Source organism: Macaca fascicularis, chromosome 15, assembly GCF_037993035.2.
Source record: "Macaca fascicularis isolate 582-1 chromosome 15, T2T-MFA8v1.1".
In the NCBI taxonomy this organism is placed as follows: Eukaryota; Metazoa; Chordata; class Mammalia; order Primates; family Cercopithecidae; genus Macaca; species Macaca fascicularis.
In genome coordinates this window covers 35,651,341-35,753,299 of record NC_088389.1, presented here as the reverse complement: position 1 = coordinate 35,753,299, position 101,959 = coordinate 35,651,341, and the positions used below count along the sequence as shown (strand labels likewise).

The 101,959-nt window shown below is 41.1% G+C and overlaps 2 protein-coding genes across 18 annotated transcripts; one reads left to right on the top strand and one right to left on the bottom strand.

Annotated features, from left to right (window-relative positions):
* Positions 1-2,926: 2,926 nt before the first annotated feature.
* On the bottom strand, positions 2,927-28,599 carry RBM18 (RNA binding motif protein 18). Of its 4 annotated transcripts, XR_001485524.4 has the most exons (7): positions 28,474-28,599; positions 25,178-25,306; positions 15,396-15,522; positions 10,417-10,503; positions 8,145-8,230; positions 6,660-7,040; positions 2,927-4,958 (listed from the first exon to the last, which is right to left on the bottom strand). XR_001485524.4 is itself a non-coding variant. In XM_005580879.5 (6 exons), the coding sequence occupies exons 2-6, from the start codon at positions 25,288-25,290 to the stop codon at positions 4,799-4,801; spliced, it is 573 nt and encodes a 190-aa protein (XP_005580936.1). In that variant the 5' UTR covers positions 25,291-25,306; positions 28,474-28,599; the 3' UTR covers positions 2,927-4,798. The 4 variants fall into 4 exon arrangements, 2 of the variants coding, with proteins under 2 accessions (XP_005580936.1, XP_015292244.1); XR_012424414.1 differs by lacking the exon at positions 10,417-10,503; XM_005580879.5 differs by lacking the exon at positions 6,660-7,040.
* A 41-nt stretch (positions 28,600-28,640) lies between these two features.
* MRRF (mitochondrial ribosome recycling factor) lies at positions 28,641-93,291 on the top strand. Of its 14 annotated transcripts, XR_012424410.1 has the most exons (9): positions 28,641-28,697; positions 34,559-34,770; positions 49,437-49,592; positions 54,210-54,328; positions 55,082-55,209; positions 61,109-61,200; positions 80,923-80,996; positions 83,031-83,190; positions 92,348-93,291. XR_012424410.1 is itself a non-coding variant. In XM_005580880.4 (7 exons), exons 2-7 carry the CDS (start codon positions 34,587-34,589, stop codon positions 92,423-92,425), a joined length of 789 nt encoding a protein of 262 aa, XP_005580937.3. In that variant the 5' UTR covers positions 28,641-28,697; positions 34,559-34,586; the 3' UTR covers positions 92,426-93,291. The 14 variants fall into 14 exon arrangements, 8 of the variants coding, with proteins under 8 accessions (XP_005580937.3, XP_005580941.3, XP_045229724.2 ...); XR_012424408.1 differs by lacking the exon at positions 55,082-55,209; XR_012424409.1 differs by lacking the exon at positions 80,923-80,996.
* The last annotated feature ends 8,668 nt before the right edge of the window (positions 93,292-101,959 follow it).

Here is a 101,959-nt window from a genome sequence, read left to right as displayed (position 1 = left end):
GTCATTCAGCATAATCAGTAATCCTAGCCAAGTAAGACTGCATGCAGAGGAAAGAAGATACAGACCTGCGTACTGGGATAAATTTCGACAGATCGGTTTTTTTGGGGTTTTTGTTTTTTTCTTTTTAACCGGTGATTCAAAAGACCTCTCCAGAGACCACAAAGAAGAGCCTGCTTGAGAATGAAACTAAGCCAGAGGAAAACACAATCAAGAGATAGACAGATTCCTAATCATATCATTGAACACCTGGACTTTTCAGTTACATGAACCAATACACGTTCTATTGTAAGGGAGTTGGAGTAGGGTTTTTGTTACTTGAGCTGGGAATCCTGACAAATCTGCTTACATAGCTGGGGCTACAAGTCTGATGCCCAAGTTCTTACGGCCTTAGTTTCCTCACGGAGACAATGAGAGGATTTAGCCCACATTGATAGCCTTAAGCAGTACGGCGATGCCACTAGGGCTGGCATAGCCAGTTCTCTATCCCAAAAGGGGTCAGAGACACTAAGAAACAATATTCAGTGCACATCATTCTGACATCTGTTGCTTTTATTCTCTGCATTAATACCAGAATTTTGACTCTACAGTGGTTTAGAAAACACATTTCCAGTCATGGAATATGGTTCAGAGTAGGGCTCGGCAAATTTTTCCTGTAAAGGGACTGATAGTATATATTTTAGGTTTTGTAGGCCACAGTCTTCATTGTAAGTATTCAACTCTTCTATTATATAGGGAAAACAGTCACATGTAAATGCTTGGGCATGGCTGTGTTCTAATAGTTACTTTACATACACTGAGATATGAATTTCATGTCATTTTCATGTCACAATATAGTGTGTATATAGACATGTAACTTTTTTTCTCAACCACTTGAAAATGAAAACAAAACAAAACAAAACAACATTCTTAAATTGTAGGCATACAAAATGAGGTGGCAGAGGCGTTTGCTGAACACTGGACTAGATGTTTGCAGGCCTGGGTTCTACCTAAAGCTCCCCCATTAACCATGTGACCCTGGCCAAATCGCTTTGTCTCTCTGGGTTCTCGTTTTTCTCATCTGGACAATGAGAGGGCTATATGAGATAGTCTCTTTAAGGCCCTTCGGCTCTCAAATACCAGAATTCTTGTAGTTCATTCAACAAATATTTATTGAGCATGTATGATGTACAGCCATTGTTTTAAATGCTGAGGGTATAGCAGTGATATAGAGTTCCTGCTTACATGAAACTTACATTCCAATAAAAAGAGACCAAAAAATTTAGATATAATGTTGGTTAGGGGTAAGTGCTTTTGAGAAAATGGTGAGGAAAGGATTGAAGAGCGACAGGGTTGTAATTTTAAAAGCGAGGCCAGGGACTGCCTCTTGATCATTAACATTTGAGCAGAGACGAGTCAGGTGAGGGAGTGGGCTCTGCGGCTATCTGGAGAAAGAGCATTCTAAGCTAAGGCAACAGCCAATGTAAATGCCTTCAAGTAGAAGCTCCCTTGTATTCAAAGAATAGCAAGAAGGCCAGTGTGGCTGGAGCACAGTGAGCAAGGGGAGAACAGCAGGCTATCCGGTCAGACACGTAGTGAGGGACATGTCATTAGGGCCTTACAGGTCTTTGAATTTTGGTGATGGAAAGCCACCAAGAAGAGAATCACATTCTTAAAATAACTGTTTAAAAATCGCTTTGGCTACTGTATGGAAAATGGACCCTAAAGAATCAATAGCAAAGGCAGGCAGATAATTAGGAAGGTACTATAGTAATGCAGGGAAGAGATGATGGTGGCTTTAACAAAAATGTGATAGTGGCTTTAACAAAAATGGTGGTGGTGTTGGAGGTGGTGAGATGGCTGGATTCAAGACGCATTTGGAAGGTAGAGTTGACAGGATTTGTTGACAGACTAGATAAGAGCTGGAGAGAAAAAGAGAAAACAAGGATAAACATGCTGGGACTAAATCATATTTTAGGAACAAATGATTACATACAGGAAATCTTTAACATTTAATTTATAAGGCAAGAATTACTCCTATTCTTTTATATAGTAGTATAAAAGAATCACAGATATATTTGTTGATTCAGGAAACTGTGCATATCTTAATAAATAAGAGACAGAGCTACAGAATACTTGGTTTCATACCACTTGTGCTAATGATTTTTGACATGCTTTGTTTTTGTTTGAGATGGTGTTTCACTCTGTCGCCCAGGTTGGAGTGCAATGGCACAATCTCGGCTCACTGGAACCTCTGCCTCCTGGGTTCAAGCGATTCTTGTGCCTCAGCTGACATGCTTTGAAAAATCTTTCCTCATGTGATACTCCTCCCCAGTACTGAGATATAAATTATAGAAAATCAACTGGTTAGGATTACATTTTGCATTTGATAAAATAGGAATTGAGAAGAAAATAGTTCATACCTCTCTCCTCAATATTTCCTTCAATTCTTCACTCTTGTATATAAACCCAAATTATAAGTGACATAATTTTAGCAAACCAAAATAACTAACCAGTAAACCAAAGAAAAATTTTACCTTAAGTACAGATAACCTCCTAACAGAGTTGACCAAGTTAACACCTGAAATTTAAAAACCTTTCATCAGACTGCTTTCAGCATATTTATGATACATACATTTATTCTTTTGAAATCTCTACTATGAGAGACTAAACATAGTATGATACTTGCAGAAATTTCCATTAACAACTTCTTTTCAAATATTGACATTTGCAATGGAAACAGCTGGTCTCTCTTCTCATCTCTAACAACAGAGGTAGGCAGGCATAAAGGGTAAAGAGAGTTGCCTCTGAGTTTGACTCTAGCCAGAACCCTCTGCAGAGAAGGCACTTACAAGCAGCACCCGACCTGGACATGCTGGCCAGAGTCCTGAGTGGAAACAAGCCTGTCAGAGAACTGCAGTATATGCCATTAAGTGAATGAGAGAAGATATAACCACACAGACACCATCTTACATTTATTCACAGAGGGATAAGAATCAGTACAAATAATAAACAATACTTTAAATACAAATAAATAGCTCTGGTTTCTAAAGGAAACAACTCTATATATTAAGTTTTTTCTAAGTTCCTATTAAAAATAGAAGACTATTTTGCATTATGTAAGTTCTACTCCACCATTACCCTTTGAAGACTTATGGATAAAATGGTGAATTCTATACTCCAAGAAGTCACCAGAAAAATGGGAGATAATGCTCCTACCTCTCTGAACTATCCCCCAAATAGGAGGAGAGTTACTTGCATCATAGACAGACACAGCTAACACATACAGAAAGTATTTGATGTCTAGAGATATTTAAAAAGATTAACCTTGGGAAAAGTAAAAATAATTTCATTGAACCAGTTTCATGAATTCTGAAACCTCCCTCTACTGAAGCTTTGATTCAAATGTCTTAAATTCATTTATACTCATGGGAAGATGTTAAGTTCCTATAACGAAAGCTTCCTCTTGCTAACAATGATAGTGATAAACAGTCTGTAATCACCAAGGATGGCATCTGGAGTAACAAAGTGATACATACCTGGTAAAGGAGCAAAGGTGCTGCCCAATTAAACAGTATGTCAAACTTGGCACCAAAATGACCAAAATGTGCTGAAGAAACACATCCCCAAATCTGTTGGTTGACTTATCTTTCTCTATTGTTATATTTAGGATGCTTAGAGTGAAATATCTAGAGGCAAGTATGTTCTCCAAGTGAAGAATCATTTCCAAGGCATGCAGTCCTTTAAAACTACCTACCACACAAAGTCATCACAGTCTTGGTGCCAGGGTGGCGTCTGTTCCATTGACTTTCTGTATCCACTGCATGTCCTCTCCTCATCCTGCCTAAGTTAATCCAATCTCTTCCACTTAGATCGCTACACAATTATTAGAAAATTGTATGTTTGATAGTGACCAATCCAGCAATGTTTAGGTTTTCAAAGAAATTTTGCTTTTTCTATTTAGACTGACCATGATATAATTCCAAACAGAACATTCTCATGCTATAAAAACAATCCCATGCAATAAATGTAATTTTAAAAGTCCCATGAAAATAGCAACATTTGTTATTATAGAAGGCATGGTTATCTAGATTTGAAAAAAATGATTGCTATAGAATAAAAGTTCAATTTCCAAATAGAACTTGTGTTGTGGTATAAAATATTAAATTTGATTCTAGTTTTAACACAAACAACTTTAAGATATACACCATGTTTTCCTAGCTGGGATTTTGAAACAATAAGCATAATTCTTAAACAGATTACCACAATATTTGCTCAAAGAATCAGCTCCTTTTTGCCAAGAACTTTCTCTTTTTCAGTCCGGTTGGAGGGATTGCCATAGTAAATTCTGGAACAACAGTTCTGAACATGATTTAAAATCTGTCTCTCACTTCCCTCCCTGTCTTTTAGTTTTTCTTTGTGTTGTAAAGACACATAAGCGTAGAAAAATGCTCAATTTTTTAATAGATGCTAATATATTTAGTTTCCTGATTTAAGTAATAACATTTTGTGTATTTGCCTTTTGCTCTGGCACACTATAGAATGTTTCTGGAGTTACAAATCCAAACAAACCAGCCAATTAGAGCATCCCAGGGTTCCAATCACAATTTGGGATACAATCCTATTTATTCTGGATGATGCTCAATTCCATACATAGTGCAGGGAAGAAACATCCATAAGAACATCCAAAAACATTGTTACCAAATGCTAACATGTGATTGTGCTCCGTTGAATAGTACCATTCACATCTACAAAGTACAAAGGCAGACGATTTTAGGTGTGGAGACCAATTTGCTTTTGCTGCTACAGTAATTCACAACCATCATCTTCGAGATTTCCACGCTGTTCTAGAATACGGAGTAGTCCTTTTTTTATCTGGTGGTTTAAAGTAGGAATAAACAGGCGCTGCTGGATACTCTGCATCAGGATTTTCCGCCATCATTTTCAGTTTTGCTTCAATGGCTTTTATCTTTGCAGTGACACTGGAAAAAGAATAGCAGAGGATCAGAGTGGGCCTAAATACCTGCAGAAAATACCTGTATAGTTCATCTCTTTGAGCCTCTTGGGAATATTAGAGAAGCAACAAGACACTAAATTACAAACATTTAAACATTTTACATATGTAACTAATTCTCTCATTCTAACAAAGACATCAAGTCTGAGCCATCTATTGGTTTTTTTTTTTTTTTGAGATGGAGTCTTGCTCTGTCACCCAGGTTGGAGTGCAGTCGTGCGATCTCGGATCACTGCAAGCTCCACCTTCCGGGTTCACGCCATTCTCCTGCCTCAGCTTCCTGAGTAGCTGGGACTACAGGCGCCTGCCACCTCGCCCGGCTAATTTTTTGTATTTTTAGTAGAGACGGGGTTTCACCGTGTTAGCCAGGATGGTCTCCATCTTCTGACCTTGTGATCCGCCAGCCTCGGCCTCCCGAAGTGCTGGGATTACAGGCGTGAGCCACCGCGCCCAGCCATCTATTAAATTTTTAACATAAACCCAGACACTGTTAGGAGTACTTCATATATTTTTACATTTAATCCTCAGACGCAGACACTGTTCAGCACCTTAATGCTTGGCAGAGAGTAGGCCCTAAAAATAATTCTTGTAGAATTGAAAACAACATTATAAGACAGGTTATATTCCTTATTTTGCAGATGTTGTAACTGAGGCACAGAAAGGTTCATTTGCCCAATGTTACACAGCGAGTAAATGACAGAGCAGAGATTTGAATACAAACTGACTCAACAGCCCAGGTTTCGCCCGAATCACTGAATAAAAATGGAAAGAAACCATTCTGGAAATCCTATACAGTCTCTTTTTATTGATGAATGTGTGTTAATAAAAACTATCATTTACAAAGTGCTTACAATGAGCCAGGCACAGTGCCCAGCATTTTACTTATACTGTTTTTTGTTTTTGTTTTTTTTAGACAGGGTCTTGTTCTGCCACCAAGGCTGGAGTGCAGTGGTGCCATCACAGCTTACTAAAACCTTGAACTCCTGAGCTCAAACAACCCTACTGCCTCAGCCTCCCGAGTAGCTAGGACTACAGGCACACACCACCACATCCAGCTGATTTTCTAAAACTTTTTTTGTAGAGATGGAGTCTCGCTATGTTGTCCAGGCTGGTCTTGAACTCCTGGCTTCAAGTAATCCTCCTGCCTCAGCCTCCCCAAATGCTGGGATTACAGGCATGAGCCACTGCACTTGACCTACTTATTATGTTTTTAATCCTTGCAATGGCTCTACATGGGTTATCATCCATGTTTTACAGATACAGAAACAAATGCAGAGGTAGTAATATGATCAAGGTTCACACAGTTAACAAATTGCAGTGAGAATTCAACTTATCACTAAAGCCCTCATTTTTTCTTCTCTATCAAGTTAAGAGCTGAATAGTCTTATATTACACAGGAAGGGAGAGGAGATCCTAGAGAAGTGGTGAGGAATTTGCTTTTGATTGAGATCATTGCCATCCCTGGACCTGAACGCAGAGCACTCAGGGAGTAGGTATTTTTTGGCCTATGGCTACCTTCATTTTCCATTCTTGATGCTGTTAACGGTCTATAGCCAGTGAGAAAAACTTGGAAGGAGTGTATACGTGGCCTTTTGGAGATCCTCAAAAGGTATACATGGGCAAGAAATTTAAAAACTAAGTTACAATAAAAAGAACACTGATGTATTACCGAGATGCATTCTGGCCCCTCTTCCATTAATGGCACAGCCGGTCACTGATTTTGTATGAGTCACAGGGAAGCAACCTTCTCTCATTAGGCATAGATGTTAATAGAGAGATGTAAGCTGCGGTCCTCTGGATAAAAAAATAGATGGAAAACCCTAGGCTATCTTGTAAACAAGTGGCATATACAAATCATAAGAAACTAAAGACATGTTCATTGTAACATGAAGACCATCCAGCACAAATGCAGTCATCTCTTTCCAATAGGAGTTAGATTTACGAAAACCTTCATGGAGATCAATCTGTGATCAAGGAGGTTCAAATCTCATGAGGAAAATAACACAGTGGATATATGTTCCCAGTGAATCTATAGAAGTCACTTAATTCCCTAGAGCAAAAATAAAAAAAATCATATTAAACTTAAATGAGTAACCATAAAATTAATTTAAATTTACCAATTTACCATTCCTGAAAACATTTCAGGAACACCTTCCCTTAGGTTTAATGAGATGCTTGTAAATCTGTTTTGCTTGGTGCAGGTAATATACAAGAAAGGCATTTATTCCCCCTGCTTGGTGCTCCACCCAAACAGGCATCACTTTCCTGACTTTAGGATTGTTGGTTACTGATCCTTATGTATCACTGATGCTCCTTCACATATTTTCTTCCCCAACCCCGGAAGAGGCTTTAGTCCTGCACTTATGGCCTGGGGCTTCTTTGAAATAGTAACTACAAGACTGAATTTTGAAGTCTAATAGACCTGGCTTTGAATCCTGACTGTTATTTGCCATCTGTGTGATCTCAGCCATAAGTAAATGACATACTACATGTAACATGTTTAGCACAGTGCCTGCTTCAGAGTAAGCTCAATAAATCTTGGATATTGTTATTGCTAAAATGTCTCCCTAGGCTACAATGCAAAACAAAACAAACAAACAAAAAACCCACCTTCTACTTCTGCTCAACCATCCACTTAATTTCCCCTTCCTCTACCCAACCCTTAGTTCTCCTGTTTTAAACTTCAAAGAAATAACTAATAATTCGTACAAACTAGAACCAAAACTGTCATGGCTGTTGCAATGGTACACAGAATCAAATATCTGCAAACCAAAATTTTGTATAAGGGAACTTAAGATTGGGTAAAAATTAGTATATAATGACAAACGCCCAAGAGACCCAAGGCCTTATTAAAATGCTTGTTTTTAGGGTAATGACTGATCTGTCTTTGTATTTCCAGTGCCAAGCACAAGGGTTCGTGTGTAGTAGCTACACCCAGTCTTTTTCGAAGGAATGATTCTGTAAATGGGGACTACATGACCTTAGGTGGATGGAAGGAGAGGAAATGTATACATTCTGGAGACTAACTGAACATATCTCTTGTCAAATTAATAAACTCTAAGAGTCTGAAGACTCACTATTTTATGAAGACATGGAATAATGATATGGCTGAAGCTCCTGAATTACTGTGTCTTTCTATAGTACATCATCTTACCTTAGGTTAGACTGAGTAGGCTCAGTGCTTGAGGATGGCTCAAGACTGATTGGAAGAATCTTATCATTCTTGTTATGATCGTATCTCTGAAAATGAGAAACAGAGAAATTACTTCACTTGGGCAAAAACCAGCCCTTTACTGTAGCGCGTGGGTTCAGAAACTAATACCGTCAGTGCATCATCTTACTTCTAGACAATTTTTGGACTACTTTACATTTAGAATTAATGAAAAACGTCACATAGTTTTGGCCTAAAAGCTGTAAGTTTAGAAAAAGATGTTTCCATCTTGTCATCAGTTCCTCCTTATTTGGTAGGAAAAAAATGTCAACTTTCAATTTCTCAGATGGTACAAACACACAGGAGGGTTGCCTTCTTATATTCTTATTTTAACTGTCACATATCGCCTCTTACAATATTTATTTTATTAAAAATACTTTAAACTGGCCAGGCACGGTGGCTCACGCCTCTAATCCCAGCACTTTGGGAGGCTCAGGTGGGCAGATTGCTTGAGCTCAGGAGTTTGAGACTAGGCTAGGCAACATGGCAAAAACCCTGTCTCTATTGTTAAAAAACCAAAAACCAAAAATTATCTGGGCATGCTGGCACATGCCTGTAGTCCCAACTACTCAGGAGTCTGAGGTGAGAGGATTGCTTGAGCCTGGGAGGCAGAGGTTGCAGTGAGCCAAGATCTTGCCACTGCACTCCAGCCTGGGTGACAGAGCCAGACCCTATCTCAAAAAACAAAAAAACCCTTTAAATTTTGCAAAGTACCAACCAAGCATAACATTCAACTCTTAACAGGCCTGAGTGAAGAATAAAAGTTGTAGCAGCTTTCAGTTGTTGATATAGAAAACATTCTACAGTAAAGTAGTAGTTTAATTTGATGTCAGATAATTACATACTTTTTTTTTTCTTTGAAAATTTTATTAGAAACAATAAAGACAGGGTCTCACTATATTGCACAGGCTGGCCTTGAACTCCTGGGCTGAAGCCATCCTCCTGCCTCAGCCTCCCAAAGTGCTGGGATTACAGGCATGAGCCACCATGCCCTAGTCAGATAACTACATACTTCTTGTAAAAAGTAAATATAATATTGAAGAGCAATCAGGAGCCTCTGGTCAAAAAAGATTTATAGGAGAAGAGAACCGTGAGGCAAAGAGATTTTCAAATGAAAGACAGGAATGGAGGATGATTTCTCTTGCATGCCTTTTCAATGAGATGCAGAACCAGAAAACCGGTTTGGTAAATGAGACTTGATTTTCCCTTGAGTAAAAAAGCATTTGGTAATTCTCCTTGTTGTTTCTATTTTTAAGGCAATGTGTCCTAGAAATTGAGAAGGCTCTGTGATTACCTGGAATACTCAGAAGGATCTAAAGTATCTGAACTTAGTTTTTCAGCTTGGATATTGAGTTTAAATGTCTGTTTAGTCTCTGTGACTCTTTACTGGGAAGTTTGTTGGGGCAGGGGGTAGAGAGTCTCTGATCAAAAACCATGCTTAGAGCTAAAGATTTCAGTTCCAACTCAAAACTGTCACAAATCTTTGTGCACGCAGGTTTTTCAAGTCCCCAGTGCAGAAGGAGGCAGATCAACTCTTGGGAACGTTCCAGTCAACACACTTTACCACCTCTGTGCCAGCTGGAACAGAATGCCATTTGTTTTGTTTTTTTTTTTAATGGCTGAAGCTCTTCTAGTGCATTCTCCCAAGAGACTAATTACAGAATGCACAGGGCAGCCTACTGCTTCTCGGGACTTAAACACAATACAGGCACTGCAAAGCCCCATGAACCCACACCCTGGTAACTCCCAAGATTTCTGGAGTAAGGAGATGCCAGTGCTTTAAGCACTCATACAAACTACCCATTTCTCAAGCATTTAGAATAAACAAATTCAAACTCTCCAGAGTCAGAGGCTGGGAAGAGTCTAATAATGCCTATGGCAACTGATTTTAAAAATAAATACATTTTTTTCCTCCAAAGAACCCTCCACCTGAAGAAATGACAGAGGTCTGAGCGTAGTAATTATTGGCCACATGAGAAAATCAAAACCAGGATCTGTGGGCATGTGGAGAGAAATAACCAAGGAACTTAATCCCTCCTGAGATGTTCTCAAAAGAAAATCATCTGGTAACACACATGGCAGATACAAGTAGGAGCCTGAAGTATGGCTGTTTCTGGCGTGAAGAGATTGGGACATAAACGGGTAAGTGGATAACTGTCTTTCAGAAGGCTTATTTAGGATGAGGCTTGATGCCTTTCTAGCCTCTCAGACATACCTTTACTTGAGCATGTGCCCATCGCACCACCAACTTCTTAGACAGGGCCAGCTTGCCATTGAGACACTGGATGGCTTGCTCTGCTTCCTGTCCAGGAAAGGGACAGATGTTAGTTAAAAACTGAAGTGCTTAACTAGCTATATGTATTCTCACAGGGCCTCACTAGCTTTGATGGCTCAGTTTCTAACAAATTGTTTTTGGTAAATAACTGGCAAGGGTTTACAATTTTACAAGGCAGAATTTTAAAAAGGGCATTTTTTTTCTTTTGAGACAGAGTCTTGCTCTGTCGCCAGGCTCTGGAGTGCAATGGTGCGATATCAGTTCACTGTAATCTCCGCCTCCAGGGTTCAAGCGATTCCCCTGCCTCAGCCTCCTGAGTAGCTGGGACTACAGGCGTGAACCACCATGCCTGGCTAATTTTTTTTGTATTTTTTAGTAAAGACGGGGTTTCACCATGTTGGCCAGGACTGTCGCAATCTCCCGACTTCACGATCTGCCCGCCTCAGCTTCCCAAAGTGCTGGGATTACAGGCGTGAGCTACTGTGCCTGGCTAAGGGCGTGAATTTTTAAGTCAGTCAGACAAAAATTCAAATCCTGGTCTGTCATTTGTTGGCAGTATGATATTTGGCAGCTCACTTAAGTGTCTCTAGCTTTGTCAACTGTAAAATATAGATATATAATACATAATTTTTAATAGATAATATGGATACTTATTCCTCAGTGGTTGCTGTGAGGACTCAAAGAATATAAAGCATGAAGTATATGATATGCACCTAACATATGCTAGTAATAGTGCTGTTCCCATTAGGTGATAGCCATATACACACTTCCGTTAGCTAGGGTAGCACCTCCTATGTCAAGAAACTATACTCCCTGCAAGGGCCCTGGAACCATATCCTGGACTAGGGCGTACTCTCTGGATTCATAGTGAGGAATAATTGCTTTAAAGGGCATGGGAGTCAAGGAAACTAGGCCGGAAAAAGCAGGAGTGAGTCAAACAGACCGTTAGCAAGGTATCTGTGTGAGTCAATCTATGCACCTGGTTTTCAGAACCGAAAGTTCCTTGACCCTTTCCCCATCAGACACAGGAGTAATATGGTTGAAAGGAATTCCTGAAGCTGGCTAACAGTCACTCTGGGTCATTCCCAGGAAACCTGGCTGTACTTTCCATCCTGCCAAACCTTCTTTGCCCCATTTGCATCCATGAGACATTCGGCCAAGTGTAACCCATGTTTAGTGAGGGTGAAGAAATGCTTAAGGAACAGAGGAGGAATAGGATGTCCCAGGGAGCAGGGAGAGGCTATAGAAGCCAGTAGGCATTCCAGTCTGGTTTTACTGGTGATTCTCTTGTTCCTACAGAACTTACCAGTATGACATTTAACAAACATTTACTGAGTTCTCACTGTGTAGTAGGCATTGGATATTCACTAATCATCCTTGCCCCACTACAGCACACAAAGCTAGAGTGTCAGGTAAGAAACATTTTATTCTTTTAAGCTTCATTTGGTGGATAAGAACTTATAGGGCACTCTATTAGTTCCAAAGTAGCAGCAGTTGCCAGCAGGGGCATTTTATTTTTAAATATTTTATTTTTAAATGTTTTTAAAAATAATTTTCTACCTGTATACATTATTTCAAATATTTTCATATATTCGAAAATATTAAATGCCCACTATGTTTTCTTATACTTTCATCTATTCTCCCATCTTCCCATAAGTTACGAAGGATATGTATTTTTAATTTCCTTTCTTAGATGGAAAATCAAGGCCAAAAGAAGTTAAGAGACTTGCTCAAAGTTAATAAATAAAAGAGCCAGAAATATAAACTAGGCTTTGTATTCTACTCCAGTGTTTTTAAGCTAACATCTATGCCCAAACATGACCACTGATTTTAGTTGTCTGCAACAATTCCCAGACCGGGCACAGTGGTTCACGCCTGTAATTTCAGCACTTTGGGAGGCCGAAGCAGGCAGGTTGCTTGAGCTCAGGAGTTTGATCAGCCTGACAACATGATGAACCCCTGACTCTACAAAAAATACAAAAATTAGCCGGTGTGGTTGTGTGTGCCTGTGGTCCCAGCTACCTGGGAGGCTGAGATGGGAGGACTGCTTGAATCCAGGAAGTTGAGGTTGCACTAAGCTGTGATCGTGCCACTATACTCCAGCCTGGATGACAGAGAGAGACCGTGTCTCGGGGCAAAAAAAAAAAAAAAAAAAAAAAAAAAAAAGGAATTCTCACCGCACTTCATTTTATCATTAAGAAAGAATAAAATATTTAAAAATGCTGGCCAGGTGTGGTGGCTCACACCTGGAATCCCAGTACTCTGGGAGGCAGAGAAGGGCAGTTTGCTTGAGCCCAGGAGTTTGAAGCCAGACGGGGCAACATGGTGAAACGCCATCTCTACAAAAAATGCAAAAATTAGCCAGGCATGCTGGCATGTGCCTGTAGTCCCAGCTATTGCAGCAGCTGAGGTGGGAGCATCACTTGAACCCAGAGGTCAAGGGTGTAGTGGGTAATGATTGTGTCACTGCACTCTAGCCTAGGTAACAGAGCAAGACCGTATTAAAAAAAAAAAAAAAAAAGAATGCTAATTATATAGTGCATTATTTCACTTCACTCAAAATACTTGAACAATTAGAGTAACAATGTATTACTTATTGGCTATCATATTTTAAAAAATTAGAGGAAATAAAAAATACCCAGCACTGGCAAGGAGAAATGACACTACCATACAATCTCAGAACATACTGATATATCATTTCTTGAAGACAATCTGGCAGTTGTATTAAGAAAAACTATAGGCTGGGCACAGTGGCTCACGCCTGTAATCCTAGCACTTTGGGAGGCTGTAGCGGGCAGATCACCTGAGGTCAGGAGTCTGAGACCAGCCTGATCAACACGGAGAAACCCTGACTCTACTAAAAATACAAAATTAGCGGGGTATGGTGGCACATGCCTGTAATCCCAGCTACTCGGGAGGCTGAGGCAGAAGAATCGCTTGAACTCGGGAGGCAGAGGGTGCGGTGGGCTGAGATCGTGCCATTGCACTCCAGCCTGGGCAACAAGAGTGAAACTCTGTCAAAACAAAAAACAAAAAACAAAAAAAACAAGAAAAGAAAAGAAAAACTATGCATGGACTTTGATGATGCCATTCCATCTCCACAAATGTGGCAAATATACATAATTAGAGCTGTAAAAATACTCACTTTTGTGATATTTATACTAGTGAATCAACCCAAATACCAGTGAAACAACCCAAATAGCTAACAACTGGGGACTAGTCAAATATTATATATTCACATTATGTAGTTATCAAAAATGATTAGTTTTTAAATGCAGTCTAAGTCACATACAATCACAAAATGCCCAAATCTCAGATACAGATCAATGATTTTACCTCCCCACACACACAGGTACATACAAACACCAGTGAAACCACAATATCAAGATACAAAATGGTATCTTGATGTGATTAAATGGTAGAAAAATTTTAGTATACTTTGAATGATAAACATGATAATATGATTCTGTTTGTGTGTTACAACACTGCATAATGTGTGTTTATGTGTGTGTGAATGTGAAGAAACAAAAAAAGACTGGAAAGATATATGACTAAATGTTAACAGTGATTATTTCTGCGTATTAGGCCAAGTGATTTACATTTTCTTTCTCAGTTATCTATATTTTCTTTTTTTTTTTTTTTTTGAGATGGAGTCTCACTCTGTTGCCCAGGCTGGAGTGCAGTGGTGCAATCTCGGCTCACTGCAAGCTCCGCCTCCCGGGTTCACACCGTTCTCCTGCCTCAGCCTCCCGAGTATCGGGGACTACAGGCACCCGCCGCCAGGCCCAGCTCATTTGTTTTTATATTTTCAGTAGAGACGAGGTTTCACCATATTAGCCAGGATGGTCTCGATCTCCTGATCCCGTGATCCGCCCGCCTCGGCCTCCCACAGTGCAGGGATTACAGGAGTGAGCCACTGCACCCGGCCAGTTATCTATATTTTCATCTATAATATTCACACATTAATTTCAGAATAAAGAAAAACACTCATACAAATTATTGTTATTATTATGAGATGGAGTCTTGCTCTGTTGCCCAGGCTGGATGGAGTATAGTGGTGTGATCATAGCTTGCTGCAGCCTTGAATTCCTGGGCTCAAGTGATCCTCTTGCCTCAGTCTCCCAAGTAGCTAGGACTATAGGTGCACCATCATACATAATTAAAAAAATTTTTTTTAGAGACAGGGTCTCACTATGTTGCCCAGGCTGGTCTCAAACAATCTCCCTATCTCAGCCTCCTGGGTAGTTGTGATCACAGGTGTGAGCCAGGCCCAAATTATTAACATAACATTAACTATGCGATGTTCTTACATATGATGAATAAATTTATAAGTACTATGCAGCATCTCTACATTTAGTAACAATCAAATTCAATTTCTTTATCAATGTACTTCCACTTCAAGAACTACATTTTAATACAAGGAGATCCATGTATATATCATGGTTGAAGGTGAATGCTCTCTTCTACATACATTAAAATTTATATGCATTTGTTCTGAGACCTTGAGAAGAAATAATAAGAGTCTTTATGGGTGTCTCATCACAGGTAGGTTTCTGTACCACAGGGCAAAACTACTGAAAGAAAAGAAGGCTTTGTCAGTTGGCCAGCCAGTAAAGCAACAAACAAAAGAGAATAGAGAGGGGGATGTACATGTGCTCAATGTGGGCATCCCAATGCATTTGGTCAAAAATGTAGGTCAGTCAGTTGCCTTAAACCTTGGCCAAGGGAGAGTGAATTGTGAAAGTCACTAATTCATTTGTTTACTGAGGATCTCTTTTAGGACTCAATGTAAGGCACACAGATGAAACAGACATGGCTCTTGCCTACAGGGAACTGCTATTCTAGTAGGCAAGAGAGATGCACAAATAATTATGACAGAGTTTGATAAATACTATAAAATGGGGAGAAAGCTTAATTACCTGCTTAGTTTCAAAGTTAACAAAACAGTAGCCTCGAGGCTGTCCCTCCAAAGCACCTGACTTGTGGAAGAGGAAGTCAAACTGCTTTACTTTGCCAAACTTCTGGAGGAGCTTGAGGAGGTGGTATCTGCAGAGAAAGAAGAGTCCATGAGTATGCTCTGGGAATTCTGTTGGCCACTCAGCCTGAAGTGTGAGACAAAAGCAGGAGATAATTTACCCCAGGGATGAAATCTCTCACCCCAGCCCCCTGCCTTCCTCTAAACTGCTATGTTAGTTTATTTGGCAAACAGTTGTTTGCCTCTATTTGGAATGGGAACTAGAATTGTCATGGCTATGCATCTGTCCAACACAAAAATACCAAACAAAAAAACCACACCTTACAAACAGCTGTCTGGCCTACAAGCCCTATTAGTTTTTCTTTTGTTGAAAAGCTCAAAAATAGTGTTGATTTATTTATTTGTAATTCCTTGGCAATGAAATAGCATTTGTGAATAACTATAACTCCATTAGAAACACATACCCACCCTCCAAAAGCCAAAGCCTACCCTATCTCAAAAATAAACAAAGTAACAAACACACATGCATTCATGCAAACAAACAAACAAAAAACAGTCCTGGAAGATCTTCCTATTTGATTTTGTAGTTAATTCTTAGACCCAAATTACACTTGTAAGCAACTCTACCATTAATCAAACCACAGCTAGTGATACTTCCATAGCACTTGAGAGTTTCAACGACTGATATGACTGAACATTAGGACAATGTGGAACAACTATGCGACTGAGGCCGGTTTCACAAAGGGCAGGGAAACCCGGCCAGTCCTACAAATCATCCAGCTATGGGTAACTAACCAACCTCAGTTGCTGTGAAACAGTTTATACTCTAGGGTATAGTCAAGTAAAGAATACAGATGGTCAAGGAAGAAATTTATTCCTGGCAGGATGTTCACTCCAAGCTATTGCTTACCACTCTGCCCCTCATCCTCTTCTTAAATTCCTTACTCCAAAACTTACTTGGTTTCTATAGAGCTTTTAAGTTATTCAAACAGATGTGGCCTTAACAGGTTGCTGTGGCCAATCTCAATTCCGACTTCCTGTCATCTGATGTGGGGGTGAGACAAACCAACAGCTCTCCCGTTTCCTTTCCCTTTGGCCTTCCTCCTGGCATCCTCTGTGCTATTCAAATGGAGTCAAGGTTTTCTCTAAACAATGCTGTCCCTGTGATACTAAAAAGGTATCAGCCCACATGCTAAATCTGTTATTACTGGGAATTCTACCCCACAGGGAGTCAGTAAAGTTGTCGTTATAGCCACATTTATATTCACATTGTTTTCTAAGAGAAACTCATCAAAATTTTATTCTTGAGCAAGAATCTCCTTTGGGAGGCAGAAAGATATGAAATGGACCATACACTACACTAAATTTGATACTAATGCACATCAACAAGCAAGTCCATTATCCTGGATCGAGTGTCTGACACAGTGAAATAAGAAAGACATAATACAGGTTTACTGCGACAAATGCAAGGATCCCAAGGCATATTGTGGATATTAATCTGGTCTATTTTGAAAGGTTAAACAACCATGATTTCCTACTTTCCAACTTCCCAACTCCCATCAGGACACCTCAACCACTAGAGAGAATGTAGGAAGTGACTTCAGGGGAAAGGAAGACACCTTAAGTGCAAATGTGTGGTTTTACTTGACTTTTAAATAGGCTTACAGCAAGGGTGAGTCTCTCACACACAAAGATGGGCGAGAAGAGTCTCCCCCAGGATATTTAATTCACAGCAGCATCTTCCAATTACTAAACCCATCCAAATCTTAACGCAGTGCCAGTTGCCACAGAATGGGGAGTCAAACCTATTCTAAAAAATAAAAAAATAAAAAAAATAAATACATCTAGGCCAGGCGCAGTGGCTCACGCCTGTAATCTCAGCACTTTGGGAGGCCAAGGTGGATTGCCTGAGGTCAGGACTTCGAGACCAGTCTGGCTAACATGGGGTGAAACCCTGTCTTTACTAAAAATACAAAAAAATTAGCCGGGCGAGGTGGCACATGCCTGTAGTCCCAGCTACCCAGGAGGCTGAGGCAGGAGAATCGATTGAATCTGGGAGGCGGAGGTTGCAGTGAGCCGAGATAGCACCACCGCACTCCAGCCTGGATGACAGAGCAAGACTCCATCTCAAAAACAAAACAAAACAAAAAAACAACCAAAAAAACAATCTAAGGCTACTGTGGGCTGGTCATCTTTTCATTAGCTCCATTCTACTTAATAGCAGGAAGGTAACACGATTGGCATTTCCTAAGGAATGAATTTTAATTTACTCAGAAAAAAAAAAAAAAAAAACCACACACTGACAAAAGATTACTCTTTGTAAAGCTAACAAATACATTCTGCCCAAGAAGTGCGACCTTAAGATTCCAGGAACATCTGCTTAGGTCTGTGTCTTTCAACTTCTCCAGGATTTCTTTTCTTGTTTGATAATTTCTTAAAACTATCGGAACACCCCGAAACAAAAGAAATGAAATGTTTACTATTTTGCTTCCTGGAGATGGGAACTGCAGGCTCTGATAGTGAAAAAAGCCTGAAGGATCTTGCTTTCACATCTGCAAGCACTTTTATCTGCTGCTGAAGTGCGGGAGAGCACACTACTCAGCATAGGCTTGCTTCACTTAATGAAATGTGCGCCCTGCAGCCTTCAGGAGCTAGAAAATTAGCACACCAGCCCCACACGTATATCTGCAACTTAATCAGTGTTTTCTGTAATTGGTCTTTAAGACAGCTTTTCTGCCTAACGGCACAGAAGTAATTAATCTATACAAATGTTAAAATAGATACCTACAATGTGTCTAGAGCCAAGCAGGCATATGGGCTATGCAGATGAATAAAACTAGGTTCCTGCCTTCAAGGACCTCACATTCTAGTTAATAGAGAGAGAGACGTAATCAAACAATTACAAAACAATGTGATGCTTGTACACAGAGGGGATGAATATTGAGTACACAGAATGAAGACCAACGGTGCAGGGAAGGTGGTGGTTAAGGAGAGCTTCGTGAAAGGAATGATATCTGTGACTGGCTTGTGTCAGTGTGAGTGAGTACTAAGCAATGTGCAAAGACAAAGGTGAAAAAGGGTCTGATCCATTGGAATAGAGTGGGGGTAGTCAGTAAGATGGGGCTGAAAGGTAGGCAGAGGACAGGTTGTGAAGGATGTCAGGGGCTGAGGAAATTTTAATTTCATGTTGTAGGCAATTGGAAGCCCATGAAATGACATTTAAGATTATTTTTGGTGCACAATTTGTTGTAGAGAAAATTTTCTTTATAAATGTATATAGAAATTACTATGAGATGGGTATTTATGTTTTATGCTAAGTACATTATTAAATGGTCTTGTTGTGTTTCCAATTTAAGTAACCAAACAGTGAAGGCCATTTCATGTAAACCAAGTCATAAAAAGAAGTATGGACAATGAGGAGACATAAGGAACAGGCTGAGAGAGAAACAGGTTTCTTCCGGGGTTCTCTTCTTCTCACTGTTCTCACATGCTCATGCGTTTATTTTCCCTTGCATTCCAGCTTACCTAGTTTATCCCTGAAAGTCTGTATCAGGAGGACATTTCCACCTGGATGGCTCGCCACTGCTTTTAAGTTTACTTAACATACCACAAACTGAATTCCTCCCTGCCACAAACTGATGATCCTTCCAGCTATCCCTCGGGTCAGGGGGGACATGATCTTTTTATATTCCTCAGGTAAGAAATCTCAGGATCACCTCAACCTTCCACTCCACTTCAATCACTTTCCTTATCTCAGACTCACTCATCAGTCTCCAAGTTCACTGTCTCTATCTAGGTGATAACTGATGGCAAGACTAGTTCATGGCAATCTCTCTCAGTGAATCTTCATCTTCAGTTTCTGCCCTTCCAATTCATCCTACATATTGATGTAAAATTTCTCTACTAACACATCATTGTCTAGCCTGGGCAATATAGTGAGACCTCATCTCTACAAAAAAAATTAGCTGAGTGTGGTGGCACACGCCTGTACAGCCAGCTACTTGGGAGGCTGAGGTGGGAGGATTGCCTGAGGCTGGGAGGTGGAGGTTGCAGTGTGCTAAGATTGAGCCACTGCACCCCAGCCTGGGCAACAGAGTGAGACTCTGTCTCTAAAACAAAACAACAACAACAACAACCAAACCCACATCACTTCATGATGTCAGTCTCCCACTAAATACCCACAATGAGTCTCTTTTTCATGAAATTCAGACTTGTCTGAATGAATTTTAAAGACCCTGTCTTAACCTGAGAGTATTCTATCAATGCAGCCACTATTTTCATTCCCATCCAGTATTCAAACTTTGCTTAAGTCAGAAAGATCTTCCTGATTATCTACTTACACATAACAATCTTTCTTACTCCTACTTATAGGCCTTTATTTACGATTTTCCCTCCACTCAGAATCCTCTTTCTATTAGCATTTCTATGGGCTTTGTTCTCTTTCATACTTCCATATGCATAATACAGTGGCTACAAATTTGGCATTTTACACAGCACATCTAATACTTGAAAAAGAAAGTCAGTATTATCCCTTTTAGAAAGAAAACCGGCCGGGCGCGGTGGCTCACGCCTGTAATCCCAGCACTTTGGGAGGCCGAGGTGGGCGGATCACAAGGTCAGGAGATCGAGACCACGGTGAAACCCCGTCTCTACTAAAAATACAAAAAATTAGCCGGGCGCGGTAGTGGGCCCCTGTAGTCCCAGCTACTCAGGAGGCTGAGGCAGGAGAATGGCATGAACCCAGGAGGCGAAGCTTGCAGTGAGCCGAGGTCGCGCCACTGCACTCCAGCCTGGGGGACACAGCGAGACTCCGTCTCCAAAAAAAAAAAAAAAGAAAGAAAACCACAGTGTAGAAAATAGATAATGCCTTAGATCATTAAGTTTTTCAGCTTCTTTGTGGATGGCACTAATAATGATATTCAGAGGTACTGCTTACACTTACAGTTAGATTGGGTCTCATAACAATGAAAAAGAAAACCTTACATTTTAAGATTTAAAATAGGATACTTTTGATTATGACTGTTCAAAAATTAGAATATTTGTGCAAACAACACTAAATTAGGCGGTGGGAAATTATCATTAACTACTTCAGTATACTGAGCCAACTCACTTCACTCTTCATTTCCTATATAATAGGGAAAACAATATCTGTTCCACTTACCTCACAAAGTTTTAAGGGGTTACATAAGAGAGATTCATATGGTATTAGAGCTAGAAGTAATGCTCAGATCATTTACTTGAACATTCTCATTCTGTAGGTAAGAAATTATTACATATAATATAGTTGACAGGAATCAGAATATAGTGGAAAGAACATAGGTTTGGAATGTACTACCTCCATAAACAAGAATGCATCATCACTCCCTCGAATCCTAATCTCCAAGATCTATTTAGTCATACAAATATTTCTGGCATCTAACATAGCCCTAAAATGGTCAGTAGTACAACCAGAGAGTGAACACAAACAAACAAGAAGAGTAATATTAGAGTGCTAGACAGTCAGAAACGCATATTCTGTTGGGAGGAGGCTGACAGACATCCTAGCGCAACTTGAGCAGGACTCAGATTAATAACCAACAGGCACACACACATAGAATGACTAGAAATAATCACAGAATAAACTAAAAAACTGGGTGGAAAAGTGGTTATTTTAAAAAATTGCCATTGTTTTACATATTCATTCATGACAGTAAGTTTATATTGTCTTCTAACAAGAGGTAAAAGAATATTTGAAAGGGAGAGGTATTCAAATCAGTTTATAAAAGAGATCAGGTAGAGAGTAGGGACACATACAGGAAAGAGACTGGGAAGAAGGGTCTGTTGAATGGGGAAATGGCAGGAACTGGCAGCAATATGTGGACAGAAGGTAGGTTTAAACAGGAAAGCTGGAGGATGCTCTGCAAATTTCTATTAAAGAGTCATTAGAAGTTTAGAGATTTGGATTCAAGCAATACTTTTTGAGACTGCACTCCAAGACAGGTACCATATATTCACATAACTTTCATTATGTAATCCTTCAATGTTTGGGAATGGCTGTATTTTATAGTTCATCCAGGCTCACCATTACATGCCCTGAGAGGAACAAGATCCAGAAGTTTCTGTATTTCAAAAACACGGAAGGAAATCATCTATTTCTACAAGATAAGATTTACTTTACTAAAATGTCAAGTTCCTTTGCTGTAATTAAGTAAATTAAATGAGGTAATATTAACATTTTATGTTAACCATAAGCTATGACTGGTAGTTCTTTCTTTCTTTCTTTCTTTTTTTTTTTTTTTGAGATAAAGAGTCGCCAAGGCTGGAGTGCCGTGGCATGATCTCGGCTCACTGCAACCTCCTCCTCCTGGGTTCAAGTGATTCTCCTGCCTCAGCCTCCTGTGTAGTTAGGACTACAAGCACCCACCACCATGCCTGGATAATTTTTGTATTTTTAGTAGAGACAGGGTTTCACCACATTGGCTAGGATGGTCTGGATTTCCTGACCTTGTGATCCACCCACCTCAGCCTCCCAAAGTGCTGGGATTACAGGTGTGAGCCACCACGCTTGGTGGTAGTTTTATCTTTAAGCATAAATTTATTACAATTTAATAAACCAGTCTGTTTGACAGATAAAATGTTTTAAGGTAAAGAATCCATAGGATGGCCAGGCATAGTGGCTCATGCCTGTAATCCCAACACTTTGGGAGGCTGAGGTAGGAGGATCGCTTGAGCCCAGGAGTTTGAGACCAGCCTAAGAGACATACTGAGACCCCTATCTCTATAAAACAAAAGCAAAAAACAAAAAACTAGCCAGGCATGGTGGAGAGCACCTGTAGTCCCAGCTACCCAGGAGTTCCAGGCTGCCATGAGCTATGATTGTGCCACAGTACTCAAGCCTGGGTGACAGAGCTGTGAAACAAACAAACAAACAAACAAAACAAAACAAAAAAGAATCCATAGGAAAAAAAATAATAAAAATTGTCTTTGGTGATACAGAAGTGGAGAAACCAGCCACAGGGAAAGCCCAGCACTTCCAGCCAGCACGCTCTGATCTACAGTTTATTACTTGATGTCTACCTCTGGCCTGATGTAAAAAGAGCGGAGATATCAGTGGGAAAGTTCTGATTCAGTGTTCCTGCCAGTGTTCTAATTGGAAAAAAACATCCACACACTCCAACTTATGACATAAACTGAGGTGGCAAATGCCCGTTTGAATCTTCCTGTCAAGCAGCAGAACACAATTAGAACAAAAGTCTCATTACAGAGAAGTGCGGCCAACACAACCAGCGTTGTTTCCACACTTTAGATTTCCATTTAGACAGGCAGAGGTGGGAATGGAAAGCACTATGAGCATTCCTTCATAGCTTGGGTTTTGGATGATGGAAAAAACTTCTTTGATGAAAAGACATTAGTTGAGAGGTTGTTCAGATTCATAAAGTCACCCTCAAAAGCCATGAACCATAAAAGAGAACAGAAATAAATGCAATCTACTCGAGGGTCCCTGTGACCAAGATAACATAATATATGGGCAACACATCTTAAATACCATCATAATTTCTAAGAGAATTAAATGTATTTACATTTGGCTGATATGAGCTTGAGTAGGTTTAAGGAACTTTTTGTTATAATCCTGATTTATAAGTTTATATCCTTTTTTTCCTCTTTCCTAATCCTAACTCTCATATATACCTTGTCTCATCTCACACTCAAAGAAGCAGGTTTCCTCATCTCCTCTCTTCACCTTTTTTTTTTTGACACAGGGTCTCCCTCTGTCACCCAGGCTGGAGTGCAGTGGCACAATCTCTGTGCACTGCAACCTCCGCCTCCCAGGTTCAAGCGATTCTTGTGCCTCAGCCTCCCAAGTAGCTGGGACTACAGGCATACACCACCATGCCTGGCTAATTTTTTTATTTTTAGTAGAGACGGGGTTTCACCATGCTGGCCAGACTGGTCTCAAATTCCTGACCTCAGGTGATTCACCTGCCTCGTTCTCCCAAAGTGCTGGGATTATAGGCGTGAGTCACTGTGCCCGGCCTCCCCTTGTCTTTAACACTGTTCCAAAGGGAGTAACTTCTAGGACTGATGATATGCTCAAAACTTGCTTTTGGCCTGGCACGGTGGCTCAAGTCTGTAATCCCAGCACTTTGGGAGGCCAAGGTGGGTGGATCATTTGACGTAAGAAGTTCGAGACCGGCCGGGCGCGGTGGCTCAAGCCTGTAATCCCAGCACTTTGGGAGGCTGAGGCGGGTGGATCACGAGGTCAGGAGATCGAGACTATCCTGGCTAACATGGTGAAACTCCGTCTCTACTAAAAATACAAAAAAAAAACTAGCCGGGCGTGGTGGCGGGCGCCTGTAGTCCCAGCTACTTGGGAGGCTGAGGCGGGAGAATGGCGTGAACCCGGGAGGCGGAGCTTGCAGTGAGCCGAGATCACGCCACTGCACTCCAGCCTGGGAGACACAGCGAGACTCCGTCTCAAAAAAAAAAAAAAAAAAAAAAAAAAAAGAAGTTCGAGACCAGCCTGGTCAACACGGTGAAACCACCTTTCTACTAAAAACACAGAAATTAGCTGGCATGCTGGCGCTTGCCTGTAGTCCCAGCTATCTGGGTGGCTGAGGCACAAGAATCGCTTAAGCCCAGGAGATGGAGGTTGCAGTGAGCCAAGATTGTGCAATTGCACTCCAGCCTGGGCAACAGAGCAAAACTGTCTCAAAAAAAAGAGAAACAAACAAACAAACAAACTGGCTTTCAGCATTGACCTCATACAGGCCAATCCATTCATTCTACTCGGCCACCAACCACCACCCTCCCCCTATCAAACAACTGGCAGAAGGGAAAAACCTTTCAATTTTCTCAGCTAAGAAATTCCTTTTCATCTTAATGGCTGTGATGTAAAAGAGCAGGGAGTCAGGGCAATTCAATCAGTTTCGTGATCTTGGGCAAGGTACTTCTGTCTTTTGGGACTTGGTTTCCTCCACTGTAAGATAAAAAAGCTGGGTCCCATCAGAGGTTGTCAAGTGTGCTCTGTGGAGCCCTAGAAGTTCTACAGAGCCTAAACAGGGATGGCCAAAGAAAGGGTAGTAGTTGACAAAAGATTTTGGCTCCATCTCTTCTCCCTTTTAGTCAGAGCAACTCTGAGCTGTTATTTTATATACAGCTCTGATTATTACTTTTACTTTAAAACAGGGTTCTTCAGATTTAAGAAGTCTGAAAGCTACTTAGCATGGCACTTGGCACTCAAATCATTTAATGAATGAATGAAAACCAAAGGGACATGGATGATTTCTAAGGTTCCTTACAACTCTGACCTTCTATAGTTCTATGGCTGCTTAACATGAACTACAGTCAAGGGGTCTCCTCTGCCTGTTTGCAAAGGTACTGAGACTTCTGCTTGTTCCTTCATTCTGGGTACAAATGTATTCCCAAGGCTGATTCTAGAGAATAATTCCCTAGAGCTACTAGGTACAAGGATTCAAATAGTTGGAAATGGGAGAACGTCTTTGGCAGATAGGAAAAAACAGGTATATGGATTAAAGGATACCCAAGTCTGTGTCCTTGCAGTAGCAGAGTCCAAATGTAAAAAAAGTGACAAGATAACAGGCTAACAACAACATCTTATCTCTTCAAAGATAAGATGTAAGTAAAGGGGTCAAACTATATCCCACACCACTTGAAAATTCTTCTTGACATCACCACCACAAAACATTCCGATATTGTAGGTAAAGAACTAAGGTAATTTAGACTCACTCGGTAATTTTGGGGTCCAGGTTGCCAATCCATAATCGGTGTCCTTCCTGCAGAGAGCCCTCTGAAAGGATGGATGCATTCTCCAGGGGAAGAGTTTTGGTTTCTGCTTCCATCAATGTCTATGAAATACTAAAGGAAATGTGAACATTCAGGCAGGAGGGGAGTAACAAAGTGTGAACACAAGACTTCAAATTCAACTCAACAAACATTTACTCAAGGAGGGCATGCCCTCTGGGCAGTCCTTCAAAGGCCTCAGTGATTCCACAACCAGGGCTCCAGAACCAGTTCCCTTGGGACAACTGCTCTGGCAGCCAGAGCACATAAGCTGCCATTTAAGGTGAAAGGGGCGTGGTTCTGTGTGGAGAAACTAAAGTTTTCCTCCTCTGTAGCCAGAGGCTGACTGGGCAGGAGGCCAAAGTCTCTATTACTACATGATACTTTAGTTCAACAACTGTCACCCAAAATAAGCCTTGGAAACCACTAGGAAGAGTCTTAATGGCATTAAAAGGGATGGGCAGGGAGGAGCAGCACTCCATCCCTTTTCCTCAAGGAAGAAATAATATAGCAAAGAGAAGAGGCCATATAAGAAATCTGTGCATAGACAGAACTGGGTTTGAAAGCAGGTTGTGTGACTTGATGAACTACCTGAACTTTCTAGGCCTCAGTTTCCTCATTATCTAAAGAGAGAACAGTGCTTATTTTATAGAGTTGTTGTGAAGATTAAAGACAGTAAAAAATCACTAAATACTGTATCTAACAACAGTAAGTAATCAATAAATACTAGCTATTATCATGTTTGTTCTTTTGGGACAGACCAGGAAGAAGAGACTAATTTCCTCCTTAGTTAGTCAAGTTCCACCATTTGCTAGCTATGTAGCTCTGTGCAAGTTACTTAACCACTGTTGGCCTCAGTTCCCTCATCTGTAAAACGGGAATAATGCCTCATGAAATTAGGGTGCAGATTCACTGGGTTAATATACCTAAAGCATTTAGAACCGTGCATGGCACCTAGGAAGCACTCAATTAATGTTAGCTTAAATTATTACTAGTCTTAGTTCCTGAAATGTCTCATCTCACAGTCAAGGAGAACACAGGATTATGATGGAGACAGCAGTAGAAAGAGCAGAAAGCTTGGCGTCAGAAGACATTGTTTCAAATTGTGGCATTTCTTTCTTTCTTTTGAGACAGACTCTCCTCTGTTGTCCAGGCTCGTGGGTGGTGGCACATTTCGGCTCACTGCAGCTTTCACTTCCCGGGTTAAAGTGATTCCCGTGCCTTAGCCTCCCGAGTAGCTGGGATTACAGGTGCATACCTGCCAGTAATCAAGCCTGGCTAATTTTTGTATTTTCTTGTAGAGACAGGGTTTCACCATGTTGGCCAGGCTGGTCTTGAAGTCCTGACCCCAAGTGATCCGCCCACGTCGGCCTCTCAAAGTGCCGGGATTACAGGTGTGAGCCACCATGCCCAGCACAAATTGTGGTATTTCCACTGGAAGTTACTTCTCTCTGAGCTTCAGTTTCCCCATCTTTAATAAATTTTGCCCTGTTTAAAACTTAAGGCTTCAAGGACCAAAAATGAGATGACAGATGTAAAATAAAGCTTTAGGGGCTGGTAAGAGAGCAGGCTGTGCCAAAATTTAGAAATCCCTGCTAGAGAACACGTGTCCTATACCCAGAAGTGCCTCGGAGGTCAGCACTACAGGAACCGTGAGGTCAGTCACAACAACTGGCATTACCTCTTATTCATCTCAGCACACCCTATAAAGTCTAGCACAGCAGTCCCTAGTTAATTGTTTATTGAATACCCTGCACATGAGGTATTGTTCTTCCTTTCCCATTCACATCTTTAATCTGTTCAGCAATGTAAGCCAAGCAACTAGGAACTGTTAAACTCTGGGCTATGTACTGAAATAGAGAAATGAAAAAGACACAGCTCTTGTTCTAACCTCCTGGGAGAAAGGCAAAATAGATATAAATTTAATCCCAGGGGAGACACATTTTGTCTTCTCTCTGCTTTCCTTTTTCCCTACTTTTTAAACAAATCATTCATTCAAAAAATAAATTCACTGTTTCTATTATCTAGGACTTATCTAGTTACTGGAGTCAGAGCAGTGAACAAGCAAGGTCCTTATCCTCCGGATGCCTATGTTTGGAAGGAGAGCAGGACAAAACAAAAGCAAAATAAATAAAGAAGATATAATTAGTGATACACGCCACAAACACAATTAAGCAGGGTGATGTGACAGGCACTAGACGACTTCAGATTGAGTGGAGGGAAGGCTTCTCTAAAGGAGATGACATTTGAGACTTGAATGACAGGACATTCTGATTTTCTCATGTCTAAAATCAGCAATAATACCAATAGCTATTAATACTTATTACGACAAAAAGGTACCATGTTTTACTGCTAAGAGTGCAGGATATGTGGGTCTGGATTCAAATCCTGACTTTTGCACCTAGTAACTGTGCCTTTAGCAAGTCACATGATCTTTAAGTATCCTCTCCATAGAAAAGCCTTCCTTAACAGAGTCCCTTGTTATTCTATATCATAGCCACCTTTCCACATTTTTCCTCCTATATAATGCTAACTCAATGTATTATTTAACGTTTCCCTTTCTGTTTCCTTCACTAGAACATAAGCTCCCACAGGACAGGACCTTGCCAATCTTGATCATGGTTCTATTTCCAGCACTTAAGTACACTGCCTGGCTCACGGCTGGTGCTCAATATTTACTAAATGAAGCAAGTCATTTCTCCACTCGGAGCCTTAGTTTCTTTTTCCTTCCTAGAATGGGTACAATTATTTCTGTCTCATGAGGTCGTTGTGAGTCTTAAATAAGACAATTTTGGTGACAGCTCAGTATATGGCTTTTTGAGGAAAGGTAAAGGGTAATAAAAGATCAAGACGGCATGGGACTACCAAAATGCTTTGCTTTTGCAATAGCAACAAGCCTTTAGACTACCAGAGTTCACAAAACGCGGTTACATTCATCCTTCCAGCTGAGCTGCAAACAACCCTGGAAGCCAGAAATAGTCATCTGGGGAAAGTGCAATCCAGAGAAGAGGAGACATTTGATTCTAAAAGCAAGCGGTTGGCCAAGCCTGGAACCCTGGCTTCCCGATTTCTGGCTGCGAATTCACACAGGCGAGGGGTCATTGCTCGGATTGTTATTTCCGGGCCAGCGACAGGACAATCCGGGGCGGGGCCTGAGATGCAGTCCCGGGAGGGCGGCCTCCTGTAAGACCTCTTCGCGGGCCCAGCGCTGAGGTGCAGGGACATGTCGCGGCCGAACTCACCTCGTGGCCTCGGCGTGGTGCTCTCAGCTCATGCCCGGAAACCAAGTCCCGACGCCGCGGTCAGACGGACCTCTAGCCGCGTCTGCCTCAATGCCGCCAGCTGCCAGGCCGCCCGTGACGCGTTACGCCTGCGCCGCCTCCTCGCCTCGTGACGTCACGACGCCCGCGCAGCTGCGGTCGCCGCCGTCGCACGAGTCTTTCCTTAGTAACCTGGGCGATAGCTGGTGAGTGTCCTTGACAGGGCCTCGAGGTGCGCGTGTGGTCTGAGTGCCAGAGACCCTTACTCAGGGACCTCTGGGGGACCTCAGGGGACCAGACTACCGTGCCCGACCCGTTCGAGTCCAGCTTGACCTTTAAGGTTGAGGGCGGGACCTGTAGCATTGGAGCGAGTCTCATGGGGTGGGGGCGGGGTTCCTTTTACCAGCTAGGAATTTAGGGGCTGCCGGAGGAACTTACTAAAGAGTAGCCTCACACTTGACGGGAACGTTTGAGGTTCAGAACAATCCCGTAGGAGTAGATATTACCTCCCATAATGAAGAAACGGAAGCTCAAATAGGTAATTTTACCAGGGTCACGCGGTCAGAAAGTGAGGGCGCTTAAATTCAGACCTAGGTCTATCCGACTCTTAAGCCTGAACTTTTAACTACTACTCTGTGCCACCCAGTGGCAAAGCAACTGTCATTTCAGTAGCCCTTCTCCATTTACATAACCCTGACTAATAGTATGGTTATTTACGTTTTACAGATGAGACGGAGGTCCTGAGAGTTTGACCGATTTAAGGTCACGTGTCTAGGAAGTGCTGGAACCAAGACTTTCAGAGTTTTCTCTAAGTTTAGTGCCTTTTTTTTGTTTCAAACCACACTATTGCATTTCCCCCAATTTTGGAAAGCTTTATAGTTGGAAAGAATGAAAACCTGATCTGACCCCTTCATTTTATGGTTGAAACAAAATCTAGGAGAAATCACTTGGTACAAGTCACAAGTCACTGGTAGAGCTGCCGCAAATGCTTTTTGAATACGTGTGATTATGAATCTAAATGACAGATGGCAGGGAGTGATAAGGTAGGCATATTGGAATCCAGATGTCTTAACTCTTAGGCAAAAGCCCTTTCTGCACCTGTCTCATTCTTTGGCCGTGCCAGGTGCATGATGATTCTGTGTATAGTCAGGTACTACAAGTACCTTTCTTTACCTGGCACTGCATTTAGAGAAGAACATGCTCTACTATCTCTAAGCAAAAGTGTGGCAAACCAAGAGACAGTGAAGGCAACGCTGGGAAGCCCAGAACCTACCATAGTAAGGGTAGATTCCAATCCTATTCTGGTTGACCCTAGACAAGGAATTAATCTTTCTGGACTTTCACTGATGTATTCATCACATTCACAGTGTCTTCTGTGTTCTGGCAATGTACTAGGTACTGGGGATACAGCAGTGAACAAGAAAATCATAGATTAGTCCTTGTAGTGCTTATAGTCATATGGAGGGAATTAATCAAGTAATTACATAAATACTGGCTTTTGGTTAAAAATTAAGTGCTATGATGAAGTTAAGGGTGTTGTGAAAGCAGACTACAGCCGTCCTCTGAGGAAGTGATGGTTAAGCTGAAATCTGAAATAAAAGCGGAGACAAACAGTTAAAGAAGTGAGGGAAGATCGTCAAGGAGATTCAATGGCATGTTTGAAGACTCTGGAGCAGGGGGAGCGCTGGAGAAGTGAAAGATCACTTTTCTTATTTTGTAAAATACCGGTGGTGATTAACACTGTTTAGTTATGAGAACCAAATAAGATGATACATGTGAAAGTATTTTATATACAAGGGCCTGTGTATATGCACACTCATAAAAGTGCTTATGTTATAAGCTAGTATACAGCTGGATTGAAAGGAGTTGCTGGGACTGGATATGCCAGGACTTTGGGTTGGTCATCTAGCCAAAATTAAAATGAACCTTCTGTGAAGAACAGGGAAATCTTTTGAGATCCTCAACTTTGGAAAAAGAATGTGTGCTTCAAGTAGTTAACAGAAATGTTTCAGTGTGTAATCTCAGCACATTGGGAGGCCCAGGCAGGTGGATCACGAGGTCAGGAGATCGAGACCATCCTGGCTAACATGGTGAAACCCCGTCTCCACTAAAAATACAAAAATTAGCTGGGTGTCGCGGCAGGCGGCTGTAATCCCAGCTGCTTGGGAGGCTGAGTCAGGAGAATCGCTTGAACCCTGGAGGCGGAGGTGGCAGTGAGCCGAGATCACACCACTGCACTCCAGCCTGGGCGACAGAGTGAGACTGTGTCTCAAAAAAAAAAAAAAAAAAATTCAGGCCAGGCGCGGTGACTCATGCCTATAATCCCAGCACTTTTAGAGGCCGAGGCGGGCAGATCACCTGAGGTTGGAAGTTCGAGAGCAGCCTGGCCAACAAGGTGAAACCGCATCTCTACTTAAAAAATACAAAAGTTAACTGGACGTGGTGGCGGGTGCCTGTAGTCCTACCTACTCAGGAGGTTGAGGCAGGAGAATTGCCTGAACCCGCAAGGCATAGGTTGCAGTGAGCAGAGATCGCACCACTGCTCTCCAGCCTGGGTGACAGAGCGCGGGACTCTGTCTCAAAAAAAAAAAAAAAAAAAAAATTAATAGTCGGAATGCTGTTATAATAGCTACAATTTATTGTGTACCTACCGGATGCCAGGCATTGTACTGTGTGTATGTGTTTTGTTGCTGGTGTTTTTTGTTTGTTTTTTGTTTTCTGAGACGGAGTCTCGCTCTGTCACCCAGGCTGGAGTGCAGTGGCACGGTCTCGGCTCACTGCAAGCTCCACCTCCCGGGTTCACGCCATTCTCCTGCCTCAGCCCCCCAAGTAGCTGGGACTACAGGCACCCGTCACCATGCCTGGCTAATTTTTTTGTGTGTGTGTGTGTGTTTAGTAGAGACGGGGTTTCACTGTGTCAGCCAGGATGGTCTTGATCCCCTGACCTCGTGATCTGCCCACCTCGGCCTCCCAAAGTGCTGGGATTACAGGTGTGAGCCACCGCGCCCGGCTTGTTTCTGTTTTTAAGGGATTAGGTCTCACTATGTTGCCAAGGCTGGCCTTGGACTCCTGGTCTCAAGTGATCCTCCTTCCTTAGCATCCCAAATAACTCGGACTATGGGCACCCACCACTGTTCCCAGCCATGCTGAGTGTTTTATATGCATAGTATAGCAGTTAATAACATAGACTCTGAAGCTGGATTGCCTGAATTCAAATCTTAGGCAGATTTTTGCTTCTGTTTTCTTATCTGTAAAGTGGGAATAATCATAGTACTTCAGGGTTATCATGAGGCTCAAATGAGTTAACGTGTGTAAGCCACTTAGAATAGTTTCTGTCACGTAGTCATTGTTATATAAATGTTAGGTATTGTTGTCATTATTGTTATCTTTTTAAAGCCTCATTAATATCACTATGATGATGATGTGGAAGCTGTAGCTCAGAGAGGCTAAATGACCTCCCCAAGGTCACACAGCTAGTAAGTGGAGGAATTGAGATTCCAGTTCCAGACTGCGTCCAAAGCTCAGACACTTCCCCACATTGCTTCTATGTATAGCTTAATTTTGTTGGCGAATACTTGGGATCTCAACAAATTTTTCTTCAACTTTAATTCTTTTATCTGTGCTGAACAGAATGTTAATTTGTACACCCTTAAGGTAAAGGACCTAAAGGACTGCCTTTATTGAACTTCCACTTTGAAATTTTCTGACTTCTGCGCAATTAAAATCTACGCCTTACGCGTTTCAGCAATGTGGTTTATTTATAGAGTTGTCTTCCGGTTCACGTGTACTGGGTCTGCTTTTGGGTGCTGCGTTTTCTGTCAAAGGTTGTTTATTTCTAACCCATTTTGATTTCCTGTTGCTTTGTGAGTTGGTATTATGACCTGCAACAGGAACACCAGGAAACCTATCTTAAATGGAGCAGCCAGATTGAGATCCTGTAGACTAAAATAAAAAACTACTCATTATTCTACAGCCATATTTGGTTGTAAGTATGAATTAGGCATTGGTTTTATTAGGGAAAAACCTAGATATAGAAACTTCACTCTGAGCCAAACCTCTGTGAACAGTTCTGCTAAAATAGAGCTTGGCTATTAGCTCCATGTCCTTGGACAGTGACTTAATCTCTCTGAACCTCAGTTTCAACGTCTGTAAAATGGGGATTATTATATGTTCTTTGCGGCATTATTGAGAGAATTAAATGAAATAATATGGGTAAAGCAAACAGTCCAAACTTGACCTCAATTAATAGTAGCTATTGATACTAATAAAGAAGAAAAATATTCCTTTTTTCATCAAATCTGTTTTTATAGACTTCATACACTGATCACTAACTTCTAGTATCCCTTACTATTAAAAATTCCATCAAGAGAAGTTATTTGTCTTTGTGCTACTCATTTGCTTTAAAAATAATAGCCATCATTTATTAAGCTGCTATATTCCTGGCACTATGTTAGTTGTTTACATGTATTCATTATTTCATTTTATTTTAAGTTCAAAGTTATTTTTATCATTGATGAGGAAAGTGATGCTCAGAAGAGTAAATTGCCTAAAGTTGAAATTTACATCCAGGTCTAATTGTAGGCTATTTTGTACATCATTATTAACATACAAGGTTTCTTTATTGTGTCTGACCCTGACATAATAGTTTTTGAGACCCGGCATAGTGGCTCACGCCTGTAATCCTAGCAATTTGGGAGGCCAAGGCGGGTGGATTTCCTGAGCTCAGGAGTTCACGACCAGCCTGGGTAACATGGTGAAACCCCGTCTCTACTAAAAATACAAAAAAATTAGCTGGGCATGGTGGTGTGTGCCTGTAATCCCAGCTACTTGGGAGGCTGAGGCATGAGAATTGCTTGAACCCGGGAGGTGGAGGTTGCTGGGAGCCAAGATTGCGCCACTGCACTCCATCCTGGGCAACAGAGTGAGACTCAGTCTCAAAAGATAATAAAGATAATATTTTTTAAAAAGTTTGAAAGAAAAGGTGATAGCTTTCAACAGGTATTATTTTGGGGGGCTTCTGCTGTTTGCTAGGTACTGTGTCAAGGGCTTTACTTGCGTAACCTCATTAATTATTCCCAACCCTAAGAAATGAGTACAATTATTCCCATTTTACAGTTGAAGAAATCAACGATTAGAAATATTCAGGAGTATTTAGTCAGTAATGGAGCTAGGATTGGCTTCCAGGTCTTCCTGACAGCAAAGCCCATGTTATTCATTCCATTATGTTGGATCAAAATTTTAGGATGGGATTTTTTAAAAAACATAAGATGTGGGACTGTTACTCAAAGGAAGCAGCTTCCAGGTATTTGATACTAATTGTTCTTAATTTTTAGCTGAGCCATAGCAACATTACTGGCAGAAGCTATTAATGATATATTTGTCAGTTAGCTAGGGCTGTGTTATATCCTGAGGTAGTTGTAGGCAATGGCATCTTTCCATGGTCAAAGACCTCAGATGTAGAATGCGTAACTTGTGTTAACACAGTAGAGAGTGGCATTTTCCAGAGCTCTAGTTTTATACCATGGAAGACCTCAAACCTCAATCATGCTTTAGACTCACATTAAAGGGCATCCTAATTGGTAATCAGTGCGTAAGGAACCAAAGAAAATTTTAATTAAATGCTGTCGTGTGAATTTTTCCAGTCATTTTATGCCTGTTGAGATGGTTTTCTTATTTAAAGTCCTCTTCTAGTGCTCTGCCTTCTCTCTTTAAACTTTATCAAGATTTTGTGCTTTTCTCATATAAGGGTTTAATTAGAATCATTAAAATTTTAGTCTGCTGCATATTTGCTTAATGGGCATTTTGGTGCAGTGGAAAGAACTTGGGGTTTGGAGTCCAAAGTGGGGAAGTTACTTAAATCTCTGTAAGCCTTAGTTTCTTCATTCTGTAAAATGAGGCAAATAATACTTTCTTCTAGGGCAGTTGGGAAAAGGATTAGAGATAATGTATTTAAATTGTCTAGTACTTAGCTCAGTTTATAGGAATTGCTTGATAATTAGTACGAATTATCTGAAGTTGCAATACGGTCTCTTTTACTTAGATCTGCTTTTTGTCTTATTCTTTTTAGTGGATGTTTCCAAGGATCGTCTTCAGTCATGGCCTTGGGATTAAAGTGCTTCCGCATGTTCCACCCTGCCTTTCGCAATTATCTTGCAGCCTCTATCAAACCCGTTTCAGAAGTTACACTGAAGACAGTGCATGAAAGACAGCATGGCCATAGGCAGTACGTGGCCTATTCAGCTGTACCAGTCCGCCATTTCGCTACCAAGAAAGCCAAAGGTAGAGACATGTGATGTTCTCTCCTACTTCGCCCCTTTCTTAAATTTGGCCCTTGAATTATAGCTGGCAGGTATCTCAGATGTACTGAATTTCTCCCCTTGCTAACATGAGGAAATGGGGCCTCAGCTATTTCATTTCATTAACTTAAAAGGTTACAGTGGCAGAGATGGTGTTACAACCCAGTGCCTGTTTTCTTATTACCATGCTGCCTCATTTGTTTTCTTAGTAGCTCAGAAAATGCCTAATTTCTTTCTTTTAGATTTAGAGTTAGAGGTATAAGTGCCAAGCGAGCCAGAATGCTTGTAGCAGGGATCAATATATTGTCTCCATATAGGAAGATACATGTTGGAAGTATAATTAAGACCAGAAGGTTGTTGGGTGAAGTGGGTATTAGAGTCATGGATTTAGATGGATGATCTTAATGGCTTGTGTCATCCAAGAATGAGACTTTGATGTACTGCAGGTCTCAGCTTAAATGCTACTTCCTCTGGGAAGCCTTCCCTGACCTCTAAGACTAGGTCAAGTCCCCTGTTAACTGCACTCGTGCATTCTGTTATTTTACCTTTGATGCACTTAAAACAGCAGTGATTAATTAATTAAATGTAAGATTGATTATCATTTTTCTGCCTTCTGTGCTGGACCTGATGAAGGTAGGTTCTATATTGTTCTTATTTAGCACCTAACAGGGCCTGGATATAGTATTTTTGACAAATTTTGTTGAATGAAAGAATGAGTGATAGAAAATTGTCAGTCACACCAGCAATTTGCAGTTGTGGATTAGGGAGTCCTCCCCCAAGAATGGCGCTAGATATATGCTGCTGAATATTTTCCCACTGACTCTTCTTTTCTGATTTCATGCAGATCTTCCCCTTTCTGTAATAGGAAAATTAACAAATTGCTGAAAGAACGGTAATGCTTAGAAGACTTATATTCTGTTAATAGTAATAACCTTTGATCTGTATGTTACATTATATTTTTTAAAGTTTCCATACATTTACTAATTTTATCCTTATAATTATCCATTGAAGAAGTAATTTTCCATTGAAGAAATCCTTATAATTATCTAGTTAATCCAGATCTCACCATTTTATAAACGAAGAAACTGAGATAATTAGTAAGAAATTTGCCCATGGTCCTATATAATTAATGGCAGAACCAGAAACTTTAGTTCTTGATGCCTACAGTATTGCAGTCTTCTAGTACACTAGACAGTGACTACAGTGCATAAGCAGCATTTTTTCATATTTTGTGGGCTATTCAGTTTTGTCTTCTTTGCTTGCCTCTATAAAAGTTGGTTAAACTAAGTGCTGTGGCTCACACCTGTAATCCCAGCTACTCAGGAGGCTGAGGCGCGGGAATTGCTTGAGGCCAGGAGTTTGAGATTAGTCTGGGCAACATAATGAGACCTTGCCTCTTAAAAAAAAAAAAAAAAAAAAAAAAAGCTGGGCCTGGTGGCCTGTACCTGTAGTCCCAGCTACTCAGGAGGCTGCGGTGGAAGGATCGCTTGAGGTGAGGCGTTAGAGGCTGCAGAAGTTGGTTGTTTGACTTTTTCTTTTAGATTTATTTGATTCTTTCTTTTATATTAGGGATGTTCATTCTTTGTCAATAATATGTGTTACAAGTATCTTCTTTGCTTTTTACTTTGTTTATGATGTTTTTGTTGAAATGGGTTTTAATGTTATATTTTTCAGTCCTTTATTAATTGTGTCTTCTTTAAGAAATACCCCTCTGTTGCAAGGTAATTTATTTCTGAATATAATGTGAGGTAATTTTTGAAGTTTCCTTTTCAGATGGATAACAAGTTGTATCAAAATCATTTATTGATTAGCCTACTCTTTACTCCCAGATTTGTAATGTCCCCCCGTTGTGTGAGTTTCTTTATATATATGGTATTGTTTCTGAGCTCTTGATTTCATTGAACTGCTTATCTCTCCCTGCAATAAATTTCATACGGCCTGACTTACTGTCATAAAGTTCAATTTAGTGATACAAATCTTTCCCCTCACCACACATATGCTTTTTCTTCTTGACTTTCTCCTCTTCTATATGAAATTTATGATCATAGTGTCAAGTTTTCTCCAGACAGATCTTGCACAAGGCTAGGAGTGGTGGCCCACACCTATAATCCCAGCACTTTGGGAGGCCAAGGGGGTTGGATTACTTGAGCTCAGGAGTTCCGACCAGCCTGGGCAGCATGGGGAAACCCTGTCTCTACAAAAATTAGCCAGATGTGGTGGTGCATCCCTGTGGTCCCAGCTACTCGGGAGGCTGAAATGGGAGCATTGCTTGAGCCCAGTAGGTCAAGGCTGCAGTGAGCCATGATCATGCTGCTGCCACTCCAGCTTGGGGGACAGAATGAGACCCTGTCTCAAAAAAAAACAAAAAACAAAAAAAAATCTTGTGTAGTTCTTTAATCAGGTTTATTGCTGGGGGAATCCTATCTTTTTTTTTTTTTTGGTCACTTTTATATATGTTAGTGTTTTGAGTTATATATAAAGAAAAATGTGTACATAAATCATAAGTTTGTGCTTCAGTGAATTTTCGCAAAGTGAAAACAATCATGTAGTCATCACCCAAATCAATAAATAGATTGTCACTTGTATTTTGGAAACTTACCACATGTCCCTTTGAGTTGTTACTCTCCCACTGTAAGGATACATAACCCACTATATTGACTTTACCACCACAGATTAGTTTTGTCCTTTGTTAAGTCAGTATGGATTTTGTGTCTGACTTCTATTGGTAGTAATCTATTTGTGACATATGTCTATGTTGTGCACATAATGGTTGTTTGTGCATTTTTATTTTTTTAATGATATTCTACTGAAAGTATATACCGCAATTTAATATCCATTCCACAGTTGACAGACTTTTGGGTTGCTTCCAGTTTTGAGCTAAAAAAAAAAAAATGCTAGTATAAGCATTCTTGTACATGTGTTGTGTTGCACATATGTCCCTTTCCATTCTTCTCCCCTCCTGTCCTGTTGTCCTCCCTTCTCTCCCCCCCACTTTCATTGGATTGGCTAGGAACTTTAGTATAATTTGAATAAATGTGACTGGTGATAATAGGCATCTTTGTTTTATTCCTGACTTTATAGGAAACACTTCTTATGTGTTAATGTTAAGAATTATGTTTGTGGAGAAATCATATCACCTGACTTCAAATTATACCACAGAGCTATAGTAACCAAAGCAGCATGGTATGGGCATAAAAACAGATACGTAGACCGTGTTAGTCCGTTCTCACGCTGCTATGAAGAAATACCCGAGACTGGGTAATTTATAAAGGAAAAAGGTTTAGGCCAGGCACGGTGGCTCATGTCTGTAATCCCAGCACTTTGGTAGGTCAAGGTGGGTGGATCACTTGAGGTCAGGAGTTTGAGACCAGCCTGGCTAATGTGGCAAAACCCTGTCTCTACTAAAAATACAAAAGTTAGCTGGGCATGGTGGCGCATGCCTGTCATCCCAGCTACTTGGGAGGCTGAGGCAGGAGAATTGCTTGAACCCAGGAGGCGGAGGTTGCATTGAGCTAAGATTGTGCCACTGCACTCCAGCCTGAGTGACAAAGCAAGACTCTCACAAAAAAAAAGAAAAAAAAATTAAAAAAATAAAAAGGAAAGAAGTTTAATTGACTTGCAGTTCTGCATGGCTGGGGAGGCCTCAGGAACTTACAATCATGGCAGAAGGCACCTCTTCAGGGGGGCAGGAGAGAGAATAAGTGCCCACTGAAGGGATTAGCCCCTTATAAAACCATCAGATCTCTTGAGAACTAACTCACTATCAAAAAAACAGGATGGGGAAAACCGCCCTCATGATTCAGTTATCTCCACCTCCCCCATGAGAGGTGGGGAACTATAATTCAGGATGAGATTTGGGTGGGGACACAGCCAAACCATATCATTCCACCCCTGGCCCCTCCCAAATCTCGTGTCCTCATAATTCAAAACATGATCATGCCCTTCCAGCAGTCTCCCAAAGTCTTAACTCATTCCAGCATTAACTCAAAAGTTAAAGTCCATAGTCTCATATGAGACAAGGCAAATCCCTTCTACCTAACCGGTAAAATCAAAAACAAGTTAGTTACATCCTAGCAACAATGGGGGTATAGACATTGGGTAAATACAACCATTCCAAATGGGAGACATTGGCCAAAACAAAGGGGCTACAGGCTCCATGCAAGTCTAAAATCCAGTAGGGCAGTCATTAAACCTTAAAGTTCCAAAATGATCTTCTTTGACTCCATGTCTCACATCCAGGTCATGCTGGTGCAAGAGGTGGGCTCCCATGGCCTTGGGCAGCTCTGCCCCTGCGACTTTGTAGGCTACAGTGCCCCTCCTGGCTGCTTTCACAGGCTAGCAATGAGTGTCTACGGCTTTTCCTGGCACACAGTGCAAGCTGTTGATAGACCTATCAAGTTCTGGGTTGGAGGATGGTTGCCCTCTTCTCACAGCTCCACTAGGCAGTGCCCCAGTGGGGACTCTGTGTGGGGGTTCCAACCTCACATTTCTCTTCTGCACTGCCTTAGCAGATGTTCTCCATGCAGCAGACTTCTGCCCAGACATGCAGGTGTTTCCATACATCCTCTGAAATCTAGGCGGAGGTTCCCAAACTTTGATTCTTGTCTTTTGCGCACCTGCAGGACCAACACCATGTGGAAGCTGCCAAGGCTAGGGGGCTTGTACCCTCTGAAGCAATGTCCTGAACTGTACCTTGGCCCCTTTTAGCCGTGGCTGGAGCAGCTGGCATGCAGTCCCAAGGCTGTACACAGCAGTGGGGGGCCCTGCACCTGGCCCAAGAAACCATTTTTCCCTCCTAGGCCTCCAGGCCTGTGATTGAAGGGACTGGTAGAAGGTGTCTGACATAACATTTGCCCCCATTGTCTTGGTGATTAACATTCAGCTCCTTGTTAAATTATGCAGATTTCTGCAGGCGGCTTGAATTTATCTCTAAAAAATGGGTTTTTCTTTTCTTTTGCATTGTCAGGCTGCAATTTTTCCAACTTTTATTTTTTTTTTTTGAGACGGAGTCTCATTCTGTTGCCAAGCTGGAGTGCAGTGGCATGATCTCAGCTCACTGCAACCTCCGACTTCCTGGTTCAAGTGATTCTCCTGCCCCAGCCTCCTGAATGGTTGGGATTACAGGCATGTGCCACCACACCCAGCTAATTTTTGTATTTTTAGTCGAGATGGGATTTCACCATGTTGGTCAGGATGGTCTTGATCTCCTGACCTCGTGATCCATCCACCTCAGCCTCCCAAAGTGCTGGAATTATAGGGGTAAGCCAGCGTGCCTGGCCAAATTTTTCAAACTTTTATGCTCTCCTTCCTCTTGAATGCTTTGTCACTTAGAAATTTATTCTGCCAGATACCCCAAATCATCTCTCTCAAGTTCAGAGTTCCACAGATCTCTAGGACATGGGCAAAAACCCACCAGTCTCTTTGCTAAAGCACAACAAGAGTCACCTTTGCTCCAGTTCCCAACAAATTCCTTATCTTCATCTGAGACTACCTCAGCCTGTACTTCATCGTTTATATCACTGTCAGCATTTTGATCAAAGCCATTCAACAAGTCTCTAGGAAGTTCCTAACTTTCCCACATCTTCCTGTCTTCTGAGCCCTCCAAGTCTCTAGGAAGTTCCAAGCTTTCCCACATTTTCCTGTCTTCTTCTGAGTCCTCTGAACTGTTCTAGCCTCTGCGTGTTACCCAGTTCCAAAGTTGCTTCCACATTTTCAGGTATCCTTACAGCAGCACACCACTCTTCCAGTAGTGTGTTAGTATTTACTGTATTAGTTTGTTCTCAAACACTGCTAATAAAAACGTACCTGAGACTGAGTAATTTAGAAAGGAAAGAAGTTTAATTGACTCACAGTTCTGCATGGCTGGTGAGGCCTCAGGAAACTTACAATCATGGTGGAAGGCACCTAGTCACATGAGGGCGAGAGAGAATGAGTGCCCAGCGAAGGGGGAAGCTGCTTATAAAACCATCAGATCTCTTGAGAACTCACTGTCACAAGAACAGGATGGGGGAAACCACCCCATGATTCAATTATCTCTACCTGGTCCCTCCTACGACACGTGGAATTATGGAAACTACAATTCAAGATGAGATTTGGGTGAGGACACAGCCGAACCACATCAAAAACCAGTGGAACTGAATAGAGAACCCATAAACAAATTCATACACCTACAGTGAACTCTTTTTTTGACAAAGGTGCCAAGAACATACATTGGGGAAAGGACAATCTCTTCAATAAATGTTGCTGAGAAAACTGGATATCCATATGCAGAAGAATGAAACTTGATTTCTGTCTCTCGTCATATACAAAAATCAAAATGGATTAAAGACTTAAATCTAAGACCCCAAACTATCAAACTATTACAGGAAACCATTGGGGAAACTCTCCAGTACATTGTAGTGGGCAAGGATTTCTTGAGTAGTACCGCACAAGCACACGCAACCAAAGCAAAAATGGAGATTTTTTGTTTGAGATCTCATCAAGTGAGAGATCTTTTTAACAAGTGAGATCACATCAAGTTAAAAAGCTTCTGCACAGCAAAGGAAAAAATCAACAAAGTGAAAAAACAACCCACAGAATGGGAGAGAATATTTACAAACTACTCATCTGATAAAGGATTAATAACCAGACTGTATATGTAAGGAGCTCAAACAACTCTAGGAAAAAAAATCTAATAATCTGATTTAAAAATGGGCAAAATATTTGAATAGACATTTCTCGAAATAAGACATACAAATGGCAAACACACACATAAAAAGGTGCCTGGCATCATTGATCATCAGAGAAATGCAAATCACAACTATAATGAGATATCATCTCACCCCAGTTAAAATGACTTTTATCCAAAAGTCAGTCAATAACAAATACTGGCGAGATGTGGAGAAAAGGAAACCCATGTACACTGTTGTTGGAAATGTAAATTAGTACAACCACTGTGGAGAACAGTTTGGAGGTTCCTCAAAAAACTAAGAATAGAGCTACTATATGATCCAGCAATCTTACTGCTGGGTATATACCCAAAAGAAAGGAAATCAGTATACTGAAGAAATATCTGTATTCTCGTGTTTGTTGCAGCACTGTTCACAATAGCCAAGATTTGGAAGTAACCTAAGTTTCCATCAACAGATGACTGGATAAAGAAAATGTGGTACATATACATAATGGCATACTCTGTAACCATAAAAAAAGAATGAGATCCTGTCATTTGCAACAACATGGATGGAACTGGAGGTCATTCCGTTAAGTGAAATGAGGCACAGAAAGACAAACTTTACTTGTTCTCTAAGTGAGAGCTAATAATCAAAACAATTCTGTGGATCTAAAAATCAAAACATTTGAACTCACGGAGATAGAGAGTAGAAGGACAGTTATCAGAGGCTGGGAATGGTAGTGGAGGGGTGGGAAGGAGTTGGGGGTTGTTAATGGATACAAAAATTATATACAGTTAGAAAGAATGAAGAAGACCTAGTAATTAATAGCACAACAGGGTGAATAAAGTCAGTGATAATTTAATTGTACATTTAAAATTAACTAAAAGCGTATAATTGAATTGTCTGTTACACAAAGGATAAATACTTGAGGGGATGGATATTCTATTTTCTATGATGTGATTATTATTGCATGCATATATCAAAGTATCTCATGTAACCCATAAATATGTATACTATGTACCCACAAAAATTAGAAAATTTTTAAACAGAAAAACATTATGTTTGCTTTGCTGTTGGTATTCTCTTTTAAGCAAATATCTTTTATCCCTATTTTGCTAGGAGTTTGTTTCATATGGATATTAAACTTTAATCAAATGTTCTTACTGCATTTACTGAGATAATCATATTTTTCTCTGTTAATCTATTAATGTGACTCAATATCAGTAGGTTTTTATGATGTTAAACCACTTTTGCATTCTTGGTATGAGCCCTACTTGTTCTTGATACATAATCTGTGTTATACATTGTTGGATTTGGCTTGCTAGTATTAATTTAGGATTTTTTTAGATTATATTGGTATGTGACATTAGCCGTAATGTAACTTTCTAGTTTTCATGAGCATAGTTTTCTAGTATTATCCTTCTCTGGCTTTTGTATTAAGAATATCTGAGCCTCATAGTATAAGTTGGGGAATGCATCTCTTTTTCCTAATGGGATGGTCTGTAAAAAACCAGGATTATCAGTTCCTTGTGTGTTTGATAGAACTTGCCTGTAAAGTAATATGGATCTGGTATTTGTGTGTGTGTGCGTGCGTTTGTGTGTGTGTGTGTGTGTGTAGGTAGACTTTAAATCCTAGAATTGGTTTCTTTAATGATTATGAGACTACTTAGATTTTTCTCATTAAGATTTATACTGTTTTTATAATCATGTCCATTTTTTCTTTCTTAATATTATTTATCTGCATCTACTTTCTTCTTAATTGTTCTTGACAGTAGTTATAAACATTTTAAGAGTCTTTAATTTTTTGATCTCTCTTTTTTGCGATTTTATGATTTCCGTTCTTTGTTATTTACTTTCTCCTATGTACTTGTTCTCTTTCCATCCTCTGAGTTGGACAATTAGTTCATTAATTTTTGGCCTTTCCTGTTTTCTTTTTTTCTTTGAAAAATTCTATTATAAACACAATGCTTTCATATACATACAGTGATATGGTTACTTACATGCAAGTTAACATACCCATTATCTTACATAGTTACCCCCTTTTTTCTTTGCAAAAGCACATAAAATCTGTCTTAGCAAAAACTCCAGAGTATAATACAATATTTCTAACTATAGTCCTCATACTGTACATTAGATCTCCAGACTTGTTCATCCTACATATCTACTACTTTGTATCCTTTGACTTATATCTCTCCATTTGCTCACCACCACCACCACCCCACCCTGCCAATCCCTGGTAAGTATTATTTTATTCTCTGTGTGTATTCAGCTTTTTTGTAGATTCCACCTGTGGTTAGGCATGGTCGCTCACGCTCATAATTCCAGCACTTTGGGAGGCTGAGGCGGGCGGGTCACTTAAGCCCAGGAGTTCGAGACCAGTCTGGGCAATGTGGTGAAACCTCTTCTCTACAAAAGAAAAAAAATACAAAAATTAGCCAGGCATGGTGGCATGCGCCTGTAGTCCCAGCTATTCAGGATGCTGAAGTGAGAGAATCACCTGAGCCCAGGGAGGTTGAGGCCTGTAGTGAGCTGAGATCCCACTACTGCACTCCATTCTGGGTGAGGCCCTGTCTGAAAAACAAACAAGCAAACCCCCACCCCGAGATTCCGCATACAAGTATAATCATGCAGTATTTTTCTGTGTGTGGCTTATTTTGCTTAGTGTAATGTCCTCCGGGTTCATCTATGGCAAATGGCAAGGTCTCCTTTTTTAAGGTTGAATAATATGCCACTTTATACACACACACCCCCACATACATGCACCCACATTATTTCTCTATCCACAGACACTTTGGTTGTTTTCATATCTTACCACTGTGAATAATACTTTCTTCTTTATTTTTATTTTTTATTGTTTTTTGAGTTGCAGTCTCCCTCTGTCACCCAGGCTGGAGTGCAATGGCATGATCTTGGCTCACTGCAGCCTCGTCCTCCTGGGTTCAAGCGATTCTCCTGCGTCAGCCTTCCGAGTAGCTGGGACTATAGGCACCCGCCACCACGCCCAGCTAATTTTTGAAATTTTCTTTTTTTTAGTAGAGATGGGGTTTCACCATGTTGGCCAGGCTGGTCTCAAACTTTTGACCTTGGGTGATCCGCTTGCTTTGGCTCCCAAAGTGCTTTAATTATAGGCATGAATCACCACGCCCAGCCTGTTTTGTTTTGTTTTGTTTTTAAAGTGTTAAGGTTAGAAGTTTCTGTCTAAATACAACTTTAAATGCTTCCTATGATGTTATTTACTTATTTATTTTAGAGACAAGATCTTGCTTTGTTGCCTAGGCTGGAGTGCAGTGGCACAGTCATAGCTCACTGTAACCTTGAACTCCTGGGCTCAAGTGATCCTCTCGCCTTGGCCTTCCGGAGTGCTGGGATCACAGGTGTCAGCCATCGTGCCTGACTTGAGTTTTTGATATTCATTATTTTTATTATGGTCATTTCTCAATATTTAAACATTTCCATTATGCATTTCTGTATAGTCCATGAGTGTTTATTAAGAAGTGTTTAAAATTGTTCAAACAAATGGTTGTTTTGGGGTTAGCTTAATTCTACTCTGTTGAGAGAACATATTCTATATGATATAGATTATTTTGTCTTTGTTGAGATTTGATTTGTGTGTAAAACATGGTTGTTTCATAGAAGGTCCAAGTGTGCTTGAGAATACTGTATATTCTCTTATTGTTGGGTGTATTGTATTAGATCAAATTGACTAATTTTGTTGATCAACTTTTCTGTTTTTTTATTTGCTCAATTATCAGTAATCAAGGAAGGTATATTGAACTCTCCTGGTATGCTTGTAGATTGATCATTTTCTCCTTTTTTGTTGTTTTTTATTTTGAGACAGGGTCTTGCCCAGGCTGGAGTGCAGTGGTATAATCACAGCCCACTGCAACCTCAATCTTCTGGGCTCAACTGATTCTCCCACCTCAGCCTCCCAAGTAGCTGGGACTACAGGCACACACTGCCATGCCTGGGCAATTTTGGTATTTTTTGTAGGGACTGGATTTTGCAATGTTTCCCAGCCTGGTCTTGAACTGCTGGGATCAAGCAATCTGCCCACCTCAGCCCCACAAAGTGCTGGGATTACAAGTGTAAGCTACTGCACCCAGCCAGTTTCTTCTTTTAATTCTATTAATTTTGAGGCTATCTAATTGATATATTTAATCTTAGATATGTTATATATCTTTGGGGTGAATTTTTTCTGTTATCATTTTGAAGTTGTCCTCATGATTTCCAGTAGTGAATTTTGTCTTAAAATCTTTTTTGTTTGATGATAATGTGGCTACACCAGCCTTCTTTTGCTTAATGTTTGCCAGGCTTAGAATTTTTCCATCCCTATCCATCAAACTTTCTGTGATCTTATATAATTTTTTAAAACTGTCGTGTTATATTCAACTAGATTTTTTAAAATCTTACTGATCTCTCACTTTTAACTGGTCATTTTGATCCATTTATATTTATTGTCGTCACTGCATATTTGTGTTATTTTATTTTGTACTTTCTTATTTTTTGAGACAGTCTCACTCTGTCGCCCAGGCTGGAATGCAGTGGTGCAGTCTCGGCCCACCGCAACCTCTGCCTCTCAGTTGCAGGTGATGCTTGTGCCTCAGCCTCCCAAGTAGCTGAGACTACAGGCATGTGCCACCATGCCCAGCTAATTTTTTGTATTTTTAGTAGAGATGGTGTTTCACCTTGTTGGCTAGGCTGATCTCGAACTCCTGGCCTCAGGTGATCCTCCCACCTTGGCCTCCCAAAGTGCTAGGATTACAGGCATGAGCCACCATGCCCGGCCTTATTTTGTACTTTCCTTATATGTTTTTTCCTTTTTTTTCTTTTTTTTTTAAATGCATATTTAAACAATTTTTTATTGATACGTATTTGTATATACTTATGGGGTATATGTGATATTTTGTTACATGCATAAATGATTAAGTTAGCGTATATGGGGTATCCAGCATCTCAGGCTTTTATCATTTTTATGTATTGGGAACATTTAAGTTCTTTTAGCTATTTTGAAATACACCTTTTTAAATCATTTTTTCTTCTTTTCCTATTAGATTAAATTTCTCTATTCCTCTCTCTCTCTTTTTAAAATTCTGCTGATTTGGAAGATATACTTTTAATTCTTGTTTTGATGGGTACCCTTAACTGATTTCTTTTTTTTTTTTTTTTTTTTTTGAGACAGAGTCTCGCTCTGTCACCCAGGCTGGAGTGCAGTGGCCGGATCTCAGCTCACTACAAGCTCTGCCTCCCAGGTTTACACCATTCTCCTGCCTCAGCCTCCTGAGTAGCTGGGACTACAGGCGCCCGCCACCTCGCCCGGCTAGTTTTTTGTATTTTTAGTAGGGACGGGGTTTCACCGTGTTAGCCAGGCTGGTCTCGATCTCCTGACCTCGTGATCCGCCCATCTCGGCCTCCCAAAATGCTGGGATTACAGGCTTGAGCCACCGTGCCCGGCCAACTGATTTCTTTAACCTTTTTATGGAAATAAAAAAGCACTCTAGGAAAGTGCAGCTATCATAAATTTCACAAGCTGAAATTACTTATGTATCAGCATCCCAGATCAAAAAACAGAACATTCCTAGCATGTCAGAAGTCCCCTTTGTGCTTCTTTCTAGTAAGTACTACCCTCGACCCTTTGCAGATAACTGTTATTCTGACTTCTAGTAGCATGAATTAGTTTTCTCTGTTTTTTTACTGTTCAGTTTATATTCTCATATCTGGCCTTTGTACTGTACAGTTTTGTATTCTTGTGTCTGGCCTCTGTGTTCAACATCAGATTTGTGAGACTCATTTAAATTTTTGTGTGTAGTTCATTCTTTCTCATGGTTGCATAGTATTTCATTCATAAATATTACTATTCATTCCAATATTGACAGACATATATTTAAATTTTTAATGTACATATTTGGTTCTAAAAGTTTAAAGTTGGCTGGGCGTGGTGGCTCACACCTACAATCACAGGACTTTGGGAGGCCTAGGCGGGCGGATCACGAGGTCAGGAGATGGAGACTATCCTGGCTAACACAGTGAAACTCCTTCTCTACTAAAAAATTAGCCGGGTGTGGTGGCCATCGCCTGTAGTCCCACCTACTCCGGAAGCTGGGGGGGGGAGAATGACGTGAACCCAGGAGGCGGAGCTTGCAGTGAGCCGAGATTGCGCCATTGCGCTCCAGCCTGGGGCACAGAGCCCGACTCCGTCTCAAAAAAAAAAAAAAAAAAAGACTTTAAAGTTGAAGATATTATTTCCATTGTTTCTGGCTTCTGTTGTTGCTCTTGGAAAGTATTCTAAATTTTAATCCTTCATGGATAATTTGTCTTTTCTCTTGGGCTTTTATAAAGATCTCTTTGTCCTTTGTTTTCTGCAGTCACAACATGTCTAGGTGTGAATTTACTTTTATTGTCCCATTTGAAACTTGTGTTTCTCAATCCGAAGATCCACATCTTTTTTTTTTTGTTTTTGTTTTTAATCTGCCGCCCAGGCCGAAGTACAGTGGTGCGATCTCGGCTCACTGCAACCTCTACCTCCCAAGTTCAAGCGATTCTCCTGCCTCAGCCTCCTGAGTAGCTGGGATTACAGGCACATGCCACCACGCCCGGCTAATTTTTGTATTTTTAGTAAAGATGGGGTTTCACTATATTGGTCAGGCTTGTCTTGAACTCCTGACCTCGTGATCCGCCCGCCTCGGCCCCGCAAAGTGCTGGATTATAGGCGTGAGCCACCGTGCCAAGCCCCACATCTTCTATCAGTTCTGAAAAAAAAAAAAACAAAAAACCTAAGCCATTGGTTTCAAATCATAATGGTAACATGGGCAAGTAAATGTTTTAAAAAATCACTCTGTTGCTTACCAGTTGTTTACTTTGGGCAAAACATTCAAATGACTTGTGCCTCAGATTTCTCATCTGTGCAATGAGGGCAATACTAATCTCTATTCTTCCTACCTCAGAGAGCAATCTTGGATAGCAAAGAGGAGAATGTACTTGAAATTGCATTGCAAGTTATAATATGCTACACAAATAGTGCAGGATTGAGCTCACTGTAGATGTTCAACAGAATTTATTGAATGAATCTCAATAAATGTTTGTTGAATGTTTAATGAATAAACTGTAAATATTATTTAAAATTTTATTTTTCTCCTTCCCCATCCCCTATAAAAGAAATGCGAGAATATTTGCATCATTCACAGAAATTACCTATGTATACACATAGAATGTATATGAAAAATCACCATGATGATTTAGACATAAAACGAAATTATATTCAGCTCCCAATGCTGTTGATTTTCTAAAATATAAGCCATTGTCTCTACCATTGGTAGTGTTTAATGTCTGTAAACTACTGTTGTTCCTTTTGTCTGTACTCTGTACCAGCCATCAGATATGTGCGTATTCTTGTCTTAGTGTTCATTTTTTAATGAATTAATGTATTTCCTGCCTCTCTAATTAGATTTTGTGGAGATGGGCTAGTAGAAAGTTCATGGGTTTAAAATTAGGCAGATCTGGAACCAGATCTTGACTTTTCCATTTCATGACCTGTGACATTAGGCAAGTAGCTTTGGTTTTCTCATCTTCTGTTTACTTTTCTGAAAAGTAAGAGATTAATTTAGTTATGGATTCCCTGCCATGTGAATAGTGTTCTTTTAGGAGTTTGAATGACTTAATTTGTATCCTTGTAGCAACCTTGCAATATAGATGTTATTATTCTTTTATAGGTAGGGAACTTGATACTCAGAAGGGTAACTTGCCCAAGGTCATAATGCATTATAACCAGACTTTTAACCTGGGGTGTCTGATTATAAAGTCTGTCTCCTCACTAATATCTGAGAAGGTGTTTAGCACAGTTGACACTCAGTTAATATAGGCTCTTTTTTAGTGGAGTGATAATGTTTTATAATTTTCTAACACTTGACATTTTTCCCTGTACATAGGAGGCACTTCTTCACCAATTGCTTATTGGCTCTGTTTATGCTGCTGTTGTTTTATTCACTGAATGTTCACTTTTTAGCCAAAGGGAAAGGACACTCCCAAACCAGAGTGAATATTAATGCTGCCTTGGTTGAGGATATAATCAACTTGGAAGAGGTGAATGAAGAAATGAAGTCTGTGATAGAAGCACTCAAGGATAATTTCAATAAGACTCTCAATATAAGGACCTCACCAGGTTAGTGATTGAACCAGTGTTCTGGGGAGGGATGTAATGGAAAGAGCATGAGTTTGGCAGAGTTGAGTTTTAGTCCCAGCTTTACCACTTACTAACTGGTGGCCATGGGCAGTTACTTTAGTTTCCTGGTCCTCTGTTTTCTTGTTTGATTCTTAACTTACAGCTTTGGGGTGAGAGTTAAAATAAATGAGGTAACATATATTATGGTTCTAGCACAGTGCCTGGTGCGTAGTTAACACTACGTTTATTTATCCATGCAGCAAATTTTTGTCTACTGTGGAACTAGGCATTGTGCTAGTGCATAGTAGTGAACAAAAATAGGTATTGTCTTTGCTATCATGGAATTATACTCTCAAAAAAATGAGATTTTTATTTGGAATGTACTATAAACACATCTAGGTAGTATCATAGTAACTGACGTTTTTGGTCCGATTTTTCCAATTTGTCCTGTTTGGCAGTTCTTATCCCTTACTGGGAACCAAATGGATACAGACCTGCCCACGTGAGGCATTTCTGTACCCCTGAGCTTGACCAGGAATATTCCGTTTGGGTTAATAACTTCCTGAAAGGGGCTTTTCTAAGTGGGAAATGTCAGAACTGTCTAGGCGAACTGTTTGCAGATGTGATGGAGAAGTGAGTTGTCAGCTGATGGTTCAAGCAGGCAGGAAAAATCCAATTGCTGTTAAATTAGCCTTTTGCAAATTGTCATCATCCTAAAGTCAAACCTGGGACCCCCCTCTGAAGGTACCTGTGGGAGCTTGGGCTGCTTGTACTCACGTCTTGATTAGGGTAGTTCATAAGAAAACTAGAAATAGTTCGCTCTTAAGAAAACCAAGTGAAAAATACAGCTCCACTTATAAACACTATCAGAAACATACCGAGTTCAGAGATGAGATCCAGTGTGAAACTAGAAGACCATTCCCGTCATTTGTCAACCTTTGGGCTGGGGCATTTCTGCCTTTGCTGACAGTAGAGCGTGCCATTCAATCTCTCTCAACTGTTTATTTTAAACTTGCTTATTATTTTAGGTATGAAACTGATAAAGTGCTCTGTCTCCCCTGTGCTTTCTGGCCTGTTAACATTCTGCAGCCGAAACCAGAGAGCGGTTTGAGAGGAGCTCAGGGAGAAATGTGATACTTAAAATTAGCCAGCAAGCTCCACTCTTGTTGAACTTAAAAAGATGATGGGCCTGGAAAGAGGTTGGGAGTGTAATTTGTTAAATGTTAACCTCTGAGAAAATGAGGGGCAGGAATGAGGCTGAGGGAGATTCTCGCTGGGGACAGATTGAGGGAAAAGGATTTGATGCATTATGTCGATATGGATTTAGGAATGGTAACCACCACAATTGCATTCTGAAAAGTCTGTGTGGGGACTTCTGTGGCAAAGGATCTTACGGCAAATCAGGAAGACTGAATTAAGATCCATTTCAAAAGGCCTCCTGTTGGTATTTCCTCTTTCCTTTCTCTTCAGGATTATGTTTGTATAATGTTCTATATAGAACTTTGGGCCATGAAGAGACTGGATGAAACAGACTAAATTTAGCTAGTCTCTTTTGCCAGATTCTTCCATTTTATCTTTCATTACTGTTTGAACCAACGGGTACCCCCCTACATTTTCCTCTTTCTCACAGCAATTTCTATCTCTCAGATAACTGACACCTTTTAACAGTTGTCTAGATACAGGTTTATTTGTTTATTCATTGTTGTCCTCTTCCCTTTCATCCATCCATGCATACATTCATTTATCATCAAAGCATTATTGAACACGTTTTCTGTGCTGATTAATATGTGCTGTTGATACAGAGAGAAAATATATTGTCCCCACCTTCCAGGAGCCTAGAACCTGATGTGAAGGGTCAAACAAGTAAACCAGTATGTATAAAACCATACAGCAAAGCTGAGTGGTGAAGACCAAATGACTTTGGAGTTGGTCAGACCCCGGTTTGAATTCAGGCTCCATTAAGAGCTGTTGTCATCTTGGGCAAGTTACTCTGTATGCCTCAAGTTTTCTTGTCTGTAAGATAGAAATAATAACTATCTCATAGAGTTAATATGATATTAACAGCAAATACATTATAGAAAGCATTTATCATGATGTCTTGCTCATAGGAAGTTTTCAGTAAATATAGAGAATTGTCATTATTATGGAAATGTGCTCAGATGCTGGGGGCTTATAAAAGGGGTTTGTAATCCAGCCTAGGAGGTGAGACAAGATTGCTGAGATTGGATGCCACTGTATCTGTCTGTTAAGGAACGAGCAGAATTTATCTGAACAGAGAAGAGTGTTTGCAGTAGAAGGAAAAATATATGCAAGGGTCCTGAAGCAATTCAGAACAGAGTTTAATTAGAGAATATTAGAGTATATTAGAGAAATTAAAACACAGAATGTCAAGAAGTAATAATAGCATTTACTGGGACACAGTTTAAGTGCTTTTCCTACGTTCTGTCATTTAATCTTCATAAAAACCCTATGAAATGTAAGTACAGTTTTTTTTTTTTTTTGAATCAGAGTCTTGTACTGTCTCCTGGGCTGGAGTGCAATGGCGTGATCTCTGCTCACTGCAACCTTCTTCTCCCGGGTTCAAGTGATTCTCCTGCCTCATCCTCCCAACTAGCTGGGATTTCAGGCGCCTGCCACCATGCCCAGCTAATTTTTTGTATTTTTAGTAGAGACGGGGTTTCACTGAGTTGGCCAGGCTGGTCTCAAACTCCTGACCTCGTGATCCGCCCACCTCAGCCTCCCAAAGTGCTGGGATTATAGGCGTTAGTCACTGTGCCCGGCGAGATATAAGTACAGTTTTTATGTCCCATTTAGAAATCAGGAAACAGAGGCCAAGAAGCCTGAAGGAATCTACCCATGGTCACACAGTCAGAAAGTGGCAGAGTTGGTATTTGAACTCAGGTCATTGGTCTTCAGAGTAACAAAGACTTTTACCATTATACCTCCTGGACTTTTCCAGGTTGAAGCCACTGGTGTCAGCAACCTTCTGTCTCATGATGACATTGAATCTGGTTGAGTATCTCAAATCAGATCTTTGGGCCACAGTATGGTACTGCATTATTCTAACAACATATTGCCAGGACAACTCCAATTTGTTTATAAGACTCCTTTTCCCCACTTTTCTCTTTGTGTCTCAGAATGAGCCATCCTTGAGTGGTTCCTACTGTGAATGGTAAGGTTTTTCTTCTAGTTCTCATTTGCATAGGAAATAAGGGAGTTTGAATAATGCCTCTTTTCCATCTGTAACTGTAGCTTTATTGCTTGCCTTCTTGCCATTTTTGAAAATTTTTCCAGGGTTTTCCAGAATTTAGATGCAGACAAAGATTATATCCAGAATAACAGGAAAATGTTAATAGTTTTGTTGTTGTTGTTGTTTTGTTTAATGAGCTAGTTTCTAAAGGGGATCTAAGTACCACAGTGAAGGGTCGTATAAGCAAATGGTTCCAAATCTGGCTGTGTCAGAATCATGTGGTGAACCTAAAAAAAAAATTACAGGCTTCCCCAAATCACAGGCTCTGAAGCCTCTACAGAATCAGGATCTCTTTGGGGTGGGGCCCAGGAATCTAATTTTCAAAGCTCCCTGGTGATTCTGATGTACAGCCGGGTTTGAGTTCCATTTGTAAGGGAAAGAGCCTTGATTGAAATCAGAATTAAGCATACCTGAGTTTGGGTCTTGGCGCTTGTTTTTCCTTTTGTCACGCCTGTGATCTTGGCCTGTTTATTCTTCCCAAGTCTTATTTTCTTATCTGTAAAGTGGGGGTAATAATGCAGTGTTACAGGGTCGTTGTAAGGACTAAAAGGGATAATAAGAGGTACCAACTTTAATGCATATTTTTTGGTGTTTATTGTATACTCCATTGTTTATATTTAGTTAGACTTCTTTAGCTGCAGTCCTCACTCGAATCCTCTAAGGTAGTTATTTTTTGACTGAGTTGGAAACCAAGGCACAGAGAAGATAAGTAACTCACCTGAGGTTTCATAGCAAGTAAATGGCAGAGTTGCTTGTGAGGGTGATCAGCTGTTTCCAGTTTTAGTTCAAAAAGCCCTGTCACAGAAAATTCTTCAGCTCCAGGCAAACAGGATGGTTGGCCACCCTAGTTGCTGGTGAGGAATTCCAACCTAGTTCTGTCAACATTTCAAGCTTTTTCTATCACAGAATACTGCTGTTCCTGTGAAAGCCCCTTGTACACTCTTGTCACAATGGTAAGAATCCCTAAATGTTTGTTGAATCTGAATTATTATTATTGTTTTGAGACAAGATCTCACTCTGTTGCTCACGGTAGAGTGCTGTAGCCAGTACAGCTCACTGTAACCTCTACCTCTTGGGTTCAAGTAGTCCTCCCACCTCAGCCTCATTGCTGAGTAGCTCGTCTTCCAGGCACACGCCACCATGCCTGCTAATTAAAAAAATATTTTTGTAGAGATGTGGTCTTGCTGTTTTGCCCAGGTTGGTCTCAAACTACTGCCCTCAAGCATTCCTCCCACTTCACCCACCCAAAGCTCTGGGATAATAGGCATGAGCCACTGCATCCAGCCTGAATCTGAATTAGATAGAGACTTAGATTTGGGGCTACTAAGGTTCTTTGGAATTCTAAAACTGTATAATTTTTCTTCTAGGATCCCTTGACAAGATTGCTGTGGTAACTGCTGATGGGAAACTTGCTTTAAACCAGATTGGCCAGATCTCCATGAAGTCGCCACAGCTGATTTTGGTGAATATGGCCAGCTTCCCAGAGGTAAGGTGGCCTTGCTAAAATCTCTCTCCATGGTCTCTTTTGGAATGGAGGAGACTGGGTCATATCAGGAGGAAGTAAGTGTTCCTTCAGCTTAGAATGAAACAAGAGAGAAGACATAATAAAGAGAACTTAAGGATAAGGCAAAGCTCTTTTCCCGTTGCCAGATTCCTTTTCTGTTAAACATAAATGCTACAGAGGCTAGGTAAGTTGTTTGAATACCCAAACGGGTCCCATCTAAGAAAAACAATACTGGAGATGCAGTGATTGGTGTTTGGCCAGCGTGGAAAGGTTCTGGTGACCTGGAGAGCCTGTGCCTTGTCTGAGTGGAATGCCTCTGCCCAGCTCCTGCTGATCATTGCCAGGCAGAATGTAGGCCTGGTAATCAGTGTTACCTGATACTACGATTTTTGTTTCTAGAAGAAGCTAGTAACACACATTTTAATGTCACATCTTTATTCTTTAAATATTGATGACTAATTCCATTTTTTTTTAAGACTATGAGGCAAATAAAACCATATTTTAATGGGCCAAATGTGGCCTGAGGGCCACCAATTTGTGACTTCTGCATTAGTATTTGGAGTAGACCCTCCAGGAAGTCCTTTTATACTAGACTGACCATTGCAGAATATTGCATGGAACACTCTGCTTCCATAACTGGAAGGTGGGTTGTATTAGGTCATTGCATTGTTGAGGCTTTATGATTTTAAGTATAGTTGAGGAAGGTAATTGGCCTTTTTGTTATTGGTCCACTAGGAATTGGCCTGGATTAGGAGTCCTAGAGTACCTGGAATCGGGTACCATCTCTACCACCAACTGGCTGTTTGACCTTGGGCAAGTTGCTTCACTCTCTGGGCCTCCATTTCCTCATCTGCTAATATGAGGTGAAGGAATCCTCCTGTTCTTATTGTCTGTTTCAGTAGTTGTATTCCAAAGTCATAGACCAACGTTGGACCTGTTGGATTTGACAAACTAGGCTAGAGGTAGGAGACAGGGAACGCCCTTACTGTGAACACACAGTTTCAAATCAAGGGGCTCTGATAGCTAATGGGCCAGGCACACCTGTGAGGATGCTGTTACCACTCCCCTACTCCATTCTCCAATACTACAACCAGAATGAGTTTTTGAAAAATATATATTGTGCCAGGCATGGTGGCTCACACCTGTAATCCCAGCACTTCGGAAGGCTAAGGTTAGAGGATCACTTGAAGCCAGGAGTTCAAGACCAGCCTGGGCAACATAGTGAAACCCTGGCTCTACAAAAATTTCAAAAATAAAAAAATTAGTGAGGTGGGTTGGCCTGTAGTCCTAGCTACTCAGGAGGCTGCAGTGGGGGGATCACTTGAGTCCAGGAGCTTGAGGCTGCAGTGAGCTATGATCATGCCACTGCACTGCAGCCTGGGTGACAGAGCAAGATCTTGTATATTAAATAAATAAGTAAAAATATGTACATATAAAAGATTTTGTCATTTGTCATTCCCATGCTTTGCATTTATTGGTGGCTCCCAGCAATCTTTAAGAAAAAGTCCAGAATCCTCACTGTGGTCTAGATGGCTTTGCTTGATCTGGCCTCTGTCTTTTCAGTTTTGCCAGTCTTGTGCCACTGTCATCCTTGTGCAGTGCTTTAGCCACACTGGTCTTTCAGTTCCTCAAACACACCAAACCCTTTACATCCTTAGAGCCTTTGCATATCCTGTTCCCATTGCATGGAACGCTGTTGCATGACTAATTGCTACTTATATTTTGGATCATGGCTTAAATGTCACTTCTTAGAGAAGCCTTTCCTGACCTCTCCAATTGGAATTATTCCTCCACACTAGGTTCTCCTATACAGCACAATTCTTTTTCTTTATTGTACTTATTACTAGTATACATTTGTGTACGCATTTATTTGTCATCTCACTTTTACTAGAGTGTAAACTTGGAATGTAGGAATGTCTAATTTGCTCATGTGTCCAACACCAAGCACAGTGCCTGGCACATGGAATCATTTGGTAAATTTTCCTTGAATGGATGAATACCTGTTATTAGGTTGATAAAAGGGAGGGACTCATTCCTGGTGTTACTGAGGAACAGAGAAATTGATGAAAAGGGAGCTGTCAACTCTTTCTCTTTCTGGCCCCCTCTGAACCACTGAGGCCTCTCCTCCTTGTTCATCTAATCCCATAGGCACTGCGGGCCAATTTAGGGAATAGCCTCCTAATTACACAGCTTGAAGACCTCATCAGGCAGATTGCTTTTTCAGAGCCAGCCACTTCTTTTATTAAATAGAAAATGGCATTCACAGAAGAAGCACCTGATTGGCCACCAGAGAGCATCTTACGAAGCAGGAGGAGATGTTAACAGCTTAATTTTTCCTTAGGAAGTTGGAGTATATCTTCATTTTTCAACTCAAGACATCTTTGCCATTTGTTCAAGTTAGAATTCCATGGGTTTTGGAAAAATCCTTACAAGTATATCAGTAGAGAGGTTCATTTACAGGGACAGAATGAGGAAGTGTGAGTTACATTGTCTTTTGAATTCCTTTATCTCATCTGTTGTACATACTAAACAAATAGCTCTAACTAAAAATTTCCTTCCTCCAGCTTAGAAGCTGACCATAGAGTACCCAGGTTCATGGCTTTAAAATGCTGAGCTAATCCTCTAAGTGTTTATGTAATTTCTTTCTGTTTCACATACAGTTGGCTTTCTTTCCAAACCCGAGCATTTCCGTGTCACGCTGTAGTGACACGATGCAGATTTACATGCATAATTGTTTTGAATGCATTAAAGACAGAAAACTGTGTTGCATTTGTTTAACATGTGTCCTGCTTGATAAATGATACACATAGTTGCTGCCTTCCATAAACTTGCCTGCAGCTAGAGTTAATGATGGGAAAGAAAAGAAGGGAATAAAAACCACAGCATGATTTGAATAAAACAAGGCAAATGAAAAAAATTAAAAATTAAAAAAAACCACACACAACTCTGCAGGCTCCATTATTGCTCTTGTGGAAGGAAGAAAATGAATGTGTATTGATTGTCTCCTTTGTCACTAGTCTCTTTCTCATATTTTGTTCCATATGATCAGTACAGGTACTCTGTAAAATTAGGCATTATTTATTCATTTTATCGATGAGGAAACTGAGACTCAAAGAAGTAAAATATCTCCACTAGATTCACACTGTTGTGACAGAGCCAGGATTTGAACATATCTCTGTTGGACATGAAAAAGCCTATGCTCCTTTCACCATTCATTCATTAATTCAGCACATATTTTTTGAGTCCTTACAAGTGATTGGTTTCTATTTGAGGTGCTGGGAATTCACTGATTATTAAGACAGACTATGTTTCTACTTTCTTAGACTTGACTTTACATTGGGATATGAAGAAAATGGAAGGTCAGTAATTGATACGGCACTAGCAGAGTTGACTTGAATCCAAATTCTTAAGGACTTGTTCACCTGTCTACAAAAGTCCTATTTTGTTGTTGTTGTTGTTGTTACTTAGCACAGATTAGCTTAGAATAACAAAGGCAGACACTACTGATTGATCACATCACTCTTCTCTGCCTGACCCCAGATGAGATTTGTGATCTTTCTCAATACACTACTGCAAGCAGCCACAACCAGTTAGTTATGCCATCATTTGAGAGCAACCTGTTTGCCCTGTGATACTGTGGAGCATCCTTTCCTTGAAGGGATGACACATAAGAGATGGAAAGTCTATAGGAACGTATGCCTCTTAGTCTGAACTAAAGAGTTTTTCAGATGTCATAGGAGAACATGACTAATTCCCTGAGGTTCTGTGTCGTACCATGTCAAAGGAAAAAATATGTAGAATTCAGTAGTTTTCTTTGTAAAATAAAACTTTGAATCACGATTTTTCTGAATATGAAAAGACACAGAAAAGTTGAAGTATAAAATAAGATTTTGAGCCGTTATATAGATGAGGTAAAGGAAATGAGTTTTTCTAATAGATCTGAACCAAATCACTAATATATTCAATCAACAAGCTTTTACTGAGCACTTACCATGTACCTGGCACTCTAACTTTTACTGGGAAGATGTAAATATTGAGGCATAATTCCTGCCCAGCTTGGTGTCAGTAGTCGGTGCCCTCGTGCCTATAGGGGAAGGTTGTATGGAAATACTTGGGTCAGCTTGTGCAAGGCAGGTAGTGGTGATGGGGTATTACAGTAATGATTATCAGTCATTCATGAGAAGCTATAGTAGAGGATTGAAAGACTTGAGATTGGATTACCCCTTCATAGTGGAGATTCTCTCTTTATTGTTAGCTTTAGACTGTGTGGTTTTTTTTGTTTTTTCTTTTTTAAGGAAGATGGCATTTATTTTGCAGAGAAAAATTAATTTTATTTCTTTATTCAGCTCTTTTATTACCTTGATTATAACCTTTATACCGTAAACGTAATTCCAAATTAAATTTGGCTGTTTAAGAAAAAATCAGGCCAGGCATGGTGGGTCATGCTTATAATGCCAGCACTCTGGGAGGCTGAGGTGGGCAGATCGCTTGAGCCCAGGAGTTTGAGACCAGCTTGGGCAACATGGTGAGACCCCATCTCTATAAAAAATACAAAAACTAGCCAGGTGTGGTGGTGTGGACCTGTAGTCCCAGCTCTTCTTTCTTTTTTCCCTCCCGCAGCTACTTGGGAGGCTGAGGTGGAGGGTCACCTGAGCCTGGGAGGTCAAGGCTGCAGTGAGCCGTGATTATGCCACTGCACTCCAGCCTGAGTTCCAGTGTGAGACCCTGTCTCAAAAAAAAAAAAAAGAAAAAAAAGAGAAGAAAAATCACATCCTTAATGTTATAATTATTGAATGCGTTGAACTTGGGATCTAGAAAAAAGTAAAGGCAGAGCAGCATCATTGGATTAAATCCCTATTCAATCTCCTCTTAAGTCTGCCAGTAACTGGAAGTTTGATGGATGGGGGTCCTCAAACCATCTCTCTTGGGCTGTCAGGGAAGACCATGTCTACTCTTGGGGGTATGACCCTATTCTACAAGTTCCTGTTCACATAATGAAGAGACTTGGTTACGTCAGAGATCCCTTCCAGCTCTGATAATCTGTGGCCAGAGGTACTATTTTAAGAATGTACTGCCGGGCGCGGTGGCTCACGCCTGTAATCCCGGCACTTTGGGAGGCCAAGGCGGGTGGATCACGAGGTCAGGAGATCGAGACCATCCTGGCTAACACGGTGAAACCCCGTCTCTACTAAAAATAGAAAAATTTAGCCGGGTGTGGTGGTGTGCGCCTGTAGTCCCAGCTACTCGGGGGCTGAGGCAGGAGAATGGCGTGAACCTGGGAGGTGGAGCTTGCAGTGAGCCGAGATCGCGCCACTGCACTCCAGCCTGGGCAACAAAGCGAGACTCCGTCTCAGAAAAAAAAAAAAAAAAGATTGTACTATTTTAGGTAGTGGCCACAATATGTTACATTCTGTGTACAGCCTCCCAAGAGGATTCTGCATGTGTATGTGGAAGTTCTGGTTTGTCTTTGTGACCTTATAGTAATACCTCAGGTAGCTGTAGCAATAAGGTTATATAAAAATGAAATGAATGAGTTTTATGGGCAGAGAACCTAGAAAAGTAAAATAGGTGTGTATCAACCCCCATTCATTTAAATTAGAAAGTCTAGGAGGAGCTCAAGTGCAGGAATTGGCCTTTGAATCCAAGTGATGTGGATTGGCTCTGGTCAAGCCTAAAATTCTTTTGAAAATATCAGAGGCTTTATTTTCATGAATTCCACATTGTCATGCCAATGAAAGGATCTCTCTTACACACTGCTTTCTTGTTATTCTTTAGGATTACATACCAGGTGTAGTTATAATGTTGCTTGAGTGTGAGGTGAGGCACTTTGGGAAATGAGTGTGCCAGTGTGCCAGTTGGCCCATTAGTGAGCAAACTTTCAGAGAAGCCCCTGAAGGATGTTGGGCAGGATAGCAGTATCTCAGCTACATGAGGACATCAACTCCACCTTGTTTGGGGGTTTTATGCATTCTTACCTTTGTATAATAAATGTATATAATATGTTTATATAACTGCTCTTGCCTGAGTATTACTATGTGCCAGGCACAGAGCAAGATGCATCGCTCATGTTATTTCACTACCTCTCTGAGGTTTAGGTGCTACATGGTCTCAGATGACAAAATATAGGTACAGAGAGGTTAACCATGTGCCCAGGGTCACATGGTTACCAGCATTGGGATTTGAACTGAGATCTTTCTGACTCCAAAGCCCATGCTTTAAGCTAGTATACCACACTACCTTTGCGGGACCATATACCAGCAGAGATTCATTTTGCATTCCAAAATATGAGTGAGTTTGGTGTGAGTGCAGATGTGAATGAGTTAAATTTATTTACTCATTCCAAATCGGCACTGGTATATTTTGAGTGTAAAATGTCAACTGGATTTTTTTACGTATGAAATCTTTCATCTGTCTTTACACCAATCTTTGCAGAGACCAGCCCCCCTCCCTTGAGGATTTATTGTGGTTTTGATCTGTGTTGCCTCAAACCATTGAAATCTTTTCAAAGAAGCAGAGCTGTTTTCTTTTTATTTTTTCTTCTTTCTTTTTGTTCCTCCTGCAGTACAGTGGTACCAGGAGTGGACATAGTTTGCTATTCAGCTTGATCAAAGCACTCTACACCAATGTAACTTCCTGATCTTGCTGGTAACAGAACTAAATGTTTCCATGTTCTGCCAAGATGGGTTGCCAGTTATCGACAGAGGGCTTGCATCTGGTAATAATTATTTACTAATTCTGTTTACCTTTTGATCTGGTTTTCAGTGTACAGCTGCAGCTATCAAGGCTATAAGAGAAAGTGGAATGAATCTGAACCCAGAAGTGGAAGGGATGCTAATTCGGGTGCCCATTCCCCAGTAAGTTTGGCTGAAATTCATATATTTTAATGAAATGGAGTGGTTGTCCTTGGAAGGAAACCAGCAAACACCCTACTATACCATTAGGCCAATAACATACCTTGCCTGCACCTTTCACCCTGGCAAACATCTTTTGAGATCACTTTACTAATTCAGAAATACTTATTGAGTGTCTCTTATGTACTAGATGTGAGGTTTGCAACAGTAAGCTTGAGAATTTGTTGTCCTTACATACTTTACATTCTGGTTGGGAAGGTAGGACAAATAAATAAAGTCATTCCAGATAATGACATGCCATGAGGCAAGAAAAGGCAGTGGGAGCCAATAGGGAGTGACTTGGTAAGGATGATGGTGGCAGGGGCACCTTTAGCCTGAGAAGACTGTTTATAGAGGTAACATTTTTGCTGAGAGCTAAATGATGAGAAAGAACCAGCCTAGGGGAGAGCATTTTGGGCAGAGTGAACAGCAAGCACAAAGGCTGCAAGTCTGCAAAGACCTTGACACTGGTAGTCTCTAACTTATATTCTTTGAAGAGCTATTTTTTTTACATTAGTCCTTGCTAGTTGAAGAATTTTAGGCATGAGAACAGAATATTGTTAGTTATATAAATATATAGAACTTAAAGTTTTTTTTTTTTTGAGACGGAGTCTCACTCTGTCACCCAGGCTGGAGTGCAGTGGCGTGATCTTGGCTTACTGCAAGCTCCACCTCCCAGATTCACACCATTCTCCTGCCTCAGCCTCCTGAGTAGCTGGTACTACAGGCGCCCGCCACCACACCCGGCTAATTTTTTTAGAATTTAAAAGTTTTAGGTGAATAAAAATAAAATGTTCATTTTTAAATTAAAAAAAGAAGAGAAAATACAAGACCTTGGCCTTTTTGAGAAAGAAAAAAGTCAGTGTGTGCGAAATGCAGGGAGAGGGTGGTAGGAGAGGAGGTTGGACTAGTCACTAGAGGCTGATGGTTTAGTCTTTGTAAGTCCTGGTGAGTGTTTGGGCTTTATTCTCATTGTGATGCGAAGTCAGTGGAGGGATTTAAGCAGGGGAGTGACCTGATCTGATGTTGACTATGTGAGGGTCTCTCTGGCTGCTGATTTAACAAATGGACTGTAGGGGGACAAAGTGGACACAAGGAAAACAGTCAGGAGGCTCCTGCAGCAGTCCAAGTGAGACACATCTTCTCAGATTCCATAGCAAAATATTTAAATCCCTATTCCTACACAGTGCCTCATATATAACAAGGCCCAAATAAGTGTTGAATTAACTTGTTCAGTCTTTCAGCAAGTATTTATTAAGCACTAATGGCATACCAGATACTTTCTTAGCTGTTGGAATATAGCAGTAAACAAAAGAAACAACAAAAAGTCCCTCTCTTCCTCGGGCTTCCCTAATAGTTGCATAGGCACAGTAAATAAGTACGTAATGGAATGTCAAGTGATAGTAAGGACAATGAAGTAAAAAAAGCAAAGTAAGGGGATAGAGAGATTTGGGGCTTTTATTATGGATAGGGAGGGTCATGAAGAAAGGGACATTTGAACAAAGACCTAATGAATGAAGCTTCCAGATAACTAAAAGGGAAATGGAGTTGAACACTAGTTGAGTGTCTTTTTGTGCCACGCATTATCCTGTATTCCTTTACGTATATTGCCTCATTTGTCTTTAATCCCTGTAAAGTAGGTTTTTTCCTAGGCATGGAAGTTTAGGCTCGGAGAGGTAAAGTCATACCTTTGAGGCCACACAGCTTGTGTGGAAGCCACACAACTTATGCCGCAGCTTGGACCCAAACCCAGTTTTAGATGATTCCAAAGCCTCATGATGTACCTATACCCATTCAAACAACAAGAATCAATCCCAACATGGGGAGTTCAGAAACTTCCCACACTGAACTTTTTCCTGCCTCATGGCCAGAAAATAGCTGTCTTGTTCTGGTGTGCTCTCAGTACTCTGTGAGGCTGAATTAACACTCTGCTTTGAAATCATGTGAATTGGGAACAATATAACTTAATGTTTAAGAAGCAGATGGACCTGGGTTCAAGTCTTCCTGCTTGAACCAGATAGTTCGAGTTTGTTTGGCAAGTTCATTGATTTGCTCAGTGAATGTTCCGAGAATGTATATGTGCCAGGCTCTGTGCTGGGGATGTATAGACGTGATGTATGCCTTCATGGAGCTCACAGGCTGTGTGCCAGGTCTCTTGTTTGTATTGCATCAAGCTTGTGGAAATTACTAGGACCCACATTTATAGATGAAAAACGTGAAGTTCAGAGAAATTAAGGGACTTGCCTGAGATCACCTGACAAGTAAATGGCAGTCAGGATTTGAAGCCTGAGTTTTTCTGTTAACTTTCTCCTGTATTTTCTGTGTAGATGCGTAATTCTGGAAAGTGCTAAAGGTACGCATGGACATTAGAAGCAAGATTTACAAGGGTAATAGGTAGTACTCAGTGGGTTTATTTTCTAGTTTTTGCTGTCCTGTTTGTGAAACCTCGGACAGCCACTTAACTGCCCTGAGCCTTGGTTTCCTCACATATCAGATGAAGGGATTATTCTTAGTGGCCTGCCAGGTCCTTTCTGAAGCTCCAAAATTCTATGGGGCTATGAATTTGTGCTACTAAATGCTCATTGCTGATTTAGATTCTTCTTAAGGTGACCCAGTTGTGTATCACATTTTTCTTTCAAAGATCTGGTTGACAACATGCATTTCTGCAGCCCCACAGGAGTAAGTGATCACTGTTGGTGCATTGTATGTAAGTTTGAAAGATCAGTGAGTTTAACTCGAATTTCCAAAGATATGAGGATCTGTTACATTTTTTTTTACATTATTTTATTTTGGTTAATGGGTGTAATCCAAGAGAAAGTTGATGGACCAAAACCGTCTGCTCCTGCAAACCTCATTTTTTATATACTTTCTTCCCTTTGACAAGGTAGTGGGGTCATGAGGCCCCTTACTGAATTATAACGTTTGGTAGTTTTCCAGATAAAAAAAATGAATGATCTGTTCTTTATTATGGAGGCTGTGTCATGTGAGAGGATAAAGGTTGATTTATAAGTAAGAGGATCAAGGTTTTTATTTGGTTTTAGCAGTGACTTCCATATGACTCTGGGCACATTGCCCTAGCTGTTTGCTGCCTTCTAGTTCCTTATTTGTAAAATAGGTTAGTGCATAATGATAAGCAGAGATGTGGTGAGGTTAATAGAGAAAATAAATTAAGTGGTATGATTTCCTTAAACTATATAAACATACTTCAGTAAACTTTTAATTTTCTACATGTTATATAATTTTAGGAGAAAAGGAAGGAGGGAGGAAGGGAACTAATAGGTTGAGCACCTACTATGTGCCAGGAATGGTTAGGTGCCTTACATATTCGGGAAAGCAGAAAAGTTTAATGGTTAAATTTTGCGTTTAAATTTTGCATTGGTGTCACATAAGCATGAAATTGAGTTCCAGCACTTCCTGCTCTTTGGCTGTGTGACAGTGGCACCTGTCTCTGCCTCTCTGAATCTCGGGCAGCTTGTCTGTGAAATGAGACATCTCAGTGAGATAATGTACATGAAGCTTTTGATGCTTAGTAAGCACTCAATTAATGCTAGCAAATATGCTATTTCCATCATCCCCTTTCACAAATAGGAGCATCTTTCCTTTTTAGGGATGAAGAAAATGAGATTCAGAGAGGTGAGGCATTGGTTCTGGGTCATACAGCTGGTAATTGACAAAGCTGTGAGGAGGAAAACAACACATCAAATCTTAAGTTGGAACTTTGATGGGTAGGGGAAATAGGAAGCATACATTCTTAGGATCAGTTTCTTTTTTCTTTTTTTTTTGAGATGGAGTCTCACTCTGTCGCCCAGGCTGGAGTGTAGTGGTGCGATCCTGGCTCACTGCAGCCTCTGCCTGCTGGGTTCAAGCATTTCTCCTGCCTCAGCCTCCCAAGTAGCTGCAATTACAGGCGCCCGCCACCATGCCTGGCTAATTTTTATATTTTTAGTAGAAACGGGGTTTCACCATGTTAGCCAGGCTGGTCTTGAACTTCTGACCTCAAGTGACCCACCCACTTTGGCCACCCAAAGTGCTGGGATTACAGGTGTGAGCCACCGTGCCCAGCCTCTAAGATCAGTTTCTGATGATGAAAGTTTGAGTTTAGTTCTAGGAAAATTTGCCTCCTCTGATTGATCCTGATTCTTCCACTGCCTAATGATAGTCTGTAGGTTTGCTTTTTTGACTTAACTCTGGATACCCAGAACTAAATTTTATTTTCAATGGAAACAGATCTCACCTATTACCTCACCCTCATTACATTCCTCTGATTCTCATATTCTTATTTAAATGAGTCTACTGAGTATGTGACTCTTAACTATAATCTGCCTCTGATCTTTTGGGGAAGTAGGTAGAAGATAAGTCCTAAATCAGTAACAGTCAGGCTTGGAGCCTGAGTGGTCCTTATCACCAAGTCCTCTTTTTACAGCCTCTGAGACTCAGCTCTACATGGCTGTATGTGAGGTTTTTTTTTTTTTTTTTTTTTTTTTTTTTTTTTTTTTTATCATAGCTATCTCCTCAGGTAAAGAACCATTGAGTCTTAGGGGCTCTGGATTATATCTTTTCCCACTGACAATGTGGATAGCTTTTGTTTGCTTCTCTGGCAGTGATTTTTATGTAGATAAGTTAGTCAACTGGATTGGTTTTTTTTGAAACATTCCTGTTAATGGAGATATACTGAAATAGTTTCTTCTATTTTTCCAATTCAGGCAATTACATTTTAGGTACAATTTATCAACCACCTAAACTAGAGGTATAATGCCTAGAAGTGCTGAGCTGAACACGTCACAATTTCTCCCCAAATTCTTATAACATTATGTGGTGAAGAGACTATTTTAGGCTCATTTGACTGATGAGAGTCCTGAAGCTCACAGAAGTTGATGCCCAATATCAGATAGCTAGTAGGTGGCAGAAGTAGGATTAGAATTGGGGTCTTTGTTACTGCCTTTCTTACTGTTCCTGTCTCCTGATAGAAGATTTATCTGGAATATCCATCTTTTCACTCTTTAATCAGGGGCCCTGAAAAGTTTTGATCAGGGGTTCATTTTGTTCAGGCCAAGTTTCTGCCTCCACCTTATTCACATCATCATTATGCCCCTAAACAAATAAACAAATAAGAATACACTCCCTTACTCATTGTTTTACCAAATATCTATGGGAAAACCACACTAAGTAGAATAGTGGTTCTTTGGTTTGAGATTGCTGAGTTCATGCCTGGCTTTAAATAAATGCTATAGGGAAACTATGAATTCACCCAGGAAACAAAACTACATATGATTGACTCATTCCTCACCAAGGTTACGTCTTTCCTTGATTGTCTTCCAGTTCCTTCATCAGTGTCTCTGTTGGTTTTATTTTAAATAAAATTACATAAAATATTTAAATGAGGCTAAGCACGGTGACTCACACCTGTAATCCAAGGACTTTGGGAGGCTGAGGCAGGCAGATCACAAGGTCAAAAGTTCGAGACCAGCCTGACCAACACGATGAATCTGCATGTCTACTAAAAATACAAAAATTAGCTGGGCGTGGTAGGGCGCGCCTGTAATCCCAGCTACTCAGGAGGCTGAGGCAAATCACTTGAACCTGGGAGGTGGAGGTTGCAGTGAGCTGAGATCGTGCCTTTGCACTCCAACCTGGGCGACTGAGCGAGGCTCCGTCTCAAAAAAAAAAAAAAGAGAAAATGTCTCCATCCTTTTCTCCTTCGGGAACCACTTTTAGTACCTTGATTTTCTAGATTTTTTTCCAATGCAAAGTCAAGCATATGTCTGGTATCTCCTTCATTTTTCTTCTAATGATATGGGATTGTACTATACATAGTGTTCTGTACCTAAAAAAAACCAAAAACTTAAGCCGGGCGCGGTGGCTCACGCCTGTAATCCCAGCACTTTGGGAGGCCGAGGCGGGCGGATCATGAGGTCAGGAGATCGAGACCACGGTGAAACCCCATCTCTACTAAAAATACAAAAAATTAGCCGGGCACGGTGGCGGGTGCCTGTAGTCCCAGCTACTCAGGAGGCTGAGGCAGGAGAATGGCGTGAACCTGGAAGGAGGAGCTTACAGTGAGCTGGAGATCGCGCCACTGCACTCCAGCCTGGGGGACAGAGTGAGACTCCATCTCAAAAAACAAAACAAAACAAAAAAAACAGTGTACCATTGCTCTCTGTTGTGAGACTTCTTCCTCACTCTTTTTCTAAAGGTGTACTGTTGGCATTTTACACTTAACCAGTTCCCAAATGTCAAGTATCTTAGTTTAAACTTTTTCTCTTTTACTATTTCTGAATGATTTTCTAAGGCCTACTTCCTGTTCTTCTGCTGGGAGTGGGAAGTGGTGGCGTGGAGACTGTGCTTGGGAAAGAAGTGAATGCAGAATGTGGGGGATGCTGTGGCTGTTGCCCTTGATTGAGTGCTTATTTGCAACATCACTGCATAGTACTGTGCTTCTTAGAGACATGGACATTTCAGGGCCAGAAAACCATCTGCAACACACCCAAGTGACCCCTCTGTTGGTACTTAGACCCAGACTTGATGTGGCTCTTTTAGGAAACCCGATTGGTATTTTAATGCCTTCCCTGGCTCACTGTAGGGCAATAATAATATTAAGGAAAGTGACTGTTTACTGAGTGCATACTGCATTCTAGGCTCTATACTCTATTATTGAACTCATTCTGTTCCCTATTTTTTATGCATGAGCGAAGTCAACCTGAGTTGTTAGATAACTTGCTTGGGTTCATTTAGCTAGTAAAGGTAGAGTTGAGCAGGATTCAAACTTGGATTTGTTTTACTTGTAAGTCTGTATTCTTGCATCCGTGGACTTCTGAGAGTACTTTCTGTTTTTATTTTGCGTTTGCTTCTTCGTTTTTGTAGCAAAGGATAGCAATTGATGTTTTTAAATTTAATTATATAATAACCCAAACTATGTGGAACATAATTTACAAAACTCACATCAGGATGCCTAATCTCACAGTGAACTTGTCTGCACTTTTTGGTTCAAGGGGCAGTCTGGGATATAGTGTATTTATTTAGTTTTATTCAACTTTATCAAAGTATAACTTACATACAATAAAATGAGTCCATTTCAAGTATATGTGATGATGGCTTTTGACAGATATATGTGTCCCTGTAACTACTACCCCAATCAACATACAGAGCAGTTCAGTCACCCCAAAAAGTTATCCTCTGCCCCTTTGCATGTCAGTCTTCAGTCCTCTTCCTCTGTCCCAGATAACCACTTGTCTGCTTTTATGAAGAGTTTTTATGCTGAAATGTAAAACTTGTAGGACATTCATAAATTTACTCAACAGACATTTATTGAGTACCTATTATATGCCAAGCATAGTGTTAGACACTGATGATAAAGTAGTTGAATAAGCCAGACAAAGCCTTTGTCCTTAATGGAGCATCTACTGGGAAGATGGTTAACAACACACACATATAGTTTGTGTGTGTCAGATGATCATATTTTTCTCTCTGTAGAGAAAAATAAGGCAGTAAAAGGAAATAAAGGATGCTGTGAAGGTGGGGATGGTGGTGGTTCAATATTAAGTAGATGTTCATGAAGTGTTCAGAGGAAGGTGATACTTGCAGAGAATTGAAGGATGTACAAGAACAAACCATGCCTGTATCCAGCACTGAGGCAGAGGAAGCAGAAAGTGCAAAGGCCCTGAGGTAGGAGTCTACCTGGGATGTTCAAGGAACAGCAAGAGGGCTCATGTGCCTGTAGCAGAGTGAGTGAGGAAAAAGAAATAGAAGATGAGGGCCAGGTGCGAGCTCACACCCATAATCCCAGCACTTTGAGAGGCCAAAGTGGGTGGATTACTGAAGGTCAAGAGTTTGAGACCAGCCTGGCCAACATGGTGAAACCCTGTCTCTACTAAAAATACAAAAGTTACCCAGGCGTGGTGGCACGCGCCTGTAATCCCAGCTACTCGGAAGGCTGGGATTTTTAGTAGAGATGAGGTTTCACCACGTTGGCCAGACTGGTCTCGAACTCCTGACCTCAAGTGATCCGCCCACTTCGGCCTCCCAAAGTGCTGGGATTACAGGCATGAACCACTGCACCTGGTGGAAGAGAAGATTTTGTCCATATTTATTTTCAGGTGCTACTGGACATCTAATTGGAGAGGTCAAGTAGGCTGTTGAATATATGGACCTGAAGTTCAGAGGACAGATGTGGGCTAGAGAGATAAATTTGGGAATCATGAACTTGTAAAGGAGGCCACGAAATTAGATGAGATTACTTTAGAGAGTAAATGTAGGTAATGAAAAGAAGAGGTTTGGGGACTAAGCCTTGGACACTTCACTTCAAGGTTTGGGGGTCAGAGAGATGAGGAGGAACCAGCAAAGAAGACTGAGAACAGGTGTCCAGTGAGGTAGGAGGAGAACTAGGAAAGTGTAGGGTCCTGGAAACCAAGTGAAGAAAGTATCTCAAAGAGGGGAGGGAGTGATGGGGTCACAGAAGGTAAGATCTGAGATTGTTGGACTTAGCAACATAATTTATTGATCAATTAATCTGTCTCTGTGGTTAGACAGAGATTGATGGGCTTTGGGGTTAGACAGACCTGGGTTCAAATCCCTATTCTGTCACTGTGGGTATGTCAGTTTGGGTCCTCTGAGAAGCAGATGCCAGGATGGAATTAGATGTGCAGGAAATGTCTGTGAAGGACAAAGGGGAGAGGGAGCAGGAGTAGACCTAGTGCAGGTGTGATACTGGTGGAGAAGGGGAAGGAAGAGGGTTGTGGGGAGGGAGACTCACACTGCAGTGCAGCCAGGCTGATGGGGCATTCCTGAGCAAAGATTGCCCCTACAGCAGCCCCATTTAGGCATAAGAACCTGGCTCTAGTACCTCTGCCATGCATGGTCATTGACTGGGAGAAGCACAGTGGATGTGGCCTTGATGTGATCTCAGCAGGAATGTCACAGTGGATCTGAAGGTGTGGGGCCTGGAAGTTGTCAGGCATCTGTGCCCCTCACAGCAGGTTCTACTGGAGGGTGATCTGAGCAGCATACCTTCATGCCCACTGCAGTGAACTTGGGCAAGTTGCTCAATTTTTTGAAGCTTCAGCCTCCTTATCTGTAAAATGGGAATGGTATCTATGGTTTTGAAGAGTAATAGGATATTTTATATGAAGCTCATAGTGTGAGGCTTGGCATATCATAGGTACTTAAATTTTAATTCCTTTATCTTAGAGTATTTGTTATTATATAATCCTCCTGGTGAAGGAGTTCTTGGAAATGTCCTTTTCCTGATTTTTTTGGGAGTAAAACCAATAAGTAATAATTTATTTCTGTTTGCTGATTTCTCTTTTAGTCCTTAATGCCCTCCTTTCTTCTCTTCCTCACTAACCACCTTCCTGAAGCCCCATGTTCTTTTTTTCCCCTGTCTTTTCCTCCATTTTTACAGACGGGAGGAGTTGAGTCATTATGTTGGAAGTATCTTGGAATTTAAGTTGCTCGGACATACTGTAGTTTGATTGTTAATAAGCACTTGGTTTGTTCTTTGAATATGAGTTATGTGTGAGCAAGACCTCCTGGAAGGTATATCCCAAATAAGAAAATCTAGTGACTAGTCCTGCTTATGGCATGAGAATTTCTTCACGTTCCTGATAAAGGCAAGAAGCCTTGACTCTCCTTGGCACTCTCAGCCCACTGAACTGCTTCCTAAAGCTTCAAGATCATTAGATAATTGCCGTTGTCATTTTCCTCTGGGCATTGTTGGGGATGATAAACTTTATGGCTAGACTAGGCTCTTTCCCCTAGACTTTGTTCCAAGTTGATAGGAAGGAGAATGCCACTGAGACCAGGGAGTGTCCTAGATAACAGTAAAAAAACCCTGAGTTATAGTTCCTCAGCCTAAATTCTTTCTCAGGTGTTTATTCCCCCCCACCCCCCCCGCCCCTCATACGCTGATGTGCAGTTTCTCACGAATGATGACCAGGTTTTTCCAGGGAGAGCAAGCTGGGTGAGGCAGGGCAGGATGGTCCCTAGGTGGAGGTAAATGCAGAGGGGAAGCTGTGTAGCTAGGAAGAGGTGCAGTTGACAGCTACAGGAGCCAAGGTGACAGTCACTAAAACTCTAAAAAGAAAACCAGGAGAAAGAGCTTTGTGCTTTTAGGATACTTATTTCAACTCTCTGATCCTTGGTTTCCTCACCTGAAAATGGGATCATAGAATATTTACTTTTGTGAAGATTTGTTGGGAGAAACTCCTGTGAAGGATAGAGGGGAGAAGAGAACAGGAGTAGACAGGGAGAACCTTTAGACAGCAGTATAGATTTGATGCCAGTGAAGAAAGGAAAGAAATTCAATAAATGAGAGTTAATATTATTTTTTAAATTGTCATGATCAGGCTAGCCATTGTTACTGAGTATTCTATGACTTTTCTGCATGGTGATTTTTTTTTTTTTTTTCTTTTTGAGATACAGTCTCTGTCTGTTGCCCAGGCTAGAGTGCAGTGGCATGATCTCGTCTCACTGCAGCCTCCACCTCCCAGGTTCAAGCGATCCTCTTGCCTCAGCCTCCTGAGTAGCTGGGACTACAGACATGCGCCACCTCGCCCGGCTAATTTTTTTTTTTTTTGTATTTTTAGTAGAGACGTGGTTTCGCCATGTTGCCCAGGCTGCTCTTGATCTCCTGGCCTCATGTGATCCACCCGCTTCGGCCTCCCAAAATGTTGGGATTACAGGCATAAGACTACGTCTGGCCTGCATGGTGATTATTAACTGTTGTGGGGGAGTATTGTCTGTCTCTACTGCCATGAGGCGTGCTGCCTGTCATCAGGCTTTCTACCTAGGATACAAGTATTGTTCAATGGTGAGAACTGGATAGGCATATGGCATTTTTGTCACCTTCACTGAAATATAATTCACCCATTGAAAGTGTACAACTCAATGGTTTTTAGTAGTATATATTCATAGAGGTGTGCAACCAGTTGTAACCACAATCGGTTTTAGGAAATTTTCATCATCACTCCAAAAAGACGCTCTACCCATCAGCAGGCACTCCTTACTTTCCCCCCAGAACCTTCTCCTAGGGATTGCTCTGGGCTATTAATAATCCACTTTTCTATCGCTGTGGGTTTCCTAGTTCTAAACATTTTATGTAAATGAAGTCACACAATATGTGGTCTTTTGTGACTGGCTTCTTTCTATTTGCATAGTGTTTTCAAGGTTCTTCCACGTGTCAGTACTTCATTCTTTTTTATTGCCAAATAGTATTCTATTGTATGGCTATACCACATTTTATATATTAGTTCCTCAGTTGATGGACATTTGAGTTTTCTCTACTTTGGGGCTGTTAAGTGAATACCACCGCTATAGACATTTGTGTGAACATGCTTTTAATTCTTTTGGATATAAACCTAGGAGTGGTTTATGACCAGTTAATTGCTGGGTCATATGGCAACTCCATGTTTAACTTTTTGAGGAACTTCCAAACTTTTCCACAAGGACTGCACATTTTAAATTCCCACCAGCAATATACGAGGATTTCAGTTTCTCCATTCCTTTGCCAACACTTGTTATGATTATCATCCTAGAGGCTGTGGAGTGGTATCTTATTATGGTTTTGATTTGCATTTTCCTGATGACTGATGGTGCTAAGCATCTTTTCATGTGCTTTTGGCCATTTGTATATCTTCTTTAGAAAAATGTCTATTCAAGTCCTTTGCCCATTTTATAATTGGATTGTTTGTTCTTGTGTTACAAGATTTCTTTATATATTCTGGATATTAGACTCTTATCAGATATATGGCTTTCATCTTTTTTAATTGCAAAAATAACATACGTTTATCATAAAAATTCAAATCCTACAGAAGTATAATGAAAAGTTCATTTATTGTTCCCCAGTTGTTCTTCCCAGAAGTAACCATTGTTAGTGTATCCTTCCAGATTTCAAAGGATGAATATGCAAACCTATATATATATATATTTAGTTTACATAAGTGGGATAAAATGTCTACAATACCACAACTTGCTTTGTTTCCCCCTTTGACTTAATATCTTGTATACTTTTTAATTTGTTTTTTTTGAGACAGGCTTTTTGCCACTCAGGCTCGAGTACAGTGGCACAGTCACAATCAGTGGCCCTGACCTCCTGGGCTCAAGCGATCCTCCCACTCAGCCTTCTAAGTAGCTGGGACTACAGGCACAAGCCAAGTCTGGCTAATTTTTAAATTTTTTGTAGAGAGGAGGTCCCACAGTGTATCCCAGGCTCCTCTTGAGCCCCTGGTCTCAAGCAATCCTCACCTCGGCCTCCGAAAGTTGTGTACGTATTTTCATGGTGATCGCATTGCTGCCCAGAAATGCCCTTTTGAGATGGATTTAATACAGAGGAGGAAACTAGGGATCAGAAAGTTTAAGTAACTTGCTCATGGTCACAGATTAGTAATTGAAGGAGCCATTATTCAAACTTGAATCTGTTTGTTTCCAAAGCCTGGGCTGTTACCATGTTATCACATTTGCTCCTTGGGCTGCCGACGTGAAACCTACTTCCTTTCAGTTCTGTGGCCTGCCTGTGCTAGCTGCTATATTGCCTTGTGGATCTTGTTACAGAGTAGTGTCTATAGTTTGCACATTCCAGGAAATACTGGTAATACCCTTTTCTACATCACACACACACACACACACACACACACACACACCCCTTTAGGGATATTGAAAGAAAAACACACACACACACACACACCCCTTTAGGGATATTGAAAGAAAAAAACCCTCAAAGATTAATGCCTCATGACCTGAATTGGGCTGGGGCAGACACAAACTGCATTTGAGCAACTGCAGCTGCTGCTTTAGCCCTTTTATTCCCACTGCCTGCTTGCCATTGCTGCGTTTGCAGGGCCATTCATTCTCCTGGTTTGTTCCAGTACACTGTTTCTTTCTACTTTCCAGGCCTGGGTAAGCCTTCATGCAGTTTTTGAACACCTGTCTTGTGTTCAGTGTTGCTTCTCACCTGGCCTGTGGCTTTTTAGGAGTGCATCTTGCTATTGCAGGTCCCAAGTGTGTGGAATGGGGCTCCTTCCCAGCGTAGATATACCAATTGAAGCACACAAGGACGTTCAGTCAAGAATCAAAAGTGGAGGATAGGCTGAAGAGCAAGTTGCCACCAACACTTATGCAAAAATTGCAAACAAAAGGACAGGTTTCTCTTGTCCCTGCCCGTCCTCTCTTCTCCATGCCTTGTATCATGCACCTATTTATGGTACCTAGCGGTTGACTACCGTAGATCAGATCACTATTCCATTTCTTTCCTCCATAAATTCCCTCTCTTCTTTCTCCCCACTACTCTTGGACGTGTCGGGGAGTAGCATGAACTATATATCTAAGCCGGTCTTAATGTGAGAATAGTACTATTATTACCACCACTGGTAAGAATAGTTGCTAGATTTGTCTAGCACCAACAAGAGAGGAACAGAGCAGAAGGCCTGGAATTCAGGAGTCAGGCTATACTGGGCCCAAATCCCATGTCTGCCAAGAACTTTTTGTGTGACCTTGAGCAGGTTACTTGATCTGTCTGAACCCCTACTTCCCACTTTTTTTTTCCCCGCAGGCAGGGTCTTTCTTTGTTACCCAGGCTGGGGTGCGGTGGCATGAACATAGCTCACTGCCACCTCAAATTCCTGAGCTTAAGGATCTTCTGGTCTCAGCCTTTCAAGTAGTTGAGAATACAGGCATGCCCCACCATGCCCAGCTAATTTAAAAAAAAAAAAAATTGTAGCTGGGCACTGTCTCACGCCTGTAATCCCAGCATCTTGGGATGCTAAGGCAGGTAGATCACCAGAGGTCAGGAGTTCGAGACCAGTCTGGCCAGCATGGCGAAACCCCATCTCTACTAAAAATGCAAAAATTAACCTTATGTGGTGGCACGTGCCTGTAGTCCCAGCTACTCAGGAGGCTGAGGCAGGAGAATCGCTTGAACCTGGGAGGCAGAGGTTGCAGTGAGCTGAGATTATGCCACTGTACGCCAGCCTGGGAGACAGAGCAAGACTCCATCTCAAAAAAAAAAACAAAAAACTATAGAGATGGGGTCTCACCATGTTGCCCAGTCTGTCCACTTTCTAATCTGTAAAACCCAGGTACTCATGCCACTAATGTCACAGGAATGTTATGAAGATTAACTGAGCTAATGCATGGAGAATGCATCAGCTCAGAACTTGACACAGGGAAATGGCTCTGCAACAGTTTTCGTTATTATTAGTATTGAAGGGGAGCAGATGACATTGGGGTCAGGTGGCTGGGCAAATATAAGTGGGCCTTACCATGATAATAATGTGGTCTCTCCTTATGTCCTTCTCTTGCTTTATTTTCTTCATATACTTTGTGTCATTTTATCTGCTTAATTGTTTACTGTGTCTGTCTCGCTTTCACTAGAATGTGAGTGCTTTGAGAGGAGAGAGGAAGAACTTTGTCAATTTTGTTCATTGCTGTATTCCTAGGCCCTCAAACAGAGCCTAGCCTGTAATAAGTATGCAATAATGTAATCATTGTTTCTGGAACACTGTGCCAACTGTTGTTCCGGCCGCCATTTATGTATTAGCTAATATACTTGTAACATCCTTTTGAGATCAGTATATTATCTCTATCTTACAGATGAAGTAACTAAGTCACAGAGGAATGGGATTTTTTGTGCCCAGTGTCACACAGTTAATAAGTGAAAGAACAGGCTATCTTTCTCCAGAGCCTGGACTTGTAGCCACTATGCTATGTTCTCCCCTAGCAGGAAACATTACAATTACTTTTATTAATAATATTATTGAGAACTTAAAATAGTTTATTACCTATATATGCAAAGTCATTTAGCTATCTTCTCTCATTTGCTCATAACACTGGAAAAATCCTGTACGGCCTCCCTCATCCCTCTGCACTTGACGGTTGAGGAAATAACAGATAATGTTTATTGAGTACATCCCATGTACCAGCACATTTATTAACTTGTTTAATTCTCACAATAATTAAGTTGTTGTAAGAGGGACTGAATGGGAACAGAGGAGAACAGTTAAGTAAATAGTATTATACACATTTGACAGATGGAAAAACTGATGCAGAGGTAAAATAACTTGCCCAGGGCCACAAAGCTGAAAAATGATAGATCTGGACCTCAAGCCCCAACAGTCTGACTTCAGAGACTGTTCTCTTAAGTGCTTCACCTGACAACCTTGCATTCAGAGAGGAAAAATTAAAGTCCACAGGTACTCAACTTGTAAGTGGCAGAGCTGGATTTGGAAATCAGGTTTGCTTTGACCACCAAATTGTGCTTTTTTGCATGTATGATGGAGCTGAGGCAAGAGTTATGTCCACTTACCCCAAAACTGGGGTTTCCATCCTTCTGTGGCAACAGGGAAAGAGAAGACAAGTGACTTAAGACCACTCAGCTGGGAATGTGGAGCTGTGACCCCTGACCGCAACCTCCTTTCTCATTCAGTCAGGCTGGGCTGGGCTGTGTTTCGGGATGGTATGTCTGGTTTAACCAGGCATCAGTCACAGAATAGTCCTTTGAAAGCAGGTGCCCAGTTGTGTCCCCAGAGAGAACTAAAATTACTACTGGTGTTAGAAGTCCTTCCAAAATGTATGATTTCCTTGGGCTAAAAGGATACCTACAGAAGATCTAATGTCTTTATGATACATTAATGTATGTAAAACAGGCTAGTGGGATGAGGCGAAGGGTGGTGTCCTTAGAAGCATAGGAAATCTGGCTAGGCTACACAAACAAAAACATTTCCTTCAGGACCCGCAGCCCCAAGGCATAGGGCAGCTCCCACCAGCAAACAGTGAAGCAGGCACGTGATGCTCCTGATTTCAGGCCCATGCTCCCGTAGAGGGAGTCCCGAAAGCCCAGGGAGGACGTGGCAAGGTTTCTGTCAGTGGCAGTGTCAGGAATGTATCTTGATATGCCATTCCTTGAAAGTGCAGCTTCCTTCTCCCTTAACCTGCTCCCTACAGCTGCTAGAGCAGAATTCATGTCCCCCGCTTTCCCCATTGCCTACTGCTCTCCTCTGTTCACGTTCTGTTTCTGTCTGCTCACTATCCCCTCAGTTGCCTAAGCTCCAAGTGGCAAAATCCTTTGTGACCATTTTCTCTCTCACTGCTCACATTCTATTCTCCCCAAGTCCCAGAGATTCTGTAATAAGAATAATAACTCAGCTGTCCTTTGTTGAGTTTTTACAGTGCATACATATTGACAGCACGCCAAGTACTTGCCCCCCATTATTTCATTTAATCCTCACTTCCACCCTCTTTGTAATATTCTTACTCCCATTTTGTATAGGAGAAAACTGAGTTTGGAGAGGTTGAATAGCATACTCAAAGTTCTGAAGCTAACAAGTAGCAGAGCTGGAATTTCAGCCTAGGTCTTTTTGGCCCTAAACCATGTCCTTTCTACATTTTAAAGCCCCCTTTAAGTGTCCAAAGAGCCTTCTGAAGTTGCGTGTCTGTTGCATTACAACTTTTTTGCTGTCATTACCTGAGCTGAGCGTGACTTCCTCTGATATACACCTGGTGTATAGCTTTGTACATGTGTCACATTCTCATTGAAACAATAGGAAGTATCATTTCAGTCAGTGGGATTCTCTGTTGTGTGAGTTAGCAGTGGGGCATGCCCTCTGCTTATTGTTCATAGGAACATGCTCAAGGAATTTTTCAGGAAGGCCCCCATCCAGGATGTTACTGGAAGATCTGCCTGGTGGAGCTTGTACAAACAAAGTATGACCCTGCCAGCTCGGCCAAAACCCCTGCCTTGTGCTAGAGGCTCTCTGACCCTAGCGGAAAAGGCTTCCTCACCCAGCCAAGAAACTGCAAAAGGGTGGGTCCTGAGCTCCCCGTCTACCTACCTAGAGGCTCCTGGTCAGACTCTTACATGTATTTAGATCTGGTTTGTATATTGCTGTCTACACAAACTAAAAATCTGATCAAGTTTCTTCTTATTTTAATGTAAAATATAAATTTTTAAAATGTACTGCTTTAGTCTTTTTTTTCTTTTATTTTTTAAGATAGGGTCAGGCCAGACGCGGTGGCTGACGCCTGTAATCCCAGCACTTTGGGAGGCCTAGACAGGCGGATCACTTAAGATCAGGAGTTCATGACTAGCCTGGCTAACATGGTGAAACCCCGTCTCTACTAAAAATACAAAAATTATCCAGGCATGGTGGCTTGCGACTAATTCCAGCTACTCACGAGGCTGAGGCAGGAGAATCACTTGAACCCAGGAAGCGGGGGTTGCGGTGAGCCGAGATCGCACCACTATACTCCAGCCTGGGTGACAGAGCAAGACTATATCTCCAGAAAAAAAAAAAAAAGATGGGGTCATGCTGTCTCATCCAGGCTAAAGTGCAGTGGCATAATCATGGCTCACTGCAGCCTCAGACTCCTGGGCTCAAGTGATCCTTTTGCCTCAGCCTCTCAAGTAGGTGAGACTTCAGGCACATATGATGATGCCTGGCTAATTTTATTGTGTATCGTAGGGATGGGGTCTTGCTGAGTTGTCCAGGCTTGTATTTTAGTCATTTTTTAAGTGTACAATTCAGTGGCATTAAGTATATTCACATTGTTGTATAAACAATCTCTAGAATGCTCTTCATCCTGCAAAGCTCTTTACCTATTAAACAACTCCCCACTTCCCTCTTCCCCCAGCCCCTGGTAACCACTATTCTACTTTCCGTCTCTATGAATTTGACAACTCTTAAGAACTTCATGTAAGTGGAATCATACAATATGTGTCTCTGTGAGTCTGGCATATTTCACTTAGCATAATGTTTTTTATGCTAAGTGTTTTTTATGCTAAGGTTCATCCATGTGATAACACATATCACATTCTCATTTCTTTTTAAGGCTGAATAACATTATATGCTTATACCATATTTTGTTGAGCTGTCAGTGGATTTACTAAGACCCACTGTGACATTGAAGGGCTTACAAAGCCTTTCTCTTGCCGGCCTCTCCAGCCTTCTCTTTTGGGATAGTCTTTGCTGCCTTCTTTCAATACTATCACTTTTTTTCATCCTATAAGAGCTATATTCTTTACACATGCCATTCCCTCTGGTGAGAATGATCTTTCACTATCCCCCCAACTGTTACGCAACTTAAATATCACTTAGCCTCAGTATCTCCACATTTAGTTCCTGGGGTCCCACAAAGAAAGGTTGGTCAGACTCCTTTCCCCACTTAATTATTTTTGTAGAACTCTATATGACTTTATGGTGCATATTACCACTGTAATTTATTCATTAATTTGTATGTGTTTGTGTAATGACTGCCTTCCTTGTCAGATGGTAAACTCCTGTGTATTTAATGCTGTCTCCCTTTTTTCTGTCATAGTGAGTAACTTATAGTAGGTACCTAGTAAGTAGTTATTGAATGAAGCTATAGATTGAATGAATGAATATTGAAAAGAGAAAATTTCAGGGCTACATTCTGAGAGCATTTGGATTTTGAAATGTCTGTGAGATATGAAATTACCAGTGAGATCTCAAAAAGTCATCTCGCCAGAGCATAGATCTTTGCTCTGTCATTTCTCTGTTGACTAAAAACTTTCATGAATAGATTCTTCATTATTTGAAGATGCTTCACGGCTTCCAAAACTGTAACCAACAACAACAGCAGAGACAGTTTCCATTTCCTGAGTGTTTATTCTCTATCAGGCTTTGTACTGGATGCTTTCCATGTATTACCTCATCTAAATCTCACAATAACTCCGAAAGGGAGGTTCTGTTTCATTTGTTTGTTTTTGATTTCTGTTTCCAAATGAGAAGATCAAGGCTCAGAGAGTTTAAATAACTTGCATAGGGTCACTCAGCCTGTAAGTGGCAGGTCCAGAAGTGGAGGCGGAGCTGAGTTTTGTGGCCTGGGATAGAGCCCACCCCTCCTCCTCTTCAACTGAAGTAGTCTCTTTTTATCTGCTTTACAAATGGGGTCTCTGCCTCAGTTTTCTTTGGAGCCAAGGTTTGTGGCTAAAGAAGAATTTGAAAACTCCAGGCCTGTAGAATATATTTGACTGGGATGTACCCTTTTCAGCTTCATGCTCTCCCTTCGCTACATCTCCCACTGTGCTTCCCAAAATGCACTTTGCTTTCTTCTGCAGCTAACAAGTTACTGTGCATCCATAAGGCAGTTTCCAGATCTCAAGATAGAAGTGTTGTGTTTTCTGCATGCTCCTCCCACAGGAGATCCATCCTTCCATCCTAGCAGCAGTCATCCTCTTTCTAAGTAGTGGCTGACAAGTTTGTCTCCACCACTAGTCTGAGCCTCTGGAAAAGATGGGCCAGGTCTGCCTCTTCTGAAGCTCCTTGGTCTGGCCCAAGATCTGGCACAGAGCGTAGGAGGCTCAGCCAGTGCTTGATGAGTGAATGCATATCAACTTAAAGTGGGTACTCAGAACTAACCAGCTGAGTTCAGAAGCCTGGAACACAAACTCTAATGTATACTCACAGAACCCCAGGAATGCAAGGTGGAGATGATCAGATGTATTAATCACATTCGGAAAAGAATGAAAATATTTCCATAATAAAATATGTTTCTTTTCTAAAACAGATGTGCTGTGATTGTTTCATGAGGAAGTAATTAAACATGTTTGATTAAAACATTCATAAACACTACCATTTATTCAAGGCTACTATATATGCTGCTCTCTTTATTGATACTTTATCTGTTGTGTCTGCTTCTCTTAATCCTCCGGTAAGGTGTCTTTTTAAATCTTCATTTTAGAGATAAGGAAACTGAGGCTCACAGAGATGAAGTAGCTTGCCCAAGGATAGTCAACTTCTGAGCAATAGATAGAGGTATGAACGTAGTCTGTCTGACTTCAGAACCAGTGCCTTGCCATCACCCTAACTGCTTCTGATCTTGTATTTTAGATTCTTTTCAGCTCCGAGCACACACATGCCCTTGTCCCTCTCAGCCCTCCCTGTGCCTAGCATGGTTTGTCTTCCTCCCTCTCTTTCCCCCTTCTCACTGCACTCCTCTCTCCATTTCCTTGTAGTATCTCTTTGATTATTGCCTCTTTGCATCCTGAAATGGAAATATTTTTGATAATGTCAATGATTGGACACTATTACATGTGGAAACTGGTGTTAATAGTGTGGTAATGTCACATTTGCATTAATAAATACAAAATGATACATTTTATTAAGGCCAAATTACCTATATTATGATTTTGTTTTCTTTATGTAGCCTTTAATTCTTAAGGATTTTTTAGTCTCATTTTATATATTTTAAATGTATGTTTTTTCCTCCATTTAAAATATAACAGTGTAGTGAAAAGAAAAGTTGATCAGATAATTTTTTTTCTTTTATTAAGCATTGTCTAACCAGTGAGATACCTATTTGAAATTATATGAAATACAATACTCAAATACTTCAGTATGTTCTTTCTGGAGAAGTTTATGAGGTTTCTTAAAGGCTTAGATTCATTTATTTTCTGCCTCTCTTAGTATTTCAGCAGGATTAAGTTTTTTGAATCAGTGGATCAAGTTTTAATTTTCCTGTTCCTTCCTTATACTGACATATGCTTTGGCAGAACAAAAAAGAGACCTAAACATGTCAGCATGATTTTTGTTCAATGAATTAAAAACCATAAAAGTAACAAGATCTGATCCAAATCCCTAAACTCCTGACATGGTGGTTTTGTCCTTTTCAGTCCCAAGCTTCATATTACTGACTTTGAAGAGCTTTCTGCCTGGAAGCAGAAGTAATGGCAGCAGTGCATGATTTACTTGAAATAGATTACGAGAGTAAAAAGAATATAGGCCAGAAAGATCAGGATTTGAATCCCAGTTCTCTCACTCATGCTCACGGGCCAGTCACTTAACGTCTGTGAGCCTGTTTCCTCATTTGAAGAGTTGTGAGGATCAATGAAGTAACATACTTAAAGTACTCACGTGGCCCGGGGGGTTTAATAATAGTAGTAATTAGACTCATTGTTATTTTGAGAATACCTTCAAATAGCTGAATCCAAACGGATTTACATAAATATAACTGTTCCCTTCAGAGCTTATTCTTTCTCAAAATTATTTTTTTCTCAGCAGAGAAAATATAAGGTAGATGTTACTAAATCTTTAACAGCTGCTCATCACTATTCCACACTGAACATGTACCCAGAACTTGGGATTGTCCTTTCTTGAGCAAGAACCGTGTTGATTTGAGGGTCAGGAAGCATAAGCATGTCCATTTTAGGACCCGGGGGGAGCAGAGGAATGTTGTCATACTAAGACCATTGGCTTTTGTGACAGGCCAGCTTGGGTTTGACTGGGTTTGACTTTGTATAAGGTACCAAATTTCTTTGGGCCTCATTTTCTTCATCTGTAAAATGTGGTTTGTGATCTTACAAGACTCTCTGTGATATGGCTTCCCAGCCTCTTTTCTTGTCACTCCTTTCTTTGTTATCAGTGCTTCAGCCAATTCCTTAAATGAAACATGGGCTCTTGGTGGTTTTGTCCTTTTCAGTCCCAAGCTTCATATTACTGACTATGAAGAGCTTTCTGCCTGGAAGCAGAAGTAATGGCAGCAGTGCATGATTCACTTGAAACAGATTACAAGAGTAGCAGAAGGAATACAGGCCAGAAATATTGGGATCTGAATCCCAGTTCTCTCACTGGGAAGTTTGATACCTTATACAAAGTCAAACCCAGTGTGCCCACGTTTGGGCAACTTAAAGCCTTTTTACATGTGTTTTCCTCCTCCTGGAAATTCCAGGAGTTCAGCCCACAGAGAGGAAAGTTACAAACTGCTGAACTGGTTGACAGAGTGATGTTAAATTCTTGGCCAGCAGTTAATGTATAGAATGATTTTGTTGAATGTTTTTTGTTTTTTATCAGAGTAACCAGAGAGCACAGAGAAATGCTGGTGAAACTGGCCAAACAGAACACCAACAAGGCCAAAGACTCTTTACGGAAGGTTCGCACCAACGCAATGAACAAGCTGAAGAAATCCAAGGATACAGTCTCGGAGGACACCATTAGGCTAGTAGAGAAACAGGTACTATTGCCAACAGATGTAGTAGTATCTGTGTATTCAACGCAAGGAATCATTTGTTCATGTTTGAGGTGAGGACAGTTAAAACAGAATACCTCTCATCATTCATTCACATTATCAACATTGACTTGAGTCTCTGTTCTGGGCTTAGCCTAAGGCCAGATTCAGAGGGATCCATAGAGGAGGATAAGACACTTGTATTGTGTGCCAGGTTTTGTGTGGAACACTTTATATTACTTCATTTACCCTCATCACTACAAAACTATGAGGTAGGTAGTAAGGAAACTGAGGTTCCAGTAAGTTAAATAGCTTGCCCAAAATCACGCTGCTGGAAATTGGTAGAAATCGGATCCATACTCAGGCAGACTGATTTCAGAGCCTTTACACTAATGTTCTCCTGTCTGGTTTTCTGGTTGCTGAGAAGTGAGCACTTAATGTTCTCAGTGTGCTGAGTAGTGGCACTTGAATAAATCTTAAGCTATTGGAGTAAAATAGTGACAAGGGGGAAAAGTAAAACCATATGTACAAAGGTATGGTGATATAAAAACAATATTCAGTTAGATCATGCGGGTTTGAACATAGGATAAGACTAGGGAATGAATAAAGAAAACAGAGTGGCTAGATAATAGAAGGAAGGTCTTGTACACCAGGTTTAGGGGTTTGAACGTTAACATGTACAGACTTTCTCACATTGTGCGACTATATAAGTCATATGTGGCCATAGTAATGGTACACAACTACCCCAAAACTCAGTGATCGACAATATCAAAGCATTATTTCTTATTCTTATTTCCATGGGCCAGCTGGGGTGTAGCTATTCTAACCTGGGCTCAGTGGGCTTGACTCCAGATCTTGGATTGGGTTCAAATCTGCTTTATATATCTCTTAATCTTCCGGAGCCAACAGGTTTCCTAGGGCCTCTTTTCGTGGTAACAGCAGATGCCACGATCATAAGCCCAACCACTCAAGTACATTTTAAACACCTACTCTTCTCACATTTGATTGGCCAAAGCAAGTCACTTGGGCCAAGCTCAATATCTTTGGTACAAGGAAATACATATATTTATGGAGGTCTGGGGAAAGAAGTGAATATTTGCTGAACAACATCTAATCTACCAAAGTACCATAATCACTTGGGTAGCTTATAAAAATCCAGGTATCTGGGGCCCCATTTCCAGAGATTGAGTCAGTGAATCTGGGATAGAGCCTAGGAATCTGTATTTTAAATCCTTCTCAGGTGATTCTCATACAGAGACACGCTTAAAAGGTTTTTTTTAGATGATGGAGAGAGCACATCTATGTTTATGAAAGATGACTGTAGTGGCCAGGTAAAAAACAGATTGTAGGGGGCAAGACTGAAGGCAGGGAGACCAGGGAAGCTGCTGCAGAAATCCAACCAGGAAGTGATGGTGACTTGAACCTGAGTGGCACCTGTAGAAAGATGTAGAGATAGAATTAGTAATGTTCAATGTAATATAAAGGGTTTGATAGGCCTTAAAGCCTCCTCATCCACGATAAAGCAGCATTTTAGGGAGATTGAACAGGCGTGTGGGCTGGATAGGGAGTGAAGAGAGAAGCGAGAAACAAGGAGAAACCTTAGTGGGACCCCTGAAGAAGTCCATAAATTGACTAGCTGCTCCCCTTCTCCTCCATCAGCAGTTAAAATGCTAGTTTTACTAGCAATTTACTAGTAGGAGAGCCATAACAATCACCTGGCGGGGGGAATTTTAGGTGGCTTCCTGGGCCCTACTCCTGCATTTTCTGATATGTTTTCTGATACAGTAGCTCTGCCTAGAAATGTATATTTTTATTTTACTTAATTTTATTTATTTATTTTTCTTGAGATGGGGGTCTCACTATGTTGCCCAGGCTGGTCTTGTCATCCTGGGCTCAAGTAGTCCTCCTGTAGCTGGGATAACAGGTGCGCCCAGCTAGAATGTATAGTTTTAAAAAGCTCTCAGGTAATTCTGTAAAAGCACGTGTAGAAGATAATGACCTAGAAGATTGTTCTACACTTGTTGTCCTGTGACCTTGGGGAAGTTGCTTGACTCTTTGGAGTCTGTTTTCTGTAAAAAGGGATTGGTCATTTCTGCCTTGAATGGTTTCCTTGGTATGCTAGAAAGCACCATTAGTGTACCTGACACCCACACACTCAGAGCTCCTCTCTTGCCATCTCTCTGCCCTCCTCTTTCCCTATATCAGCTAAAAGAGGAGGTTCAGAGATTAGGCTGGCCTTTCCTGAGCACTGACCAGGCCTCATTAATAGTCTGGGCCCTGGCTCCAGCTGGGCCAGCTCCTGGTCTTTCTCCCAGGGGATTTCTTCACTGCTTTGCCTTGTCATTGCTTCTTGGTGGTAAGCCTATGGACCTCCAGGGCCTGCCAGGCACTCCTCACTCAGCAAGCCAGGACATCTGCCTCAGGGACTAGAGCCCACAGCTCCTTGAAAGAGGAAGAATGATCAGATAGCAAGCATTCTTGATAAAACCCTCTTGACAAAGACCTTGCTGGAAGTCTTCACTCATTAGCACTGGCTTTTTGCCATCCTCTTCAGATAAGAATTTTTCTTTAGTGCTTCTTACTGTTGATTTTTTTTTTTTTTTTTTTTTTTGAGACGAAGTCTCCCTCTATCGCCCAGGCTGGAGTGCAGTGGCCGGATCTCAGCTCAATGCAAGCTCCGCCTCCTGGGTTCACGCCATTCTCCTGCCTCAGCCTCCCCAGTAGCTAGTACTACAGGCGCCCACCACCTCGTCGGGCTAGCTTTTTGTATTTTTTTTTAGTAGAGACGGGGTTTCACCGTGTTAGCCAGGATGGTCTTGATCTCCTGACCTCGTGATCCACCCGTCTCGGCCTCCCAAAGTGCTGGAATTACAGGCTTGAGCCACTGCGCCCAGCCAATTACTGTTGATTTTTGTTAAAGTGAAAATAGCTGTATTAGTTTTGCTGTTAAAACAATGAAGAAAATAATTGAAATCTCATCACTCAGATGACTATTGTTAACATTTTAGTGTAGAACTTCAAGTTCTCTCTCGAAACAAGAAAAAGAAAAAGTATCATACTATTTATATGACACAATATATCATAGACATCTTTCAAAAAATATTATTATTTAAATGTTTATTCTTTTTTTTTTTTTTTCTCACCCAGACTGGAGTGCAGTGGTGCAATCTCGACTCACTGCAACCTCCACCTTCTGGGTTCAAGGGATTCTCCTGCCTCAGCCTCCCGAGTAGCTGGGATTACAGGCATGTGCCACCATGCCCTGCTATTTTTGTATTTTTGGTAGAGACGGGGTTTCACCATGTTTGCCAGGCTGGTCTTGAACTCTGACCTCAGATGATCCTCCCACCTCAACCCCCCAAAGTGCTGGGATTATGGGTGTGAGCCCAGCTAAATGTTTATTCTTAACCGGGATAGTTAATAACTTAATTTACTGTCATAGAGTTAAAAGTTTGGAATAAGAGAGAGCCTTATATACACTTCATGGTATTCTTTCTGCTGTCAGAAGGCCCCAAACTGGAATTTTTGGGGTGTGTGCGTGTGTGTGTGTATGCGCGCATGCATGTTTTAAAGATATAAAACAAGGCTATGGCTGATTGTTGCTTCATCAGACAGCTTTAAAATTTTGTTTACTTTTGTTCCTTATTATTAAAGTAACATATGTTCATTGGAGAAAATTTAGAGTACAGAAGACTGTTTAAAACAATGGGGGAAAATTCATCCTACCATCCCACATTGGAGGGCAACCGTTCTTAACATTTTGGAATATTTCTTTTTTCCTTTTTTTTCTTAAAAAAAAAAAAAACTACATAATTTTAAGCATGGTTGAGAAAATATAGTATATATGCAATTTTGTATTCAGCTTTTTATTTTCTGTTTGACCTCAAAGGCATTAGCATTTTTCATGTCTTGAAAAACTCTTTGTAAAACACTTTCTGATGCCTGTTAAATAGTTGGTGTTGTGGTGTTCACTTTCATAAGCCCTCTTTTTGGACATTTTAGTTTGTTTAAACTTTTTTCTTGTAAGGTTGCAGTGAGTATATATATCTCTCTGTATCTTTGTTGAGATTTCCTTAGAATAGACTGGAACGTCCCAAGTGTGGAATTACTGTACAGAGGGATTGCATATTTTTAATAAGATTCTTGGTATATACTACTGTGTTTTAAAAATATGTATGTATTTAATTTGCCTTTTTAACCCCTAACACTTGAACCTAGAATTTTTTATCTGAGCTGAAAATGTTGCTTATCTGGGAAGTGTTGCTTTTACTTTCACACTCTATAGAAAAGATTGTTATTCTTTGTATAAATCCATATGACCTTTCTAGAGGATAATATACACTAAAATCTATACAATTCCGATTTAGCGACTTAGGAATTTGCCCAAAATAAATAATCAAGAGCCTTATTTATAGAAATGTTCATTGATATATATAATAGTAGAAAACTGGAAACTCTCTAAATTTTTGACTGTGGGAAGTAAATTGTTTTATATTCATTAAAATCTACATAGAAAGTTATAAAAATATTTTATAGACGTGGTAAATTTTTTTGGAATTTGTTTTTAAAAGGTACATTATACTGCAGTTTGATTTTATTTTTATAAAGGAAAGTCACATGTACATAGGGTTGGCAGCTTATACATGTCAAAATATTAAAGGTGGTCATTTCAGAAGATGGGATTATAAACAATTTGGATTTTATTTTGTGTGAGATTATCTTTTTTAATTTTTCAAAAATCTTTTGAGGTCAGATTTTTTAAAGCTTTATTATAAAAATGCTTCTTTAATCTTTGGTGTATAGGAATGAAATGATAGGCCAGGCGCGGTGGCTCACGCCTATAATCCCAGCACTTTGGGAGGCCCAGGCAGGTGGATCACGAATTCACGAGATTGAGACCATTCTGGTTAACACGGTGAAACTCTGTCTCTACTAAAAATATAAAAAATTAGCCGGGCATGGTGGTGGGCGCCCGTAGTCCCAGCTACTTGGGAGGCTGAGGCAGGAGAATCGCTTGAACCCGAGAGGCAGAGCTTGCAGTGAGCCAGATCGTGCCACTGCATTCCAGCCTGGGCGACAGAGCAAGACTCCATCTCAAAAAAATAAATAAATAAAAATAAGAATGAAATGATTCATTTGTAGGTTCTATCCCTGTAGTCATGTTTGACCCCCAAATTTCCTCAACTGTTCCCCCACCCCCGCTACTTCCCAAGCCCGCTTCCAGGCAAGCTTTGCTGAAGAAGGACCGGGGTCTTCCCGCTCAGGACTCTGACATCTGCCAGCCTGCTGTTTCACCTTGGCTTTGGTTTGCTATAAATGCGCCTGCTGAACATTAAAGTACTTGGCAGAAACCACCAGTAACTCTGGCCAAGATCCTTTCACTGCTGCCTTTCCCTGAGAAACAGTGCTGCTCTGAAATGAGCAAAGCTGGGTGCTAGCAGAGCTAAAGGAGGGAAAGGCTCCTGGCAGACGGGTGGCAGGCAGGGAGCTGGTCCAGGCAAGGCAGTGGGTGTTTTGAGCTAGGCCTCAGGAAGGATGGCTGATAGGCAGGCCTGCCACAGGAGTGTACTCCATGCTCCTGCCATTCCCCTTTTCTGTCCCTGCCTTTCATTTTCCTGAATTTGTAAGTAGCAAATGTGATGATGATAACGATGATGACGATGTTATAATCTCTATGAGGCAGTGCATTATATTGGCAAGGGTTCTTGCTTTGGAGTGGGACAGGCCTAGATTAAAATCCTGGCTGTTTTACTTCTTAGCTGTTAACGTCAGCAAATGGTGTCATCTTTCTGAACCTCTGTTTCTTCATCCACAAAGTGGGAGCACAGGATTGATACGAGGACCAAATGATGCTACATACTTAAAAGTGGCTAGTATGGTGGCTGGTCCTCAGTAATTTTTCGCCCTATTTCTTTATCCTTCTCTTCTCCCCAGTCTTGCGACTTTAAATGTAGAACTTGGATTGACTCTTAATGTCCCTAACACAGCCTGTCTGGAATGAAGAAGGACTCGGCCAGGTGCTATGGGACCCCTCCAAAGGGGAATAAGAGCCTCAAACTGGCCATTAAGATGGGTGAGTTCCCGGCTCAGCCACACCACTGACTTTTTTTTTTTTTTTTTTTGAGACAGAGTCTGGCTCTATCCCCCAGGCTGGAGTGCAGTGGCACAATCTTGGCTCACTGCAAGCTCCGCCTCCCGGGTTCATCCCATTCTCCTGCTTCAGCCTCCCACAATGCCCAGCTAATTTTTTGTATTTTTAGTAGAGACGGGGTTTCACTGTGTTAGCCAGGATGGTCATTGTCAATCTCCTGACCTCATGATCCTCCCGCCTCGGCCTCCCAAAATGCTGGGATTACAACCACTGACTTTTTATATGATCTTGGACTGATCAGTTAACATTCTGTGCCTTGATTTACTCCTCTGTAAAATGGGGATAATACCTATTATACCTACTTTATAGAGGCTATGTGAGGTTGTTGGATTTGAATGAAGTAATAGAAGATAAAACACTTTTGCATTCCTACTATGCAACTGTCAAGTTAAATAATGTTTATTATATGGTAAAGAGAGATAACAGTCTTTCGTATGTTATAGGGATTGTGTGCAATAATGCTCGTAAAGTTTTAACCAAGTGTCTGACATGTGGTAAGTACTCAGTAAGTGGAAGCTGTTGTTGGCCTTGTTGCTATTAATCCTCATTATTTTAAGACGTCTGATAAAGGTAGAAAAGATGAACTTATAGGCAGGCTGTCCCCAAGAACACCTTATGCTTGTACTGTGGTAAAATGTTAGTAAATATTTTCACTAATTTTTTTTTTCTTTTTTTTGAGAGAGTCTCTGTTGCCCAGGTTGGAGTGCAGTGGCACCATCTCTACTCAGTGCATCCGCCACCTCCTGGGCTCAAGCTATCCTCCCATCTCAGTTTCCTGAGTAGCTGGGACTACAGACGTATGCCACCATGCCTGGCTAATTTTTTGTGTTTTTTTAAGAGATGGGATTTCCCCATGTTGCCAGGCTGGTCTCAAACTCCTGGGCTCAAGTGATCCTCCCACCTCAGCCTCCCAAAGTGCTGGGATTACACGTGTGAGCCACCAACCACACCTGCCCTATTTTCATTAATTGATTAATTGGAAAGAAGTTAGGAAGTGATAGTAAAAGTTATAGTAACACGAAATAGCAAATAACCAGTTTAAAATGTGCTTTGCATATTCATTTGATAGATGAGGAAACTGAGAGTCAAAGTGGGAAAATGCGACTACACATTTTCACCCCACTAATTTCACCCAGAACCCATGTTATCAAATTGTTACCCTAAGTACTCTCCCTCCTCCCAGTCCCCATCCTTGTCCCCAAACTACCCTCAAAGCCATTTTTCCAGAGGAGGCTTTCAGCCATCATTCCTGGCTGTCCCAGGCTGCCAGCCTGGAGGTGTTGGAGTACTGCTGGGCACCATGCCACACCGCATGCAATGCAGCCACAGGAGGGCAAAAGCATCTCAAGGCTTTGTGGCTAGCTGAGTGAGGAGGGACCAAACTGTCATTCTGAGTCCAGCCACTCTTGCAGTGTCTGGCAGCCCCCAGGTGCTTTGCTTTTCCAGCTGAAAAAATGTACAACTGTTGCTATGGTGAGAGCCTGGCCACCTCCCTGCCCGGGACCAATTGCTCTAAATCCTTTTTAGTTTCTACCCTTTTTAGTGCATTTAGTTCTCAATTCCTAGCCAAGGCCTGTGGTCTGCAAATAAAGATATCCAACAGCCACTATGCTGCTGAGCATGCAGATCCTTGGCACCATGCTGCAGCCCTCAAAGCCTCCTGCCTAAGGCTTCCTGCTTTCAGTCTCTTTTAGACATAGGAAGGAGGCTGCAGCAGCTACTATATTGTATTGCGTTTTGTTTTTCATTCTTAGAGGGAGTACATGTTTATTGCAGAAAATTTGGAAAATATAGAAAAGCACAGAAAACTTTAATAATTATTCACTTAGTGTGTTTTTCCTGAGAACTTGATATGTGTTAAGTCCTTGGCTGGATGTGACAGAGATGGACATGAACGATACATTACCTATCTTCCCATCACTAAAATATAACCACTATTAATATTTTGACAAGTTTCCTTGCAGCTTTTAAAAATACACGATTTTTTGTTTATATATTTTAGAGATCATTTCTACTATGTATATACACAATTTTGTGTCCTGCTTTTCTTCAGTTCAAGGATAATGTGAGCATGTTTCCATGATATGTACTGGAATGTTATTCATATTAACACCCTATCCTTAAGAAGTAGAAAATCTTAACCATTTTTAATGACTATATGTATTCAACTACTTCCCCATTCTATAACTTTAGATTTTCTAATTTTTGTATTATTAAATATAAAGCTGGGATAAATATCTTTGTGTATAGAACTTCAGAAAATTTTTTCAGATCCTGTTCATGTGATAATTTCCCAGTTGAGAGATTTTGGGGTTAAATGGTATGAACATTTGCATCAATCTGAATTTCTATCAGTGATATATGAGCTTATCCATTTCATCATAGCTTGCTGGCATTGAATATTGTAATTAAAAACCACAGCATCAAATTTTGCTATGATAGCTGAATTGTATCTTGTTTTAATTTGCATTTCTTTGATGTCTGTTTTCCATGTTTGTTAACCAGATGTACCTCATTTTTTTTTTCAAGGCTTTTTTTTTTTTTGCCTCACTATTGGGATCTTAATATTCTTCTTATCAATTTGTATGAGGGCTTTATATACAAAGTATTTGAGGTGTAGGAAATTCTAGAGGCTCATTAGGGAACAGATAAGACTAGCTTCTCTATATTGTAGATTACTAGTTAAGAATTTTGGGCTGTGGAATCTGAATACTGTGGATTAAATTTTGTCATTCTAGCTTTCTAGCTATGTGTCCTGAATAATCTAAATGCCTCAGTTTTCCTGTCTGCAAAATGGGGATAATAATAGTATCTATCTTACGGGTTTGCTGTTAGGAGTTAAAAAGAATATATATATATATAAAGTTCTGAGTACAGTGCCTGGCTGGTACTTAATGTGAACTTTTGTCACTATTATTATTTCTCACATAACCTTTTCATGTTTCTGGAATATTCATCCCCTACCCTTTTCCAGCCCCATTAATCAGGCTGTCTCATTTTGTGTTCTTGCAGATCAGCCAAATGGCCGATGACACAGTGGCAGAACTGGACAGGCATCTGGCAGTGAAGACCAAAGAACTCCTTGGATGAAAGTCCACTGGGGACCAGCAGTACTCCAGAGCCCAGTTTCTGCTGGATCCCATGGGTGGCACATTAGGACCTCTCTCCCTCCCCCATCCACACAGAAGACTGTCACCACTCTGACAGAAGGCTGTCCTTGTGAGGCCCAGACTTCCAGTGGAACACTCAGACTTGTTCATTCTCTTCCTCCTTCTTCTGCTCTCGGCCTTCTGACATGGGTGACTCTCAGAAAATACTTGCTGCTGGCAAAGGGCCTTTACTCAGGCTTTTGCTTTGACTTGATGTCGCCAAGGGACTGAGGCCATTGGCAGGCTTAGTACCACCTGCTCCTCATCTTAGGAGCCTCCTTTTCAAGTAATTAGGCTCTGTTCCCGTTTGAAAATTCTGCTTGGGCTGATATTGGCCTTCACCTGTGACTGGACACTTTACTAGAGGCCCATTTTCACTAAACAATAAAATCTAAATAAATTGGAAGGAATAACAACCACAAAGGAAAGAATAGAGTTGGTCTGGATTGATGATCACTGAGGATCTGTATGTGAAGCACCCAGAACAGTAGTTTTGCTTCGGAGTCATCTTCACACATGCTCTTTTCTCTGCCTGGATCTCTCTTCCCCTCCTTACCTGGCCAGTCCTGTTTATTATCAGGCCTAGTCTTGGATATCACATCCTCTGGGAAGTCTTCCTTTCCCCTCTAACCTAGGCCCTCATTACTGGCTCTCATAGCATAGTCTACTGCTTTGTACGCACTCTTAAGTATCCTTTTTGCATTTAATTAGCCTGTATATCCTCAGAACTTTGTGTAATGCTTGGAGCATAGTAGGCAGCCGTATGTTGTATTGTGAATAAATTGCACATAGTAGCTACCCAGAAAATGCTGACTTCTTTTCTTTCTGGTCTTAACACTGTCCTTCTATCATTTTCCACTCTTGTACTTGTTCTCAACATTTACTTGGCAGTGAGACACCTTTCCCCCAGGGCCTGCCCATTGTTGACAGACAAGTGTTTTATTGTGGCCTATCTTCGGATGCTGGGTTATTAGGTTTTTCCCTCCAATTATTTTTTATTCATTCATTCATTCCTAATATAGCCATTATGAGTTGGGCATTATTTATAATCTTGACAGTAAACTTAAGAGATGTGTATTATCTCCATTTTACAAATAGGAAAACTAAGTCTTGACAGTATTAGGTAACTTGCCCAAAGTAACAAAGCAAAGCTGATAAGTGGTAGAAGGTTTTCATGATTCATTATCAGTGTCATTTACATAGAAGTGAAGTTTCTTGTCCAGGGTTACATAGCTAGCAAGTAGCAGAGCTGGCATTCAAATGGAGGCCTAATGTGCTAATGTAAAAGGAAAAAATCAAACTTTTTTTCCTTTTATACTTTCACACTCAACATGGAACACTTCTGTGACCAGGTGTGTGAGTTTGTTTCCCCCGCACACCAAGCAGTTCTCCAGCAGTCACCAACTGGGTATCCTATAATTCAGTTCATTTCTTTTTTTTTTCTTTTTTTTTTTTAAATTTATTTTTTATTATTGATTCAGTTCATTTCTGACATTACCTGGAAATAGTGTCAGATCCCATGGGTTGAGGGCTCCATCTCCCAAGACTGCCAACGCTTTCAATGCCAGTCACGAGTCTGGGCCACCCATACTCCTGACTGACCAAATACAAACTAGAGTCCTTGACTTCCTTGGGTTCAGTTAATTTCCTAGGACAGCTCACAGAACTCAGGGAAACACATTCACTGGTTTATTATAAGAGATACAGCTGAACAACCCAATGAAGGAGGTACACAGGGCAAGGTTTAGGGAGAAGGACAGGGTGTGGAGCTTCCATGCCCTCTCTGGGCTCACACTGTCTCACCAATCTAGAAGGAACCACTGTCCTGCTGTCTTCATTAGCATTTAGTGAGCACCAACTGTCAGGTACTGTACTACGTACTGGCAATACAAAAATGGGTAAGATATGGCCCCTGTTTTGAGGGAGTACATAGTGCACTGAACTAAATTGCTATCTATAATAATCTCTCAGGTGGAAAAGTAGGAAGTTCATTCCAATTCTGCAAGGTGTCTGCTTTCAGAATGGAGCCCACTTTGGTGGTGGCAAGGCCTGGCTGAGTTCTTTCGAAGCAGCATCCAACTTCTCATTGCTCTTTGAGTTCCTCCATATTCTGTCCTGTGCTGGAGGCAATAAGGGTTGCACTTTCCCCTTTACTTACACTGGTGAAACATGCAGTGAGGATTCAAGGTCAAAATTGGGTCAAAGTTAAACTAACACAGTCTCCTGCCCCACTTACCTGTTCTCTAACCCCATTCACCAGCCCTAAGTGGTCATCACACGATTAGAAGTCAACTGGGGGAAGAGCAGGGATAGATACAGCAATTAAGAAGCCTTTATTGGGGTAAGTCACATGACAGGGGCTTTGCAACAGTCTTTCATGAGTGGCCGAAATCCCCCACTTACTGCAAATGTGCTTCTCAAAGATGCAGGATTTTTTAATAAACAGAGGAAATGATAAATTATGTTGTAACTCCACTCCAAAGGCATTTGGTTCTTAACAGCCAAATCCTCTGTAGTCTTTAAATAAACAAAAACTTATTTGGTGAACAGACAGGGAGGAAAATGAAAGATTTTCTGTACTTGGGTTCCACATGTCAACAGTTTCTCTCCTGTGTGTATGTTGGCCAAAGCTGTATCATGATAAATGAATAAAGGAAAACCTCGAGCCCAGGGCAGTCAGACAGCTCAGCAAATGGCTTTCAGCTGATTACTCAATTTCAGTTGACATTTATCAAAGAGTTTCTCTGTTACTCTGTGTGTCAGGGCTGCAGTGGTGACAGGGACAAGAATGAGACTACCTGTTTGGATGTAATGAGTAATGCTGGAGCAATTCATTCTCCATCTCTTGTCTTCTATAGCCTCTCTCAAAAAGAAACGCTGAGTGGAAATTCTCACACTTGCCGGAAGAATTAACTACCTCTTCTATTCAGTTTAATGACTTTCAAAGTCCCATGAAATATTCAGGCTGAAGAGAATTTGATAATTTTTATCCTGTTTATTTTTTTCGTGTGTGTGTTGGAAATTACAAAATAAGTTGGAATGTAGAAAGTTAATACATCTCACCAGTCCCTAATCCTACCGCTTTAAAATTAGGTATATATCCTTCCAGACCTTTCTCTGTGCATATGTGTGTGTGTGTTCGTTTCATTTTGTTTTGCTTTTTGAGACAGTGTCTCACTCTGTCGCCTGTGGTGAAGTGGCGCAATCAGCTCACTGCAACCTCAAAGTCCTTGGCTCAAGCAATTCTCCCACCTCAGCCTCCTGAGTAGCTGGGACTGCAGCTATGCACCACCACACCTGGCTTTTTCTTTTTCTTTTTCTTTTTCTTTTTTTTTTTTTTTACTTTGTTGCCTAGGCTGGTCTCAAACACCTGGCCTCAAGTGGTCCTTCTGCCTCAGCCTCCCAAAGCGCTGGGATTACAAGTGTGAGCCACTCTGCCTGGCCATAGATCATTTTTTTTTTTTTTTTTGACACGGAGTCTTGCTGTGTCGCCCAGGCTGAAGTGCAGTGGCGCAGTCTCGGCTTACTGCAACCTCTGCCTCCCTGGTTCAAGCAGTTTTCCCTGCCTCAGCCTCCTGAGTAGCTGGGATTACAGGTGCCCGCCACCATGCCCAGCTAATTTTTGTATTTTATTTTATTTTATTTTTTAATAGAGATGGGGTTTCACAATGTTGGCCAGGCTGGTCTTGAACTCCTGACTTAGGTAATCTGCCTGCCTCAGCCTCCCAAATTGCTGGGATTATAGGTGTGAACCACCGTGCCCAGCCATATAATTTTTTAGAAGGAGAGAAGGGAACTATTCATATTCTGATGTTTGCTTTTTTTTCTTACCCCGTAACAATCATGGTCATCTGTCCATGTTTGTACATGTAGATACAATTTATTCTTTCATTGTGATACAATATTCCGTAATATGGATCTACCATGACTTATTTCACTATTACCCCATGACACTACTTAAAAAATAAATTATTTCACATGCATTGGAGGATATTTGTATTTAAAGATTTTTTTTTTTTTTTTTTTTTTTTTTTTTTAAGAAAAAAGGCCCCTATTCTAAGATTATCTGATAAGGTCTGTTCTTTCTCCCTCAACCTCAGACCAACATTTATTGAATGCCTACAGTGGACCAGGTTCCATGTGAGACCCTTTACACATGTTACTACATTGAAACTTCTGATCAGTCCTTGTTAATGTAGCTGTTATGATTATCTGTTTTTCTGTGAAAAAAACTGAGGTTCAGAAAGGGTATTTAACTTGCCCAAGGTCACACATGTAGTAAGTGCTAGAATGAAATTTCAAACCCACGTCTGACTGAAGTAGGTCCTTAATCAGTGCACTTTGGTTCCCAAGTCTTCGCTGAACACTTACTCAAAGGAGACCTCATGCTGTTCTGGACCTGGACAGTGATATGAGAGAAGCAGAAGTCTTGCTTTCATAAAACAAATAGCAAGCTGTTCCTAATTAATGACTGCGTGTAAAACAGCATAATACCTGGCACATTGTAAACACCAAAGAAATGGTAGCTCTTATGAAGACGGTAAAGATTACATATTAATCCCCCGTCTGTTTGACCATCTGCCCTAGAATATATCAGAGAGGAAACAAAGTGTTCACCAAGCAGTGAATAATGATGATAATAGCAATAACAGTATTGACAGTATCAGTAACTAATATTTGCTTGGTGCTTTTTAGTTTTCAAACTGCTTCTACATTCTTTGTTGCATTGAAACCACTCAGTGAAACTTGGCGGTTAGAAAAAGAGTGATCATAAAAACTTGTATCCTCAAAAGCCAATTTGAGGCTTTCTTTTGCTCAAATAGATGGTCATTTTTCATGATGTGCATTTGAAATGGTATGTTCCCTATTTTAGGGGTACAAATTTTGACATGTATGCAGGAGATGTAGCTTATAGATTATGTTGCTAAGGTTTTCCATTATTTTTTGACCCTTTGATGAGTCTTGGGCTGAAAGTGGTGTGTTTCAGACCCCTGCTATTAACACTTCTCTTTCTTCTTGCATTTTCTGCTTTATGAAAATGGATTCTGCTTTGTGAAAGTCCTGCTGTGTTGTTTTATACATAGCGCTCCAGACGCTTACATCTTCTTTATTTCATTCAGTGCTCTTAGTCTGAATTTTGTCTTGTTGTATATCAGGATTATAGCTCTTGCTTGCTTTTTGTTTACATTTGCTTTCCCCATTTCTTGATTTTTAGGCTTTCAGAATCACTATTTTAGGTGTGTTTCTTTTTTTTTGGAATTGGGTTTTGTTTGATGAACCATTCTGAAAATCTTTTTCTTATTTTTATTTTTAATTGTGGTAAAATATACATAACAAAATTTACTCAAGCATTTTTTTTTAGACAGGGTCTTGCTCCGGCACTCAGGCTGGAGTTCAGTGCCATGATCTCGGCTCACTGTAGCCTTGACCACCTGGGCTGAAGCAGTCCTCCCACCTCAGCCTCACGAGTAGCTGGGACTACAGCACCACCACACCTGGCTAATTTTTAAAATTATTATTATTTGTAGAGACAAGGTCTTGCTATGTTGCCCAGGCTGGTCTTGAACTCCTGAGCTCAGGTGATCCTCCTACCTTGGCCTCCCAGAGTGCTGGGATTACAGGCTTGAGCTTCCATGCCCAACCTTAACCAGTACAGTAGCATTTAGTACATTTACATTGTTGTACAACCATCCTCCAGAACTCTTTACCATGCAGAACTGACTTTCTATACCCATTAAACAACCCCAGTTTCCCCTTCTCAGCACCCAGCAACCACCATTTATGAATTTATAAATTTGATTAGGAACATCATGTAAGTGGAATCATACAGTATTTGTCTTTTTGTGACGAGTTTTTTTCACTCAAGCATGATGTCCTTAAAGTATATGCATATTGTAGCATGTATCAGAATTTCGTTTTTAAGGCTGAGTAATCTATTGTATATATGTATAAGTATATATAAAGCTCCTTTTAACAGACACTTAAATTCATTTACATTTATTTATAATAGTGATATGTTTAGTAGAACCCATTTACTTTTTCTTTATATTCAGTATTAACATAAGTGATTTGGTTTTCTAGCCCTAAGCAGATTAAGGATTAGAGATTAGAATGAGGAAAAGGGTTGCTTCACATAGATGAAGTTCAGTTTTTGTGGAATAAAAATAAGTGATTATCTCTGTCTCTGTCTCTCTCTTTCTCTCTCTCTCTTCTTTCTTTCTTTCTGTCTGTCTGTCTGTCTGTCTCTCTCTCTCTCTCTCTTCTTTTTTTTTTTAAGAAATGAGGGGTCTCCCTATGTTGCCCAGGCTGGACTTGAACTCCTGGGCTCAAGTGATATTGGGAGAGCAGATATGCCCGATGAGCATATACAGCTGTGACTGATGAGCCCTTTCTCTTACATTTCTTTCTTCTGATCTGTGTTTCAGTCCATCCTACGCTGTTAAGTTAGAACAACCTGAAACATAGATTTTATCATGTCACTCTTCTCTCAGAAACCTTCAGTGGTTCCCTGTTGCCTGCTGAATTATGTAAACTCTTCACCCTGGCATTCAGTAACTTCTGCAATCTGGATCTGATGTATTCCTTTAATTGTGATGCATCTCTTACAACTACTCTGATACAACCAGTGCTTAAGCTAAACGGAATTCTTACCTTGTCTGAAAGCTAATAATTTTGTGCTGCTTTCTCTCACCTTCAAGCCTTTTAGGCTATTTTCTTTGCCTAGTATGTGCTCCCTTAAACCCCTTCCCCACCAGAAGGCAAAGTCTTATAAGGCCTTCTTGGTCCATGTTCTTCCTTACACTAACTCATTCATTCATTATCCCTCCCGATACTTGCGATTCATTCATTCATTATCCATACCGATGCCTCTCGTGATCCCTAGACCTGCCTATGCCTATTAAGCTCTTGGATTTGCCTCAAGCATCTGACGTTCAGCCACCCACCTGCACTTCCTCTCTCAATAAAAGCCTCACCATCCACCCAGGTGCCAAGCCAGGACACTGGGAGCCACTTTTGCCTCCCTGTCCCTCACCCAATAAGTCACCAAGTCCTGTTGATTCTTACCTTCAGCATACCTTTCCTTTCCTTCCTGAGTGGTGCTCACCAGGGAAGAGAGGTGGCAAATGTTCCAGGCTGGCCTCACCTGGGTCTCTGGACACTTGACTCAGAGGCAGAACATGGGTAACCCTAGATAAGCCTTGTGTGAGTTCCTGGCAAGAAAGTCCCCTGCTCTCTTAGTCTGTGCATTCTCTGACTAGCACAGTGCTTGGCAAGAGCAGGTGTTGAGGAAATGTTTGTCTGATTCTAAGGGGCCTGCCAGGCCTTGATGCAAGTGGTGTCACATTTGTATTAATAACCCAGAGTTTCTCTAATTACCCTCACCTGCCTGCCCAGGACCTTCAACCTCATCTGCTAAGTCGGCCTCAGGCGTTTCTAGACATCTTAAGGGACCACATGGCATCCAAGGCCACTGGCATCTACTGTACTCCTTTCCCACTGGCGCTTCCCTTTGCTGGCATCTGCAGCCACAAATGCCACTTGAGGGAGCTTTCCCTCCACTCCTGGGAGTGTCAGTGTCTGTGACAAAAGTACTGGTTCCTGGGCTGAGGGCGTCTGAGCATGCTGAGTGGAAGCCCTGAAGAGGAAGGGAGAAGGTCTCTGCCCACATCCCACATTTTCCATGCATCCCTGAGTTCCAAAGCAGCCTCACTGGGCTTCAGAGCCCCTAAATCTCCCTAGACAACAGCTCCACCGCAGGCTGGCTGCTGCCCCTGACAGAGGCTCACAGCTTGCCTAGGGGAGAGCAGGGCAGAAGTCCGTGCTATTCTCTTCCTTTCCTGGCTCAGGCCTGGATCCAGGTAACTCCCTTCTTTCAAGACACCACTCCCCAGACCCCCTCTTCCTGATAATAATAGTGGCTAACAAGTTTTACTACATTTTAGGCAACTCAAGGAGCTAGCTGTTATTTCGCTCATTCTACAAGTGAGGAAGGAAGCACAGACAGTGGTTTACTTACATGTCCGGAGACACACAGAGGGCCTGGTGCGGTAGCTCATGCCTGGAATCTCAGCACTTTGGGTGGCTGAGGTGGGCGGGTCACTTGAGGTCAGGAGTTCGAGACCAGCCTAGCCAACATGGTGAAACCCCGTCTCTACTAAAAATATAAAATTTAGCCAGGTGTAGTGGCGGGTGCCTGTAATCCCAGCTACTCGGGAGGCTGAAGCAGGAGAATCACTTGAACCCAGGAGGCAGAGGCCGCAGTGAGCCAAGATTGCACCACTGCACTCCAGCCTAGGCAACAGAGCAGGACTCTGTCTCCACACAGAGGAACACTTGGCATCAGGGAGTCTGCTGTCTGACCCCCAGCTAGGCAGCCTCATACATTATTTTCACTAAGAGACCAGTGGGGCTGGAAAGGGACTTGTGAAGTACTGAGTAGCCAGTGAGAGCTTCTGGGTCCTGTTCCAGTTTTGCCCTTTCTTCCCGCAAAAAAAAGGTCTCTCCATTTTTCTGTGGGAAAGGCTTGGGCAAGATCTCTGGTTTCCAATGAGGCCAGAGAGCCTGTGCCAATCCCTAACATCTTCACCCATCTAGGGCAAAATAAGTAAAATAAAGGTAATGTAGCAAATGTTTTTATAAAATTGCTTATTTAAGTTAATGGACTATTACCTATTCTTAGAGCTTTCTCTCTTGTTTTTGGCATTAAAATATCCTTTCTAATAAAAAATGGTAAGTTGGTGATTCTTTAGAAATCCTTATTTAGAAAAAATAATTGGTCACATTCTGTGGGTTCCTTTCATTCTGTTTTTTAACTTCACAGATGTATGAATCCCAAAGTCTCGGAGCTATGGGACATCACGCCTACTCCTAGTTCTGATGTCCTCATGGCTGTCATCAAAGGGAAGCTGGAGCTGTAACTAGGGAGAGAAGTAAGGGAGGGAGGCGGTTTGACCTGTGTGGGTGTTGGGGACCCATGGGTGAGTGAGCAGTGGCAGTGAGGCAGAGGTTGGAAACAGGACAATAGTCAATCAGAAGGGTTCAGAGACCCACAAGAGAGGAAGGACAGGTTGGGGGAGGTGAGTCAGAGAGAGGCGAGAGACAGAGACAGAGAGATGCAGGGACAGAGGGAGGGAGACAGAGGCAGAATCAGAGACAAAAATAGGAACACACACACACATGCACACATACAAGCACAGAGATCAGCAGAGGAGACAAAGATACAGAGAGACACCCAGGAAGAGAGATGGAGACAGTCCCAGAGACAGAAAACAGACAGGGACAGTGAGAGAGACATTATCATCTGTAGAGATACTCTGAAAGAGATACCCACGAAGACAGAGACTGAGATAGAGACAGACACAGAGGAGGACAGAGAAGTACACAGAGAAGGCAACAGAAACCAGGAAGAGAAACAGTTTAGAAAGAAGGGAGGGGAGGGGATTTCTCTTTGTTCGAATCTGACCACCCCCCCTCC

Coding starts and splice junctions, on each gene's coding strand:
- MRRF (XM_005580880.4), top strand. CDS start 34,587: ATGGCCTTGGGATTAAAGTGCTTCCGCATGTTCCACCCTGCCTTTCGC. Junction 49,593..54,209: donor CAATATAAGGACCTCACCAG/GTTAGTGATTGA, acceptor TTTTTCTTCTAG/GATCCCTTGACAAGATTGCT. Junction 83,191..92,347: donor TTAGGCTAGTAGAGAAACAG/GTACTATTGCCA, acceptor GTGTTCTTGCAG/ATCAGCCAAATGGCCGATGA.
- RBM18 (XM_005580879.5), bottom strand. CDS start 25,290: ATGGAAGCAGAAACCAAAACTCTTCCCCTGGAGAATGCATCCATCCTT. Junction 15,523..25,177: donor CTGGACCCCAAAATTACCGA/GTGAGTCTAAAT, acceptor CTTTCTCTGCAG/ATACCACCTCCTCAAGCTCC. Junction 10,504..15,395: donor TTAACTTTGAAACTAAGCAG/GTAATTAAGCTT, acceptor TTTCCTGGACAG/GAAGCAGAGCAAGCCATCCA.